We start from the raw sequence: 105,551 nt of genomic DNA, 5'->3' as shown, positions 1-105,551 counted from the left end.
CACACATTCCATTCCACATAAACAGCCAGGGACGAATACCAGACCCGTCCCAAGCCTAAGCCGCCCCAAGCCATATCGAAGTCACCTGATTCAGGAATACAGAAACGTATTCCCAAACCATGCGACCCGTGGACGACCCGAAGCGCCACCCGCCCGAGACAAGCCCGGCACCCACCCCCAGCTATCATGTGAAACGAGACACATGCAGCAACCGACAGGCGCCCCGCCCCGATATGGATGTACACATATGGGAATTGAGCAACAAGGCCTGCTGGGCAGATAGCACCAACCCCCGGGAGGGTGGGTCGGAGCAACAAATAAACAAAACAGGACGGAAAACAAGAGAACCCTGGCAGGGAAAGCCAAACAGTGACAAAAAGTCAACTTTCAAAGTGGCTAACCGTATGGCTCTCTACAAACACAAAACAACAAAAAGGGCTGAGAGACCCCCCCCCCCCCCAGGATGAAGAGCAAAACTCCCACCAGGCCAGGCAGCTCATATGAACATCTAAAAATGTAAATGAAATATTATGTAAAATTATAAAAAGAACAAAAATACAAAAGTACAGAAAGGAAAATTACAGTTATTGCACCCAAAACAGTAAAAAAAGAAATCAGGATTAGTTCTGGACCTGCCAGCTGATTTCATTTAAATATTTTTTTGTACCTTGTAAAAAACTAGGAAGACTCATCAAGAGTTGGTCCTTGACATAAGAGGGTAAATTGTCAAAATAAACAGGAAATCTATTAAAAACTGTGAATTTAAAACTGTCAGTTCTGGCATATGAATGATGAAACTTGAGAGTGTCTGCATGACGCGAATTAATCTTGATATATTTGAAGGGATCAACATCGTACACACCACAGAGACACTTGGTTACATAGGCAATGGCAAGATATGTATATCTGTTCTCCAGTGAGGTGAGACTAAGTCTTTGGAGGCGCTCATTATAAGACAACTCGCCCCTAGGTGCAGGGATACAAGAGCGTGCTAACCGCTTCTGAATATTTTCAAGTTTTTTAAGATGACCAGACTGATGTGGAATCCAAGCTGGGGCCCAGCGTTCGAAATAGAGCCGGTCAGCCGGCCATTGGCCTGTAACTTTTTGGCCTGGCTGGTAACTTTTCTGACTGGGTATCTTAGTTGCCAGCCCGGCTGGCCGGTAACTTTTTAAGGTCAAGCCCGGCTGGCCTGTAACTTTTTGAGGCATATTTCGAACACTGCTGGGGCCCCGTATTCAAGAATGGGTGATGATGGTGTGACGTCACCCAATGAGGAATGTCTTGTAAATTGGTTCCAATGCATGTGACAATTGGAAGCAGAGTCCCCCTTTGTATTGATTGCATTCATATCCAAGAACATCCTCTCACAGTGAATGGTATTTTTCCAGCGTGACATCACTAGATGTCACCGTAGCTTGAACATATAATAAGAGTGCTTATTTTTATTCTGTTCTAGGTATTTTGAAGTTGCGACCATTCAAAGAAAAGAGTACTCAACTAGTAAGAAGAAACACAATGGTGTTTTATATAGTGAAGGGCAAATTAGCTGTGACAATACATAACACTACACAGATATTGCAGACTGGGGATTCATTCTTTGTGCCGCAAGGTAAGACCTAAAAAACACCCAAATTGTGTGATTTTGTGTGAATTTTTCAATAATTTTTCAAATTTCAAAATGCACCCAGAATGGAAAATGTGGGTGCTTTACCCAACCCAAAATATATTTTTCCAGCCAAGCAGACATGCACTCAATGGTATTTTATATTTACTATAGTTTTGTGTCACATTATTTGCATATTTATGAATATAAATGAGCTTATAAATTTACATATTTTGCCTACATTTTGATCCATTCTGCAGCTTAAAGGAGTATTTCGTGATCCTAGCATCCTCTTTTTATGACATTTTTCAGTACATATCCACGAAAAAAGCATATTCCCAAAATTTCAGTTGATTCCGATTTTGCGTTTGCGAGTTATGCATGATTATGTGTATTACGCTGCTCCATAGACAATACGTTGTAATTTCGTTCTGGTGCACCAGAACGAAATTCAAATTTCGCGATATCTTTGCTAAACGAATTAATCTGCAAGAAATATTTTGTACATAAACATTATGTAGCCAGAGTATTGCAGTGAAATAAAAATCTCAACTTTTTTTGAGAAAAGTGGGGGGATGAGGCTGTGGATCACGAAATGCCCCTTTAAATGCAATAACCGATCAACTTCTACCTTGGTATTGTGATATTATAGAGTGACCTAATGTGCTGTATTGGTTTGTGGCATGTTATTTGCATATTTATGAATTAATGAGCTTATTTGCATATTATTATTATTCACAAACCTTTGTTATTTACACACCTTTGTGTGGGGGCCACCTTAATTACGAACTACGTAATTCTAGTTTAGACTGGTAGTTAGCATTCAGAATAGAGCTGACTCTACCATTTTTCACCCTGATGTGGCAATGATGTCAGTTGGAATTACACTGGGTGTAGGTTCAAATCACTAGCGTTCGCTCAAAGCACTGGTGTACATGCAAGTTTTAAGACACTGAAATAGGTGCGCACACGAAACAGCTGCCTCAACATGTTGACGTCACTGCTACATCAGGGCAAAAAAATGGTATAGAACAAGATGTTCCATGTTCAATTCCAAGTTATGGCCAAGGTCCGAGGTCATTAACCATTTTCTGCTCTCTCACCAATGCTACAATTAAATTCTTGTGATTCACAATACATTGCTCCACCAACGGTTGCTCTTGCCAGTCCAATTTTCGACCTCCATGGTCAACATCGCCATTCTAGCCACCATGGATTTGTGATAAAAATAATGTTTAAAACAGCTCCACAAAGGATTCCATGTGATTCAAAGAGAGAGGGAATAATTGAATTTCTGTTCAAAATATTTGATATATTTATATTTTTGCTGCAGGTAATGTCTACAATATCAAGAACCTAAGGAAGGATGAGGCCAAACTCAAGTTTTTCCAACTTAAGAACGGGTAGAGAAAATGCATCATCTAATAGACACTTTCGGGAGGACTTTTACGATCATATGTGACCATCCAAACATTCAACTAATCAATTTTTGGCGATTTGAACACGTATTCAACCACTAAGTGGACACAATATCTTTGATGCATCAAATACATAATTTGTGTGAACATTCATACCACGCCGCATGCTCATCAAACGTGCCACTGCCAGTGTGTGATTGGTTGCAGTGTTTTTGTTAAATGCATGCAACATCTAGCCCTGCCCAGGATGCGGGCATTGAAGTCATGTCATATCTCCCCATATAACCCACTCCAGCGGTCCAGCCAAGAAGCAGTGAGGCTTCATGTATTGTATAATTGCCAACTGTGCCCTGAGTTGATCAGAGCATATGTGACCTGTTCACACAACATGAGCACAAGGTTTCTCATGTATGGATGTACACTACACCGGGACACTACACAGGTGTTTTCAAGCAAAGAACATCAGCTCAACAGTCAGAACATCTTGACACTCCCAACTTGTGACTTTACATTCATTCTATGGGAGCCAGTCACATACAGGTTATGCTTGGTTGTATGCATGCCCAAAATGGGCTATTCCATTTAAAATCCACACTACCCCTGTGAAAGATTTTGGAAATATCTTCCACAGAGGGTGTATGAATTTCAATGGAATGAACACATTAGCAGCTCTATTTGAAACTCGCCCTCAGCTGTGGAAGATTCCGGTTGAATCTTTCTTAGAGGGTGTATGAAATTCAAATGGAGCTGCCTAATGTGTTGATTCCTATTAAATTCATACTCCCCCTGTGGAAGATATTTCCAAAATCTTTCACAGGGGGAGTGGATTTTAAATGGAATAGCCCAATATGTCCCAATTGTATTATATAGAAAGTGTATTAATATTGTGAATAATAATGTATAATATTATGTATAAATAATTTGCATATTGTAAATAATACTATGAGTTTGTCATCAAACACTATGATACATACATACATACATACAATATTTCTATAGCGCTTTTTCGCAGTTCAAAGCGCTTCACAATACAAAGAAAAACAAATGAAATTACAACAATTCAAAAAGGTGGGTTTTAAGATGCCTTTTAAAGATCTGCAGTGACGGGGCCTCTCTGATGGAAGTGGGCAGTGAATTCCAGTGGCGAGGACCGTACACTGAGAACCCACAGTCACCTGCAGATCTTTTGGTCTTGGTATGATATGGTATGCCACACCATAATAGATGTTCCGCCTCTAATAAATCCCCCCAATATTTTTCTCAATAGAAACATGACCGAAAAGCAAAACATTTCCATGCTGTATTGGGTACGTTTCACTCATTGTCTCTTTGTAGCGATGTTATGGCCAATATTCAATCGGGGGGAAATTCAGAAGACTTTACTCACTTCATGCAGCGCGAACCTATTAGGCCAAAAAAAAAAAGTTGTTTGCTTGCCCTCAACCGACCGACCCTAATTTTGGAAATCAGAAAAAAGGGTTTTTTTTCTATTACTGTACAAAAGAATACCGACCCTAATTTTGGAAATTCCTGAAATAGTTTTTTTTTCTTTTCAAATTTTTGCATTCTGAAGATGTAAAAAAAATGTATTTTAGAGTTTTTGTTCAACATTTTAGTTGTTTTGTAATGTTAGTTGATTAATTTTGACACCAAAATTGTCTGATTTTTCATATTTTGAGCCTTAATTAATTACAAACAGTAGAGTTGGTTAGTAATTTAAAAAAAAAAAAAAAAAGAAATCCCGACCGACCGACCCAATTGTTAAAATTCAATTGAGGGCAAGCAAACAATTTTTTTTTTCTTGGCCTTATAAAAGACTAAAGGTCCGTTCATACTACGCCACAATTGGTGTTGCGATGCCGCATCACATTGTACTGAAAAATACTGCATTGCGATATCGCAGTGAAGTTAAATACATTTCAACTTGGAAATGCGACGAGCTGTGGCAAAAAGATTTATTGGCAATGCATCGTAAAGCAATTGCTGCGTAGTATGAACGAACCTTAATACAAGACAATGTGATCATTTAGGCACATATCCAATGTACACAAAAAGATACGACACTTTTATTATTTAGCGCCATCATAACAACATGATCTGCCACTGTTTGTTTAAATATCTTTTGCATTTAAATTGAGCTATCTGTTCACCCCATATGGAAGACATGACCTTAATCTTCAACACAGGGAGTGAGAATTTCAAATGGGGTTACCTGAATGAGGGACTCCATTTGAAATCAACACTCCCTGTGTAGGAGATTGGGGTCAAGTCTTCCATTTGGGTGTATGGATTTCAACTGGAATACCCCATAGTGAAATCAATCATTTATCTTTATTAGTTTCTTGTGTTTGTTTCTTTGGCTAAGCGTTCGCGCTGAACAATGCTGTTGGCGTTGTGTGGCAACCTATATGCGCAACGTTATGGTTGCATGTTTTGTAGGTTGTTGGTCATGGTCGCATGCTTTGTAGGCATATTTGTAGCATGTTTTATGGCTTTGTAGCAGTAGTTGTATCCAATTGATGCTTTATGTACAGTGTATAGCAACTTATTCATGTAAATTTTGTATATTTTAGACAACTTTATGTATCTCATAGTAATGGGCTATTCCATTTAAAATTCACCAACCCTGTGGAAGATTCTGGAAGTATCTTCCACAGGGGGAGTGTGAATTTCAAATGGATTGAACACATTAGACAGTTCCATTTAAATTCCATGCACCCTCTGAGAAAGATTCAACCTGAATCATCCACAGAGGGAGTTTCAGATGGAACTGCCTAATGTGGCCATTCCATTTGAAATCCATACTTCCCCTGTGGAAGATATTTCCAGAATTTTCCACAGGGGGAGTGTGGATTTTAAATGGAATAGCCCAGTAGCTCTGTTATCATTTAAAAATCCTTTATTTGTTCTTTTTCGACTCAAGGACTAAGAGCAAAATTGTACAAAATTTCTTGGCAGTGGTCTTCCTTTTCCTTGCTCTTTTTTATTCAATCCTCTTTATTTTCTCTCAATACATGTCAGAATGGATATTATATCCATTATGCTTAAAGTGTGGCTTGAGAAATTTGCATGAGCCTGGCCAAGGAAGCCTGGTCCTATCAGTACCCAAGCATGGGTACTACTTTAGTATGCAAGTGAACCCCCTGGGAACCTGGTCCTATCAGTACCCAAGTGTGTGTCTGCCTGGGCCGACTAGTTAAACAAAGTCCGTGACAGCACCGGGAGTTTTTTTCCACAGGAAAAAGTGAAATTGAGGCGGTAAAAATCAGAATCGGAAAATTTACCTAGAAACATTTATAATAATAATAATAATAAGAGAGACTTAATATAGCGCCCAACGCTGACAGCCTCTGGGCGCTGAACAATAAAATACCTTAAGCTACAAATACAGAAATACTTAACTTAAACATGATAATAACAAGCATATCTGACACAAGCAAAAACATTATAAAAGATCAAAGCACATAGTTTCAAATATCAAATCAAAGATATAAAGAGAGCGTGACCAGCACCATGTGAGTTGATTTAATTAACAAATAAAATACCTTAAGCAATATATTAAACACCTTAAGATAAGCAAGATAATACAAAACCAATTTACATTTATGTCTAAAATAGTGGGCTTTCCGATGATTTTTTGTATCACTGTGTCTCTGATCACCCATATGAAATACCAGGGCTGAATTACTTTACATTTGCATTCATATCATTCATTGCATTAAACGAGTCTAAGAGTACCAACTCCGCCATGTTCGTGTATTGCTCATCGTATAAGTGGTGTGATTCTTCAGGATTATTCCAGATTTCAGCATTTTTTGTGGCCAAAATTTATGCAATTGTACTGATTTTCAGCCTGTTCGGGGTGTTTTTAGCCTAATTTCACAATGTTTTTCAGGATTTTTTGATACTTTCAGGATATTTCTCAAGCTTTGAATCACGCCCCTGCCCTCAATATTTTTCAAAATTCTATTTTTACATCATTTTAATGTACTTAGTGAACTACAGTAATATAATCTGCAAAAATCATGGCTATTCGCCATGCCATGATGCAAGGAAAGCCTCGAACTGGCATGACATGAAAGGAAGAATTACATAACTTTACGCATGTTATGCCTGGTTCAATTCCCATTCATGCATGCTGCCAGATCAAGGCTCTCCTCGCACATCGCGGAACCATGCAATGGGTGAATAGGCGCAAACTTGCGCCATGTGGTTATAGGCGCATTCATTTAGCTAATTTTAGCATACCATCAAGAGTTTGATGGGTCATTTGAACTCTTTATTTCTATTATTTTGATCCATGTTTTCACACAATTTCAAATTTTGACCCCCTGTTTAAATACGTAGTGCTATCCCTGGCTATAGGTGCTGCAGTTGTGACAAAATCCAAGATTTTGAATAAAATGTATGAAACGATGTTTAAATATTACGATGGAAGTATGAGTTGAATGCATATACGATGTTGATAACAGCATACATGGTGTGCGGGACTATCATAAAATAGCCATGTTCAAAGGAGTGGCTCATATTGGCGACACTGCTTGAATGGCAAGGATTCAGCGAATAATGAGTACAAACCAGTGGCGTAGATTTCTTTTTGACATTGGGGAGGATGGGGTAGGAAAACATTTCTTGAAATATAGTGAAAGTTTATGGTACAAATGCGCATGAAAAATTGTGCCATTTTGAAGTTAAATTGATGAAATATTGTGCAAAAGTGGAATAAATTCCCGCGTAGGGCGAAAAAAATTTGGCTTGGGGGCTAAAATGGCCAAATATGAGGTTAATTTGATCACAAACCCACATACAGGCATCAAAATTGGGGGGGAGATTGTATGTTGTAAGGACTATCCCCCTGGCAAAATATTGGGGGATCCCCCCCGCCCGGATCTACGCCTATGGTACAAACAAGCCCAGTATTGGTTCAATAGTTCTTTTGAGGTAATATCTTGAAACATGGACTTTTCATGTTGAAGCCAGTGGCCTTTTAATACACCCTTTATCTGATGTAATTATATATATCTGTGTACAGACAATGTGCTATTCCAGTTGAAATCCATCCACCTCCTATGGAAGACATGACCTTAATCTTCCACACAGGGGATGTGAATTTCAAATGGGTTTACCTGAATGGGTGAAATCTACACCCGCTGTGTGGGAGATTAATGATTTGTCTTCTATAGAGGGTGTATGGATTTCAACTGGAATAGCCCAATACAAGTATCAAATAAATGTGGCGGTAACAGACATTGTTGATTTGTGACTTCTTTTAAAAAAGTGTTAAAACAGCATCAGGACATTGCAGATTCCTTAAAATGAATCTAAAATCCTAATCCTGGTGTTAATCTATCCAATTATCCCATGCTGAATCCTAAACCTAATCCTGATAGCCTCCTACACTATCCTAATCCTGGTGTAAATCCATCCACTTATCCTAGGCTGAATCCTAAACCTAATCCTGATAGCCTCCTACACTACCCTAATCCTGATGTTAATCCATCCACTTATCCTAGGCTGAATCCTAAACCTAATCCTGATAGTGTCCTGCACTATCCTAATCCTGGTGTTAATCCATCAACTTATCCTGGGCTGAATCCTAAACCTAATCCTGATAACCTCCTACACTATCCTAATCCTAATCCTGGTGTTAATCCATCCACTTATCCTAGGCTGAATCCTAAATCTAATCCTGATAGCCTCCTACACTATCCTAATCCTGGTATTAATCCATCCACTTATCCTAGGCTGAATCCAAAACCTAATCCTGAAAGCCTCCTACACTACCCTAATCCTAATCCTGGTGTTAATCCAACCACTTATCCTAGGCTGAATCCAAAACCTAATCCTGAAAGCCTCCTACACTATCCTAATCCTAATCCTGGTGTTAATCCAACCACTTATCCTATACTGTATCCTAAACCTAATCCTGAAAGCCTCCTACACTATCCTAATCCTGGTGTTAATCCATGCACTTATCCTAGGCTGAATCCTAAATCTAATCCTGATAGCTTCCTACACTATCCTAATCCCGGTGTTAATCCAACCACTTATCCTATACTGTATCCTAAACCTAATCCTGATAGCCTCCTACACTACCCTAATCCTAATCCTGGTGTTAATCCAACCATTTATCCTAGGGTGAATCTTAAACCTAATCCTGATAGTATCCTACACTACCCTAATCCCAATCCTGGTGTTAATCCATCCACTTATCCAAGGCCGTATCCTAAACCTAATCCTGATAGCCTCCTACACTATCCTAATCCTGATGTTAATCCATCCACTTATCCTAGGCTGTATCCTAAATCTAATCCTGATAGCCTCCTACACTATCCTAATCCTGGTGTTAATCCAACCAGTTATCCTATACTGAATCCTAAACATAATCCTGATAGCCTCCTACACTATCCTAATCCTAATCCTGGTGTTAATCCAACCACTTATGCTATACTGTATCCTAAACCTAATCCTGATAGCATCCTACACTACCCTAATCCCGGTGTTAATCCACCCACTTATCCTAGGCTGAATCCTAAACCTAATCCTGATAGCCTCCTATACTACCCTAATCCTAATCCTGGTGTTAATCCAACCACTTATCCTAGGCTGAATCCTAAACCTAATCCTGATAGTCTCCTATAGGAGTCTTATAGGGATGCAAATCTTCCTGCTTTCATGAAGTCCAAATTCCCGCACTTATCTTTATTTTCAGCCCGTTTTGGAAGCTTTGGGCCCAGATTCACCCACTTTTCAGGCTTTTCCCTTTAGGTCAGCTTGCATCTCTGCTCCTACCCTATCCTAATCCTAATCCTGATGTTAATACATCCACTTATCCCAGGCTGAATTCCAAACCTAATCTTGATAGCTTCATTATTTTTATCCGGACAGGTCAACGGGCAGGGCTAACATGAACCAATGTTGATTCACCAATCAATAGATTTTCCTGCCAGGCTAAGTGTTAGGCCATAGTCCCTGGTTGGGACAATGTTGATTCACCAATCAATAGATTTTCCTGACAGGCTAAGTATTAGGCCATAGTCCCTGGTTGGGACAATGTTGATTCATCAATCAATAGATTTTCCTGACAGGCTAAGTGTTAGGCCATAGTCCCTATTTGGGACAATGTTGATTCACCAATCAATAGATTTTCCTGCCAGGCTAAGTGTTAGGCCATAGTCCCTGGTTGGGACAATGTTGATTCACCAATCAATAGATTTTCCTGACAGGCTAAGTGTTAGGCCATAGTCCCTGGTTGGGACAATGTTGATTCACCAATCAATAGATTTTCCTGCCAGGCTAAGTGTTAGGCCATAGTCCCTGGTTGGGACAATGTTGGACCAATCACAACAGTGTGCAATAATTATGAGCTCCCCCGGGGGTAAAAAATTCCAAACGGCCACCAAAAATCGCTTACTTCCCATCAGGGCCCGCCTAAAACGCTCCCCTCCCCCCCTGCACCGGCCTGCCAAAAACACTTTCCCCCACCCTCACTCCTTTTGCACATGTCAATTTTTTTGGATCTCAAGCACATTTTTTCCCCAAAAGACCTAAATTTTGTAGGTCAAAAAGACCTCAATTTTGTAGGTCTTTTGGGGGGAAAATGCATGCGCGTATTTGGGGGGGGGGCTTTGGGGGCGCCAGCCCCCCGGGGTCAAAGAAGGGGGCCGCAAAAACGAAGGGGCGGCGGAAGTAGAAGGGCGGCAAAAACAGGGGCGGCAAAAACGAAGGGGGCGTCAAAACGAATTAACAAAGAAAAAAGGGCGCAAAAAATTGAAAAAGCATAAAAAATAAAATCCTTAAAAAGCCGGTTGGGGCGGCCACGGTACGCCACTGAAATGCACATCTTTAATATGGAAGATCAACATTTTCAAATGATCGTAGGCTTTAGCTCGCAACTTCACATAGGGCCTACTTAAAGTAAATATTATTAGATTGATCAATTTTACTTCGAGGACTGCGAAATATCGATTTTTGGGTCATTCTTCGGTAAGGTGCACTTTTGAAGGTTTGGAAAATAGACATTTCAAAATGATTTTTCTGTTAATTTTTTTACAGATTAAGAAAGAGACATGTCTCCAGTGTAGTAAAAAAGTGTTTGGCTCAATCTTTATTAGCAGCTTGATGTAATTTTTTGGCTTTTTCTGCAGCTAATGTCATCTCCATCACGGTCATCATCTCCGTCACAATTGCAACGAAGTTCAACTGATACCAAAATGTGTCACACATTGAACATTTGTTTTTACCTACAGAGGAAGGGAGTATAACCAAGATTATGCAACATATCATTACATTTCCATTTGACCAGTTTTAAGGTCAAAGCAGGGCATTATCTGTAGAGTGACGGAGATGATGTCAAGGAATGGAAATTCTGCTGTATCATCTCCGTCACGTGACGGAAATGATTCTCTCATAGTGAAAATCACCCCCAAACGTCATATCCGTCACAAAATTGTGACGGATATGACGTGATGGTATATTACGAAATTAACAAACTTACGACCCTAGTGGTACAACTATACCATACACATGGTCAATAAAGGAGGTGAATAGAAATAAACGTACAACTGTTGTAATTTTGAAAAAAGTAAAATAAATAATGCGAACATTTTATGTATCAGAAGCGTTCGGAGATGATGATTAATAAAGGTACCCACCCGTATGAGTGAAGAAATGGTTATAGTTTTGATGAATTTATTGTGCCAACATGAGGAAAAAATGTCTAAATGAATTTACTGCATATTGACTTGTGCTCTCTAGGTCAATAAAAATTACAAAATTAGTATTTTTCTCCAGGCGCTTCTAAATTTTCGTGACGGTAGATGACGCAGACATAGGGACAGGAAATTTTAGACATATAGGGTGAAATTATTTTTACTCCTGGCTATGAAAGATGTGTTACAATTGTAAATGACACTTGATGTTAAAAATTTTCAAAACTGCAATTACAAACATAGCAAAACATGGTATAAAATTTAACTTATATCTGTTGACTTACTTTGGAATGGGATTTCACATGTATTCCAGCTTTCATGTCATAATTTTCTGAGGTTATGTAAAATACATTTTTTCTTAGATTTTAACCAAAATGTTATGGAAATGTCAATTTTTTTTATTAGAAATCAAAAGGTTTAAGCCTTGAAACATTATTTTACTGGAATTTAAGTTGCTTCTATGCATGATTTCAGTAAACAGAAACATATTTAAGTGGTTTGAAATTCATTTGACCCTAAAAATCAAAAGTTACACCCTTTACTGTGAAAATGACCATATACTATAAATAACTTGTCATTCCCGGTGTTTTTTACGATGCTGAAGTTATCCACTAAAAGATATCAGCATCAAAATTTTTGATGACCCCAATCGGGACATGGGGTTTTGGGGTTGTGACACCCTGTATAAGCAATTTTCTCGAAAATAAGAACTTCCTTTAATATTTTGATGTTTTGAGATATAAAAGGAACGTCAATACTAAACAACTGCAAAAAATAAAATTCGAAATCATGTTTCATATTTTAGTTATGACTCCTGAAAGTGGAGGGACTGCAATCGTGCACCTTACCGAAGAACGACCCTTTTGCTGAACCATGAAATGGTCTCACAGCCTATAATAGTCTTTGTTACTTCCTTCCTTACTATCAGCAACCTTTTGGTCTTAAATGGACATACCTCCAACATGTCCAACTGCCAAGAAGGTTTGACCCCAGAGTGGTGTCATATGAAAGAAAAAAAAAGTAAAGAATATAATAAAAATATTTCCCCACCAACACTCAACATGAAACAATATTCATATGGGTCCTTTTCATATCTCGAAATGCCAAGAAGGTATGACCCCGAATGGTATCAAATGAAAGAGATCAGAAGTAATGAATATATAATAAAAAATAATTTCCCCACCGGGATGACACTGCATAAGAACCGGGTCAATATTCCTATTTTAGGTCCTTTTTATATCTAGAAATCCCAAGAAGGTATGAGCCCCCGGGTGACAATGACAAATATTGGCCTACTGCCGAAGCATCATGGTCCAGCTATGGTGCGGTAACCCCTCTAGTTAATAATTTGCCATAAAAGTTGTACTTTTGTAGCATAGGCACCTATATCGCGAATGTCAAAGAAAACAAAAATCAAAATTTGATATCAGAATGCAATTCGATATGTCGGATGTGCTCTCTCATATGTCCCACAAAAAATACTGTACAAACGTTGCTATCCGAGCCCTTAAATGTGCAATCTATTTCATTAATACGCATTCAAAATTCTAAATAGTGCACCCAATTTCGCACATTGTGCAGCAAATTTCGCAAATTGTGCAGCCAAATTCACGTGGCCTTGAATTCAGAGCCTATTTGGAAATACAAATTCATATATGCGGAAACAAAATGGAAAAATGTTCAATCGAATTCGCAAAGTGCAGAATCAAATTTGATTGAACTAAAATGAAATCGATTGCTCCTAATGCGAAAAAGAAATCGGGATTCGTTGCGATCATTCAATCTTGCGCGAAAACGAATGACACTTTTATTAAATCAAAACGCACAAGTTGCGAAATTGACCAGGAAAACCTGTATAAATAAATAAATGTATAAACAATCATGTAGGCCCCTATAATTGTAATATAATTGTGATTGAGTTCGTAACTCCCGGGGTGGGCACTCAACTTTAAGTCATACTCGATGACCCCCCGTTTTTTAGTTGTGGCTACCCAATGACCCCATTTTTTTTGTTTGCGGCTCCAATGACCCCTTTTGTTCTAGAATAGCATCATTAAAATGGCACAAAATAATACCGAAACTTTCAAATTATCTAGTAACAAATTAATTTTGTATTGAAAATTTGGAACAAGAAAATAGAATTTTGTTCCATTTTTTCACAATTTTCTACTCGATGACCCCACTTTTGAAATTTTATACCCAATGACACCTTTTTTCAAAATATTATACCCAACCCAACCCCTTTTTCAATTTGTTTGTAACTGACCCCCCTTTTTTAATCACATTTTATACCCGATAGGCCCCTACTTCACAAATGGAGTAGGCCTAAGTTGTTTTTTTTATCGAAATTGGATAGGGGTGGGGGGGGGTAAAAGTTTTGTAGGTTGAAAGGGGTCAAAAAGTTTCAGATTCTCTGGAGGGTCAAAAAAGTTTCGCCTCCAAAAAGTGCCCTGGGCAGGCCGGCTGTTTTGAACTAGGCTAACAACAGAGCTTACTCTAACCTTTTTGATCATCAGTTTTTGAAGAAGGCCCCGGGAGTAGGTCTAGACTTGAACCAGAGAAGATGAGAGAGCATAAAAAAAGTTTTGGATTCTCAGGGTAGGGGTTCTTGGACTACCGCCCTCTTTTCTTCTCCGCATTTCAAACACAGGGAACTTTGACCGTTAAGTTGATGTTATCAGGGTCGAGGCTGGTCGAGGATGTCTGCTGACGTCATCGGGGTTACCGGCGGTGAATGGGAATGTCTACTGTGTAAAATACCGGAAGAAATATGCTACCAAATGTTACCTTTAAAACACCGTTAAATGTATAAGAAATAAATTAGAAATATTCATCATGTCGCACGACGATCTATGTGATAGTCTGCTAGTTTGGGTAAGTACAATTATGTTGATTTCAGGGGGAAAATCAGGTGCATTTTAACGGCCCCAATCTGAGCTCGTACTCTCTGTCATGACTGTGTTGTGTTCAACAGTGTTGTGTTTACAATATTGCGATCAGTGAATGAGTGATGTTCTTTTCTAATTGACAGGAAGCATGGAAGTGAATTTAGTTGACGTGGAAGTGAATTTAATTCACATTGAAGTGGAATTTTATTGAAACAAAAATGTATAAATAATAACTTCTAAATAAGGAATCTGATTCTGAAACATGTTTACACAGATGATCATGATGATGTGTGAATGATAGACATGTCATGGATGATGGAATGGATGGGACATGTACAAATAAATAAATACATGTATGATATCATAAAGTCTTATTCAGATTTCCTTTGACAGCTTAACCATTGCGTATACGTGCACGATGTGAAGCGTGTGCATTGAACCTTGTGCAAATAATACACGCTGGACGGCTAGCAGTACGCTTAATTTGTAAGGAAATCTGAATAAAACTTTATATTCTGTCGGTCGGTGCCACGTCACTTCCGGTTGATGATGCGACCAGGGTTCGATTTACTTTGAAAAATGTGCGTAGCAATTTTTTAGTGAAAACCTTATTTAGGTGATGTTCTTATAATAATTAATATTAGTGTTTACACGTGTGTTTACATTGTAAAAAATTGCAATTCAAGCTGAAATTTGTGTAGCAAGTTGTCCAAAATGGGGAGCATTTTGCTCCACGACACAAGTTAAATCGAACCCTGGATGCGACTCACGGTTTTGTTGATGATTTCTGTCATTGGTGTTATGTAAATTTCGATCGCAAATAGTCAGTGGAATCAAACAACCGTTTCTTTATAAGTCTTCAGAGTGGAAGATACTTGTTTTACCGTTTATATACTGACAAACTTAAAATTAAATTCCATGGTCGAGTGTTGTTTTTTCCGAAATTGAATGTCACTCCAACAACATCGCTATGTAGCCTCCTTCACAGCCGGTTTCTGTTGTTCATAACAAACCGTGAGCAGTGTTTACTCAGAGGCTGTATACATTGTCTCAATTTTGGCCCAGTGAAAATTATTTTTGGCGCACACAAATTTGCAGTGCTGTATTACAATTAGTCAATTTGGGGAATTACCGAGCCAAAGTTAGGCCAATTTTAGGCCAATTTGTCAAGAATATGTTTCATTTGGCGCACCCAATTTCCAGAGAGAGTGAACACTGACGGTGAGCCACATGCAGTTTGGGCCCGAGACTAGAGATAGCCCGGATGTTGGACCGACAGAATACATTTGTATGTATGATGTGCTATGGATGATGGTGTTGAAAGGCATGTACGCTACATGTACATCAACATGATCACTCAAAATGATCATTTATGATTCGTGACTGTAATTGAATGAATTAAGCTTGAAACATTAATTTATGTAGGGATTCAATCATGTTTCACCGTTGTTCATCACCGTTTAACAACGATGCGGCCGCGTCGCCTGCGTGGTTTACTTTGCGCAGAACGCGAGTCGTTAAACGGTGATGAACAACGGTGAAACATGATTGAATCCTTTCAACAACGAAAAGAAGCTAAAGATCGTATAATTCACAATTATTTCACGAGGAAATGTCAGTTAATCATTGTCAATCATTGCCTTACAAAAACTTCGATGATTTATCTGTTAATATCATCAATAAAACTACAGAATAAAACAGCAAAATTTAGCCGCTAGATCTGAAAATACTGAATTCAACTTGTAAGCTTGCATACGCACAAAGATTCACGGCATCCCAGACAAACAAAGTGGTATGTCTATGCATGGCATGACGAATTTTACGCACTGTCGCGTTACGCGTAGTCTTGCTCGTGTTCGCGTATACGCTACAGTAAAAGTGCGGATTCATCACGGATTAACAACGGTTGGCTCCTGTACAAAGGTATAGGAGGAGTTGTTGAATGAGAGTTCAAATACAAACAATTATAGTTTTCTGCAAGATTCTTCAGCGGTCTGCCAATTTGTCGCTGTACTAGTATAGGATGGGACCCGCGCTATGTCATGCCGGTGATTGCCACGGTAAAAACAACCAAGTGCAGGTAAAAGCAGCTTGCGCAGATCAATCAAATTAGGTCACTGGACCATGCGCCAACCGCCCACTGCACATCACAAGTGTTACACTTTGTGCCAAGTGCGTGCTTGAAATGTTTTGTTTTTGAGCTGCAAGTTGCCAGGGAAATTTGCTAAAAATAACCCAGAATAGTAGGCGAAACTTTAATCACTGCATGTGCACCCCATATATCCATAAAAGAAAGACTTTATCTCACCTTACCCAATAGTAAGACCACACTTTGACTATGCAACAGCCGCCTGGGACCTGTACACAAGCAAAAATATCAACAGCATCAAAAGAGTTCAAAAGCAAGCAGCGAGATTCGCCCAGTGCTGTACGGTGCAAAACCTGATTGAGGAGCCAATGGCTCCTGGAGCCAATGGCTCCTAACTTAATAAATTTAGGCGCCCAAATTTTGCTCCCAGGTAAAAAATCCGAGGTGTCAACTGAACAGCCACGTGCGTTGAATGTTCATAGCTGCTGTACTCAATCTACATATTCCCATTGAACGCTACATTGTACATACTTCATACACAGCATACAGTGTAGGCCTAGATATGTTTTCCAGGAAGTCTCCATTGAGACATTATAAATGCATATTCATAGCATACATTCATACTCTTGAATGCTACATTACGTACATATTTTGCATTTGCTGGCGATTAAAAGCTTCAATAGTTGGTCGCCATTGGCGCCAGGGATTAATATTTAGTCGCCATCAGAAAAAATCTAGTCGCCAATGCGCCTAAAATGGTCGCACCGTACAGCACTGGATTCGCCAACACATTTTTCAAAAATCTTCAGCTTCTGAGGGGAGCACATCCACCCTCAGACACCCCCCTCGCGGATGCCTGCTTTACAGCCATATGCTTCGCGGGAAGTCGGACCTTCCTTGCTGGGAAAAAACATTTTTTCAGGCCGTGTTAGAGGAATTCCTCCTTCTTGAGTTTTTCTTCCCTGTGCAAAAGTATAGAGGAGATTCATTAATTTTCCTCCTTTTTGGTGCTTTTCCTCTTTTTTGATTGAACCTCTTGTCTCATGCCTGGTAATTTATAGCATAAATACGGTCCGGAAGTGGGGTTCTGATTGGCTGAATCCCCGGATAGAATCACGTATGTGACCATTCACATCAAAACCATCCATCAGAAATGAAAATGGAGGTCTATTTAAACACTAGGATAAACCATTAAGCTGCTGTTTTTTTAGCTTTAAAATGACACCTTAATTGTTGAAATCGATACAGTAAAATGTTTTATGAGACAAAACAAGCTCAAATTTCTCATCTTCTTTCATTGTTAAATTTGCTAATGAAGCCAGCCGTGAAGTGGTCGGTTTTGATGTGATGGGTCACATATATCATGGTCATATCAACACTTCATTCGCTGTTTATAGCGACACAACATGTTTTCTTTGAGTTGATTTTTATGCCTCCACCGGAGGTACATGTGTGTTATGTTTCCTGGTTGTCCATCATTCCGTCCGTCTGTCGGGGTGTCCGTCTGTCCGTCCGTCCGAGCTTGCGAGTGCAATTTCTCGGAACTGGTAAGGCATATAGTAATAATTATTATGCAATTTGGTGGAGGGGTGGCAATTGGCGGTCTCCAAATTTTAGCATGTTTTTGTTGCAAAATATGGTAATTAAGCACCTAATTTGCATAATTTATGCATATCAAGCAAAATTACCTTGTGCACAGATTATCTGGAGATCTGTATGAGTTACAGTAATAAAACTTGGCGGAGAGTAGCACAGCCAGAGGTTCTTGACCTGATTGGATCGCAAGGTCATTGTGAGGTCAATTGGGGGTCATCCGTGGTCAAATCGGCATATATTGTTGCAGGTTCATGAAATTTGGTGGGAACGACCACTGTAGGAAGACAAAAATTTCAATGTCATTGGGGGTCATCCGAGGTCAAATCGCCATAGATGTTGCAGGTTCATGAAATTTGGTGGGAACAACCACCCTAGCGAGACAAAAAATGTCAAGGTCATTTTGGGGTCATTCAGGGTCATCCAGGGTCAAATTGCCATAGATTGTCGCAGGTTCATGAAATTTTGTGGGGACGACCACTGAAACAAGGCAAAAATGTCAAGGTCATTTTGGGGTCATTCAGGGTCTTCTGGGGTCAAGTTGCCATAAACTGCTGCAGGTTCATGAAATTTGGTGGGAACGGCCACCTTAGTGAGGCAAATAATGTGAAGGTCATTTTAGGGTCAAGTGAAATTGCACTGGTTAAAATGCTGGGCGTCAAGGTGGAGGCATTGCGTCCGACGCAGTGTGTCGAGAACCGCGCAGGTCGAGAATTGCAAAATTCTAGTTATTAAATCCATTATGACTGCGTTTGTATAAAATGTGTGTAAACTCTCGATGGGCCACATCATCATGTATGCACTGATTGTCAAATGCCATTTACAACTAGTCAAGAAACTGATAACCAGCCAATTGCCATCCGAAAGGACCGGCTGACATAAGTTGAATTGTGTACATACTGGTACAAGTTACCACATTTTCACACATGACTTTCCCACACGTTGATCAAGGGCCTAGCAAGCTGCCTATCCTCCTGTGTTTGAGATAGGCAAATGTGGCTTGAACAATCAGAAAAATGCCCATGCTGTCCGTAGCCCATCCAATAAAAATCCCAGATGAGATCATTTTACATTTCATACATGTACATTGTAGTACCGGTACTATATACTATTTCCTTTAAATAGTTTATATTTTATTTTTTTTGCAATCAACAACAACTGAAGCAGCTAAATGTGTAGAAATGTGGCAAAAGATGGCAATTTCTGATGTACATAGGGATTTTATGATCGCATCATAATATGTGTAGATCGGTCATTTTGAAATGTGCATTTGTCGCAGATTTGCCAAGATGTGACGCACTCACCGCCAACTTAAATCCCAGGTCTGAATGGCCATGATCTATGGATGCTGACTGGCTAGTTTTTGATCCTGGCTAACCCGCTGACATTGATATAGTCACCAGATAAAATAATTAACTGCTAAATGTTCCCTGTATAGTCAAGTGTAACTTATGGACACCCACTGGTTTAGGTGTGAAGGGGTATACATTCATTCAACTGGCTTACAAGTACCTACATCTATCTATTTTTGTGACCTTCAATTAAGTGATCAACATATTAATCAATAATGTTTCATCAATTTTATTTCAGATTCAAACATTTAATGTGGATGCAAGAACGGACAATGTAGACAATTTAACGGATGGTGTTGCTCTTAGTGAAATTTTATGTCAAATGTAAGTATGCTGGGTTTACCATCAAGGGTGAAAATAAGTGGTCTGCGGGCCGGGTGTGCGGGTCATGTTTCAGGCCCCCGAGTTGCCTACTGTAGCCCATTGGGACTAAAATCACAAAACCAGGCTACACTGTTTTGTCCTGAACCATATACATTGTAGCTAGTCACCATACAGTCTATACTTATTTAAGAAATAGGAAATGGTGAACCAAAATTGGGTTTCTCTGTAATGTGAGGTCAGCATAATTATATGAGCTATTAGAGAGATTGTGATTTCCCAACGTAGCATCGAACGTACATGGAATCTATTCAAAATCACTCTCTTGGAACGTGATTTAGAATAGATTCCACATACGTTCGATATATGAAGAGCTTTGTTTCAAAACCCCTTACATCCACTTGCCCATTTTTGAGAGCACATCACAAAATCATCAAAAGAATCACTGATATATGGGGGTTTGCAACAAAAGCAGTTTTTGGCGGGATGCTTGGGTAGGATAAGCATCCCGCCAAAAACTGCTTTTGTTAAAAAACACCTTATATCAGTGATTATTTTGATGATTTTCTGATGTGTTCTCAAAATTGGGCAATGGATGTAAGTGGTTTTGAAACAAAGCTCTTCATATGTACGTTTGAAAATCACAATCTTTCTCTTATTATTAAAAACTGAACTGTGCCATTGGATGTTAGACCATTTTGGCTTTTCACAGTGAATCCTGTTAAGCCTAAACTATTCTTGTCCGTTCCTACTAAATTCAGGTGAACCAGGGCTTAACTTTTTCCTAAACTTTTTTTGGGAGGGGTGTGAATTATGGAGACTATGGTAATCATTCCCTGTACTGTTATATTTTAACAGTGCAATGCATGTAAAAAATTATATCTGGGTTCAGGGCTCAAAATTTGAGAGCAAAAAAGTTCATGTCTATTTTGAGAAATTGAGACCAGATTTAAATTCTGTTTTGTTTATTGCAACATGTCTTTAAGATGTGAACTTACCATAATTTCTTTATTTTTATTTTTCAGTGGGCCTTCATTTTTTGATCAACAATGGAGAAGTAGAATAAAAGATGATTGTGGGGATAATTGGAGACTTAAAGTTAGTAACTTGAAAAAAGTACACAAAGGAATCATGAATTATTACAATGATGTAAGTACTCCTTCATTGACTTGGCACAAAAAAGTTTATCTCTCAATCAAATATGTGTACATCCATATCAAAACGATGCACTTGTCGGCTGCTACATGTGTCTCCAGAGGATGTTTAAAGACATTCCCACAACCCAATGGGGTTTCTGACCTTGTATGTCTGGCTTTTGTACACATGTAGTACAGTTGAGCATACCTTGCATTGGAATTGTGTGCAAATATCTGGTGTTTTCATCCTATTATTTAACATTCAAAACATCGAGACTTAGGAATAAAATTAATGCAGTGGGACAATATGAATGTTTCCTGTAAGAAAATCAAATATCATTCCTAAGTCTCAACTATTAGCTCTTTGGCTGCAGTTTTAAAATTACCATTTTGTGTGTGTGGCAATGGGGACTTTGCCTTTAAAATTAGGTTATATTGATCAAATTTCCCAATCATAGTGCATTGTAGGAATGCCTTTAAGCCTCCTCTGATGTGTCTCATTTCATATAATAGCTAGGAATAAATACCAGGCTCATTTCCGAAGTGGAGGTCACTTTAAATCATCCCAAGTCACATGGTTTAGGAATACATTAAACATTCCTTATACAATTTGACTTGGGGGTGATTTGAAGCGATCTACACTTGATATGAGTCTGGTATTTATTCCTAGCTATTATTTGAAATGAGACACATGTAGCAGCCGACAAGTGCATCGTTTTGATATGGATACATGTACAAATATTTAGAAAGCTATGTTTGTACATGTATGTGCTTAGGGCTGGCGTCGGCACCGTTTTTTAATGTTGACATGTCGATATAATTCGTATACCGACGTCGACAGTGTGTCAACATAAAAAAAATTCTAAAAAATAAAATTAATTTTCAAAATATATTTTTGTCCAGAAAAGCAAGTTATAGGCTCAAAATGACTTGTTATTCAAGGTTGGAAACCAGAGAAATACTGCTACTCAAAAAAAAAAAAAATTATATGCCAATTTTTTTTTTACAAAGTTGTACAATTTAATTACTTTTGCTTCTATTGAACAGCTAGCAATGCATACTAATTCAACGTGTCCCTGACTATTCAATATAAGCAAAGGTAATCAAAATGTACAACTTTATGCAACTTTTTTTTTTAGTAGCAGTATTTCTCTGGTTTCCAACCTTGAATAACAAGTCATTTTGGGCCTATAACTTGCTTTTCTGGCCAAAAATATTTATTGAAAATTAAAAAAAAAAGTTTTTTTTTGGAATTCTTTTTTGATGTCGACATGTCGGGATATGTGCTATGTGCTTCTGGACTGTTTGAGAGAAAAACGTTTTTGCCATATTAAGTTTATCAATTTGTTTGTTTGTTTGTTTGTAAAACAATTTATTTAATTATTGAATTATTGAACATTTTAAGGCTTATTCCAGGACATGTTATTGTATTTCTTTTTCATTTAATATGCATTTTTAAACAATTTTTTATTTTTATCATCTTGATCATTCTTGATCATTGAGTGGGATATAATCTTTTACTATGCTCATGAAAATAACGACCCGGGGGGGTCACTCCCATTGTGGCCTGTACACCATCCGCGATAATGAAAACGCTTAAAAAGGGTCGTTTTTTTTTTTTTTTTTCGATACGCGCGTATCGCGTTTAGGGTGTCAAAAACATAAAAATTGGAAAAAGGGTAGCAAAATTGCAATTTCTAAATCTGCGGAAATGAAAATTAGGGTATGAAATTTGATGTTAGGAATGAAATCCCTGTTTAGGGTGTCGATTTAGCCAAGGGTTAAATCCTTGTTTAGGGTGCTTTTCAAAAGTTGATTATCGCGGATGGTGTACAGGCCACAATGGGAGTGACCCCCGGGATAACGACCTTTCAAAATGTTCTTCTACTGACCTTAGCAGCCCTGATATACATTACTATACTGTACATGTGACCATGTACTTGGTTATGCTTATGGTCCATGGTCATAGCAGGGATGTGAGAGTAGAGGATATTTATGAAGAGTTAACATATGGATGTTATTTTTCAGTGTTGCCAAATAAGTCACCTAACCAAAAACACAAATGTGTTGCAATATCTCTTCATGTTAAAATGTTTCTTTTCATTATCACTTTCATTTGGAATAGACTATGGTAATCTGTAATGGGTGTGTGCAAAACATTTTCTGTCAAAATATTTCATCATATTTTGAGTGAACGGTTGCTGAATTTTTGGCTGAAAATCTGTTATTTTAAAACTTATTTTCAGTTTATATGGTGCGTTATTTTGTATCAAAACATCAAAAATAAAACAAGCCGGCATCCACTACTCAAATAATTTGACCTGCTTGACATCTATCACATGGTAGAGAAGAGTAATTCTTATCGTTTAAAATTCTAGAATTAACACTTTTAGAGTGGAAATTATGTTTTATCCCATGACAAATACCAAAGAATTCACATTTAATAATTTGAAATGTTAGTGCATATAGTGAATATTATCCCTGTTAATGAGATGCTTGATAGGTCATCTAATCTGTTGAGTACAGGCGGGGAGCACAGCAGCTGAATGGAGTATCCCACCATGCACTGCAGTATATCTGCATGACCCATAGCAAATGTATACAAAATATAAACAAGAGCCGCTTAGATATTGAGAGCTATTGATAGTTTCTCAATACTTTAGGGGTCATATTTTTGCAAACAAAAGTTTAAGCTTCCCTGATTTAAGCGAGTTATAAAAAGTTGAAGTGAGGGATTTTGTGTACATTTTCTATGGCACATTCAGTTCTATTATGGTACCGCAAAGCATAATGGGATACTCCCTTCAGCTGCTGTGGGCGGGGAGTCTAGCAGTTGTTGATGAGGAAAAGATGTGTAATCTATGGCAAGATAGTGTTTGCAATGAGCCAATTTCAAAATGCTGTTCACTGTCAACACATTTTTGCACATTAATTTTTGCACTTTGTTAATTTTGTACATATCCATACTGTTTCACTCGTTAAAAGTACCGGTAGCATTTTAAATCTTCCTACTGTATTTTATAAAGGCAAAAGAAATAGGTCGACATTCATACATTTTATTTTTGTGTCAGATTTTGATACTAGCCTGGACTACTCATGGTAAAAATAAATGTACCATGAAAATTTCCAGTTTTATAGCTGTCAATCATTCCCAGAATCCTTTGCAACATGATACATTGTCTCATTTCATCAAATGACACTCCCATCACATTTCTAAACATGGGTCGATAGTCAAGAAATAAACATATTTTGCAAGATCTGGATGTACTCTGTTCATTGAGGTACACTTCGTCACTATCGATCCATGTTGCACTAGATAGCAAATCAGTACAGAAAATTGAAATTGGAGAAATGCATTGTGGGAAGTGTAAGATATCTTCTGGGAACTAAATGTAGCACAAAAAAAACAGGACTGTCACAGTACTTATTGTCGTACCTAACAGACAGTTTGATGGTGGACGGTTTAATGAGATACATATGTACTCTTGTGTAAGATAGGCTTGTTCAGACTGGCGCTTATCGCTGCGTGAGCGTAACGCAGAGGTAATGCAAGGTCATCATTTAACACTGATACTTGTCCACAAGGGAGCATGGTGGTCGAGCGGAACGGGCTCAGACTCATAATCAGAAGGTTACGGGTTCAAGCCCGGCAACGCCATCGTGTTGTGCCCTTGAGTAAGATTATCTTGATTACTCCTCTCACCCAGGTGTATGTGTACTAGCATTCTTAAATGCTGGGAAGGTAACAGACTCCCTGTTGAGGTGTAGCGATCCCCTTATAGCAATATTATATGGAGGAGTCGGGTCCAATCGCCAATGAAAGAGAGATGGGCACTCCGATCACTGTTTATACAGGATCGCCCCTTTACTTATTCCTTACTTGTCCAGTGTCCACATACGGCATGTACAGTGCCTCCTCACCTCGCTATCTCTAAGCACTCCATTTTAGCTGCCCCAATTGCTTCATGTTAGATTTCTCAGTGTTAAATCTGTTGTGTTATGCTTCGTGTTTGTGAAAACACAATACTTAATGTTCAGATGGGCTAACACTAAGCTACCTCAAAGGTACCGTAGCTTAGCCTAACACAAACGTAACTGAAAGCCCATGTGAACAAGTCTTATCAGTAGACATGTCTCAGGCAGGGGTCTTTACTAATGGGAAAAATACATGTTATGTAGGTATGTTTGTTTATGACATTCTTAAATCTTGGACATGTAATATGTTTCCAGATTGTGTGATGGCACTGGTAGGTTTGAACAAGGTGGGACCGAGGCGCACAGCGCCGAATCGAGAAGAGTCGTGTAGGGCCAACATCGAATCCAAAGGCCAAGGCTTCTGCCCACCACCTCAGCATAGATATTAGATCGCTTGTGGATAGTGCGTCTGTGCGAGGCTCAGAGCTATTATGACTCTGGAGCTTGAGCAAAAAAATTGTAAATCTTAGCCTTTTCAGTTTAACTTTTTGCTCACATACTGTACACATGCACTTAGTCCAGCATACACACACTCCTTATAATTATGTTGAGTGATGTTGCAGAACTAATATAATTAATTTCTGCAAAAGGAGCAAAAATAAATCTCATAAAATTATTTTCCGTAATTAAATGTGAGCAGGTCAGCTGTACTTTTATGTTTTTCAGTGAAGAATTCGAGTGGTTGCCACGGAAATTGATCATGTGATTCGTTTTATTTACAAATTCATATGAGGTATCAGGCAACATATTTTTTATCTATAAATATTATCTGTGAAAATATTAAAAATAAGAACTCACAAAATATTCCTTAAATATTAAATAGCAGGGTGACTTGTACTATTGGGTTAATAGAGAATTAAGTGGATACATGTGCAGTGATCATGGCCAAGGTTGGACATCAAATGTGCTATTCCATATAATCCACACTCCCCCTGTGGATACATGTGCAGTGATCATGGCCAAGGTTGGACATCAAATGTGCTATTCCATATAATCCACACCCCCCCTGTGGATACATGTGCAGTGATCATGGCCAAGGTTGGACATCAATGTGCTATTCCATATAATCCACACTCCCCCTGTGGATACATGTGCAGTGATCATGGCCAAGGTTGGACATCAAATGTGCTATTCCATATAATCCACACTCCCCTGTGGATACATGTGCAGTGATCATGGCCAAGGTTGGACATCAATGTGCTATTCCATATAATCCACACTCCCCCTGTGGATACATGTGCAGTGATCATGGCCAAGGTTGGACATCAAATGTGCTATTCCATATAATCCACACTCCCCCTGTGGATACATGTGCAGTGATCATGGCCAAGGTTGGACATCAAATGTGCTATTCCATATAATCCACACTCCCCTGTGGATACATGTGCAGTGATCATGGCCAAGGTTGGACATCAGATGTGCTATTCCATATAATCCACACTCCCCCTGTGGATACATGTGCAGTGATCATGGCCAAGGTTGGACATCAAATGTGCTATTCCATATAATCCACACTCCCCCTGTGGATACATGTGCAGTGATCATGGCCAAGGTTGGACATCAATGTGCTATTCCATATAATCCACACTCCCCTGTGGATACATGTGCAGTGATCATGGCCAAGGTTGGACATCAAATGTGCTATTCCATATAATCCACACCCCCCTGTGGAAGATATTGAGAATTAAGTGGATACATGTGCAGTGATCATGGCCAAGGTTGGGCATCAATGCTAATGCGCTATTCCATATAATCCACACGTCACTCCCCTTGTGGAAGATTTATCTGTTAAATCTTCCACAGAGGGAGCATGAGTTTCAAATAGAACAGACAATTGGGTAACTTCCATTTGAAATACTCACTCCAGTTGTGGAAGATAGCTAAAGCTACATACAGGGGGAGTGCAGGGTTGTCAAAAGATTTCAGCCCGAATCGCGGGTCAAATAATCGAAAAGTCGCCCAATTTTTCTCTTTACCATTGGTTTCTATGGGGCAGGAAACTATCGGAAGTCGGGGGAGCCAATGTTGAAAAGTCGCCCAATTTTTTTCTTAACCATTGGTTTCAATGGGACAGGAAATTGTCAAAAGTCGCGGGGAAAATCTTCAAAAAGTCGCCCAATTGGGCTACCAAATCGCGGGTTTACCAACCCTGGGGGAGTGTGGGTTTCAAAATGAGTAAATCTGACCAGTTACATTTGAAAAATGTATTCCCATATGGATGATATTTCCAACAGGAGTAGTGTGGATTTTAACTGGAATAGCTCAATTCCATTTGGTGACAATTCCCTGTAGTTTTGTAGTGTACTGTACAGGTGATTAATTTCACATACAAATATTTTCGCGATTTCCATCACAGAAGACTTGTGAGTGTTGATATTTTTTTTAATTCATGCTTTACCAATGTTAATCATATGATAAAATTTCATGTTCGTGTGTGGTTAAATTTGCGATGTAACCGCTATTTTGCTTCATTCGCAAAATTAAAACCGTCCACTTAAAAATACAGTAATTAAAATGTTGCATTTGCACTGGCCTAGTTCATTTGTTGTGATTATTTGCTTCCTTTACTATCTACATGCGCATTTATGACACACGCTGTTCAGGGTCCATGCTCTGACACTCATTGTTGGAAACCAGCCTGATAATTACACCAGGGCTGTTACAATTGAGGGGACATAGCAATCAAGGAAAGCCTCTGGCTCCATGTACATGTACAATGAATGAATCCTCTGCCCATGCATGTTTCTGCCACTATTTAATTATGTTACGCACAAATACATGTTCATGAGATATTTCTGAAGTTGGTAAATAGTACTACCTGCCGTATCATTGTGGCAGTTGATGTACATGATAAAAAGATCTGTTTGCTGTTTGATAGTGATAAAGTCATAAATAACCTCGACTGGCAAACTCAAAATCATAAATTGATACTATTCTTCCGGTAATGAGCTGCAATGTTTTGTTTTGGCCAGCTGATATGTAATAGATATAGATTGATTTTGGCTATTTATTTTATGTCATATTTACCGGTACATAAAACAACAACAAAACATAAATAAATTATCGATTATAATTTAATAATCATGGACATTTACATTTCTTTTCTGTTTCTTTTCAATTGCTTTTTGTGCTTTTAAAGAAGATTAAAGTGAAAAATTAAACTTGGCAAAATTTGTAAAATAGATATCAAATGCTGCCTTACCAGATTCACCAGAATGCTTAAAATAAATAATGCTTTGACTTGAAACGTTGAAACTTCCTCATTCCCTTCAAAGTACACACTAACATATTCAAAATCTATGGATCAAATTTTAATACTGAAACAGCAAAAAGAAACACGGTTTTGTTTTGCATATTTTGATGCCCTAACACAATTACTATTCAAAACCATACAACATGAAGCGATCAAGCGAACCATGTATCGTGCATGATCCGATTGCGTCATGCCAAACACACACATGGTTAGTGCGATCACTTACCATATATCCATCGCACACCATTTATAGCACTAGTGCTGTCATCTGCACCGTTTTTTAATGTTGACATATATGTCGATATAATTTGTATACCAACGTCGACAATGTGTCGACATAAAAAAATTCTATGTAAAAAAAAAAAATTTAATTTTCAAAAAAATTTTGTGGCTATTGAGCAGCTAGCTATGCATACTGTTACTACCCTAATTCAATGTGTCCCTGACTGTTCAATAGAAGCAAAGGTAATCAAAATGTACAACTTTATCCAACTTTTGATAGCAGTATTTCTCTGGTTTCCATCCTTGAATAACAAGTAATTTCGGGCCTATAACTTGCTTTTCTGGCCAAAAATATTTTTTGTCGACATGTCGAGGTACGTGCCGATGTCGACATTATTGATGACGGCACTATATAGCACATCTCAATTGCCAAATTCCTTACTGAGTGCACTTTAATAGCACATCTGACAGCCCGCCTCAAAATTTCCAGAAGTGCAATTATTTGCAGCATCCCTGTTATTTTCAAAACACAATCCCTGGCTTGCTCTACCAGTTATACTGCTTGGCACCCGAGGGTCGATAGGTCAATTCCCGGGCGGAGAAAACAACTTCCACTTGGGCAAAAAGCAGAGAGGAGCAGCGGCGTAGCTGTGATTTTTTCCAGGAGAGCAAGCCTGTATGGGGCAGGGGCCCAAACTAGTCTTTGTCAAAGACGACTCACTCTCCTTGTCAAGTGTGGAGGGAGCGGCGAAGCCGCGACAGCGAGTCCGCGACGAGCAGCGAGCGACGAGATCGACCGGCGAGTTGGCAGCTCCCTGTCGCGGCGGCGCTATTTTACACTGGTTATTTTTAATGATACAATATTTATGTGGGAAAATAACCAACAGGCCTTTCAGAAAGGCTAGGCCCAAACTAGGGGGGGGGGCCCAAATAGACAATTTTGCCAGGCTTATTGATAATAATCGTATAGTATTGCATATCGTATGGATTCCAATATCTCTTCCCCCCCTCTCCCTCTCTCCCCCTCTCTCTTCTCTCCCCCTCTCTCTTCTCTCTTTTTACTCTCTCTCCCCCCTTTTTCATCTTTTTTCCTTGCACTAGGGGCGGGGGCCCAAATAGGCAATTTTTACCAGGGGGGCAATTGTCCCCTGCCCCCGGCAGCTACGCCACTGGAGAGTAGTGTGATCGGAATCCGTATGTATATAGATTTATGACAGATCCGTCCACTTGTAGAACAGGGTTTCTTTTTTTGTCACCTTAGTAAAACTATAGTTACAATCCGTATTTGTTTCTTGTCTTTTGCAGGTTTTAGGTCAACAAATACGTGATTTTCCTATGCCTGATGTAAATAGAATAGGAGAACTAAATGACCAGGTGGAATTAGGCAGATTATTACAACTTGTACTGGGTTGTGCTGTAAATTGTGATCATAAAGAAGGTAGGAACATTCTTTGTGACGTGCTTGGGGTGTGTGTGTGTGTGGGGGGGGTGTAGTGGATGTGGGGTGTAATAGAATAGAACTAAATAACCAGGTGGATTAGGCAGATTTTTACAACTGTAAAAGAAGGTAGGTAACCCTGTGTGATGTGTGTGTGTGGGGGGTGTAAATAGAATAGAACTCTATGAGCAGGTTGAATTAGGAACATTATTACAACTTTGGCCGCTACCTCGGCAAGGATCGCTTGCATCGTGAGTCGTTGACAACGACTAGATTCAAAACTGTAATAAACAGTAATAATACTAGTTGTTGTGACAAAGTGACATAATGATTGACAGCTGTATAAGTCACACCCTACATGATCAGTAGCAGTAGGGTTACCATGAATGGGATTACAAAGGATTACATAAATATTAATAGGCTCAATTTTCTTTGGCAGCAATTTACAAATTATGAATCAAATACTTGAACAGGCCTATTTAATTTGTACTGGATCTTACTATTGAGTATCTTTGATCTTAGTTAGTAGTTTTAGTCTAGCTTGCCAAGTTGTAATCAATGCGCATGTGATACAAACAGCCACCTGCGCCATGTGTTTCCCATGCAGTATATATCAGAGAAGATCTTTTACCCTTCCCAGGATTCTTTGCATCATGATACATTACCTCATTTCATCAAATGACACTCCCATTACTTCGTACAGGTTCCCTTTGTTTTCATTTTGATAATTGACTGGCTAAACATGGGTTGATAGTCAAGAAATCAATATATTTTGTAAGATTTGGATGTGCTCAGTTCATTGAGACCTGTACATTGTCTTCATCAACCCATGTTGCAGTAGATAGCAAATCAGTACAGAAAATTGAAATGGGAGAAATGCATTATGGGAAGTGTAAGATCCCAGGTGTAAGATATTTATTCTGGCATGATAACGGAATTGAATACAAATATTAGGCAGGGAAGCCTGCTACATTTGTATGTTCTACATACAGGGTGTCCCTGAAAGAACTATCGTCATAAACTTAATTGAGTATTTTAACGTCACAACTAAACGTAATGCATTCGTCAATTGCAGTCCGGCTCCTGGGTACCGGGGCACTACGGGAAGTCGGCATCAACTCGCTTCGAAAAATCGAGTAACTGACGTCTTCCCGACGAAAGTACCGCCGAATACCCGCAATGCGGGCAATATTTGATGACGAAGTTTCGACGAAGTCTCGGCCCTATACCCGGGAAATTGTGCGTGTCCCCGCCGACCTCCCCGACGAAGTCCCCGCCGACGTGTCAGTCAGTACCGTGCTAGATAGTGACTCATCATCATCATTTTAGATAAAAGAGCTGTATTTGTTGTCAACGGCATGTGACAAACATCCCGCAACACGCTCTGTGTGTGCTTTGTGTATATTTATGTGTCACACGTTATATGAATATTTAATGAGATGGGATATCGGTTGAAATCCCACAAAAGTCCTAGAAAAAATCTTTTTTAGAAACCATGCAAATAAATTGCATGTACGATAGTTATTGTTCGTCGAACAGTTATTAGAATTGAAAAATGATTTTTTTAAATGTGATTTTGGAAATTAATTTCAGCGAGTTAAATCACAAAAAAGGGCACAAAATGTGAATAGCAAAACAGCAGCGCCTGATACACGGATTTTCTTGAAGTAAAAGTTGTAGAATAAACCTGAGATGATTATCACAGCTTCAATAAACTATTCTGCTTTGTCATATTCGAATAGAAAGCTATAAAATGTTTAAACGATCAGGAGCCAGCAATATTTCGCTAGTTCCAAACAAGGTCAATCGGGAAAACGGAGCAATTTCGATCACGTGCAAATCGCGCTCTGATTGGCTAACATGCACGGGAGTTCAGACACAGGTCAAAGGTTGCGTGACCACCAAAACTTTGTTTGTTGACAATTTGTGTGGACACACCATGGTCGAATTAAGTTGAAAAAAGAGACTGGGTGGTAGGAAAATGAGCATCAAACCCCTTCTGCCCTCAATGTTTAATAATATTTGCGAATTCGCTATATAAATGTCAATAATTTCATTGTGCGACTACAACTTGTTTTAAGCATCGCACGTAGTATGTGTATTGCCATTGATTGATGTCCGATTGTGATAAAATGCATTGCCGATTTTATGAATACAATTGAATGTGATTGAGGACATGTTTGGGAAATCTTGCCTTAAACTTGTCTTAAATTAATCAAGTTCAATTTTTCAATTTTCTTGTTCGTTTGTTTTTTACACCTTTTGAAATTGAATTTCTAACATTATTTTATGTTTATATTAATTTTGCCTTCACATTTAATTTGCATTTTGCACTTGCTTGTTCCGAGTTTACTGATAGTGTTGGCGTATTATGGTCTTGTGCGACTGCCCGAAGAACTCTTGTAGTAGTTTTGACATTTTGAAGTCAAAACTGGACCACACAAACCTTGCCCCTAACACACTAACTTTAGGTCCGAAACTACTACTAAGCATTGAAGCAAATATCGGACTGGCAATTTATAAGAAGGAAGTAATGCTTTCCTTTTGCCGCATGACATATCCAAGAATATGTACCAGAAACTGAGTGTTCTCGTCAAGCTGAAGTCAATGCTTGTAGTAGTCGCAGTCATAAATACTGGCTCAGATTGTCTGCCGCTTTGATGGTGATTTTGAGTAACTCTGCAAGCCAAACTTTGTCAAGAAAAAATCTGACTGCGCGTCAAGCCAATTACCCAAATACAAATTGAACTCAACTTGGGAGTGCCGTTAAAACTTTGAAACAGTAAAATCGTTCACGGAGCAGCACTGCAAGCGGCAAACACTCAATGAAACCAGCATAAGGCTAAACAATGAAATGTTATGTCTCAGAGCTTTTGCACATTCTTGTTTTTCCTAGCAGGCTCATATAGGTTTAAGTTTTTAAAAGGAGAAAAAAAAAATGGATTAGGCATTCAATTTTGAAATCGACATGTGCTTTGAGACATAACATTATTTTGTTAGTCTTGCTTCCCCTCCTTTTCTTGTATAAATGCAAAACAAAATGTTTAAATTGTTGTCAAAGTTGTTTATTATGGACAATGACTTCTAAAATTTACAAAAATAACAAACACTTGAGTACAGAATTTATAATTCAATTCAATTAAATTCAATTTATTCAGCAAATATAATATACAAAAATAATAAGACATATATTTAGATAAAATGTACATTTTCTTTGGCAGGAATGATATTTTCTTTTGTAAAAGCACACACAATTAATTAAAGTTAGAGTTGACAATATGTATACAATTCCTTTCGGTATCCTAAAATGGTCTTATGAATGAAACAAATAAAACACTTGATAACATAGCTTTAAGAGTATCAGGGTACTTGTATATTGTCTTAATTGTGGAACACAACTCTGTAAATTCTGCGACAGTTCGAGAAACAAATTCTGAATTTAATGCGTTTGATCCGACATGAAGAAATAATATCTGGCTAAATTCCTATTCCTATTTCGACATCATATTCAATAGCCATCTGCTTGAACCATTTCTCCTTGCTTGTACATAATGGAGTGACATGTACGACCAGTCAACTGCGTCTTTGTAAATATCAAACATGTCCATAATCTAAGTATTTGGTGAGCGAGTCCCCAACGATAACAACTTGCAGAGCCCCCTAATCTGGCGAGAACCTGTAATAAAAAATGAAGATATCAGGTATTAATACTAGAGCCCCATAAAAAAAAAAACAAAATCGGATTCATCATTCTTAGAAGACTTTTTCGGCGAGGATTTTACAAAAATTTCCAATTTTATGCAATTTTTTGCAATTTTTTTATTTGACCCCCCAAAAAAAAAATCACTTTACCCCCCCCCCTCAGAAAAAAAAATCCCTTGCTGCCACTGTTATCATGATAGTTGGCAGTACAGTACACATTAAGTTGGGTGCATATATATTATTGTGAGTTAAAAATATGCAATGTCCAACAAAATCGTATCGACGTCTCTGCAGGTTTCAAACTTAAAAAACACTTGGGACCACCGATTTTTGAGGTCCGAGACCGAGATCGACATTTATACATCAGAGACCGATACCGCAATCAATATTCATGAATTGTAAGAGAGATCTAGCATGTCTAGTTACGTTTGTTGTCATATTGTTGTTGCAATGTTGGAGACGACGAATGCATTTATCCATCCATTATAGGCTATAGTTCTTCATGATTTCAGTATAAACACTTCTTCATGATAGTTTGAGATTCGGATTCCATAAATAAAAGTTGATGAATTCAAAATTTTAACCAGTTTCCTGACCTGTGAGTGTGAGCTGTCATTAATACTGTCCAGACCAGAGCTGAATTAAATTTATAAAACACGTCATATAATCTGGGAATACCATGTTAAATCATACGCAAGTGCCGATTTAATTGTATAAAATGGCCCGGAAAAATGGTAATTTTCGTCGGCGGATTTTTATTATTGGAACTTGTCGGTCCCCAATGATTTTGGTATCAAACAAAAGCTTCATCTCTCAACTACAACAAAACACATCAAATTAACGTCAATTTCTTGACCCGGTCAAACGGATGGTTACAAACTACTCATGTCACACAATTCTTCAAACCCACCCGAAACTTCCAACCAATATTTCATCACTTTACGATCACCGAAACTCATCAAATTTGGACTTAAAATACTCGTAAGAATCTGGACATTTCAACTTACCTCGCCATTTTGTCGCAGCTCTGCATACCAACCCGGAAATAGCCTCGAAAGATATTGGACATAGGGCAGACCTTTCCTATGACGTATTTCACAGGGTTGACATCCTACGATCGCGGTTTAGAAAATGCGAGGTCAGCGCTGTGAGCACGATTGCTGCACACTGACTGTTGAATATAAATTCCACTACTTTGGATTATTCAAGTGAGTATATTTCAAACTGATATATCACGCATATTTATATATTAAAAGGACAAGTTCATTGAGTAAATAAAAGAATAAAGCAAACTTTTTCGCAAGTTTCCATCTTCACGAATCACGGCACTATTTTCAGCAGCACATTGCCTACATAGAATGGTGTATGGTCGATCGGTCGCGACGTTAAAAAAAATCATTTATACCACAGCAACGAAATTTTTGCCGATTACGAGTCTCTGCCGAAGTACCCGACAAGTTCCCGGCCCCCACCCCGGCTCCTCCGACTCCACGACGAGTACTGCGAAATCTTCCCGTCTAGCGGGCGGAAATTGCTGACGAGTTCCCCGCCATGTCCCGGCTAGGTCCCCGTAGTGCCCCGGGTACCCAGGAGCCGGGACTGCAATTGACGAATGCATAACTAAATAACTGGTGTGGTTAAGAAAAAAAATCACCTATCATACATGTATAGCCTACTTATGAATTTTGACAATTGACCACACCATTCTTGAAATATAACAATTTTATGAAACACCTTCATTTTCACTTGTCCTGATTAGAAAGGAACTGTGTGCAATGCCAAACAATTTTAGGATAAGTTCAACAATAATTTCAGCACACAAATTTGCATACTTTAATCATAAATGCAATACATACATGACTCAGAGTCAGACCACATTGCTGTAAAACAACCTTTCCATCATAGCAGTGACTCGCGTGATAAACTATTGTTCTAAAATGAAATCCTCTCACTCAGATATAATGAGATTTCAGAGATGGTGATCCCAAGGGAGTTGTTATTAAGTAATCGACTGCGATCAGCTTGTGTAGTCACATGTCATAATTTGATCACCGACTATATCCCTCTGTTACTGTTAAAGTGGAAATTTTTGCATTACATTTATTTTCGCGCTTTTCTCATTCCAAGCTGCTACCGCAAAAATAAAATCACGCGGATGTAGGGCTTTTATATATAGATCAATGTAAGGAAACTTAGAATCGTGAATTTAAAAACAAGGGAAACAGTTCAAAATTGGCAAAGCGTGAAAAATTTATCGTGCAAAAATGTCCCCTTTTACAGTATTGGACATGTTCAGATGGTCATGGAATTCTTGAGGATTGGCATACTTAAGAATTGCAATTCCTACGTCAATATCAGGCTGCATGTCCACACAACTCCATTAAAGACTGGAATCCTTGAGTTTTGCGATTATTACCTGATGATGACAGCTTTAGAATCATAACTGGAAGCTTACTGTGTCCTCTCTAGCAAGTGGCATGCTGAATTTGAAATAAAGTCATTGTTTAAGCTCAGCACTCGAGAATCACACATCAGTAGCACTTAAGGAGCATTTGAGGATGTTATGAAATACCCTAAATTTCTTTGGGATAAATTTGGGGCAAACTTAGGAATTGGAATCCTCAAGGCAGTTCGCACAGTGGATAGCTCCAAGTTTTTGCTTAAGAATTGAATTGCCTAAGTAAAAAAAGTCCTACGTGTGAACATGTCCCTGTGTTATTGGGTGCAATTTGGTAGCCAGATGGCCTGTGATGGACTGAATCATAGCTAAGGATCAGTAGTGTGAAATAGCCTGGGGGTTCTCTTATCAATATTCACAAACCTGTATGAAGACTGATGAGAGATGGCAAACAATGGGCATATTGTACTAACAGTAAGAAGATGCTAAAATATGTTCATGGTTTATTGAACTTGACTGACCCTATAAAGCTGCCAACTTCTTGTTTATATTCAAAGTTGATTTGGAAGTAGCTTCTAAGACTTGAATTTTAATGCATACATATCTGTGTATTTGTTTCTTCATTCAGGTTTTATTTTAAATTGTCGGGGGAAAAAACCTGAAATTTTGGTCACAAAGCGACCAAAAAAAAGAAGAAAAAAAGATGAACAAAGGGGGCTAAAAATGAAATTGAAAAGAAATTTGAAGAGAATAGTACTGATTTTAGTAACCAAAACCCAATCCTTTACATAATTACTTTTCTCAGTCAGACAAACCTTTTGCATTAAGAACACCAACATCTGCCTTATTATACATGCAATGCTAGCCGGACACCTAATTTTAAAATTCCAATTTTGCACATATTTTCTTATTATATTCTTTGTATAGAATAAAGAATTGTTGCATGAGGATATTGGTCAGGTAATCCTTTATCAGCCCATAATATTCTTGATCTGCTATTTCTTTATATTTTTCAATTTTGCAGAATATATAAATAACATCATGGGTATGGAGGAGGCCGTCCAACATGCGGTCATGAGTTCTATACAAGAACTGATGGCCAAGGAAATGCCTACTAATGAGCCGGCACCGGAGGCTGTAGCAGAGATGGAGAGACAACTTAAGAGGACATTAGAAGATTTACATAGCGCGGTGTCAGAAAAAGAAGAAATTATGCAGAGATGTCACGAGTTAGATCTTCAGGTAGGTAATAAGTCTCCAGTGGAAGGTTAAATGTCAATCAAATGAAGCCTGAACAAGTTATATAGACACCGTTTGCAGAGCTTCAAATCAGCATCAGCCGTGTGCTAGATTTGAACTTGACTTCAGAACTCAACTTCTAATAACTACCCCGGTCAAGTTTTTTTCGAATTCAAAACCATCTTCAATCACTTAATATTTAGCAGTGTACATGAATACAGAATTGGAAGTCAAGTGAGGACAAAAAGGTAAAGTGTGTCAAAAAATTATTTATGCTGATCTGTACACTTTCACAGTTAAAGTCTTTTTCTGTGTAAACAGGGTCATAGGATCCAAGTTTGGGACCTATCAATTACGCACAAGGGGAGGGAGAGAAGGGGGAAAGGAAGAACTGAATATATTTTGGATGAAATTATTTTACTACAATTTTCTCCATTGAAATTGACATAAGATCACAGTGTTTCCTTAAAAAAGTTTGCGAGGGCCACAGACTGCTGCTACAGGGAGTGTGAATTTCAAATGGGGTTACCCGAATGGGTGACTCTGTTTTGAAATCTACACCCCCATGTGGGAGATTAAGGTCATATCTATATGTAGAGTGTACATGTGACATATCACAACAAAACTACCAGTTGTTTTCAGAAATGAAAATTAAGATTGAAAAACCAGGATAAAATACTATTTTTTAGCTTTAAATTGACACCTTGTTGAAATCAGAGACTGGAAATGTTTTATGAGGAGATACAAGCTCAAATTTCATTTTATTTGATTAATTTTTCTCATCTTTTATTGCTATCTGCAAATGAAGCCAGCCCACAACTTTTTGGTTTTGACTTCAACTGTTATAGCCTACTGGGCTATTCCATTTAAAATCCACACTAACCCCTGTGGAAGATTTTGGAAATATCTTCCACAGGGGGAGTATGAATTTGAAATGGAATGAACACATTAGGCAGCTCCATTTAAATTCATACATCCTCTGAGAAAGATTTGACCTGAATCGTCCACTGAGGGCGTGTGAGTTTCAAATGGAGCTGCTAATGTGTTTATTCCATTTCAAATTCATACTCCCCCTGTGGAAGATATTTCCAAAATTTTCCACTGGTGTAGTGTGGATTTTAAATGGAATAGCCCAATGTATTGACCTGTAGCAGCATCAATGTTCGATCCAAAGTTGATGGTGGTGGCAAACTGATAATATTTCACTTTGTGTTTAATTACCAGGTTGCAACATTAATAGAAGAAAAGAACACATTACAAGCAGAGAATGACCACCTCATGGAGAAGATTGATACAGGAGATAGCCTGGATGACCCAAGGTGAGTCAGTCACTGCCACAGAATTAAAACCAGAGAACCAGGACTCGACCGCCATCTTGATACAGGCATGGAGCAAAAATTGGGGGTATTCGGTTTCCCTCGGAATGCACTCGAGGCATTCGTTGTCATGCAAGCGCGACATGGATGATGAGCGCATTTGAGAGATGCACTTGATGCGACCTGCACGCGAGTACCAAGACGCTTCAGATGAGACGCAGAATTGTTTTCGTTCGTCTCCGCGCACCGTCGGCAAGGACCCGAATACCCCCAATTTTCTCCCCATAGCTGACGCGCGATTATACGTGGCGGTATAGGGAGTCCCGGTTCTCCTTCTCTAATTCTGTGGTCACTGCACATCTTCACACAACACTTAGTAAACACTCTTGGAATTATTTAGAAGTTTGTTTCATTGGAGCAAAATGTTACCTTACGATGTTATAACGAAATGTTGAGAGCGTGACTTATTTCTTGTGATGTTAAACAGAGATTTTAAACAGTTCTCAACAAATATTTGACTTACTTGATATTTCATCCCACATCTATGGGATTTCATCAGAGGTGGAGCGGTAAACACCTAGTCATGTGACCCACGGTGTAACCCGGGGTCACATGACGTGATGATCGGCTTGTAGACGCTGGGCAATGTCTCCCTTTGTCCTGGTTGTCTTGTGACGTGTTTATTTATTAAGTAATACTGGCTGTATCACAATGTGCTCCACCAGTTCTCCACCTGTTTTTGGTGTTTTGAAATGCTTGCCTCATCCAAATCAACATTGGATCCATATGACATGACGACTTTGACAAATGAAGTGTAAATTATGAAGTCTGTTCACTTTGAGTGAATCCGATGATGCATCTGGAAGAGGCAGGCTTTTTCAGAAACAAAGTGTAAGGTTGCCTAGTGAATGTAGTTTTCATTGATACTTTATTCTGATGCTGATTTCCTCCAAGATTACTTGTACGTCAGATGATCCCTGGATTGGATCCTAGGTATATATCATAGCGTGGAGTGACTGTGTGTGTGTGTGGCTGCAATATTGCATTATCCCTCCGTATCCCAAGCCCCTATCTTTTACTGCATGAGGCACATATCGACTGATCAGTGCCAGAAGTGGGTAAGTGCAATAGCTGCCCTGTGAACATTTGGCAATTTATACACAGTATATTGTACTCATCTACACATGGCAGCTATTGTACTTGACCACTTCTGAACAGTTGATGTATACATCCTATAGAGATTATACTCAAAGAGTACCAACTCAAAATTGCCCCATGTGTCACACTACATGGTAAATCTGCCATATGGGTTTGTTGCTTATGGAGTTCAAAATATGTACTTGCATCGTTTATCTGCTAACGGCCAAAATGAAACAATAATTAGTATTTTTCAGGTTCAGTGTTACAAAAGTTTGCTTCTGCAGTGCTAAGTGTACGCAAGCAACAACACACTTTGAATCAAAGTTTGCCGGGCGCATAACAAAAGAAAAAGGTACACTAATTTGCCCTCTGTAAGCGACACACAAACATAGCAGAGTCAGTACTCTTTGGTACTATCACATTGATACATCCAAATATCAAGCCTGTGTGTTGGTTGCCACCCAATACCAGCATATTAATTCAAGTGTGAACTAATTTATTGCTTTCTAGTTTAAAAAATAGAATCATGCTCAGTTTTCATACATTGTGCCAAAACAATCCAGCCTGGTTCAACGCATAATAACGTATTCTGTTCAAAATTATTTAAAGGATTTGTGGAGTCTGGTTTCTCTCACTACATGGAGTCTCTTAAGTGATAAGACACAATCTTAACCACAATGCAGGCACATTGGATGAATGTCCACAGCAGGTCTCAAAAATACATTTTTGATTACAAGGGCTATTTTGAACAGCTTTACCAAAAGTACCCCGCGAGTGTACTTTTTGCTGTAGAAAAATATTTTTCATTTTTGAAATCGGTGGAAATTACTTTCAATCAACCCACATGTATTTAGAGCTCAGGTTTTCTAAGCATGTTGGGGCGTAGTATTGGTGAAGCACAGTATTATGCACCATCTTTGCAGCAATATATCACTAGGTCTATTCACTACTTTATAGTACTCCTGAGCCATGGGTAAAACTATAGATGATCTTTTCTTTATTCTCCCAAGAGAGTGTAGTTTTGACTGTCAAAGACAAGTTCTTCAGATTCAAATTGTTTTGAATCTGACCCATTGAAATAGTTTTGTGCATCAATTGTAAATCAAGTTGTCCTAGGTGCAAGTCTTATATTTGTCAGTTTGCTTATCTTTCACTCTTAGACCTTATAATTAAGTTTGCTTGACAAATTTTGTATGGTCACTCCGTGCAGAGCCACACTTCGGTCCTGATGGGACCAGACTCAAACAAAATACTCAAGTCAAGCTAAAGAGCCTATGTATAAGCATGCTTGAAAAAATAAAACTGAACTGAACTATATAGAAAAAAAGCGAGAATATAAAGATCAAGCAAAGAAGACCACTCCCAACAATTCAAGTGAACAATTTGACTGTCTGCCTTTGGGTCAAGAAAAAGGAAATCCTTAAGCCAATCTCAACAGCCACTAAGGCATTAAATGTCTGTTGTTGTCTGAAACCATTCTGTTTTAGTGTTAGTACATAAAAGAAGGCAACTTTAGAAAATAAAATTGACATGGTTTTGATGTTGACTTAATAAAGGCTTTAAAACATAGTTGCCCATTGAATGCAATTCACTATGACAGGCAAGCAAGAAGCTTGGGAGATTTACACCATGTCATTGACTGTGTAACATGCCAAGACTTCAATCATAGTTTTTCATTTCATCTTGTGTTCAAATTGAGGAAAAATACAGTTAAAAACTGACATTCCAGTAAAGCATTGACATAGATGATATCAATTCCTGGTACATTGGGCATGTTATACAAATTAGTAGATTAAAAAAAATTCAGGCACTAGCCCCTCCTCGTCCCCAGTTTTGGAGTGAAATCACCCATATAGGGGTTAGGCTTATACTACTTTTGGGCTCTGTTGCTTTAGTATACTATCCCGAGAGGTTGTGGTAGCAACTCGCACTCATGCTTCATGCGATTCTTGCGCTTAGGTGCTCGCCATGTTTGCGAGGCCACATATTGCAGCTAAGCTTATACCCAAATGGTTACGGTATTGTTATGATCCTGGTAATTATTCCTTCCTTGGATCAACATTTTCTTGAATCTAGGTCAAAGGGATCTAGTGATATGGTTACAGTTTTCCTTGTAGCCGGGATTTTTGCGACTTATCCTAATTTGCTAATGAGTCAGTTAGGAAGTGATCAATGACACAATGAAGGGAAATGAGTCGGATTTTGCTAATATTGATTTTGAAATATTGGCAAAGAAAGTGTAAAAATTCTTTTGTCTTATATTGTTTTCAGCGATTGATAAATTCACATAACTTCGCAAAGAAAATTCATATCAACATAAGGTTTTCAGTTTCTTAAAGCTCGAAATGTCTTCTTTAGAAACATGTAAAACTCATTTTTGACAACCTGGGTCGACATGTGACTCATTCCCGTTGATCATGTCACATATGTTTGGGTTGATGAAAGGGATAAAAGTTTAGGTATAATACCCAGGTTTAGCAAGGAATTAACTTGGACAGAAATAGCATTGTTCTAGAACTTCAAGGCTTCCAAAAATTCTTACTTGACTCTGTGTCTTTTAGTGGTCAGCTCAACAATGTTCAAAAAAGAAAAATGCCAGTTGATTGTCCCCACCCGCTTCCTTTTTTAGGGATTGAAATTTTCTTGTATTTTATTTATTTCAGGCATAACTTTTTTTGTAAAAATGTTTCGGAAGTTCACATTGGCACAAGGTTTGCTTCTGTTCAAAGTATTTTTTTCTTAATAAACCCCTTGGATCTGTCAAAGAAAAAGATTTTTCAAAATTCTCCTGCTCTTCAAGTTACACAACAGATATCAATATGATTGGAAAATAATAAGGCCCTCTTTATAAAAAAAAATCCCGACGATCAATTTACTTGTATGTCAACATATTTTCTTGAGATATTCTAACCACTTAAGATCATGTTTGCTGCAGAGATATACAATAGATAACCAGAAATAAATGTTAGTCAGGAAGAAGTGTTGCCACACCTGCGATTTGGTAGCCCAATTGGGTGAATTTTAAAGATTTCTCCCATGACATAATGAACACTTTCTGTCCCATAGAAACCAATGGTAAAGAAAACATTGGGCAACTTTTCAACTTTTACCCTGTGACTTTTTGGGTAGTTTCCCTCTCCCATAGAAATAAATGGTTAAGAGATAAATTGGGTGCCTTTTCAATGATTTGCTACACGATTTGTGCTGAAAATTGTTGGCAATCCTGTCAGGAAGTTGTTGTACAGACAATGTGATACAAACTTCAAAGTCAGTTTTCCATTTATTCCTTCAAATCTGAGAAAGGAAAACATTGCTTGAAAGAGGTTTTCTTTGATTGACCAGTCCTACAGAGACTGGGAAAAATTTCGATGGGGGGGGAGGTGAGGGGGTCACTGACATGAAGAAACTTGTAATCATGGTGATTAGGTATGTGCAGCGGTCAAGGGTCCTATTTTCAGGCTTGCTGACAGTTCTGAACACCCCTAGTTACGGATCATGCTCTAGTACTTTTGTGCCACTTTTAATTGTGGAAGTCCCAAAATTGTAGCTTTTAAGCCAAAATTTAGGACATTTTTATAGCTCCACTACCTATGCCTATGCCTGTATATCTGCCCAACTTTAGACTACAAAATATGTTGGAATTTCAGGTCAGGAGCTCCTATTTTGCTGAAAATCAATAATTATTATCAGTTCCAAAAAAAAAACACCCCTAGACCGAAATAAAAGTTTAATGCCCCTCTCCCCCATTCGAAACATGTAAAAGGTAAAAAATTCTTTCACATTTAAAAGTTGAAGCAATTCAGTAAAAACACATAAATCCAGCTGGGTGGAAATTTAGTAGCTAATATCATGGCTGGCTTTTTTTGAGCTGCAATAAACAAGTTCAAATTAGCACAGATTTTACAACTCATTATCGTTTAGGTTCAAATGTGACATGCATAGTAATAGCTGATCCAACGATGTTGATAAGTACTAGAATCCCATTGACTGAGTGAGACGGCTAATGAATGATTTCCTGGTTTTGCTGTATACACTATGGACCGTAATGGCCTCATCCCAATGGCATAATTCAATAACCTCAATGAAACAATCATAGTGCAAAATTTGAACTCAAGTTGCAGAGTATGAGTTTTTGTACTCAAAATTTCAAAGGTCATGCAATGAATGTACAAATGTATTGGGGTTAAAGAACTATGCCCCTGATAAGATGAGCATGTTGTGGATCCTAGTGATAGCTTATTTATAACGGGATCGCGTTGCTTGTTGATATTTCTAGCATATCATATCTTAATGTCATCACGCTGTCTCAGGATGTTTTGTTTTATCAATGTTACAAGTGTGGCGGACTTGTAATCTAAAAATAAGTTCTCATTTGTTTGTTTGTTTGTTTACAATTTCTCTGTGGTAGAAACACAGGTGCTGTTCACTGATATGACTGCGCTTGTAATCAGAACAAGGCCCAAATAATTGCCTAAAATGCCACAATGATGATACGATTTCAAAATGGTGTTTTTCTTTGCCAAATATTATGAAATATTATTAGTAACAATTGTCAGGAAGATTTTCTGGTCATTTTAAGACACAATAATGAGGTCAAATGAAAGAAAACTGTGTTTTACTACGGTGTTCTATGGTGGATTTTAATGTCTTAATTAAGACGATAATTCAATTTGGCAGAAACCAATGAGGTTTAACTTCATGAGAACTACCTGCCTATTGGTCAAAAAGAAGTTTCTATTATCAATTGGACCAATCAGCAACATTGTTTGAATAATTTCACCATGCAAAAACATTGGGGTGAATTATTAGCAAAGGTCCATTCTGATTGGTGATTAAAGTGAAGATATCATGTAATTGACCAATCAGAGGCAATATTAAATCAGCAGGTAGTGCTCAGGGGGTTAAGTTGTGACAGGACAGGGCAAACATTACAAATATGCCAAGAAAATCAGGTTTGAAAAAAAAATGAACCCAGTGAGTAGAATTTTGGGATTGGGAATATTATCAAGAGGCAGTCTTTGGCAGAGACTATTTTGGTTACATGCTTCCAAATCGAGAAGGTTTTGTGATCAGGTAATTTATGTTGCAGAACATTTTGCTCTGAGTATCTTGTAGAAAAGGAAAGGATGAAATATAATGGATTTTTTTCTGTCAAAGGGGTTCTCCCTGTTTGATGGTATGTGGGTATGTGCCACAGTTTTGGGGGGCATTTTCAAGAATTATGGTATAGGAGTGCTCCCTCAAATACAGTTTTTGGTGGTTGAGACAAGGTATTTTGAAAAAACATATAAAATCCTGTGAACATGTACAACTTTCAAAGTACAGCTTTCTAACATCCCTCACAGATCAAGCATGTTAATCACTTCTTTTCCAGGTATTACCAGGTTCCTATGTCATATTATATATCATTGTTATACCACGCCTGTTGGGTAGTTATATAACTCTCACAGTATATGATTTCATTTTGATTGGAAAACATGATATCCATCGGTGGATGGTCTCTGCTATGCATAAACACACACACACTCATCATAATGCACAGAAAGGCCATTATCACTGTATATTTATTTATTCACAGATTTCCGCGACGGATTCACTTTCGGTAACTTTTAGTTTGTTAATGTTAGGTTTATGGGTTATGATAATGGAATATTCCAGTTGAAATCTGCATACCCCCTATGGAAGACATGATCTTAATCTCCCACACAGGGAGTGAGAATTCAAAAAGGGGTTACCCGAATGGGTGACTCCATTTGAAGTCTACACCCCCTGTGTGGAAGATAAAAGTCATGTCTTCCATAGGGGGTGTATGGATTTCAACTGGAATAGCCCAATTATCTGGGGGTTAGCGCAAGAAGAGCCCATCTGCAATAGCTGCCTGTTGTCATATTATAGATGTACATTGTATACACATCATCGGTCTTTCGACATAGTGTCGTATGACGAAAAATGCAGTTTTGAGAAAATTGCATTTTAAATTTTTCCAATTTCTGAAGACCCACTGGAGAGCACCAAAGTAAAATATTTTTATCATTATCAAAGAATATAATCAGTAATATATAGTCTTTGTTCTCAACACAATACAAACTATTTATTCATTCAATAATTCAAAGTAATTAATCTGCTAACTCATACGACATTGTGCTAAAACAGGCACAATTTGACAACCTATGTATTAATAATGTTTCTGTAGTGATACCGTCATGTGATACGACAGTATGTCGAATCAATAGGCAACTGCAGTTACACAGTGGCCTATGGGGACGTATCATGATACGCCAGTATGCCAAATCACATAATGAAGATTTCATGCAGGCGGTACATAAAAACCATGGCGTTTCACAATAATTAGTGTCATATCTCTTTTTAAAACTAATTACATTTTGGTCTCAAAACTTTGTGAATATAGAGTTTCATGAATTTTGAAAGTTTATAAAACTCATTTTGTCAAAAAATCGTCATACAACAGTATGTCAAAAGACCGATGACATTATAGAATGCAGAAATTGTGTATACAGCAGCTATTACAGTTAGGGCCTTTGCACTAACTTCTTGTTATAATTAAATGATGAACACATAGGCATGATCCATGATGAGGTTATGGTATGATGCAGCCAAAGAATATAAATGGGAGGACTTATGCATAATATATCCACCATGTTTGATTCATAGATGATGCACAATCATGGTGGACTGTTAGTACATGATCTCCCATATAATTCTTTGGTTGGTGCATGTGGTTTGCTATTGCATGATTGCAGAGTGCTTTATGACAAGCAGGTACTAGACTACCAGTACTGTGTACTACATTCATAATATTGTTACAAAGAAATTGAAAGATTAATGAAGTCTTATGTACAAAACTAGTTTCATTAGGGAGTGGGCTAATATATTTTGTTACAGGGGAGGGCTCAGTGATGAAATGAAGCTGTCAATACAATTTGGCTTTCTCAAAACAATAGCCTCCATTGGTGATACATATGCGATCAAAGGCGGTGTCCTTAGGGTGCAATCACTTTAACCGCGATAAATGCGATGCACTAATATTGCTTGTGCGTGTATCACAAGTGAACGCCACTGTCTCTAATATAAGCCAAATGGACTAAAGTTACATTTATAGGACTTCATTGATCTTTTTGTTTGGTCCCTCACATTCTTTTGTGATTGGCATGACCAACATGGCAGAGAATAATACTTGTTCAAAGAAAACATCCTTTTGCATATGTGCTGATGAGCATGGTTTGGAGTTTGATTTTACTAACTGATGTACTATGTTAAGGTTGATTTCAAGTCTTGTCTAATGAACAGGTCATGCTACCTGTCACATGATAGCACACTTTATTTAGAAGCAATTTGATGCCTATCAAAGCATGTTCATAGGATAGGCTATATCTTCATGTGTGAGATGGAACTCAGCAGAGACACACTGAAACTTTTCTCTTGTTATTTTCATTCCTTTTAGGGAGCTGATGATTTGTAGGTTTATGGACTGATCTTTCTATCTATCCTCTATTGCTATTATCTGTTGCAATGTTCCTTTTATGCGTTAACCATCGTGCATACATGCGCGACGTCAAGCGTGTGCATAGGACCTGTCTGTCATTTTCTGCCTATTTCTCTCTATCCGCATTCTCTGTCTCAATATAATCAAAGACAGAATTAAAAAGGCTAGTTTGCGTCTGATGTCATTGGGCAATCACTATAATCAAAGACAGAATTAAAAAGGCTAGTTTGCGTCTGATGTCATTGGGCAATCACTATAATCAAAGACAGAATTAAAAAGGCTAGTTTGCGTCTGATGTCATTGGGCAATCAAACTCGAGCACAGTTTGTTTACAAGTGTTGTGATTGAGCAGTAACACAGCATGCCTTATGGTTAATTTTGCACCTTCAAACATACAAACCGTTTCAAAACATAGGTCTTAATAGTAGGAAACTTTCTTTCCTGAAGGCACAATGCCTAGAAAAGTTGCCTTTCACCTTGTTAAAGTACCATTTTTGGCCTTTTTCTGCGATCTGTTCTCCGATGAAGGCACCAGATAAATTAACCTTCCTTTTACGCATTACTTAGAGAATAAACAATAAGAATTTTTATTTTGACTATCCTCTACCGTGTGATAGACTACAGGCAGCTCCAATATTTTGAGTAGTGGATGCCGGCGCAGTAAAAATTAAGTTACCTTCATAAAAACTCCCCCTTTTCTAAAATGAATGAAACTTGTTTACAACTTCATCTTTTGTTGCGGGTACTGCTAGCGCGTGCAAGTATTCCGCACTGCGTCTACGCATACATTGTGATACATACTCGCACCTTTAGGAGCGTGTTACGCGTTATCAACACTCATGATGACGTGGGGTCGTCTACGGCCTGATAGACGATTACGTGTCTACGTAATAGACCACTCCCACTGACTAAGAATAACCAATCAAGGGTCATTTAGGGAGTTTTATTGACAGTGACGTCAGATGCAAACTAGTTTTTTTAATTCTGTCTTTGATTATATAATACTTTTCTCCACATTCTCTGTTAGTCTCATTTCGCAATGTAGGTATTGAAAGGTTTGAAATAGGAGTAGATCAACACATAGGGTGATGTTTTCACAATTGTGTGAACGATTTGTTTCAGTTCTTTTCACAAGTCACATTTTCTTATAAAATGCACATACAATTGTACAGACTTAAGCAATTTTAGCAACACCACACACACACCGTACACACACAACACATGGGGTATCGTTCGTATGTTAGTCACTCAGAACGCTTGACCCCTCCTGGTTGCGCATGCGGACCCCTTAGATTCTCACTGGACCATTTAAATTTAGGGTTTGCAGGGCTTAAAGGGTCCGGAAAAAATCTACTGGACCCTTAACATTTTTGAGCTTGCGCTACCCCTGAGGTAAGCATATATTGGAATTTGCATGCATAAAGCATTATTGTATGAATGATAGAATTGAAGTCATCTGTTATGGTGGACAAGTTGGTATAAAACTTTTGATCTCAACACAAAATGAATACATCTGTACCTTTTGGCTTTTCCAGTTGAAATGATGAAGCCTTGCAGATTTATAACTGGAATCTATGAAGTCAAGCTTGCCACAACTTACACAATAGATGATGCCTTAGATGATTGGCTACATTTCCCTTATCTGGGGGTACTCAAGTTTGGGTAGGGACGTGCCGTTGAGATTTTGGAAGTGGACCCATAAATATACCAATTTTTCAAGAAATTTGGACCCATTGATATACCAAAAGTCAAAATTTTCGGCCGAATTTAACCAAAATTGTCTTAGTTTTTACAAATTTTCCCAAAGTTTTGGGAAAATTGTGAAAATTTTGGCTAGATTAAGGAAAAATTGGGCTGTTTTCTGAAAAAATTGAGAAAATTTTGAAAAAAGGACCCATTCATATACCAAAATAGGCTTTGAAAAAGGGGTCATTGATATACCAGAAGGCCGAAAATGCTACCCATGTTTGCAGCACGTCCCGTATGGTCATTTGTACTGAGTACCCTCGGTCCCTTATTCCAAGGGCAGTAAAAATTAATCAAGGGTTGTGTTGCAGGTTGTTTGATGGAGACACAGTTTAAGTTGAAAACAGACTTTTCATTGACTTGCGGAAACCAACTGTTCACAGTTCATTCCATGAATGATGTACCATACATATAATCATGAATAATGTTGACCTAATCATGGATAATGACTAATTATGAAATAATGACTATTTAATTTACAGCACTCCTGCTGGTAGGAGGTATCAACAGCTACAACAAATGGTGGAAGAATTACAAGAGGAAAATTTCCGTCTAGAAAGCCAAAGAGATGACTCGCAGATTAAAATGGACATGCTGGAAAGAGAAATACAGGATATTAATGAGAAGGTAAGTTGAAGGCTAATTTTAAGATGGCATGGTGGTGCAGCAATACGGGCTCTGTCTCATAATCTGAGGGTTGCTAGTTCGAGACTCAGCGGTGCCATCGTGTTGTGTTTTTAGACATGGCTCTAAAACGTCTATCATCTCTCTCCACCAAGTGTATATAAATGGGTACCAACATAAATAGTAATTAATGAAAAGTTAAGTTGTACTAGCTTCTTCTTCTTCTTCTTCCTTATAAGTGCCTCCCTCATATGTATGAGTATTGTCAGCACTCATGCATACAGACAAGCTGTACTTATTTTTTACTCTGGAACCTAGAGTAGATGAGTGTATTTTGAAGTACAGGCAACATGACCGGGATGATCCCCTGCTCTTTGCGAGTAGCCGGTGACGGGCTTTAACGGGCACGCTACATTAATGTGAGAAAATATGCATGTACACGGGACCGACAGCTTAAAGTGCCCTCCGAAGCACTAAGCAAGTAGAGTGAAGTGTCTTGCTCAAGGACACAAAGAGCCGGACCTGGGATTCGAACCCTTGACCCTTGGGTTCACAGTCCTATGCCTTAACCGCTAGGCCACGCTCTCTTCTCACAGACAGCTCAAGAATTTTGGCAGTGATAATAGTCTTTGGAGCCAGAGAGATGACTCGGATTAAACTGGACTTGCTGGAGAGAGATATACATTATAAAATGAAAAGGGAAGTTCTAGGTTCACACAATGGACTGAAGAATTGATCAGTGATAATGGTCTTGAGAGCCAGAGAGATGACTCTCAGATTAATGTTTTGTCTAATTAAATTTTCAATAACAAAGTAAATGTATTTGATTTGTTGTTTTCTCTTTTCAGAATCTTGAGTTAGCAGCGCTAGCAGAAGAAGCACAGTCCCTAAAAGATGAAATGGACGTATTACGACATACCTCAGACAAAGCCGTTAAATACGAGGCCACAATAGAAACGTACAAGAAGAAATTGGAAGATTTAGGGGATCTGAAAAGACAAGTGAAGATATTGGAAGACAAAAATACTATGTACATGCAAAATACCATGGAGTTAGAAGAGGTATGAGAGTCTAAGAAGGTTGCATATCACCATTGAGCAGGAAAAATGTACTTGTGCCCTTGAACATGTTCAAATCAAAACTGCCAAGAGGTTACATAGGAGGTGGAGGTTATGCTTTAAACATGTTCCAGGAGCCTTCACCGATACCAAAATCTACATTTTGATGTTAAAGTGGGGTTACACACCTTCAATATGTCAGCTAAATTCATGGATTTGAAATTCAACAAAGTGTAAATGACATATTTGACTTTGACTTAATCGGGGGATGTAAATCTTTTGGAAATTACCAGAATTCTGGAAATTTGGCCAATTATTTTTTTTTCATTTCAGGTAGGATAATGATAATTTGTCATAAAAAGAGCAAAAAAACCTTTTTAGGATGGGTGTGATATCCTGCAGCGTATTCCCAGGACAAGCTCCCCTAAATGTTCAATACTGCACACAAGCCCTTGGCCACCTGTCCAAGGACAAGATGGATTTTCAGGAAATTACATTCCTGCTTAATAGAGTAAAGAAAGTTGTGTGCTTTTAGAGTAGAGAAAGTTATGTGCTAAATAAAAGTTGATCATAACCAGTCCAGCGGGTCGGTTAGTTGCTTGATGAAGTGTGATGGTATCACATGCAACATAACAATACTATTTAAGTCCAGTATTTTGATGCAATTGCAAATTTCAAAAGTTGATGCCAACCGATATGATTTTGTTTATTTCAGGAATTAAAGAAGGCAAATGCGTTAAAATCTCAGCTTGAAAACTACAAGCGACAGGTACATGAGTTACACGCCCAACTGTCAGAGGAAACAAGGAAAGCTGACAAAGCAGAATTTGATGCTCAACGTCACCAGGAGAAAGTCACTCAACTAAATTCAGAAAATGAGGTTAGTTTGTTTTCTTGTTTAACCCTATGATAACTACCTGCCGATTGGCCAAAATGAATATTGTGTCCAATTTTGAACCAATCAAGAAGGGTATTAATAAGATCATCTGCAAATGCAAGTCTGAACATAAACAGTTTAAAGCCTAGTCATAATTGGCAATTGAAATGAGTATTTCAAGTTATCAACCAATCAGAAATGCTGTTAGATGACCAGTAATGTCCTGGAGGTTAAACAGTCACTCTGTGTGTGTGAGGAGATACAATCACTATGGACCACAATGGCCTCATCGCAGTGGCATAGTTTAATAACCTCAGAAGTATGTCTGTATGTCCTTTGTGAATGGGGGCACAATGGGCCATTCATGAAAGACATACTACTGACTTTTGCATGTACACTGCCAACAAAGAACATCAACTCAGTCAGCCAGAATGTCTTGAATCTACCGACTTTACTCAATTCTTGTAGCAGGTCACATAAGTGAGTGGCATTCTAAGGAAGAAATTACAAGGGCTAATATTACACTCAGAGATGTAACTTTGCTGGATATTAATTCTACAAATGTAAAAAAGATTTTTAAAACTTTTTTTGCATTTCTTTAACAGTTGCTTAATTTTTTTGGGACTGACAGGGTCAAACTGAAAAAAATTGATGACATCTTCTGCATTTTAATTGTTTATTTATATTTTGTTTGCAGAGATTAAGAATAGAGCGTGACTCATTAAAAGAGACCAACGAAGAATTAACATGTAATCAGCTACAAGGAGGCAACTCAAGCTTTATGTCCAATATTGATGGCAGTCCCGGGTCACCTGGAAGTCCTCTGTTAGGATTTGAGAATAGTAGTTTTACAGAAATGCTACCTCCAGAAGTTAGGTAAGATATAAGCTTTATGTCCAATATTGATGGCAGTCCCGGGTCACCTGGAAGTCCTCTGTTAGGATTTGAGAATAGTAGTTTTACAGAAATGCTACCTCCAGAAGTTAGGTAAGATATAAGCTTTATGTCTAATATTGATGGCAGTCCCGGGCCACCTGGAAGTCCTCTTTTAGGATTTGAGAATAGTAGTTTTACAGAAATGCTACCTCCAGAAGTTAGGTAAGATATAAGCTTCATGTCCAATATTGATGGCAGTCCCGGGTCACCTGGAAGTCCTCTGTTAGGATTTGAGAATAGTAGTTTTACAGAAATGCTACCTCCAGAAGTTAGGTAAGATATAATTATGTAGTATGTAAACTTTGTATCCAACACTGCTGGTGATCCACTGTCATCCAGTGGTCCTCTGCTAGGATTTGAAAAAAGTAGTTAAACCAGATATGCAAACAGAAGTTGAGAATGGTAGATGTATGTACAGAAATGCTACCCCAGCAGTCCGATAAGATATATGTGCTGCGCAAGCTTCATATGTATGATGTTGCTGGCAGTCCAGAATTGGGAATAGTAGTTTTAAAAGGTCTTCTGGTGATCTTCTTTCTACCCATCTCATATCTCAAATGTAACCATGGAAGGACTTGCCACAGCAACCAATTACAACAGCACTCAATAATGCAATTTATAAATAGAGTAGGGGCATAATCCTAAATGGTACGTTTGCGTGGGATATACATACATCATTATAGTGAATATGGTTATGGATTTATAACTATTACTAATTTATATGTTATCTGGTGTTATTTTTACAGAGAGAAAATAATTAGACTCCAACACGAGAACAAGATGCTGAAGTTAAAGCAAGGAGAATCAACAGATGAGAAGTCTGAACTGTTACAGAGTCTACTAGATGATGCCAATGCTAGGAGAAACGAACTGGAATCAGAAAATAGGTAAAGAATGGCTATTCAAGTTGAAATACATACAACCCCAAGATTTCAAATAAGAGTCACCCATTCAGGTAACCCCATTTGAAATTCACACTCCCTGTGATTAAGGTCATGTCTTTAATAGGGGGTGTATGGATTTCAACTGGAACAACCCATTTTGGAGCAGACGACACTGAATGGGTAACTCATTAGAAATTCACGCTCCCTGTGTGGGAGATTAAGGTCATCACATAGCTGTTGCGTGCAGCACTTGCAGTGTATTGCGTAATGCATGTCACCTTAGTGAGCGCTTAAAGGTGAGCATAAAGCCTGGGGCGTATGGACGCTTGCATACGCTTTCTCAATTCTGAGCCGGCTTTCTTTGGGTCTAATCTGTTTTATTCAACCATATTAAATTGTATCATTTTGTAACTTTCACAGAATCACCAATCAGAGAATTCTGGCATTAGAAGCAGAATTAGAAGAGTTAAAACACCAACAGAGGGAAGAAGGACTGTCATCTACTAATATAGTAGGAGAGGTAAGACAGTTAAAGGTCATAGTTCATAGGTTACATGTCATAGGGCATAGATTGGGGTTATCAGTGTAATCATAGATTAATACAGACTATCCAATCAAGAGTCAAAGTCCCTGTGTTTTGTATGCTATGAATTTATGCATATTCATGAGGGCTGTTCGATCGTGCGTGTCTAACAATCATGCCAGTGTGCCTTTGTGAAACGCGAAAAAACATAAAAAATGTAGTATATGAATAGGATAATGTTGAAGGTGAAGGTTAAAAAACTAGGTTGATGTTTACACTTGACTATAGTTTAATATCTAAAAATTCCAGACCAGGCATGCAAATTCAAGTAGTATTAAAAATGCATTTCCCAATTTTCTGCTGCAAAAAGTAAAAAACCTATCAATGTTTGCATTGGGAGTTTGAAATTGCACATAAACTCACAGCTGTTTGCAGTTTGGTCTCCTCAGACTTGAAGCTTAAAACTTTATTCAATGTATAGGATAGACATGGTTTGTTTTGTATTTTACCACACATTTTTGTGCTCTGCATAGAGTTTATTGCAAGTTACTAAAGATAGATTAGTCTCTTTGCTGCTTAGATGCTGTTAACCCTATGAGAACTACCTGCCGATTGGCCAAAAAAAAGTTTTCATTATCAATTGGACCAATTAGCAACATTGTTAGAATAATTTCACCACACAAAAAAATTGGGGTGAATTATTCTTAAAGCTCCATTTTGATTGGTGATTAAAGAAGATATCATATAATTGACCAATCAGAGGCAATGTTAGATCGGCAGGTAGTGCTCAGGGGGTTAAAAAAGCATGTTGACAGTTTCAGAAGTTATTCTTCTTTTATGAGATATGAACTTCATATTTGATGACAAAGTACACATGATTGAAACTTTCCACAGATTAACCAATGTGCTTTGCAAAAATAGATCTTACTGCTAGTGCTTCTCCATCATTGATGAGAGACAAAATATGAAAAATGCAAATTACCTGCATGACATTCAGATAGATGTTATGCATTTTTGATGTTTTGCCTCTCAGCAATGCTCGTAAAGCAGATTCTTGTGTGTTATTATTGTGTAAACAAGAAGCGTAAGTTTGTTAATGATGACATAAATTTGGGCTTTTCCATTTAAAATCCATATTCCCCCTGTGGATGGAAATATACACAGGGGAAGTATGAATTTCAAACAGAATAAACAGTAGGCAGTTCCATTTGAATTTCATATACCCTCTGAGAAAGATTCCACCTGAATCTTCCAGAGGGAGGGTGAGTTTCAAAATAAAGTTGGTTTTTGTGCCAATTCCATTTGAAATTCATACTCCCTCTGTAGAAGATTTTACAAAATGTTCGGATTCCACAGGGGGTGTATGGATTTTAAGTGGAATGACCCAGGGTATTCTGTAATTTGAGGTGTAAATATATCTGTATTTTTGTTTTATTTAATGTTAATTAATTATTTAAGTAATGACTTAATTAACAAGTTACATGCCATATCACCCTGGCTGAATGGCCCTAATATAATCATTATTCGCATACCATTATTCGCTTCCAAAAACACTGAATGGAGACAGACTTTGCAACACTGAGTATTAACACCATGTCAGGGAGTAGCCTGGCACACTGGTTAAAATCTTTGCCTTTAGTGAGAGATCCTGTGTTCAAAATATCTGCAGAACTCTGATCAAATCCGCCTCCTGTGGCTCATCTGAAAAAAGGGCAGATAACTCATGATGAAGATCTTGTAAAAAACCCAGTTATTTATAGTGCACTATGCAGAGGCACTGCTTAGCAATGAGCCACAAGCCTCGGCACACTTTACAGGTTGTTAGAGTCTGTTCTGATCAGGGTAACTCTGTATTGTCAGGTACACTTGCCTGGCCTGTAAAAATGCCTTGACCCACCATGAAGGTAACCACCTACATCAGGGCACTTGGCCTGGTTGAAGTATCATCAGCGCTATCACCTCAATTTTGGCTGTTAGTGCCCAGACTTGCCTGGCATTAAAAAGTGGTATTGTTTCTGCCTTGACCCACCATGAAGGTAACCACCTACATCAGGGCACTTGGCCTGGTTGAAGTATCATCAGTACTATCACCTCAATTTTGGCTGTTAGTGCCCAGACATGCCTGGCATTAAAAAATGGTATTGTTTCTGCTAAGAGGAAACACAATTTGTACCACCTTTGGACACTTACCGGCGTGGTGGTCGCGGGTTCGAATCCCGGCTGGGCCATACCAAAGGCTTTAAAAATGATACCTACTGCCTTCTTGCCAGGCGTTCGGCATGGCTACCAGTGGACTAACCCCCTGCTGTAGCTTTTCTGCTTGCAGACATGTGGCCTAGGGTTATGAAACAGAGATAGGTGGCGCCCAATAGGCCGAAAGGCTTGGGAAGGATTTAACTTTTTAACTTTTAACTTGGACACTTATGCTTTTGCCTTATACGGATTAAGTTGTCACCCGATGATCAAGGGGGAAAATAGCAGGGTTTGAACCAGGCTAGCACTGATTCAGTGCTGACATGACAGACTGTCTCTAACACTAACCAATTGACCTTTTCGGTAAATCCCATAAGCCTTTGCGAGTACACCTAAGAACTCGTCATTCTGCGTCACGCCGCTCCGCGCCGATGCGCACATCGTTTATCGAACATCGTTACTACGCATTGCAAGTCGGCGTGACGTCAAATGACGAGTTCTCAGGTGTACTCGCAAAGGGTTATGGGATTTACCGAAAAGGTCAATTGCACTCCAGTAACCAATCTGCCCTGGCATGCTCAAATGATTTACAATCACCTATTTGGGGGCACCACAATTCAAGGAACTCTGCCAGTTCTACCCTAGGATGGCAAGGTGGTGATACCATTGTTGCATGGTCTGTCTGTTCTCTACCAAGTATTTATCCACACCGCAGTATATTGTACATAAACAGAGCTGCCAAATCTTCCTCTTTCAGAAGGTTACCTGAAATTTTGCCACATCCAGAGGATCAAATTTGAAAAATCTTTGACTAAGGACATTTTTTGCTATTTATGTTGCATGTAATTTCTAAATATATTTCTGGTTTCTGTATAAAATCCCCATGCAATGTTGGCAGCTCTGTGAATATTGCACAATTATATTATATTTATATTTAAGGAAAGTTTTTACTCACATGGTTTACTAATTCAAAGGTTTGGCATTGCAAGTTTTTCAGATTTTTTTAGATCTTTTGCACAATCCTTATGAAGTAATTGATACAAGGTTATGTCAGTACAATTTGAAAAATAAGGTGACTTTGGGTTTATTTTGCATATAGACATACAAGTCTTTGTTGGTATTAAGTCTGACTTGCTCGCTACAAAATCAGTAAAACTCATTTTCACCAAAAATTGATATACGAGGTTCTGTTACTCGGTGACAAATTATGTAATCTATCCATAATGATTCGCTTACAGGTGGAAGATTTACAAATCTTGTAGAAATGCCAAATCTTAAACCAATTAAATATCATAATGCTTATATATATCAGTGTGTTAATATGCATGACTTGGTTTCTTTTTTCCCATTTTCCCTGTTTTTTACCCTAAATCTTCATCTCTAGCCCCCCAAGCGACAGAAAAGCAATGATGACGAAGAACTGACAGTATGTCTAAGTTTTGACACAATACTGCAAGCAAGCATTGTGTGTTTGTGTGTGTACCTGTGTGAATGACACCAACTAACAATAACATATAACAGCATGTTTCTATTTTGGTTTGAAAGAAGGGAAAAAACCCCAATTTAATTCAACAAAACAATATAAAAAGTGAACAAGGTATATACTGCAAAGGTTCGTGCTATGGGCTCCCTTGACATAAGTGGAATTTTAGGCACAACCTAAAAGTGCCCTCCTGTAAAATCCCCACCAGCAAATAAAGGCACAGAACCTTAATTCTTGTTGGGATTTCAGAGGAGGGAGCTCTCTATTTGCACATAAAATTTACCCCAAAGCAAAGGAGCCCAAGTGTGTCATTAGGCGAATCTTTCGAGTATTGGATTACCTTTAACAGAAACAGGTCTTCCTCTGGTTTGCATTGATCGCTTTTAGTGAGCAACTGAATTTCATCTAGTATATTTTTGACATTTTTCTTCAAAAAAGATAAAGGCTGCTAAACACATCACAAAAAGTATTCACCCCCCCCCTTATTAGTGGGTGAGCCCATGGGGTGTGGGAGTATTATGTATTTAGATGTGACTTACCAATCAATGGTATAGGGTCCAGTGATTATCAAAAGGTCGAAGGCCACGTCTTGGACGATATCAGGTCTGTATTATAATTTGTAGGGATGGGCGTATTGATTATTCCCGATATATGTCACAGGGCGGTACCACTTGGGGTTGGGCAAAGCTACACTGCTACCATGTGAGGTAGTTGACATCATGGGCTACACAAAACTGACTGTGTGATAGCAATTGAACCGGAGTAGGTTTTGGCAGAGAAATGTTGTCTAACTTGGCACAGGGTCAAATTTCAACCTTAACCTTAATCTTTCACACAGAGTGTGTAAATGGGATTACCTGAATGGGTGACTCCATTTGAAATCTACACCTCTTATGTGGGAGATTGAGGTCATGTCTTCCATAGGGGTGTGTGGATTGCAACTGGAATTGCTCATTCTGGTGTGCTTCCCTGTCAGATTTTTTTTTTAGACCAAAAGAAACATGTTGTTTTGTCTTTGTATGCAAGCTGATAATACAATGTATTAATATGCTTCCAAGCTGTCTTAGTGTTAATCCATCATGGCCTTTAAGTTTATACTTATAATTAAACTCTGTTAGACGAAGGAAAAATTGGGCTATGATTAAAATAAGATCACAGTCAAAAGTGTTTTAAATGTTCAAATGTAAAAAAGGGATATTTTGGATCTTACCAAATTGTTTGACAGAAAGAGAGCACAGTGCAGACTTTGGTATGGCCTTGTGTTTTGAACTTATCAGCCATAGCATTGCGTTGTCCAATGTGTTACATTTTCTGATTACATTTCAAAAACAAAGTAACAATCCCCAACACCCTGAAGCATACATTCATAAATTTGAGTACAACATGGAGTTTCAGGTTTTAATTAACACCAAATCTATGTTTGTAGTACATGTGGTTGTCAAGTTATGTTAATTTATTGGTCGAAGGATCCGGAAAAGTGCAATGGGTGACAAGTTCAAAATGAATTGAAAGAACAAACATTTAAAGCTTGTGTGTTTCAATATTTGTGACACATGTGAATTGACCAATGAGACTATTCCAGTTGCAACCCATACACCCCTTACGGAAGACATGACCTTAATGTTCCACACAGGGAGTGTGAGTGTCAAATGGGGCTACTTGTACTTGAGTGAGTGACTCCATATGAAAACCCCAGCATGGGAGTTAAAGTCAAATTTTCCATAGGGGATGTATGGACTTCTAATGCAATAGCTAAATATGCATATAATTGCATGGAAGCAAGATTGTCTTTTTATGTGATTCTTCATATTATAATTATACAATTGATGTACACAAGTTCATTTTCCTGTTTTTGTGTGCATATGCCTGTCAAATTTTTCATTTTTTTTTTTTCATTTTTTTTCTTTTTTCATTTTGGTTCCCTTAACATTTAATTTCCTATTTTAGGAATATTTAATGTGCTTGTGATTATTTTTTGAAGGCCAAGGAATGGCTGAAAATATATTGAAAACTGACTTGATATAAATGTCTGACGTATGTCCATCTGTGTGTGTGAGTTGGGGTGTGTTGGTGCGCATTGGTGTTCACTGTACTCAGAAGACCCAAACTAATTGACAACTTTCATTTGGCTGTGCTGTAAAATTGTGAATAACATACCACCTTTTATTTTAACAGTTTGTTTTATTTCACCATAACATTAAATGTCTACTTCATTTTCAAAGTGATGCACGTCTTATATAACATACACATTTTAATTCGTATCAATAACACTATGTAAACCCTTCAGTACATCATTTTATGTATTCTTTAGCAAGTACATGGATTAGTTTTTAAACTGTTGAAATTTTAACGATAAAAAAATGTGGATATTCATACCAGTTCAGTATTTGCTGATTTTCATTCATTTTAAAAGAGCTGCAAATTAAAAAGGTACTTTGAAACTACCTAATAATCACCCCGGGTGCATAACTAAGTCATTACAAGGGAGAGCATATTTGTATTTGTTCTGATAGTCTTATGAAATTGATATTTTTTCATGTTACAAAATGTTGGAAATCACAGCATACACTAATCCAATTTCACACATCTCCACACCTCAGTGGCAGACATTGCTGGGTTCCAATCAAAATTATGCAGCCTTGACGGGTTTTTAAACTGCATTCCTTCACCTGTGTTACACATAGACAAAAGAATGATGAAAGTTTACAACACAATACAATTTATAAGATCAATTTTAGTGGCTTTTATCCACTCACATGGGCAGTCACAACACCAGTTTGGTGTGGATGGAAACCAGTAATGGCTGAATGAATTCTGACCATGACTTGGCTCATTGGATTTGTCTATAATTAAGAACTGCAAACAAATGTCACAGCCATTGAAGGAAGCTCAATGTCAGTCAGGATGAAATTTATTTACTTTGGTATACAATTACATGCTAAATATGCACTAAATGGGGGTGCTTGAACAGGTGCAAGTAAAATAACAGAGGTGTAAGTCTTTCGGAAATTCCCGGAATTCCGGAAATGTGGCCAAAATTAAAACAAATTCGGAAAAGTAAAATAACAGAGGTGTAAGTCTTTCGGAAATTCCCGGAATTCCGGAAATGTGGCCAAAATTAAAACAAATTCGAAATGTAAAAAAAAAAAAAAAAAAAAATTTATTTTTATTTTTTTTTCATAAAAGAGCAAAAAAAATTTTTTTTGAGGGGGGTGATACCCGCAGCCTATTCCCCGGACAAGCCCCGTGCACTTCCGGAAATTTGGCGCACATGTTTTTCAGGGAGTGGATCGTTACCTCGCTTACACCTCTGAAATAAGCAGGGTACGTCATGTAAATGGTGTACTGATGTTAATCCTGTATGCCGTTATTGATCCTCCATCTAGCCTCATCTGTCATGTTTCACATCCTCTCTCTCTCTTCCTCCTCTTTCTCTCTCTCTCTCTCTCTCTCTTCACTTTCTTCTCTCTTCCTCCCTTTCTCTGTTTCATTCTTTCATTTCCCCCCTTTTAATTTATTTTTTTATTCCTCGTTGTCATTCTTGTGAATGATAGCCCTGGTATTATGTTTATCCCTGAAAATGTTTGTACCTTTAAGTCAACAAGTCTTGTACTGTTATATTAACATTTTTTTTAAGTTTTACATAATTATTGTCTTAATACATGTTACATAATTAAAATTATTGCTTTGCTGTGTAACACATTAATTATCTTTTAATATTATTATTAGTTAAATATTTAGAGAAATGATTCAGTTTCATCTGTGGTTATGTTGAGCATGCTGAGCATTTAATATGCACAGAGAATGTATCATTGCATTTAGGTAAATGGGCAATTCCAGTTGAAATCCATACACCCCATATTCCACATAGGAGTGGGAATTTGAATTGGGGTTAACTGAATGGTTGACTCTGTTTGAAGTCTACACCAACTGTGTGGGAGATAAGGTCATGTCATCCATAGGGGTGTATGGATTTCATCTGGAATAACCCCCAAAAGTGTTAGCATTTTGTAGATGTATGCAAGAAACATAAGTAACAATTTTACCCTGCCACCCATATAAAATCATCAAAATCTCTGGGTGCTTTCACTGCTTCAAGGTCTTCTCAATGTTTTCATAACTGATATATAAACGGAAGGCAAATGTTTTGCAAGATATTATGACAACTGCAAATTGTGTTTAGACATTTATGATACACAAAATATGATGCTTGACTAGGATGCTTGAAATGTAACCTTGATGAACTGAGTTATATCTCTAATTGATAGTGTATTTATACTAAGATACTATAGATAATCATCATACATACAGAAGTAACATATTAACTCATTTTAACCCATGTATATTAACCTGCACGATGTCATCTTGTTTTTATCTCCCAACTCGGAATGGTGCATGGATTAACTCAAATTAATGCATACATTTGTAGTTTGTGAGTATGACGATAGCTTATTAATACCCATGCCTTGCTGAAGTCTGCTGATCCATGCATGCATGCATCCCAACAAACCCACTCCGTAACCACTCCGTTCTCTTCCAATTTTGTCCATGTGCCATTACTTGGCCATATTAATCAACAGCCATGTTTTGTTTGCATGATGGTACCAACTTTATAGCAATACCATGCTGACAAACCCAGTCTGCTGAATCCATGTATGACTCTCAACCCATTTGCACCGTGAGCCTAACTGGTAATGTACGCACAAGTCGCACAAAGATCAAGTCGTTTTTCATCCACACATTCATATCAATGTAAATGTGCTCAAAGTTACTGCCACTCAAAGGTAGTGGTGACTTTGTTTTTTGATGTGTTCAATTAGTTACGGATTAGCATAGCTTAGCATGAATAACCGGGCATGGTGGCTCAGTGGTTACTGCCTTGGACTCATAATCTGAGAGCTTGCTCGACGTGCGTGGGTTCGATTCCCAGTCCCACCACCGTGTTGCGCCTTTGGGCAAGGCGCTTTGCCTCGCTTGCTTCACCCCACCTAGGTGCAATGGGAAGCTGTTAGGGGTAGTCACAGTCGTTGTACTGATGAACCCTGCACCACTTGTAGGCTGCAAACGTGGTTCCGACATTATTCTAATGACGGCGGAATAAATGTAAAGCGCTTTGAGGCTGTTTACGGCATAAAGTGCTATATAAATATCTACATTTATTTATTTTTTTATTTATTTAGTTAAAAAGGTGTCAACAGTTCACTCACTTAAAACCTTCATCTGGACTCGCTAGGTTATTTTTTCAGATAATTTCGGAATCTGCATGTTTTATTTGCCTGGCTTGTCTCTTTTGTCTGCTTGTGTGCATGTATGTATACTTGTTGTATGTACAATGTATGCTTTTGTATGTACATGTATGCTTGTGAAATGTATGTGTATGTTTGTTGTATACATGTATGTTCTTGTTTTGTTTGCTTGTCAATAAACTTACTGGGATATTGCACTGTCTTCCCACAATTTTCACAAGCATCGCAATATTCTTGCTTATGCATTTTTCAAGTCTCATGCACAGCAACAACTATCAGCAATGAAAACTCACTTATACTATGCATAACCACGGCACTGTATTCCAGTATGCCCTTTCCACTATCGCTGCACTCTGCACTACAGAGGTTAAGATATACTTTGATGTCTTGCAGTTTTCTGTTGCAACAGATATAGCTGAAAATTCTCCGCAGCGTCTTCTGGAGCACTTAGTGACAGCGGAGAAAACTGAGACCAAAATTACTGTGGAGAACTGTAAATGCAATGTCTGTTGCAGCGGCAAAAAATACTCAGGGGTTGGGGTGCATGGGTGCGCATGATTCCTACATTTGAAAAACTAATATCATGGGTCTTTGGGTGAAATCCCTTAAATCAAGATTAAATTAGGATTAAATCAGGATTATAATGAACTACAATCTTGGAAAAAAGTGTTGTAATTCCGTGAAGAATTTGTAATGATGATGGACATGGTGTGTGTTTTGTTTATGAACAAACATGCCATCTACATCAATGATTTACCCTTCTCCTCTCCCCATCAATCAATATTGGAACACTTTGGAAGACATTGGCATTTCCCAACATTCATTCGTTTTCAGTTCTTGACACAAAAGCATTTCAAGACTTTTTTCCAAGATTGTAGTACTGGCATTGGGTCACTCATGCCATGAATTACAGGCATGAGAATTTTCAGTTTAAAAACTGAATTCAGTTTTTTTTATAGTTAAAATTTCCGCAACTTTATTTAATTTCAGCCCGTTTTTGGTACTTTTTGCCCAATTTCACGCACATTTTCAGTTTTTTCAGTTATTTTTAGGAAGGTGCAGTCTCATGCCTGGAATTATGCTCCATATATCTATTGCTCTGATCCATGATCCAATCACTAATAATCACAAAGATATTAATTGACAACTAGGAGCCATAATGGCCTCGTGGTGGTGGCATAGGTATGTCAGTGATCTCCATAGAACTACCATAGATCAAAATTTGACCTCTAGTTGTGGAGTATGAAGTTTAGTCTCATCAGCTTCCCTGGTCTCAGCAGCCAGTTACCATAGCTCAGAATTTGACCTCAAGTTGTGGAGTATTAGGTTTGGTCTCCTCAGCAGCCAGTTTGGTTCCGCTTCCTCCACACAAACAGTCTGCTGATTGGCTAAAATGTTCCCATGACGTCATCCAGCACGACAGTTGAACATTTGGGTGCTTCATACTCTTGAGTAATTTTAACCCGAATGCAAGCTTGCCTTTATAACGTGATGGCTACATGTATCATCCAAATTCGCCCAGAATCAGTTTTTCAAAAATACCACTTGGTCGTGGTAAAAATATTCACATTGTGATAGTTGTTGTGCTGAATGCTAAACGCTATACCGGTGGTTTTGGTCATTGATCATGCTCAAATCATGCTACTCGCACAGCTGATTGAGGCTGGAATTTCAACCCAGAAGTCAATCAAGTTCTCGGATGGAACGTTTTAAAGTCGCTGCCTTTGCCAATCAGAAACTGCATTATAAGTTGCCATTGGTGTTGAGGTAGCGGAACCAAACTGGTTGTGGGTGTGGAGGAGGTTATATGAGTTTTTGTACCCAACACACTCAAAGGTCATTCTATGCATGTAGAAACTTATTGGGGTTAACAAACTGTGTATGGACAGATGAGAGTGTTTGAGACCCTTGTGACTCCAAATCATCTTGAATACATGACAGCTGTTATCTGCATGATGACATGCACTGGAATCTGCCCCAACTTTGCACATGTCTTGAAAACTATAATATTTTGCAGTAAACCTTTGATGACCGTGTACTACAGTGATGTTGTAAAGTCAGAGCTAACAACACAAATGACGCAAAGTTCATTCATAAATTTCCACTCGGCAATAGCAGATCGCCGCAGCAGCCAATCAGAGACAAGTGCCTTTCAACACAGTAAATATGCGATGTACGCTTTTAAAAAATACACTCTCGTCAAAGGTTTACTGCAAAATATTACAGGTTCAAGAGTATAGCATGTCTGTGAGGATGTTTTGTACAAGTTTGAAATCATTTATTTTATTCTGTTGTGTTTTACTCAAATGTGTATTTTGTTATTTTGTTTTTATTGCAGAATCAAGAACTTAGAAAGAAATTACAAGAGCACAAGTAAGTAATTGGACAATGCAGTATAAATTTGTGTGTGCATAAAAAGACTCGTATGTGATAGTGGAAATTAGTTTGAAAATGGATGATTTGAGGGAATTTGAGTGTCCCAAGTTGACATTTCATACTTTTGGAAAGAATTTTCCCTTGTCCATCTCTAGGCTGCCATTTGAAACTCTCCATACTCTGATACAACCTTAGGAAGGGGGAAATATTTCTCATTGAATTTAGGAAATTTGTCGGAAATATCGGGGAAACTAATGGAATTTTGTTTTTGTGAAATTATGGGAACCTTGTTTGAATTACCACTGATCAACCATATACTCGGTCGGTCGGAATGACATCTGTGATAGATCGTTTCTTCCCATTGATTGTTTTTGACGGGATCTGGCTGTTCCATCTCGCCTACCTCTTGATGAAACAGTTCCAAAACCTTGAATTTTTATCAGGGAAATCAACTTCCGATAATTACTAAAGAAAAGGCAAATTGGTATTTTCTGTGCTTAGAAATTTGACTGGAACTGAAAGGCTCTGTACAAACCAATATGGATTTGATAGATTTGTGAGAAGTGGGTAAGTGCAATAGATGGAACAACCCAGACCGAGAGTATTAAAACTATTTTCATTTATTTTTTCACAGGGAGCAGTTACGGCAGAGTGAAACTGAATTGCAAAGAAAGAAAGCTTACATCGATGATATAGAGCCAAAATATCAAGTCACAAGTAAGTAGGTCCTATATTCTATAAAAAAATTCAAGCCAGTTATGGCCAGTTTGGGATATAATGAGTTATTCTATTTAAAATCCACACTACCCTTGTAGAAGATGTAGAAATATCTTCCACAGGGTAGTATGAAGTATGTATTTCATACACCCTCTGAAAAAGATTCAACCTAAATCTTTCACAGAGGGAGAGTGAGTTTAAAATAGAGTTGGTTAGTGTGCTAATTCCATTTGAAATTCATACTTCTCCTGTGGAAGTTATTTCCAAAATTGCTGTGGGTGTTGCTGTACTCTGGCATGAGTTTGTTACCCATTTATAACTGGGTGAAATGAAGCAAATAGGGTTAAGTGCAGTGTCTTAGCTAGCCACCCGTCTGCCCGTCATTTTAGACGTGAAGTTTACTCCTGCCTTTGACAGGTGCTACATTATAATTGTAGGTGTTGAGAAAGGCTATTTACCTTTTTAGTAGACCAGGTTTGCAAAACAAGGCCTTTGCAACACATTTGTACTCTTTGAACCCCCAATGGACTGTAGAAGTCTGGTAAATGTTTTAAAGGTAAAATTAGGACAGGCAATTTTATTCAAATGGCGGGCAAACCTGAATATCTTGAAGGCTCTGGTTAAGTGCCTTGCCCAAGGTTAGGGGAGAGTTACTAGAGTAAGTTTCAGTGTTGCTATCTTTCTAACCTTTTGAATTATTAATCTTTGTATACACAGGTGAAAAAGTTGGGAATTTACAAGATATGCTTCACAAGAAAGAAGCGACATGAAGACGATGGAAGATCGCTATAAGAAATACCTGGAGAAGGCCAAGGCCGTGATTCGAACCCTAGACCCTAAACATAACCCGTCAAATTCTGCAGAGTTACAGCTGCTTAGAAATCAACTACATGAGAAGCAGAAGATTATAGAACACTTAGAGGTAAGGCTGGCACTGATGTATTCAAATCCCTTTTTTTTAGTCTGAATTTATACTCGATCGCTTTTGCAGAAAGGCGATGCTCAGTATTTACTTCTGTTTTCAAAGCCTCAAGCCTTATAAATCAATACAAACTGATGAGGCAAAAATTATGTCACTTTTGTAAGTTGAAGAAATCTCAACTCCAAAGCGATGTCGCTTGACACATGAATGCATTTATTTCCGATCATCTGGATCTATTATTTTGCTAATTAGTTTACCTTCCTTGATCATTAACTTTCGGAGATGAATTCATTCAAAGCAATTATTATTGACAGCGATAAATGTTCTAAAAATATATTTTGTGGCTTTTTGTATATTTTGTTGCTTGCAATCGTGATTGCTGTGATAAGAATAAATGCAAAAGCTGCGAGCGATGCATCGCAAAATTTGGCGATTGCCCATCACTTTCCAAAAGGGGTCCTCGCAATCGCTCAGCGATCAAGTATAAATTCAGCTTAATCTTGCATGAGCCTCAAATAGTTCAAATAGATTTTGTTGTTACAGATGGAACTTCTCTGGATTTTCAGATTTGGGGTCATAAAAAAATTCTGCATATTTAAAAAAAATGACATTACCGTATTTGGATGATGATAATACAGCATAATATTTAAAGAGCAAAATGTAAATAAGTAAATAATTAAACAAACAAACAAACAAACAAACAAACAAACAAACAAACAAAGGGGATGATATTGCCATAGTCTATTCCCGGACATGCCCCATAAGTGTTTAATGATGCATGCAAGTGTTCTGCCATCTGGCCAAGGGCCAGATCAATTTTCAGGAATCTTGTCTGTTACCTCTGTGACCCTGTGTAGTCATCAATTTCTGCTACTTAATTTTTCTGTGTATGTATTGTGTAGCTGCCTTTGCTATACATTTCATTCATATTAATTTATTTCCATCAAAATCCACCTTTATGGTGTGAAAACACTCACAAAATACATGATATACTCAGAGGATATGTGATGAGTCATCCACTCAGACCAAAGTTGGAAATCTTGAAAATTGAGTTATTAACAACACTTGCTTAGTGGCTAAGCTTTTTGATGTTAAAGCCCTTTACGTACTTGGTTCCAAAAACTATAAACTTTATACATGTTAATTTTCATTGTATTTTTCTCCTTATTTTTGCCTATATCTCAATTTCATTGTGGCTGACTTTGGTCTGATTGGATCAGATGTCACATGAATTTGTGGAATTTTGGTTTTATATACATTTGACATATATTTTCGATTTATTTATATGAATTGCCATTGTTTTTTAATCTTGACCCTGTATTTGAAGAGCTTTGTTGCAAAACCCCTTACATCCAACTGGGCAATTTTGAGAAAACATCAGAAAATCATCAAAAAAATACTGATATGTGGGAGTTTGCAACAAAAGCAGTTTTTGGCAGGATGCTTGGGTTGGATGAGCATCCTGCCAAAAAATGCTTTTGTTGAAACCCAATTATATCAGTGATTGTTTTGATGATTTTTTTTTTATGTGTGGGGTTTTGCAACAAAGCTCTTTATTTATGCAGTCATATTAAAACTCAATTCTGCCATGTCATTTCTCTAATTAAAATTTTGTATATCTGCTTGACTATTATAGGCCTACATCATGGGATATGATATTTTTGGAATTAGCTAATCTTTAGACCCCTGTTACCATCTTGAAATTATTATCTGTTCAACTTCATTTTCATTAGAACAATTTGTTATCAGCCAACTATTCTCATGTAAATACAGGGTGTCCCAAAAAAAAGAGGCCCCTCATTGCACCCTCTTTTTCTCCTATTTCTGAAAGGTTAATTAAATATATTTTGGTATGTAAAGAAACCTTTAATCGTTAGCTTTAATAAACCAAAACAATTATTTCAATCGGCTCAAAACTTATGAAGATGTGCCCTTTTGAATAAAAGTACCAGTTTTTCACTCTGTCTACGGATAGCAAACAGAGTGGTTGGGGTGGCTCATGCTGTGGAGTGGCCTGCACGATCACCAGACCTCATACCACTTTTTTTCCTTTGTGGCAAAATCTAAGATCTTCATAAACGTATTACTGAATGCATTCGCAAGTATCCGGCAAAAGTATGGTACGCAATGCAATTGATGCAATGAGGACCAGGCCTGAAACCTGTATTTGCCAAGGAGGCCTCCAGGTAGAGGGCAGAGCAGCACAGTAAACTCAGTTCAGAAGAACCAAAGACAAACCAAACACCCTTTTTGGGAAAAAGAGAAATGACTTAAGTTGCAAATAAAAAAAGAAATCAAGAAACAACAAAGTAAGAAAGTAAGAAACATGATAAAACAAAAAGGCATAAATAACCAAGAAAAAATAAGTAATTGCAAATAAAGCAAAAGAAGTCCCATTCGGCATCCAATTTACCCACAAATTAATGACACTATTAACAAAATCCATTGCCCATAAACCCACCGGTAAAGCCCATTCCATAAATAAAGTTATTTTATAAAGTTATCATTGAGGAATGTTGGATGTTCATGCATGGTATGTGTACTCCTTTTCAATCTTTGAAGTAGCCAAACCTTCTCCGTAGACAGAGTGACAAACGGGTACATTTCTTTAAAAGAGCATATCTTCAAAAGTTGTGAACCGATTGATAAAATTGTTTTGGTTTATTAAAGCTAACGACTCAAGGTTTTTTTACATACCAAAATATATTTGATTAAGTTGGCAGAAATAGGAGAAAAAGAGGGCGCAAAGAGGGGCCTCTTTTTTTTGGGACACCCAGTATATCTACCGTATTGTTTGTATTAAACACTCCCTAGTAATAAAAGCCAGAAATTTCTATGCCATACCATTATCATGAGTGGTGTGTATATGTGTTTGATTTCACCTACAAACGTGGACTTTGTGTCCACACTTGTAGGGAAAAACCACACATTGCGTAACCATGGATAGCGGCAGAGGGTGCTCTACAGCATAGCATACCTTTGCATTTGGGGTAGGGTCCTCTCTTGTCGGTGTAATACCAGGTCCACGGTTAGTCGATTACCTTTCATAATTTAACACAGAAGTCCATGTTTGGATTGTGATATGTTTGTGTGTGCGTCCACGGTTTCGTTGTTAACATCCACACACGCGATATGGTCCACGGTTGTCGGTGAAAACCAGTAGGGGTGTGTGGGGGTGGGGTAGGGGTGTGTGTAACAGTGATTAATCCTTCAACAAAAATATTATGATTTTTTTTAGAATCACTGTATTACCTAAACAACATAAGTTAATTTTATGATATGAAAGGGATACTGTTAATTAGACACCATAATAAGTGTTTCTGAGTTTCATAAGACACCATAATTAGTGTTTCTTAGTTTCAATAAGACACCATAATAAGTGTTTCTGAGTTTCATAAGACACCATAATTAGTGTTTCTTAGTTTCAATAAGACACCATAATAAGTGTTTCTGAGTTTCATAAGACACCATAATTAGTGTTCTTAGTTTCAATAAGACACCATAATAAGTGTTTCTGAGTTTCATAAGACACCATAATTAGTGTTTCTTAGTTTCATAAGACACCATAATTAGTGTTTCTTAGTTTCAATAAGACACCATAATTAGTGTTTCTGAGTTTCATAAGACACCATAATTAGTGTTTCTTAGTTTCAATAAGACACCATAATTAGTGTTTCTGAGTTTCATAAGACACCATAATTAGTGTTTCTGAGTTTCAATAAGGATATTTTATCCTTGCAAGTATCAACAAAGGAATGCAAACTACAATCCTGCAAAAAGAGGTTGGCACACTTTGACTGTCTTTTGGTGTATCTCTTCCCCCGCTCCCCCAATTCAATGTTGAGCGAAGCCATGTTGTCAGCAGGTCCGTGAGACCCTCCAACATTGAAAGATGGGGAGTGGTGAGATAACTGAGATTAGTGAGATATAAGGGGGAGTGTGTGCTTCACATTATATTGCATGCATGTTTCACTCGCCTCTCCAATTTTGATAGGGCACACATTTCATTTCTTTAGTACAAGTGTGCCAACTCTTTTTTTTTAGGAGACGACGCTCCTGTAGTATGGTTACCAATCTTTCAGAAACACTCTGTATTATGCATTTAATTTATGCATTTTATATTTGGTGGCTGTACATAAGATCTCTTATTTGTATCATATTTAAAATGCATCTTATTTTTTATACATATTTTTATATTTGGTGCTGATGCAATACATTTCACCTCTTATTTGTATATTATTAGTGCATCTTGATATTTGTACATATAGGCCAGAAGCACTACATTTTGTTATCTGTTATTTGTATTATTATTAATGTATCTTAATATATACCTGTATGCATGTATTAGGTGGTCCAACCCGATGCCTTCGATGTCTTTATTTGTATAACATTAATTGTACCTTATTTATGAATATTTGTGTACTTGTTGGCCCAAACGAATACATTTTATATGTTATTTGTATGTGATGTGATCAAGCAAAATCAGTCGGAAATCAGAAATATTGATTTTGAGATATGCCAGACAATGGAAATATCTTGTTTTGTTTCCTTTTGTTTTGGAAACTCTTTAAAACTGTTCACATCTTTTGAACTGGCTGCCCAATTTCAATGGGGTTTTCTGCAAGATGTATACAATCCTATAAGAAACTGAAAATTGAAAATGTCCGATTTCAGACTGATTTTGCTTGATCACGCCACATATTATCAATGTATTTTATTTATTTGTGCATATTTGTATATTTGGTTGTCCAACTCAATACATTGGGTCATTCCATTTAAAATCCACACTCCTCCTGTGGAAGATTTAGCTAACATCTTCCAGAGAGAGAGAGTAAGAGTTTTAAATAGAATAGACAATCTTATTTGTAAAAAATTGTTACAATATTAATATAATTCATGGTAAAATTAGACCAAGAATAGGAATATTATGTGACACTATATCTGATCCACTCAGACTGAAGTTGGAAATTTTGACAATTGAGTTAATACCATCACTAACTTTATCAGTACCAAGGCTTACTGATATTGTAATCCCTAAGTCATTGGCATACTTGGTTGCCAAGTTATCAACTTTTTATTGGCAATGTTTTTATTGGTTTTTTTTTGCTGCTTTTGCCTATCTCTTTAATTTTGTTATTACCAACTTGGTGTGATTGGAGAAATAAAAATTGTGTACTATACAAGATGCATAAAACAATGTTAAAAGTAAATGGCCTACTGCTAAACTGAAATAATTGATCAAATTAAAGTTCACTATGCTGCATAAAATTAAAGTTCATACTCATGCACACAACTGCACACCCACCACCATCCATTCCATCATCATCATCTCCTTCGTCATCATCATCATCATCATCATCATCATCATCTCCTTCGTCATTGTCATCGTCATCATCATCTCCTTCGTCATTGTCATCATCATCATCATCATCTCCTTCATCGTTGTCATCATCCTTCGTCTGTGGAGCAGGCAACCACAAGATTTCTCCATGGCACAGCGATCTTTGGAAAGTGCGGCTATCTTTTCTGCTTGAGTCACGCCTTCATTGTACCCTAGCGCATGTTGGATGTAGATTAAATTGAAGGTGCGTAGGCATCCAGATCTCCTTTCCTATATATGAGGTGATAAATAATGTTATAGAGAGCGTCCATTCCATACATACACACAACCATATAGTCTACACGATCACCCTTATACTTGCACCAATACCCCACATGCATGTTCCACCTCCACACCCACACCTATTTGTATATGTGGTTTGTAGAGAGTGCCCATTTTCATACATACACACACCCTACTCCATCCGCAAACCCCTATCTAAAGAAACACACCCTGATGCACCCCTACCAACACTACCCATATGTACCCCCACCCCCACACACATCTATCGCCATATGAAGTCGTATGTAGAAAGCTTCCATTCCATATATAACCATATGCCATACACACACCCCTATCCAAAGAAGCACAGCCTTCTCACTTGTACCAACACCCCCTACCCCTGTGTGTGTTTGCTGTTTGAGGACAGTGTGTATTGCTATCTAACCGCAGACATGTGTTTTGTGTTTTCATCCACTCCCACACATATCGCCATATGAGGTGGTATATACGTAAATACAACCATACTCCATACACACGCCCTACCCAAAGAAACACACCCCGATGCACCCCTACCAACACCCCACACATACATTTATACCTAGCCCCACCCACACAGCACACAGGCGCATACAACAAGAACAGTATTGTACAAATGTTAGACATGGCATGTAAACAAAAATTACAATTCAAAATTAAATGACTCTGTAAGAATAATTTTTTCATTACTACTATAACAAATAAAAGCATGGTTCACTGAAGCATTGTGACCTGTGGAAACACAATTACCAATCCCATATATTGTTTTCTTCTATTCAATACGGTACCTTCTTAGCAGGGTGTTATAGCCGTTCACGCATCGTTTTGGGCGGGCAATTTATTTCTGGGATATTCAAGATTAATACCTTAAGTTCAAATTTTGGACATGGGGATTTGAAATTGGCACATACTTGTCAAATCTTAAGTAAGACCTAGCCCAAAACATCATGGCCCTAGTTGTTCCTTCATCACCATAGGGCCATGAATGCTGTACGTACTTAGAAATGGGGAACTCTGAGCTCATGTCGCGGTGATGACGTCACGCCGTTTTGAAATGAAAAAAAAAGAAAGTTGAATGAATGAATGAAAGAATGAATTGAAAGCCATTTTTTTCCTGGGATATGACAAACAGACAAAAATCACATAATAGAGTAGAGAGTAGAAATGGTAATAGAAGTAATCATAAAATGTTAAAAATACTTAAATTCAACAAATCGCCGCTTCAGAAATGAAATTCAACTCCACTGACTTGGAAGAACAGTTTGGTAATACCATTCTACAAGAGGGAGAGCGAGTTAGCGCAGTAGTTGTTCCCACACCTTGCAACCCCAAGTCTCTGGTTCAAGCCCCGGACATGCCCAATGCAAGGACTATATGTTTATCCTGAGCGGATTTTTGCTCACTCTTGCAGCTTTTTTACTGGGATCTCTGATTTCCTTCTGTTCTCAAAATCGGTGATTAGTTGTTTGGTTATCAAAACCTTCCTTCACCCAGTGGAATTTTGGGAGCTGCACAGAAAATTGGTGGATGTTACAGTCTAAAGTGTGGATAGGTTTGTGCTGGGATTGGCTGCAACCGTTCTAGTTGATTCGATCTGATTGTGATGATTCACCAGTGGCAACGAAATTACAGTGCTCAAATCCTCTGGAAAAATGTGCTGTATCAATCCAAAATTTATTTACTTTATTTATTTATTATGGAAATTGGAGCAAGAAAGAGATAGACCAAGTAAAAGCCTGGATTGATAACAACAAGGACTTGACTGGGATGAACTTTGACCGACTGATAAGAACAGTTCAAGACAGAGAATTGTGGAAAGTGAGCTATTCCATTTAAATCCACACTACCCCTGTGGAAGATGTAGCGAAAGTCTTCTACAGAGGGAGTGTAAGTTTCAAATAGAATATACAATTGGGTAACTTCCATTTGAAAAACTCACTCCAGTTGTGGCAGATATAGGTAAAGCCATAATACAAAGGGAGTATGGGTTTCAAAATGATTGACTCTGACCAATTACATTTGAAAAACATACTCCCTCTGTGGAAGACATTTCCAAAATCTTCCCCAGGGGTAGTGTGGATTTTAAATGGAAAAGCCCAATTATGCATCTCAAGATGAAGCATCGCAATGTTGGCCCAATAGCCTTCCAAGCTATGGAACATAGATACATAAATAGATAGAGGTAGGTTGTCAATGCTTTGATTCAAACTGTAGATCCTTACCATGGTTGTTAAATTCTGCTGAGTTAGAACTTAAAATCAACTTTACTGGAAACAGAACTTGATTAAACAGATTCATCAGGATCGGTAGAGTAAACTCAGACAAGGTTCTTGGTATCTGATCTTGTGTACGTTTCAACAAGACCATTTGTCTTTATCTGGTATTGGCTGCTATTGATAACCAACTTTACAATTAGTTCCAGCGTTGATGTTAGAGTTTCCAATTGGTTTTCTTCAAGAGTTTAAGGGATTAGCAATCACTACCCCCATCAAGTTTTGATAAAGACAACAGACGTTGAAATTTACAGAAGTAGGTGAATTTTCTGGATCTGATACTAAGAACCTTGTCTACTGGGAACAGAACAGATAGTAGAACATTTAGAGGTATGAGGTAAGGTGGTGATTGCTGTGTAAAAATGTCAGTGGAGTGATTTCAAAATTTACATAAATGTGAGATTTTGGTATAAACTTTTTCAGAAAATAATTCTCTTTCCAGTAACACAAAGCCTCATCTCCATCTGTATAAGTTGGTATAACAAGCTGCTATCAGCTTATTATATCAAGTAAAGACAGCCTTACCCAACTCATCCTGGACTGCACTAACTTAACTTATCAGATTATCCGAACCATCCCAACAGATGAAACCATCAATAGCATCGAGCAATGCAGCTGAAGGATGTGTTATTCCCAACTCATCCTGGACTGCACTAACTTGTCAGATCTTCCGCACCATCCCAACAGATGAAGTCATCAATAGCATCAAGTCGGAGTAATATTATAATATTATTCCCTCCATCAACTTAGGAGCAGACTCATTGTCCATGCAGCTGAACTGCAGCAAAGATAGCAAGAAATGATTTTTTTGTGTATCTTCATCTAGTACTTTTGTGTTGTTTGGCTGTTGATTGAATTGGTTGGTGGTGGCTTGTGTATGTGTGTCTCTCCTTTGTCTACGGTGGTGGTCTACGTCTTGTGGAATCATGTGTTTTTTGTCTCACCTTTACGTCAGTGCTCCTTCAAGAGGAGGAATTTATGTTCTACTAAACCTACTACTACAGTCGGTGTCACATTACATTGTGTCTAGAACGTTTTGATGTTAGTAATAATTGGTGGCCTTCGTCTTGTGGAATTGCGTGTTTATTTTCTCATCTTTACGAAGTTAACTTCAGTGCTCCTTCAAGAGAGTGAATTTATGTTCTACTAAAACTACTACTATAGACGGTGTTACATCACATTGTGTCTAGAAAATTTTGATGTTAGTGATAGTTGGTGGCCTTTGTCTTGTGGAATTACATGTTTATTGTCTCATCTTTTCGAATTTAACTGCAGTGCTCCTTCAAGAGGAGGAATTAATGTTCTACAATAACTACTACAACCAGTATCACACCACATTGTGTCCAGAAAGTTTTGATATTATAATGAAAGACAGAGATAAAAAGACTAAATCGCATCTGACGTCAGGGCAAAGGCACGCTGTGAGTGGTTGACGACCTGCGCAGTACAGCATTTTCTGTCTAGTTGTCAGAATTTTAGACGTGAACTAGTCTTTTTTATCTCTGTCTTTGATTATAGTGATAATTTATATCTGTATAGATATTGGAAAAATTACCAATTTTCCCAACATTTTGTCATATGTGACACGATCTGGTCCATGGAGGCCAAAGGAGGCATTTAAGAAAATTAAATTATTACCTCATACAAACAGGAGGCTATTATATACTGAAAACACCAAAGGTCTACCATACTTGGTTCTGAAGTTCTGAAGTTTTGTAATGTCTAGTTTCTTATCTCAATTTCAAATTTGCCACCTTTGGTCTCCATGGACCAGATTGTGTCACATATATAGTAAAGTACTATATTCTTTTACGAGATTATACTATACTACGTACATGGTATAGCCACTGTGTTAAATGAGCTGTTCCATTTAAAATCCACACTACCCCTTAGCTAAACTCTGCCACAGAGGGAGTATCAATTTTGAATAGAATACACAATTGGGTAACTTTCATTTGAAATACTTACTCCAGTTGTGGAAGATCTAGGTAAAGCCATAAATACAGGGATTAACTCTGACCAATTATATTTGAAAAACATCTCCTCCTTTGGAAGATATTACCAAAATCTTCCACAGGGGTAGTGTGGATTTCACTTGGAATAGCCCAATGCACTTGTCTTTGATTGATTGCTGATGCGTTGTGATGTTGCTAGGGTTATGACTACGCCAGTCAGTGCCGGACTGTGGTACCTACCACTAGCAGTTGCCGACCGGCACTCAATCAAAATAATCTTCCATAAGCTTCCTTCTGACCAGCACAAAATTGAGCAAATATTGTACGATTATGTACAGAATTAAGTAAATGTCAAAAATCTAGGCCAAAGTCTGCTATTTTTCATGTCCATGCATATAGAATTGGAATTTGCTCTGAAGGAGGAAATAATCGAAAAGTTTAGAATCTTTAAGACTGCTTTTGTTTTAAGTGTACAGATACTTTTTATGCACAGTATATCTCTATGTGACACGATCTGGGCCATGGAGGCCAAAGGTGGTAAACTTGATTGACCTTTTTGGCGTGGACGTCAAATGACGACATCTCAGGTGTACTCACAAGGCTTACGGGATTTACCTAAAAGGTCAATTGAGATAAAGTCAAAAATATGGATTAAAAAACAATAAAATACATAATAAAACAGACAAATAATAGGTAATAATTACAGTAATTCAATTGTCAAAAATGCCTCCTTGGGCCTCCATGGACCAGATCATGTCACATGCATCAAATGTTTTGTCTGTTGCACTTCCCTTTAGATGTAAGTTATTTATTAATTTCAAAATTGTATTTATTTTTATTACCTTATCACTAGAATGAGCGAGAGAAATCCAAGTTGACGAGAGACAGTGAGGAGAAACTGATTGTATCAGCGTGGTATAACATGGTAAGTTTGGCGCACATAAAGGCTAACTACATTAGCTACCCAGAGTACAATAGGGTTAATTGCTTCAGGCAGCTAATGCAGATAGCTTTTTTGTGCTCCAAGAAGTTTGTATGATATCTTATAATGCACTCATATATGCTGTTGGTGACTATGATACTATCAGCTGTTTGGCGCACACAAAAGCTAACTACAATAGCTGCCCAGTGCACAAAAGGGTTAACTACTAAGGTTAAGCAAAGGGGAATAACTTTTTTTGCTGTAGGCAGCTAATGATGTTTGCATTTTTGTGCACCAGGTAGTTTGTATGATATCCTATAATGCACTCATAATGCTGTTTCTATTGCTTAGATGAGTTGACATATGTTTAAACTTTTCTTAGGCCTGTTGGTCTAGGATCAAAACTGCTGGGCAGAAGACACTACACTTGATTTTATACACTACGCAAAAAAAGTTTCTTTATGGTTAGGAAATTTACCCACTATTAAAATCTAGCGACTAATTTTGTATGCGTGTGCTAAATAATCGCATGCGGGTGATTGTCCTGCGCATTTTGACACCTCAATCACTACTCTACTGACACTCCTGAGAAAAGATATGAATGTTTAAGTAACACGAGGTCGAAAAATGAAAATTGCAAAAGGCCTATTCAAGTTTTCAGCATAAAAGAACACAAAAACAACAAAAATGCAGATAGCATGTTTTGTTTAATTGCTGAGCACATTTCACGCATCATACTGCCGCCCAAATTCACTTGAGATTAATCTCTTTCTTTACCAGACTTTCAATACTTTGTGTGTCCACCGTTGGCTTCCCTTACAGCAGCCACGCGTCCGCGGAATCTGATGCGCCTAATGAGGCGTCGAAGGTTACCTTGCTCAACCCCGCTCCACTCGTTGATAACGATGCGACGCAATCCCAGCAGAGTTGTATCTGCCTTTATCTTCTTGTTGACTCGTCTCTTGTGCTGATCCCAAAGGTTCTCCAAGGGGTTAAGATCAGGGCTTCTGGAGGGCCACTCAAGTGTCTCAATTCCTTCTGCTTCCAGGAATGCAGCTGTAATCATGACCTGTTTTGAATTCCTTTTCCAAATCCATCTCTCAAAACATAAATGTCTTAGTACCCACTCACCTTTGTCTTTGATCATTCATCTACAATAAGCAAAGGATTATCCAACATGCATCAATTAAGATGCTTTAAATTAAAATTGAAAAGGCGGGAATAATGAAATCGTCTTGGATCAGTGAATCGGCTATAAAACCATTGAATAGGCTTCTTTGCAATTTTCATTTTTCGACCTCGTGTTACTTAAACATTCATATCTTTTCTCAGGAGTGTCGTAGGGTAGTGATTGAGGTGTCAAAATGCGCAGGACAATCTCCCGCATGCGATTATTTAGCAAACATACAACATTGGTCGCTAGATTTTAAAATTGGATAAATCTCCTAACCATAAAGAAACTTTTTTTTGCGTAGTTTAGAAGAACGGCAGTTCCTTGCCCAGATTGATGTGAGTGCCCTGTTAATGAGTGACATACGTGGAGCTTTGTGTTCCCTTCAAGCGTGCCAACCAACATAATCAACCAATCAGATTATCGGTCTTGTTTTGATTGTCAGACGATTGCATCAGCCAATCAGAACCCCACTTCTATGATTATGCTGTGCACACTCTCAAATTGTAAACAACTGCCGTTCTTCTCTGCCACAAACTGTAGAAACTACTTGGAGCAAGTTGTTTTGCATCACCTTTTTCCCAAAGCAAACAATACCAAAATATGAAAGTTTCTTACAGGTGCATCACAGAATTAAAACAGGTTCTGTACGTTGGGTTTTGAAAAGATTTTATGTGGCCTTGTCTTAATGCCTTGTATGAAATGATGGAGGGTGTCATTCATGTAAACATGCAAAAGCATAGGTCAACTCTTCTTAAGTGATATCGGTAGTAAATAAGCAAAATGTTGCTGTCCATAATTACTGCTCCAGTGAAATGGGCGATTCCATTTAAAATCCACAGGGTGAGAATTAATTTCAGATGGAATGAACACTTTAGGCTGCTCTATTTGAAACTCACCCTCCCTCTTTCCTAGAGGGTGTATGAAATTGAAACAGCTGCCTAATGGGCTCACTCCATTTGAAATTCATACTCCTGGGGAAGATGTTTCTCAAATCTTCCACAGGGAGTGTGTATTCCAGAGTTAAACTTGCTGGGCAATTCTGTATTCAATTCAATTCACATAGTGATTTATTCCATGGATAATTAACAGGAAAACACTTTATTTGTTGCTGATTATAATGTCTTTAATCCACTTACCTGTAGTATTGGGATATTCCAGTTGAAATCCATACACCCCTGGAAGACATGACCATAATGAGAGTATGAATTTCAATGTCGTCTGCTCCAAAATAGGCTTTTCCTGTTGAAATCCATACACCCCTGTGGAAAACATGACATTAATCTTCCACACAGGGAGTATGAATTTCTAATGGGGTTACTGGAATGGATGACTCTATTTGAAATCTACACCCTGTGTGTGGGAGATTAATATCATCTTCTTCCATAGGGGGTGCATGGATTACAACTGGAATAGTCCATTAGACCAATGTGAAATAAGTTTGTGGTGTAGTAGCTGTTAGATTGAACCAAATATGACTGGGTGTGTGCTGCCTCAAAATACAGATTCTAGCAAAAGTGGCCATATTTTTACAATATCATTTTGACAACATTGTATTGTTGTAATGCTCTTTCATATAAAACATGACCTTTATTACAACCCAACATTTTATGTTAAAATATTTGTGTTTGGTTGGGTGCGAATCGGCTATTCCAACTGAAATCCATATACCCACTGCTGCTTTATGGATGGAAGACTGTTAGACATGACCTTAACCTTCCACACAAGGAGTGTGAATTTCAATTGGGGTTATCTAAATGGCAACGCCATTGAAATCTACACCACCTGTGTGGGAGATTAAGGTCATGTCTTCCATAGGGGGTGTATGGATTTCAACTGCAATAGCCCAATGGTGTGTGGATATACTGGATTTTAAATTGATGTAAACAAAAAGAAAATGTGGCTAAATGTCCCTATGCCTTCTGTGTCAGTCAAGTGTTGTTGGCATAAATGTAGGCTTAGAGAGAAAAAAGCACTCTTGCATTTCTCGCCGTAAATAGAACATTAATATTATTGGACCTGGCAAACTTACTTAGTAAGATTGTGTTTGCACAAGTGTTCTGCATGTAATTCACTGTGCTGATTATGTGCGCTAAGCGATACATAATTTATGCAATCTTCAAACTTAAACTGAAAGATGTTGAATATTGTTCGATGTCAAGTTTTTTGTCATTAATGCCAGAGGTACTCTATTTTGGGTCCCATGCATGACAATTCATTGTGGCAGATTTACATAGGGATATTCCAGTTGAAATCAGTTCACCCTTTATGGAAGAATCTCCAACACAGGGGGTATAAATTTTAAATGGAGTCACCCATTCAGGTAACCCCATTTGATATTCACACCCCTGTGCAGGTGATTATGTCTTCCATTGGGGTGTATGGATTTCAACTGGAATAACCCATTATAGTGATACAGGCAGGGCTATTCTGAGACCAGACCATAGACTAATAATAAACAGACAGTACACCGACTGGCAAAGTCCAGCATCATCTGTTTCCTTACCTACATTGTATCCTCTTCTGGATGCTGTATGTATCTGATTAATCTATGGTCTGGACTCTAAATCTTTTTTTAGTTGCATATAAATTAGACAATATATACCCAAGCTTGGATTGAACCCCAAATGAGCATGAGAAACTTGTACTTTGTAGCACTTACATACCTTATTCTAACTGGGTATTTTGATTGCTCAGTGCCAGAAGAAGGTAAGTGCAATAGCTGCCATGTGTAGATGAGTACAATATATTATGTGTGAATTGCTAAATGTTCACAGGGCAGCCATTGCACTTACCCACTTATTGCACTGAGCTGCCGATTTGACCCCTGTAGAACCTGTTTTTAATTCCAGTCCACATAAAAGTGAATGAATGGGAGCAAAGTAATTGTACTAAAGAGACATTTGAACTCTTTGTGCTTGTTAGATCCTAATAAAACTGGAACTGTTTGCTTAGGTAATATTATTCATAAGCTGTCCCAGGCAAACTTAAACATTGAGCAGCTTCCCATGCTATATATTATTCCAAAAGGAATCATGTCAGCTGCGGCCATTGTTGAAATTGCTACAATCTTGGAAAAAGTCTGAACACTTATGTGTAAAGAACAGAAAACTGTATCTCCCTTTCAAATGGAAGTTACCCAATTGTCTATTCTATTTGAAACCTATACTCCCCCTGTTGAAGACTTTAGCTAAATCTTCCACAGGGGGTAGTGTGGATTTTAAATGGAATAGCACATTAAGTGCATGCTATTTTGGACATTGTTTTTTGTTTGTGATCATTTGCGTATACATGCTTTGTCTTTCATTTTGAAATTTGAAATTAAAAGAACAATTGTTGCACAAAACATCCCAGCTTATGTTAAAAAGTACCTTATTTTCATTTATATTATATAGCAATTTTTCACATTTCTGCATTTTGTTACCAAATCGGAACGGGATATTAATGTAAATTGTATTGTATACTCTTTATTTGTGTGTGAGGAAAATGTAAACAATAGTCATGGACCAAGGTGTGTAACGTAAAATTTTATTATCAGATGATGGAAAGTATAGTCCCACCCGCTTTTTGGGTGAACATTTTTCAAAATTGGGGGTGGGACTATACTCAATTTCAAAAAAAAAAAAAAATTTTATTTTTTATTTTTTTCGGTTTTGTAGTGTCCCTGGACCTAGACCTAAATGCTAGGATCATTCATGGTTGACCTAAAAAAAAAAAAAATTCAAGATGTTTTGTATTTTTAATATGAAAATTGATAATTTGTATTCATGTCATAGTCTATTAATGATTTCAAAATGCATTGAATTTGAATGCATTTTGATATCATTAATAGAGTATGACATGAATACAAAGTATCAATTTTTCGAAAATTTGGGGGTGGGACTTTACTCGAAGGTGGGACTATACTCGCGTCAGTACGGTAATTAAGTAAATTTAACTTTATGACTGACTGCATACTGCTATATAGGTGTCATTTTAGGACTTGGGAACAGGGCTGACCAACCTATATGGATATTAGGGACACATTGGGATATTCCATTTGAAATCCACACATCCCTATGGGAGTCATGACCTCAATCTCCCACACAGAGAGTGTAGATTTCAAATGGAGTCACCCATTCAGGTAACCCCATTTGAATTTCACACTCTGTGTGAGAGATTAAGGTCATGTCTTCTATAGACCTTTTCCCCAGATGTCACCGATCAATCGATATTGGGGGAGCGAGTTGGCGCAGCGGTAGTTCCCTCGCCTTGCACCACTGAGGTCCCGGGTTCAAGTCCCGGTCATGCCCAAGGCCTGTATGTGCACTTGGTTTATCCCGATCCATGCTCGCTCTCGCAGGTTTTCTCCGGGAACTCCGGTTTCCTCCTGCTATCAAAAATCGGTGATTAGTTGTTTGGTTATCAAAAACTTCCTTCACCCAATGGAATTTGGGGAGCTGCAGAAAATGGGTGGATGTTACAATCTAAGTGCGGATAGGTTTGCGCCAGGTTTGGCTGCAATTAGCCTAGTTGATGCGATCTGATTGTGATGATTCACCACGCAGCGAAATTACAGCGCTTTGAATCCTCTGGAAAAATGCGCTATATAAATTCTGAAATTTAATTTATTTATTTAAATTTATTTATTTATTTATTGGGTCCAGCATTCAAGTCACCCGCGCCCAAACGCAATATACCACGCCGGTGCACACGATCAACTTTGCGTTACCCTAAAAATCCTGTGCAAGATTACCAGCTCTCAGTACGTGTTAAGTTTGTCACACCATAAAATGTAAACAAAATTGTAAAACAAAACAAAGATTGATTTTCAAATAGCATGGCAGTTTCTCTGTATCATTAATAGTATCAAAATGAGCTGAAACAAAAGTAAATAGTATACAGTTCCTGTTTAAACAATTATTTTGTGGAAGTTGGAGTGGAAGATGACAAAATTGAGGAGAAAATATGCAGTGACTGGTGTTTTCACATTGCGGGCACATGGGGAAAGCATGACTATTTGTTTACATCTAAAGCCCCAATATCGATTAAGTGACGTCACAGGAAAATGGTCTATAGGAGGTGTGTGGATTTCAACTGGAATAGGCCATCATGAAGTTGAACAGTTCCATGAGCTGCATACAGTAAATTTTGCTTTATATATTCACAATGTTATTTTTTGTGGGAAAAGGTTTGCAAGTCGCATTGGACATTATGTGGCCTGTGGGTTGCAGGTTAGCCACACCTCTAAGACTTAGGGTTATTGTTGTATATGACCTACTTGTAATATGACTGTATCTTTGCATTGTTTATGTACTGTTGATTCTTCATGTCAGCTTCAACCAAAGATTTTAATGACTCAAAATTGCACCATATGTCACGTCATGGCAAATCTACCATCTTGTTTGGTTTGTCGCTCTTAGAGGGCAGATAATGTACTTCCAGCAACTGCCTGAAATTGAATGATAATTTGTGTCTTCAGCTTGAGCGTTTCAAAAGTGCTCAGAGTGTGTTTTTGGTACAACACATTACACACACAATGCAAACAACCACACACTTTGAATCAAAGTTTGTCAGGCGCATAACGAAATAATATGGTGGAACATTAAGTTGCTTCTGTAAGTGACACCCAAATATGACACCCAAATATAACGGAGTCGGTACTCTTTGATTCTACCTCTATGAGTGACACCCAAATATAGCAAAGTCGGTACTCTTTGATTCTACCTTGTTGGCTACAACCCACAGCTCTTTGCACAGGAGGAATATGATTTTGGAATTTTTGGAAAAATCCTTTTTAATTTAAAGTTATTTTTTCCTTCTTTGTTTTCATACAAGACATTTAGTCTCAGTGTGTTTTGCTGAATCTGAAATAAGCAATTTTGTTATTGTAAAAATGTTTTATTTTCTCATCACCACTGCCAATGTTTTGTTTCACTTAATGTATCTCTGTGCGGGTGTCAGTTTCCTAAATATAAGCTGCATGTCATAAGGAGCCCCATGTTGCACTTCAAAAGTTACCTTCTGTTACTACTTAATTAATGGTCTGTTAATACTTCCGTCTTTAAATCTCAATCCTAAATGACAACCTCTCTCAATGGGCTATTCCATTTAGAATCCACACTGCTCCTGTGGAAGATTTAGCTGAAAGTCTTCCACAGAGGGAGTATGAGTTATGATTAGTATAGACAAATTGGGTAACCTCCATTTGAAATACTCCTCCAGTTGTAAAAGATATAGGTAGCCATAATACAGGGGGAGTATGGGTTTCAAAATGATTAACCCTGACCAATTACATTTGAAAAACATCCTCCCCTTGTGGAAGATATTTCCAAAATTTTCCACAGGGGTAGTGTGGATTTCATCTGGAATAGCCCAATGCATACATCCTAACCTAATCATAAACCAACCGATACATTTAACTATTACCAAATGGACTTCATAATACACAACCGCATAAAAGCACTGATAGCCAAATCCTAATCCTTATTGTAAACCAACTGATACATTTAATCATCATCCATATGGGCTTCATAATACGGCTCGCTCATGCAAAAATAAGCTTTGCTAGCCCCCAATAAAGTGTTGGACCGAAAAATGGAAAGGGCTTGTTAGTCTGAAAGATATGGTTAAGTTTAAGATTAGGTTTAGGGTATAATCAAACATTTGGACTAGCACCCTTAGGATTAGTGAACCGTAGGACTGTAATTAGTAGACATTTCATTTGAATGAACACAGCTGCCAACAGCTGTACACGATTTGATAGTGATTGTATCTGTGCTTATTTCAAAATACAACGCGAACGCACAACCTTGGATACTTAATGAAAATCCAAACCAATCACAAGTGAGTTGGCATGGTTGGATTCACTTCTGCATCACACACATGTGGGTGTTCATCACACAGTGCATGCGGATGATCATCACACTGTTGGCAGCTCATATTGAAATGAAATTTCCACTATAGCTGAACTTAGGACTAAGGGCTATAGACTGATGAAACAGTGCAAAGGCACAAAATTGGAGAAGTCAAAATAATGGCAAGCAGATGTCAAGATAGTTTACAAACCCCCATATGGGCATTTTAGATTTTTGCTTGATAAACCAAGGCAATTGTTGACTCACTTATTCATCCGTCTCATAGATTTCATTAGATTTGACTTGTATGATCATCTTCCCTGGGTAACTGGTTTTCCAGTGCTCTTTAGACACTAGTTTTTATCTAGTTTTATAACTCAGAAATACCAATAATCAGTTCCTCCTATCAAAGAGAATGGGTAAACCACTCCGCTGACAAAGTACTATGTACAAATATATAGATATATATATAGAAACACACACCAGCAAATTGAACCATTTTCTCTCTCCATTTTGTATTTTATCAACGTTTTATTTTTATTTTTGTTATTTCTCCTTCCTTTTCCAGGGTCAAATTTCCAAGCCTTCGGTCCAAAGTTTAGGTAAAACCAGCCTCTTCCAGATGATGCCATGATGCTGGCTTCCAGTGTTAGAAATAAGGCAATTTATTACAAGGGTCATTAGGCGAACAAAAAAACCCTTTTTCACAAGTCCGACCTGCCTAGATTTTGAGTTTGCAATTAAAAACAGCCACGTTATGGCTGTTTTTTCATTTATCCGCTTCCAGAAAAATCCTGATGATCAACCATACATGGAAAATTTGTCCATCCATAGAATGGGTTTTTGTCTTGTTTTTGTTGTCATAGGTCTGAAAATCTATGGACCTCTTAAATTATTACAGGGATGAACTCGAAGAAGTTAGCATTACTTATTGTTGTTTATAGACAGTGTTAGAGGAGCCCAAACTTTCAAGCACCATGCTGGCCTGTAGGTCTAAAAATCTGTGGGCCCTCTGTCAATGTCAAGGAGGCCTTTGGCCCATAGGCCGGTCTTATTTCTAGCACTGCTAGCTTTACAGGGTCAAACATTATATCGAGGGTATACTCCCTGATCAATCAAGTTACTCTCTCTGCAATATTGTTTGACTTGTTTTACTGTTCAAAGAAAAGTTTTGACTCCATATTTTGTAATTCTTAGAGGAGTTTTGACTCTTTATTTAGTAATTTTCCATTGCAGGACAAAATATATTCCTGCATCATTGTATATAATAGGGTCCACAAGTTCTAAGTTTCCCCTAAAACTTGTTAAAATGGAAAAGTTGTTTACAAAAGTAAGAACTACTAAAAGAATTGATAGCTTATTTTGTTTTAGACATTTGGTCCATTTTACAGTCTCACACATCACTGTTTGTGGCCACAATGGACCATTACGTAAGAATAGATGCAGTTTTGAAAGTTTTACTTTTGTCCATGCAAATCTCACAAAGCATACAGATTGTTATCTACAGTAGGTCATACCTGCTGCATTGTTTGAGAGTTACATGAACTAGAGTGCCAATTTCAGAACTGCATCTTTTCTTGCATAATGAGCTATTGTGACTGAATGCAAAAATGTGTGATATTGTAAATTGCGGCAGTTATGCCAAAAACAAGAGCTACCAATAACTTTTATCATTTTTAATTTTGTAAAAAACTTTACAGTTCATTCTAAAATAAAAATTCTTGGGGAGAACTTGGAACTTGTATACCTTTTATTACCAGAGCACAGGTTGTGGGACCTAAACACAGTCATACCCAACTATTAACAATTCCAAAGTAGTGCATTAAGTGACATGCTATATCATATATTTTCCTTAAGCTACAATTAGCTAAGCTCTACTAAATTTCGGATGACATTCAAGAACTAGCTCTGTTTATAACCTGCTTGGATTTACTATTTTGCATGGGTGTGTGTGTGATTGAAATCCTTATTCATGGAATTGAATATTACCCAAATTTGCATCCAATTTTGTGATTTTTCATCATTATATAAATTTCTATTACTCCATTGATTTTAGTGGGTCCAGCAGGGTTGCCAAAAGATTTCAGCCCGAATCGCGGGTCAAATAATCGAAAAGTCGCCCAATTTTTCACTTTACCATTGGCTTCTATGGGGCAGGAAACTAGCGGAAGTCATGGAGCCAATGTTGAAAAAGTCGCCTAATTTTTTTCTTAACCATTGGTTTCTATGGGACCGAAATTGTCAAAAGTCATGGGAAAAATCTTCAAAAGTCGCCCAATTGGGCTACCAAATCGCGGGTTTGGCAACCCTGGGGTCCAGTTCAGTTTGCTGGTGTGTATAGTTAAGCCAGGCTTGTAGTGACCAAAGTTGGTTGGACTCAACTATAAAAATACTCATAACAAGACTTGATAAGGAGTCCTTGTGACTCATAGATAGACCAGGCTTGAAATGATGCAATTGAATTCAAACTCCTCAATGACTAGACTTGGTGACTCAAATACAAGTGACTCAACTTGTGACTCAACCACTTTTTTATTCAAACAACCACTCAAAGACTTCCCATGTGACTCAAGCACTGAGTGATTCAACATGACTAACCTTGTGACTCTAGTTCTTGGGTGACTCAAGTTGTGACTCAACCACTTGGGTAACCCAATGTGTTATTCAACCTCTCAAAGTTCTGTCATGTAACTCAAATACTGAGTGACTCAACTTATGACAAAATTTACGACTCGGCCAATCAAAGACTCGCCTTGTGACGCCAGCATAAGTGACTTGTGATTCAACCACTTGGGTATCTCAGTTTGTTACTCAATCAGTGACTCAGTGTGTGACTCAAATTAAGGACTACAAGTCTGGTTCATTTTAAATATATATATGTATATATCTTCATATGTGGAATGCACAGTATTATGATGCCAATATTATCCCAGGTTGTTACTGTTGAAATGCTTAACCCCTGAGCACTACCTGCCGATCTAACATTGCCTCTGATTGGTCAATTACATGATATTTTCACTTCAATCACCAATCAGAATGGAGCTTTGCAAATGTTTTTGCATGGTGAAATTATTCTAACAATGTTTCCGATTGGGCCAATTGATATTGAAAACTTCTTTTTGGCCAATCGGCAGGTAGTTCTCATGGGGTTATAAATACTCTCCATTATGTGTGTTGTCATGCAAATTATACATACTTGGGCTGTGGTGCTGTAGAGATATTTTACAATAGTTATAAATTTTGTATGTATAGGCATGCTTGTTGGAATCAAATTCCATGCATGTGTGTGAATATGTTGTTGGTTGTTCTCATTGCGACATCTTGGGTTTAGTTATTTCAAATGGTTAAGAAATTGTTTTAACAAAAAAAATTTGAAAATCATGTGAACATTTGAAACTTATCAAGCAATGGGCAGTTCCAATTGAAATCTATACACCCCGTATTGAATATATGACCTTAATCTCCCACACATAGGAAGTTAATGGGGTGACCTGAATGGGTGGCTCTTTTTGAAACCTACACCCCCTGTGTGTGGTGGGAGATTAAGGTCATGTCTTCCATAGGGGTGTATGGATTCAACTGGAATAACCCAATATAATTGATTTGATTTGATTTTTGGATTTTAAGTCTGTTCCAAATTTGGCAGGAATGGTGAAAATTTTGATTTTAGAATGAAACCATTGACACTTATCCTCACAATGTTAAAATGCTGTAAGGTTTGTGGCCAAATGTTGAGTGAAAAATATCAATTTGTATTTCACCTCATAAAAAATTTCAGAGAGATTTCTGAATCTGCAGCTCCAAGTATGTCATTTGCAGTAACGCATGGGTGTTAACCCCATGATAACTACCTGCCGATTGGCCAAAAAGAAGTTTTCATTATCAATTGGACCATTCTGCAATATTGTAAGAATAATTTCACCATGCAAAAACATTGGGGTGAATTATTTGCAAAGCTCCATTCTGATTGGTGATTAAAGTCATTATATCATGTAATTGACCAATCGGAGGCAATGTTAGATTGGCAGGTAGTGCTCAAGGGGTTAACTTGTGTTCCCAATGAATGATACAAAGGTTTTATGAAAAACTTATTTAATGGTTAACTGAGCAATTTTTGTTAAGGACAGTACGTTCCAATTCAAATGGTAGTTTCCGAATGCCCTAATACATTAACAATTTTCTATTCCATGCATGGATTATTCTAGTTGTACATGTACTAACTTTTTTACCTTTATTCACATTGTTGATTCATAATTTTTCATCATTTTTTCTACCTTTAGTGTATTTTCATCTTCTTACATGTATATATTCCTACTGGCATGCAACCAATCACTAGGAGCCACAACATGCTCATCTATCAGGGCACAGTTCTTTAACCCCCAATACATTTGTACATTCATTGAATGACCTTAGAAAATTTAGGTACAAAAACTCATACTCTGCAACTTGAGGTCAAACTTTGCACTCAAGTGTTTAATTGAGGTTATTGAACTATGGCATTGGGATGAGGCCATTGTGGTCCATAGTGAATGTTATGGGTGCTAGAATTATCCTGTGTTGAAACAAACAAAAACTATGTATATCAGCTCAAACTTGACCAAAAGATCATCTTGAGCTATTCTATTTGAAATCCACACTCCACCTTTGGAAGATATTTGAAATATCTTCCACATGCAGAGTATGAATTTAAAATGGAATATGAACACATTAAAAGGGCATTTTGTGATCCACAGCATCATCCCCCTACTTTTCTCAAAAAAAGTTGAGATTTTTATATCACTGGAAGCTCTGGCTACATAATGTTTATGTACAAAAAATTTCTTGCAGATTAATTCATTTAGCAAAGATATTATGAAATTTGAATTTCGTTCTGGTATACCAGAACGAAATTACAACACATTGTCTATGGAGCAGTGCAATACACAATCATGCATAACTCGCAAACACAAATCGGAATCAACTGAAATTTTGGGAATAAGCTTTTTTCGTGGATATCTACTGAAAAATGTCATAAAAAGAGGATGCTAGGATCACGAAACACTCCTTTAAGTAGCTCCATTTGAATTTCGTACTCCCTCTGAGAAAGATTCAATATGAATCTTCCACAGAGGGTGAGTTTCAAATAGAGTTGCTTAATGTGCTAATTCCACTTCAAATTCAAACTCCTCTTGTGGAAGATATTTCTATCATCTTCCACAGGGGGGAGTGTGAACTTCAAATGGATAAGGCCATTCTTCTAATACAAACTCCTAAAACCCCTTTCTGACATTTCTAGTTTTACAAATGCATGCGATATAGGTTTTTTTTATGTGTAAAATTCAGAGTTTTATTGCCTTGCATTTTATCCTTATATCCCTGTGTTGTAATGTTTTTGTTTTCGTAAGTGACACCTTTGGCGTGGTTGGATCAGAATGCATCATATATCTTTGTATCCTTAAACTACATAATCCCTCATATCCTGTACCGTTAGCCCACTATACCTGTACCTCAAATCCTATTAGTCAATCCATTATACCAAGCATATGTACAATCTTGCCTCTTAACCTGTCTTACCATGCAATCATGAGTTAAGTGTTCCCTGCAAAGGAGTTTTTGTCAAACCTTTTTCCATAAAATTGTGTAAAATTAGCATACAAAAAGTAAGTCCACCTCCTAAGTTCATGAATCAAGAGAGCACAATATTTTGAACCATAAAGGATTCAAATTGACTCTCCTGGAAGCTGATTAACCCCCTGAGCACTACCTGCTGATTGGCCAAAAAGAGGTTTTCATTATCAATTGGACCAATCAGCAACATTGTTAGAATAATTTTACCACACAAAAAAATTGGGGTGAATTATTTGCAAAGCTCCATTCTGATTGGTGATTAAAATTGACCAATCAGAGGCAATGTTAGATCGGTTGGTAGTGCTCAGGTGGTTAAACACGCAGTGAATTGAAGTGAGTAGGTATTGTTTTTGTGTTGGCCTATTCCAGTTGAAATCCATACCCCCTATGGAAGACATGACCTTAATCTCCCACACACCAAGTGTATTTTAAATGGCGTTATCTGCATGTGTATGGATTTCAAACGGAATAGACCATTTTGCCTGATGTACAATATACCTTTTCTTTTCCGACCGCTATTTCTATTTTTTTTTAAATTTTGATGGAAAAAGGCACAAACTTGACAAATACTTTGTCTGTCATGAACCTGCTTATTTTGCCTCCTGTAAGCTGTGGGTAATCATGAAGTTTAGACTAATCTAAAATGGTGCCTGCATTTTACATTAAGACTATGTTACAGCCATCCATCCCAATAACCCCATGGACACTAATTATCAGCCTCTAAGAACTATTTTGATTGGTTACTAAGAGGACTGTATCATATATTAGGCCAATCAGAGATATTGTAAGAGTCAGTAGGACTGAAAGATTATTTTGATTGGTTACTCAGATGATTGTGGCATTATAATTAACCAATCAGGAGCTTTGTAAGAAAGTCAGTAGTTAAGTTGCCTGTAAGGTTAAGTTATATCCCCATTGATTGGTTATTCAGATGATTACATCATTATAATTAACCAATCAGGAGCTTTGTGAGAAAGTCAGTAGTGTCCAAGTGGCTAAGTTACATCCCCATTGATTGGTTATTCAGATAATTTCATCATTAGGCTATAATCAAACAAAAAGGAGCTTTGTTAGAAAGTTAATAGTGTCCATGGTGTTAATTTTCCTTGCATGCATTTACCTGGTAGTTGGCTAAACTAATACTACTATATTTATACATATAATATATGCAGCATGATACTTGGTCATATAACTTGGCAATTCACAATTTTCTTTTTGTAGAATAAAATATTGGGTTATTCCAGTTGAAATCCATATCCTATGGAAGGCTTAATTAATCTCCCAAACAGGGTGGTTTGGATCTCAAATGGAGTCACCCATTCAGGTAACTCCTGAATTACTGTCATGTCTTCCATAGGGGTGTATGATTTCAACTGGAAAAGGCCAGTCCTCAGTGAGAATGCTAGTGTAAACGTTTCATATGTTGATTTGATTAGAGTTGCAAAAGCATTGAATGATGAAAATTTAATCAATATTTTGACTTAATTTTGTTCTTTTTCAGGGTACACAAATGCATCGCAAAGCAGCGGACGACGACTCACGAGTTCCAGCAACAGCGGCAGTCATTCCTGGCACGGCAACGCCAAGCCTCCAATCGCCGGTCGCAAGCCATAATCAGCGGACAGCCCAACAATGCTTCCAGGTGAAAGGTCACGGTCGGGGTCGGGCGTTGGGAAGGGGGGATCCAAATCAGAGAGTACCAGGCCAGACATCAACCAGTCCCAAAGACGATACAACGCAATCCTTCGCATATTTTGACGACGGAAAGTTCAGCATGGAAGGTACACCAGACGGTCAACCGCAGTATGCACCGCCGCAATACAACACCACCGCTCCCCCTAGACAGCCAATGTCGTTTCTCGCCAGGCAGCGGCAAGCGTCTTTGAAAGGTGCCTTGAAGAACACCACCCCGGTGACACAACCAGGGATGTTTCCAAAGCAAGGGAGGGAGCCATTCGGGCAAATGTTGCGTCCGGAGGAACGGTTCCAGCTAGGCAAGGGACGCCAACCGGGTAAATCAAAGATGGCGTCACAAGAGAAAACAGTATTAGGTAGACCAGGGGTGTTGAACAGGTGACGATAGATCATTGTCTAGGTTAGATTAGTACTAATTGGCAAATTGGGCTATTCCAGTTGAAATCCATACACCCTTTGGAAAACATAGGGAGTGTGGATTTCAAATAGGGTTACCTGAATGGGTGACCTCCCATTTGAAATCTACACTTCAATCTCCTACTCTCCCTGTGGGAAATCCAAAGGGGGTGTATGAATTTCAAGTGGAACAGCCCATTGGTGTATCTTATAATGATAATATTACCTTACAACGACAAAAATACACATTTACACATTTAGCGTGTTTCTATTGAGCTTCCAGACATTTCCTGTGAATCATTAGCCGGCTTATAAAAAAAAAATCAGTTGGGATTATAAGATTTTTGAAAAATACTAAATGATTCTGTCCTCTCCTCTCTTCATGCCATTGCGAGTTTGCCTGGTAAGGGTCACACGCATTCTGAAAACTTCACCTCAATAGAAACACACTAATTGCTAACCCTATGGGCACTAAGAACAATTTTGATTGGTTATAAAGAGGGCTATATCATGTATTAGCCAATCAAAGATATGGTAAGAATATAGTCAATACGGTTGAAGGGGGTTACGTTTAAAATTGCTAAGAGTTCTATAAGCTCTATTTTGATTGGTTACTCAGGTGATTATAACATTTTATGAACCAATCAGGGGCATTGTAAGTAAGGCAGTGACCATGGGGTTAAAAGTGATTAAATAAATCATTATAAGAGACTCTTACATTGCCATAGTGTTACTTGAATATATGATTTGGTGCTGTGCTTTTTAAATTGCATACATGTAAACGTTGCCTCGTCTATGGGACTGGTTTTTGATAAAATATTGTATTTTCTATTAAGTAAATTAATAATAAAATATTTGATATTGCCATTGACATATTATGCAACTATTACCAAGCTACTGTCCAGTCTCCTCCACAGCTGGTTTGATTTTGTTCGCTCTCAATTTTAAGCATCTGCCCATTTGAACAAATAACGTCGCATCATAAAGGAGTATTTTGTGATTCTAGTATCCTCTTTTTATGACATATCGGGAGGTTTAAAAGCACAGGCCCTGAACAAAATATGTGGCATGCGCATACTGCCATGCAAAAATCAATGGAAATTGTGATGATGCGTACGCATACTGCCAGGCATTGACGTTGGGGGAATGAGTTCAGTCAATCATTGATAGACGGTAAATGAGCGGAATCAAAGTGGTATGGGAGGAGATTATCTAAGTTTGTTCAGCTTATAATTGGCGCAGGTCGAGAACCGCAAAATTCTTGTTTATGCATGTGTCAATAAAGTTCAACTTAATTCACATAAGTGTGTGCCAGTCACGCATTACTTGACATGCAACTAATGTTATTGTTGTGCCTAACTGTTTTTATGCCATTCTATATCAATACACAATGTTATAAGTCTCTTTTTTTGCCAATTATAAGCTGAACAAACTTTACTGTCCTGTTTAGAAGTGCCATTGATTAATTGCTTATTCCAAAGTGGCTAGAGAAACAATCCCAAAGAAATGGATTGGTTTTTTTTGTAAGTGACAATTCCTAATCTTAGACTTATTGCTAACTGGTTGATCTATCCGGCTATTCCAATTGGAATCCAGACACCACCTACATGTATATGGAAGATATGACCTTAATCTTCCACACAGGGAGTGTAAAATTCAAATGGGGTTACCTGAATGGGTGACTCCATTTCAAATCTACACCCCATGTACAGGAGATTAAGATGATGTCTTCCATAAGTTGTTTAAGGATTTCAACTGGAATACCGTAAACGTTCGCCTAATGGCGCACCTGGGCTCCTTTGCCTTGGGGCAAATTTCATGTACAAAAAGAGAGGTCCCTCTAAAAATCTCAACAAGAATTAAGGGTATGTGCCCTTATTTGCTGGTGGGATTTTTATGGGAGGGCACCTTTGGTTTGTGTCTAAATTCCAGTTATGTGAATGGAGCCCATAGCGCCATTAGGGGAACATTTATGGTAGCTACTTGTCAGTCTTTGTGACTGATTCAAGAATGCAAGGAGATTGTACCCTCATTTCAAGCTCTGAAGTAAGGTGTTGTCATTCCTCTTGACAATGTTTGCTTTATTTGTTTATCCTTCCTGGTACTTGCTCAATTAGATCATGTGACAGTTAGATCATGTGATCGGCTGTGAAATAATTGCAGGTTTATACCAATAATGACTTTGTGTTGATTTATGTATCTCATTAATAGAATAGAAATTATTTATACCATCATGGGTTTGATGTAAGGACGTACGGAGAGTCTTGGCATTAGACTTGGATTAATTTATGCTATTTTGATAAAATGAAATGATTTAGGATGAACATATAATGTGTTTATAAGAAAATGGGCTGCATCAGCACATTCAGATTTACGAGTTTGTTTAGAGCCGCCGTGTGAACAGCAGATGTGAAAATGTTGGTCTTGGATATTACCTTTTTGATATTGTCATTGGGCAGGAAGAACCTCCTATGTGTCATTGGCCCCTGAACATGTTTAAAGCAAAACCTCCTATGTAACCTTTAAACAATTTTGTTTTAAACATGTTCAGGGGCTACAATCACCTGTTGCTGTTACTCCATTGGGCTGTTCCAGTTGAAATCCATACACCCCCTATGGATGACATGATCTAAATCTTCCACACAGAGTTTAAATTTCAATTGGGGTTACTTGGATGGTGACCCTATTTGAAATCTACACCCCTTGTGTGGGAGATAATTAAAGGTAATGTCTTCCATAGGGGGTATAGATTGTAACTGTAACAGCCCATTTCCATGGTGAATTGAAGTAGTGGCTGTAAAGTAATCATGCGCTATTCTGTTTCTCTATATCGCCTGTTAAAATCTACCACTAGTCATCGACTGTCATATTATGGTTTGTCTCTTAGTGTACTATCTTTGTGTGTTCCTTAAAAACATGTTGTCTGTCAGTTTGGCAACACTGTGTGACATGTCCTGGCAACTTGATAGTTCAAACTTTATTTCTATTTATCATTTCTTGTGTATAGCTTGTACATTTCTGTTGTATATTCTTATAGTGTTTTACTAACCTTGTATTAAACTATGCGATGCATTCATGAGCACGTATCTATGGACTTATTTCACAAAGAGAAGGGTTATAATGGACACACATCCTAAGCCATTTACAGGTTTAAAGTTATGGAAAAATTAGTTGTTTGGTTCGGGTTTTCAGCGCACCAAAGCTCAGGACCTCTGCCTCAAAAATTGAGAAGCTTCTAGTGCCCACATCTGTCCCAACTATTACAAGAAGTTGTGACGTTCAAGTTTCAGATAGTTTGCATTGTTAATCAGATAAAATAGATCGCCAAAATAAAATATTTTTGCACCAGACCGACCCTACTTTGGAGTGGCATGCAACCCTAACAAACAGTATTTTTCCTAAGCCTTAATGAAAATAGTGATGCTGTTTGATTGAGACTCACCTATCCTGCATGACGTTGTGGCAAATTGACAGGAATCCATCTTTAAGTTAATAATGAGTATAGAGTACTCATAACTTTATGATTGGTTACCTGTAAGGGATAGCTTCAAAATGCAACCACTAGCACCCTAGTCTGGCAGATGAAATGCATTCTATTGAACAATATAAACCAGGCCAGTCAGTTTTGCCATGGCGCCGGCAGTCGATCAGGAAGCCGTCCCTAATGGGTATATGCTCTGTGATATAGAATCCAGGAGGCAAATTAACCATAACATCATAATGGTGATTTGGGTGTTGGCGCTCCTGCTTCATCCCAATGGAGTCGTCCAGAGTGTGAGATTTTGTGAGATTGAGCGGGGAAAGGGTTCATGAGTCATAATTATTTTACATTGGGATTGGTATGGAGGAATGATACCATGAATGGTTAAACAGTTAGTGAATTCGCTACCAGATATAGTGGTTTATCTTGGTAGCAAACAATGGTTGTATTCTCATGAGTGTACATGTTTTCTATAGCCTTGATGTTGTCTTGAGCTAATTTTTTGTCACAATTTCAATTCTGTCAATCAGGACGGCTCTTATATCTGCATAAAATCAAAAACTTGGGTCTTTGATCTTCCAACTTGAGCTTTTTTCTTTCTGTTTGGTTTATTGTGTTATTATCATACAGAAGTGCAAAATATATTGGGTTAGTCCAGTTGAAATCCTACACCCCTATGGAAGACATGACTTTCATCTCCCACACATGGAGTGTGAATTTCAAATGTGATTACCTGAATGAGTGACTCCCGTTCGAAATGTACACTCCCTGTGTGTGAGATTACGGTCATGACTTCCATAGGGGGTGTATGGATTGCAACGGGAATAGCCTATTTGAGGAGTTCTTTATTATCCTGGTAATTTTTTTGTTTTGGAATGAAATGTATCAATCAATATGCAAAGAGCTCTGTGGCTTACTCAATTAATATACATGCTTGCGAATTTTTGTATAATTATTAATTATCATTCATTTTAATTTTGATGATTTTTTTGTAAAGTGTATAGTTATTTTTATATATCCGTGTGCACATAAGACTTATTTGTATTTAGTTGCATGTAAATTAGTTAGCTTCATGTTTTCTTCTTCAAAATACTAAAATGATTCTCAAACTTATGATGAGACAAAGGGGCTATTCTAGTTGAAATCCATATACCCCCTATGGAAGACGTAACCATAATCTCACACACAGGGGGTGGAGATTACACATGGAGTCAACCATTCAGTTGACCCATTGATATTCACACACCTTGTGTGGAAGATTACAGTTATGTCTTCCAAAGGGTGTATGGATTTCAACTGGAATGGCCCAATGCAAATCCATTGCTAACTACACTCTGTTGCACAGCAAGTTTGGTAGTGACGTAGGTGTGCATCTCACTGGTCGCAGTCATTCATTGCCCGCGCCATGTTCCACTCATCTAATCCCGCAGAGCTTACATACACTTGTGTACAAGAGTGGGCATGCTTGGGGCACAATCATATGAAAGTACATACATCACTACCAAACTCAAGCTAAAACAAAGAGGGGTGGTAATCCTTTTGTATTATGGGCAGGAAAATGAATAACAGTCATTGAAACACAATCGCACGTCTTGTGAGTAATAACCAATTGTATTCAGTCAAGATGTGCAATTTAGTAGTGCGCCCTCTGGAATACGCATTGACAATTTTTGCATCAAGGGAGTGGAAAATAATTGTCCAGGAATATAATACTGTATACTCTCAGTCATCTGTGAAAAGTTCAAATTGTGATTAATTAAATCATGTCAACCAGAAAAACTGACCTTTTGGTTATGTCACCAGGAATATAGCTTGGAAAAATATGCCAAACTGATTTGTGTTTGATAATTTCTGTATTTTAGAATCAACCTTAAGCTCTGTATAGTTGTTTGTAGCTTTGTTAATAGGAGAATTAGTTGCGTCTGTTGGAAATAGGAAAAATAATTATGAATATCAGTTCCAACCCCATGGGCACTCTAATCGGTTGCAAGGGTCCTTTTATGCGTGAACCATCACATATACGCGCGGCGACAAGCGTGTGCATAGGACTTTGTGGAAAATAATACGCGCTGGATGGTTAGCAGTACGCTGAATATTATACCTGTCAAATTATCAGCCTCTAGCTAAGATCTATTTTGATTGGTCACAAAGAGGGCTATATCATATGTTGATCCAATCAAAGATATGGTTAGAAGGCTGTTGGGTTTTATCTAAAAGCTCTCTGTTGATTGGTTATTCAGATGATAATAAACCAATGAGAGGCACTATAAGAAAGGTAGATTTCCAGCCTCTTAGATCTATTTTAATTGGGCACAAAGAGGGCTGTATCATGTGTTGATCCAATCAAAGATATGGTTAGAATAACTTTATAATATCTCTGTCCTGCTTTGTAGCTAGAAAACAAACATAAGTAAACAATACAATTATTATAAAATGATATAATGAATTATTAATTATTTGAAGTATAAGGAAAATTTAGGAAAAACAGAACAGAAAGAGGAAAAAATTACATGGAAACAGAAAAGTATTAGCATTATATTATCTTTTACGTCATATTTTGTTATTATTTTTTTTTTTGGTTATGAGATATGTTTTCTAATCTATTCACTGCAATCACCGGTGAAGTTGTAGAGGATTATTCTCTCTGATGTACTACAGGGTGAGTCAAAAAAAGTGCAATAGAGCAAAGAATCGACATTTGTGTAAGAACCACGTTGAACTTTCCAATTATTGAAAGTTTCTATAAATGCCACACTCAATAGTCAACTGTTGTGAAAAAATGAAGTCAGTCACATATACCGTTTAATTTTTATGAGTCCTTTTGCTACGATACCCAATTTCATTATTTGTCCACGAGGTACCATGTATTTTGAATGAGAGCACACAATGCACGATAAAGGCACCAGCTCTGAAACTGACTTTACCTTGATAAGGTTGATTTTTGCGTTATTTCAATTTCTTTTTTCTGTTCAAAAACAAACTTTCTAACATTACTTATAAGTCTTTCATACCTCACTCGACTCCAACTCCAGTTTTTTTAATCCTAATATGTCCAACTACTGGATATTTTTATAATTCACTCCACTTCAATTTGCTCGCATTTCATTTCAACATTTGAAAAAATCCGCCTACAAATGTGTATGTTTTTGATAGAGAATAAACATCTTTAAAGTAAAGGTAAAATGAAAATAACAACATATAATGTTTCTATTCCTTAAACAAGACCAAGGACAATAACAATTTGGGTGCTCCATTTTATTTCAATGCCAATGAGGTTAAGAAAATGACAGTTGTTCCAAATCAACCTCACACAGAGTGGGCTGATATTCAAATTTTAGGCGTTTCTTGGACAAACATTAAAATTGGGCATCGCTATAAAATGGGTCATAAAAACAAAAGCGGTAAATGCTAATTCCTTGGTTTTTTTCACAAAAGGTCACTAATGGATATATCATTTATAAAATGTTTTTAAACCTAAAAGGTTCAAATCGGTTCTTAAATAAAAATGGATTCTTTTCTCTATTGCACTTTTTTTGACTCACCCTGTAATAATAGGTTTCAGGCATAGTGTAACCTGTACATGAATGGGGTATTCTAGTTAATATCCACACACCCCCTGTGGAAGATATGACTTGAGTCTCCCACACAGGGAGTGTGAATTTCAAATGAGGTTACCTGAATGGGTGATTCCATTTGATATCTACACCCCCTGTGTTGGAGATTAAGGTCATGTCTTCCCATAGGGGGTGTATGGATTTCAGCTGGCATTTCCCAATGATAGACCTTGCTTTACAGATTCTGAGGTCGACAAAAGTCAAATTTGAACTTGACTTCATTTCTGCGCAAACAGGGTCATCATGTTTTGACTCACAAAGTCAACTTCATAAGCATTATAGGGGATATATCTACCTTGAGTCACCTGCATTAGCTTTGAAGTTCCGTGTGTGCTGTATTTCTTGCAAGTATATAGCGGCACGTTGATCGCGCAGGTAAAAGTATTTACATGCACCAAGTAACGCTAAGCTAACACAGAACACATGGAACTTCAAAGCTAGTGCTGGTGACTTGAGGTAGATATATGGACTATAGCAAGTGAGGGTGTAAAAATCAAATTCACCTTTGTCTTAAAAGTCAACTAACATTCTCGGCTTCATGTATATGATGCAAGCACCCAGTCAAAAAGAATCTCTGCTAATCCTTAGTCAGAATCTGAATTTGATGTTGCAATTTCTCTGTGTAACGGGGTCACAGACTTTAACAGAGTAAAGTCCAACTGTTTATTGCTGTTGGCTGTTATGGTTTGAAGGAGTGAGAGAAATGAGAAAGTAGAATGTGAGATGAGGATGCTTCATTTTCCAAGACTACCGAGGGATGAATTATTTATTACTCGCTTGAAAAATGTGAGAAAATCTAATGGAACATGTGATTTGAATAAATAGTATTTTGCATGCCTGCTGTGCTTTACCTATAGCTAGCTTTTGTATCACACACATACATGAATATGTCAATGTATATTGCGCTATTCTGTTTGAAAACCACACTCCCTCCCCTTGGGGAAGATTTTGGAATTCCAAGCAAATTGGTCAAATTGTGCAAAATTCAACCAGATTTTGATCAATTTCAACAATTTTCAACGGGAATTGAACAAAACAGTTGCAGTTGGATTGAACACAAGGTGAACAGGAATTGGTAGTGAAATATTCTACAGGGGGTTTGTGGATTTTAAATAGAATAGCTTTTAAGAATTAAATCAATCAATAAATCAGCCAGCTCATCAGAGTACTCTTGTAGTGTATGAAAAATATATTTTTATATGATGCAATTTTTCATGCTAATATGGAAACTATTATTAATAGGCTTCACTTTTTTCCTTATTTAATCACTATGAGTACTTGTATGGTAGAATATGTCAGGGTTGCTATAAATATTCTGCCCAAATTATGGGTCAATTCACCAAAAAGTAGCCCAATTTTCTCTTAGCCATTGGTTTCTATGGGACAGGAAATGGTCAAAAGTAGCCCAATTGGGCTGCAAAAAAATCTGTGGATGGCACATATCCAAAGGTCACAGGCTAAAAGTCGATCTCAAGGACCAAAGGTCAATATTTTAATTGTTAGTAAATGTACACCTAGGGTAGAATAGGTACTGTAAAAGTGAAAATTTTCATGCTACATTTATTTGTGTGCATTTCACGTTCCAGGCTGCTACTGCAAAAATAACAATGCACAAATATATTCTTTTTGTGTCAATGTAAGGAAATCTAGAATCGCAAATTTGAAAACAAGGTGAACTGTTCAATATTGGCAAAGCGGGAATAATTAATCGTGCGAAAATTAACAATTTTACATCAGTAGTGTTACATACTTTGCACAAGTTCACTATCATATCCTGTCAAACAAATTTGCTTTGTCATCAGTCAATTGCATTGTTGATTGCAATGAATTATAAAGTAGGGAGAAATTAAGGGATTCATGTACGCCCATGTTTGGATCCCACCATATTGAATTGTTAAGCATTGGCACTAAAATTGTGTTCTGTGATTTGGGTGTGTCAACTGTGTGCACATTTTGTCCTCAAGCCTTAAACGAAGTCACACTGCACTTCATGAAACTTTTCAAGTATGATTTCATAAGACAAACAACAGGCTATTTCAGTTGAAATCCATACACCCCTATGAAAGACATCTCCAACACAGGGGTGTGTATTTCAAATGAAGTCATCCATTCAGGTAACCCCATTTGAAATTCACACTCCCTGTGTGGTATATTATGTATAGGGTAATGTATGGATTTCTGCTGGAATAGAGTGATTATGTGGAAAACAATTTGTGAGGGTTTTGGAAAACACCATGAAATAGTTTCTCATGCACTCATTTTCATTACTAGGCCAATGTAAAAAGTTGCAATTTTGGAGACAAGTAAACATGGAGGATCCCATCTTTCCCTTACTTATATTCCTGACAATCCCACAGAATAGAAATCATGATGAATATTGTTTCACAAATCACAAGCTTGTTTGTTAGTCATACACTAGCATGCAAAGTCCATCATTTCTAATACAAAGTACAGGGACTTTGCCAGTTGGTGCAGCGTCTGTCTATCATTAGTCTGTGGTGTTTTCTATGAATCGTGGCGTAACCAGAATTTCAAAACCAAGGACAATACCATGTTAAAGGTCTTGAAATCTGGATTTTGGATGTCGTCATGCACCAGTACATTGATGGGGGATGCTACATGCCCCCTAGTTACGCCAGTGCTATGAATTTCTATGTATTGGAGGATAGGTTGACAAATAAGTCATGTAATTAATATATATTATGTATATGTTATACGAGATGTTTTGAACAAAAGATTGATAATAAAATATCCCAGAATCTCCACAAGTGTCTGTTATTTTGGATGTTCATTTGATTGGGCTATTCCAGTTGAAATCCAGACTACCCCTGGGTAAGCTTTTGGAAAATATCTTCCACAAGGGGAGTATGAATTTTAAATGGAATGAACACATTAGGCAGCACCATTTGAATTTTATACATCCTCTGAGAAAGATTCAATCTGAATTTTCCACAGAGAGAGGGTGGATTTCAAATGGCGCTGCAAATGTGTCTGTTCCATTTGAAATTCATACTCCCCCTGTGTAGTTGTGAATACTCTCAATCATCTGGGAATCGTAAACGAGAGACAAGATTAAATCTAGTCGACCAGATAAACATACCTTGGAGCAACCACAGGGGTAGTGTGGATTTTAAATGGAATAGCCCAATTGCATGGTGTGTGTGCACTTGTATATTATAATATTTTGCCGTAAACCTTTGCAATAAGTGTACCGGCAGGAAATCAATTTTTTGATTAGATCACAGGCTTCGCATATCATGAGGTTATGTATCCCATTCCCAGCCCAGTTGAGGCACTGGCATTCTGCAGCCTTTTGCAACTCTGGGTTAGGTTACAGTTATTTTTGGTTACAGCAAAAAGGCGTCCTAAACAGCCCAACATCATAATTCATCTCTTGAAGGGCATGCAATAGGGGTGGGGTGCATATGAAAGTGAGCACCTGTGCCTACCTGAGTATAACTTAAGGGGTCCATCAGGGAGGACAAAATCAACAATTATCAAAATCAAAATTACCGCAAAAAATTTACATTTTCGTAATTTTTGGTTTTTACTAGTAGAATTGTCCACTAAAAATTGAAGTACTTATAAATTGATTTGCACCTAATTTATTGAATTGACGAAAGAAACATTTTGGTGTTTAAATAATCTTAATTGGACTTCCCATTCCAGAGATATGGCCTTTCGAGTGTCACAGATGTAGGGCTGCTAGAACATGTTAAAAAGTTATATTTGCTTATAACAACGTGAAATAAGATCATCCTGAAAATTTAAGCGATTTTGTTGACATACAACAAAAAATACAAGACCTCAAAACCCATGGTTTGTTTGGTGGAACCTCAAGCATGATCCTAGATGGCTGCCATGGAAAATATCTCCATGGAGGAGTTGAGAAATAAGTGCACTATTTTAAATGCACTTTATAATGAATAGTGGTAGTCTAAAACATTGTTCAATCTTTTAAGATCAGCACATTTTATCTTCAAAAATGGTTATATTTCATCATGACATAAGTTTGGTAACATTAGTCATTAATCACTACTCATTTTGAGAAATTTGCTCCAACTCAAAGGTTATCTTTACTACACTGAGCAATATACTGTGTGTGCATGGAAGCCATGATGGGTAGCATATCTGAAAGGACATGGTGGTCAGAAGTGCATAATTTGACATGGGTTTTGGTAGGCTTAAACATTCTTCAATTTCTTAACATCTGCACATTTTGTTTTCAAAAATAGTTACATTTTTTAAGTAGGCCTATGTAAGTTTGCTTGTCTGAATCAATCCAAATTTGGAGATAATTGCATTTCAACACCTTATGCACAGAATGCTGTCACCTCAACCTGTTGTAGTTCTCATCTTATTGATTTTTCTTTTAAAAAAGTCGACCCCTTGATAAAGGAAGGTCCTCTTTATTTACTGACCAATCAGGAAAGAGTTTGTTTAATGTTTTCTGGAAGAATAACTTCCGAATAAGGAATTTCTTGCAACACCCTGTTTTAGGCATATGGACCTCAGCATTATCAGGGGCTGTGCAATAATTATGAGCCCTGGGGGAGGGTAAAATTGGGGGGCAAGAAATTTTTGGCGAGCCAAAGGGGGGGGCAAGCAATTTTGGCAAGCTGAGAGGGGGGGCAAGCGATTTTTGGCACACATTCATGGGGCGCCTTTTTAATAAAACGCTCTAAAAAGGCTTAGGAAAACAGTACGGAAGCGCTTAAATATGCAAATTTTCCTGCTCGCTGCGCTCGCAACAGGTATATAGACCATTTAAGGTTTGTAAATTGGGATCCCAAAAACTTTGGCATGTACAAGGGGGGGGCAAAGAATTTTTGGCGGGCCGAGAGGGGGGCAAGCGATTTTTGGTGGGCCGAGAGGGGGGGGCAAGCGATTTTTGGCGAGCCGTTTGGAAATTTTACCCCGGGGGGGCTCATAATTATTGCACAGCCCCTGCCCCCCAGATTACTGTACACCATTTAGAAGGTCTGGTCTTAGTGCAATGGAGCTGTGTTTGCATAGACAAATATACATGGGTGATTGCTCACACACAATGAGTGGGAAACTGTTTTAGCAGCAAATG

The 105,551-nt window shown here is 37.8% G+C and overlaps 2 protein-coding genes across 2 annotated transcripts in view; both read left to right on the top strand.

Moving 5' to 3' along the window:
• Nucleotides 1-3,027, top strand: part of LOC140172208 (uncharacterized) — a 54,588-nt gene extending 51,561 nt beyond the window's left edge. The window contains 2 exon segments of the mRNA XM_072195525.1: nucleotides 1,460-1,612; nucleotides 2,940-3,027. Coding sequence (XP_072051626.1) covers nucleotides 1,460-1,612; nucleotides 2,940-3,013 — 227 coding nt within the window. The 3' untranslated portion in view covers nucleotides 3,014-3,027.
• Nucleotides 3,028-14,536: 11,509 nt separating this feature from the next.
• Nucleotides 14,537-96,372, top strand: LOC140145406 (protein Hook homolog 3-like). The gene is given in 19 exon segments (XM_072167132.1): nucleotides 14,537-14,609; nucleotides 19,896-19,981; nucleotides 21,004-21,127; nucleotides 29,870-30,002; nucleotides 37,127-37,344; nucleotides 38,566-38,660; nucleotides 49,530-49,674; nucleotides 50,520-50,732; nucleotides 51,445-51,609; nucleotides 52,304-52,482; nucleotides 53,289-53,429; nucleotides 53,847-53,946; nucleotides 57,527-57,568; nucleotides 65,210-65,244; nucleotides 65,882-65,964; nucleotides 66,682-66,723; nucleotides 66,726-66,886; nucleotides 77,606-77,677; nucleotides 92,790-96,372. Coding segments are annotated over 19 exon segments (2,649 nt in total). The 5' UTR covers nucleotides 14,537-14,570; the 3' UTR covers nucleotides 93,366-96,372.
• The last annotated feature ends 9,179 nt before the right edge of the window (nucleotides 96,373-105,551 follow it).

This window comes from Amphiura filiformis, chromosome 2 (assembly GCF_039555335.1).
Source record: "Amphiura filiformis chromosome 2, Afil_fr2py, whole genome shotgun sequence".
Taxonomy (NCBI): Eukaryota; Metazoa; Echinodermata; class Ophiuroidea; order Amphilepidida; family Amphiuridae; genus Amphiura; species Amphiura filiformis.
The sequence above is the reverse complement of the archived record's forward strand: the minus strand, read 5'-3'. Positions and strand labels throughout refer to the sequence as shown.